Source organism: Rhipicephalus sanguineus, chromosome 10 (assembly GCF_013339695.2).
Source record: "Rhipicephalus sanguineus isolate Rsan-2018 chromosome 10, BIME_Rsan_1.4, whole genome shotgun sequence".
NCBI classification, from domain to species: Eukaryota; Metazoa; Arthropoda; class Arachnida; order Ixodida; family Ixodidae; genus Rhipicephalus; species Rhipicephalus sanguineus.
The window spans coordinates 5,363,948-5,491,360 of NC_051185.1; the positions used below are offsets into that span (position 1 = coordinate 5,363,948).

The 127,413-nt window shown below is 46.6% G+C and overlaps 1 protein-coding gene, 1 long non-coding RNA gene and 1 other non-coding gene across 3 annotated transcripts; 1 reads left to right on the forward strand and 2 right to left on the reverse strand.

Moving 5' to 3' along the window:
- Window positions 1-9,020: 9,020 nt before the first annotated feature.
- On the reverse strand, window positions 9,021-98,555 carry LOC119406885 (eyes absent homolog 2). Its single transcript, XM_037673656.2, has 14 exons — window positions 98,300-98,555; window positions 91,787-91,857; window positions 82,348-82,594; window positions 80,358-80,554; window positions 75,026-75,135; window positions 74,219-74,368; window positions 72,199-72,447; window positions 57,757-57,834; window positions 55,826-55,977; window positions 45,712-45,801; window positions 19,526-19,584; window positions 17,188-17,481; window positions 14,898-15,120; window positions 9,021-11,626 (listed from the first exon to the last, which is right to left on the reverse strand). Exons 1-14 carry the CDS (start codon window positions 98,534-98,536, stop codon window positions 11,546-11,548), a joined length of 2,238 nt encoding a protein of 745 aa, XP_037529584.1. The 5' UTR covers window positions 98,537-98,555; the 3' UTR covers window positions 9,021-11,545.
- On the forward strand, window positions 25,629-27,944 carry LOC119406886 (uncharacterized). The gene is made up of 4 exons (XR_005186576.2): window positions 25,629-25,792; window positions 25,855-25,991; window positions 26,088-26,276; window positions 27,769-27,944. It is a non-coding gene; the product is annotated as an uncharacterized LOC119406886 (long non-coding RNA).
- Window positions 67,642-67,723, reverse strand: Trnal-aag (transfer RNA leucine (anticodon AAG)). Its single transcript has one exon. It is a non-coding gene; the product is annotated as a tRNA-Leu (tRNA).
- Window positions 98,556-127,413: the final 28,858 nt, after the last annotated feature.

Consider the following 127,413-nt stretch of genomic DNA (forward strand, 5'->3'; position numbering starts at 1 on the left):
CACAAAAAGGATAATAAATAAATAAATAAAAGTAAACAGCTCAGTACACTTCAGAAAAGTTGAAATCGCTACAACGCATCAGCTATCACGTCCGTCAGTCGTGTCGTCGACTGCCCGACAGTCCTCTAGTGAGCAGCCTATCTGAGTATGCATGTGCTCCTTGTACTCCACTGAGATTTATGGCTCAGTTGCACAGCTCAAAGTGAGGGTTTAGCGCTATCTGAACAAGCACAAGAAAAAGATTAGCTATAAGCAGAAATTTTGGAGTATAATATCTTTGGATAACGCCTTGTTCGTTAGTTTTATGCCAGAAGAAATTCTCCGTCTTGGAAACTGCTTCAGCCTCTTCAAACGTATCGTCGTAAAATGCACAGATGCGTCTGCGTCTCAAAAATATTGTTCCTGAGTAAAATGCTGCTGAGGAGCTAAACTTAGTCATTTACATAATAGAAATTTCACCTCTGAAGATGGCGGTGAAGGGAAACGTCATTGTCGGACGGCCTGCGCCTGGCGCAAGAAGGCGGATATCGTGGATGCCGTATCCAGGACACTTTCTGCGCGGACCCAGTCTTCCTTCAATGCCTGTATCCCGTCCTGTGTGCATTAGGGCTGAAGAAGCTGTTGCTTGCGAAAACCCGACTCGAGTGTGCATCTAGACGAACTTTTTCCCATAATTGCTTTCACCAGGAACAATACTACGACAAGTGCAAATACGCATATGTACAAATTTGCACTTTAGAGCAACTCTTCGTCTTTTGTCCGTCAATTTGATGTCTCGTGAATACGAGAGAACATATTTAAGACCTAAAAAGCCTGTCTTTGTTCGCACTATTAGTGCGTTAGCATTCTAGGCGTTAGTTTGTTTTTTTCGGTACCTGCTTCATAGCGTACGCCCATTACTTGCCACACTATGGTGTTAAACTTATCCAGCTACATGTCATTTGTACTCATACTCGCATTTTAAGCTTGACCAAAGGAGTACTGATATTGGGTACTGCAAAAAATTGGCCGCGTATCTGCGTGCTTCGCTGCAAATGTCGTCTAAAGACGATAGAAGAGGCGCTGCGTGAGATATGGACGCCATCTGGCAATACGTCGGGAAACATGAGTGCTGTGTTGCGGCTGGTAGTCCCGGCGCAGCAGCAGGCGAAGACCGGCGGTGACCAATGCGACCAGCGAGGACGCCAGCCAGCCCGAACACGCGGTTTGGCGCGAAGCGCTGAAGCAAGAGAAACGTCCGCACTCAACGAGTACTCTCCACACACTCTTTTATTTACATGTCGCTTGGGTAAAACAGGAAGGCCAGAGCGGCGCCCCATGGCATTCGTGCAGTGAAATACAGAACCGAAACTGAAACACAACAATGAGCTCGTGCAGAGGGCACGGAGGAAGGCAAGTTTCAGCGCAGTCGCATTTTCAGCAAGCAGGCAGGCAGGCAAGCAAAGAACTTTATTATCCGGAGGCGGCGCTCGACCCCCTTTAGCGCAGCTTAAGAAACTAGGGTCTTTAGAATTACGTATGTATGCATTTTCTATTAAAGGAACACACCACCTAATACTTACCTAGTGATGTTGCGCCTCAGATATGCGTGATATTTACTTCTTGACCGACAACGTTCGCAAGTATGAACAGCCGTACCAGTTCAAGATTGCTGGCCCTTGGGCAAGTGGTTCAACTTTGGCCGAGTGGCTGAATCGAGTGACGTGCCGACAAACAGAAAGACAGACAGACCAAAATTTCTCCGATTAAGTATCCCAAGAAAGACTATCGTCTTTAAAATTACGACAATGGCAACTATGCCTTTTTTTTAATTGCATTTCAAAATATTGCATTTTTAAATGCATGTCTTCACTTATGGATTTTTGGTTTGCGTTTGGCATCATTCACGGCAATCATATTTAACACAATTGTTAAACTAATTTGTGGAAACACTCTGGGAAATTTTGGGAATTCCGAGTGTTATAGACGCGAAGCGAAAGAAACTGAAACTAGAGCATTATTGAGCCTTGTGCCATATTTGCGATCATTTTTTTTTCTCGTAAAATACGGGCAAGAAAACTGCAAGATAACAACACTTTATAAACATACGTTACTCGTAGTATGCCAAGGAATATTTTGAGACTCACAGCTACGATAGTTATATTTTTTCACGAAAACATGCTATGGAAGGATCAGGCTGAGTTTGTCCATACTAAACTTTCTCGTACTGTAGGTATCTTATCGCGCTTACGTTTTCTCTTGCCACAAAAAATTAAACTCTTACTATATAATTCGCTATTTTTATCTACATTAAGCTATTGCTATCTAGTATGGGGCACCACATCGGAAAAGAACTTAGGCCGAATATATAGATTACAGAAAAAGGCTGTGCGCATAATTACAGGTGTTCCTCGCGATGAACATTCCAAACCCATTTTCGAAGCCCTTAATTTACAACCAATGCCTGAGATATACAATACAATTTTAATGAAGCGATATCGTACTTCCCGAAAGAATCACGACTCTTTTCTTACTGATTTAGCGCGTTTGACACCCTATACCTGCCCCTATAGCACACGAGCCACCGATGACTGGAAAATTCCTTACACACGTACTAACTATGGTCGCCAGATGATGAGCTACTTACTGCCACTAACCTTAAACAGTTTCTTACAGTAAACCATTTATACTGCTCCGTTCTGTAAATGTTTTTCAACGTGTTAATAAAATGCAAATCGGCATGACCTTGAAGTACATGTTTTGATATTGTATAATAACTGATGATCTCTTGCTGCTGTTGCTATGTTGTCAAATGGTGCGAAAGCCTTCGTCAAGCCTTAATGGCTTTTTGCTTTCGCCCCACAGCATCACTGTTGTGACTTTTGTAATGTCTCCTGTGATGTCGGAATAAAATAAACTGAATATTGTAGGACCTCCTCAAAATCCCATTTTCGCGCAATTCACAAAAAGCCGTTATGCTGAGTGGAGGCTCCCGAATTTTTGTAACTAAGGCAACATTTTTTGCCGCAAAACTGAGAACGTCATCGTGGCCCTGGGGACTCGAACAGCAAAATATATTTTGTGTGCGAAATTAATGGGTCCGCGGACATGCACCGACGTTCTTACTGAATACACCCAGCTCTTATCTGCAGGGTGTCAACCATTTGGGTGGCACCGTTTGCCGGCGGCTGCTCAATGAATACAATTTAGGGCGAGAAGGCGACCCGCAGTGAACTTCAAAATTGCGCTCCGTAGTGCCGCTCTGCGTTTCGTCGGAGCCATCGATTTGTTTGTGCTGTACTCTGCCTGAGAAATAATCGCCGAGGTGTGAAACACAACTAGTAAATGCGCATTGATGCATACTCTTGTGCGTAGGACAGAAAACGAACGTTTTCTGCGAGACATGCTGCGCAAACCTGTGCTTCACCGCATTACGTAACTGCATTGCGTGGTCGCACGATAGCCACTATTGTTAACGTTTTCTTTTAATAATAATTGTTGGGGTTTAACGTCCCAAAACCACGATATGATTATGTGAGACGCCGTAGCGGAGGGCTCCGGAAATTTTGATCATCTGGTGTTCTCTTAATGTGCACCTAAATTTAAGTACTCGGGCCTCAAGCATTTTCGCCTCCATCGAAAATGCGGCCGCCGCGGACGGGATTCGATCCCGCGACCTGCGGGTCAGCAGTCAAGAACCGTAACCACTAGTCCACCGCAGCGGGTAATGTTTTCTTTTGCATCTAAATAACGGCTATATGCTTATATTTTCAGGGACATTGGATATGACATCTTTACTGAAAATGTTTATTTCGAAAATCTTTTGTGTTCACTTCGTGCAAAGCAGCAGTTCTCGTTTTTGTCAAAAAAAAAAATTCTCCTATCAAAGTGTTTTTCGCAGAAATGCTTAGTAATATTTGCTTTAAATTTAATACAATTAAAAAATGCATTCCTCGTCCTACCAGTTCGTTCAATTTATTATAGTATCAATATTTTGTATGGCGGTAGAAAAATGGCTTACTAGACTACCCAAAAATATTCTACCTTCCCGCGGTCAGGAAAGTATTAGAGAACCCCAGGTGGTTGAACTTTCCGGAGCCCTCCACTATGGTGTCTCTCATAATCATAGGGTGGTTTTGGGACGTTAAACCCGAACAATTATTATTATTAACCCACAAAGTATGATTGAACACCCCCCCCCTCCCCCGAAAAAAAAACAAAAAAAAAAAAACAAAGTCCTACGCTACTCCTGGGCACGAATATTTTCCACCTTTCACCTGTTAACGCGACGCGCTCTTCAGCAACCGTGGCGACGTGCTTCTGTCCCTATAGAGCTGTCTATCAACATAACTGTTATCATTCGGACGCTTTTGAACACCATTGCATTGTGAATTGTTGTATTCATTGAATGTGTTATCGCCAATAAAAAAAAAAGAAAAGACTCGAGTCGTTCGTTGAAAGTGCTCGGCTGGGGATGGTAAGGTCGCACGCTCGAATCCCAGAGGCCGGAGTTTTTTTTTTTTTTTTTTCAGGTAACGTGTCAGACTCGGGAGGTAAGGTGCGTCGGAGTGGTGGCGGGAAGTCAAATGACGTGTGGCGTTCGTAAATAAAAAAAAGAAATCTTAGAATAACCTTCTTGAGGAACAAATGCGACAATCCCACTCCCCCTTTCTCAAGCGTCCCGTTTTTTCATTCTCGTTTTTAAAATGTATATTTGAACATGTTGTGAAGTGTTGAATTCAAAGATAAGAATTCCTATGTAAAGTGTGTCTTGACAAAAGCAGGAAATAAAGAAAAAAACAAAAAAAAACGTGTGGCGTTCGTTGAAAGTACTCGGCTGGGGATCGAAAGGGCGCACGCTCGAATCCCAGAGGCCGGAGTTTTTTTTTTTCCAAGTAACGTGTCAGACTCGGAAGGTAAGGTGCGTCGGAGTGGTGGCGGGAAGTCAAATGACGTGCGGCGTTCGTTGAAAGTACTCGGCTGGGGATCGAAAGGTCGCACGCTCGAATCCCAGATGCCGGAGTTTTTTTTTTTTTAATTGTTGTGTCAGACTCAGATGTAAGGAATCTAAGAGGCGTCGAGGTTTTGGGTTTGAATCCCGCACAAACGCCATTGAATGAACCGGCAGGTCACGTGCTCTCTCTTTGAACGGTGAGGTGTAATCGCGCGCATTTCAAATGTAGCGGTAAATTTACGAGCCCACGTGATCTCATAAAAGATCACGTGGCGGGAAGTGTTCACTGAAACGCGCGAACCCGAGACGAGAGGCCACGTGATCTCGCTCTGACCAATCAGGTGTAAGCGCGCGTATTTCAAATCTAAGGGCGGTTGTGTGACACCACGTGATCTTGCTATCCAATCGCATCAACTTGCGCTCTACACGTTCGCCGTCCGACGGTTTACAGGCGTGGAACTGGCTGATTTTTTTTATACGCACGGTGTGACGCAAGGTGTGACGTCAGACAAAAGTTGAGCCTTATCAGCGGTGATAAGGGTCTCAGCTTTTTCGAGTGCTTTTCGTCATCTATTGCGATGAAGCAAATCCATCAGGGGAAGCTTTCGCTCGGAGGCGTCGTTCTTATGCGCGTAGCGGGCCCGTCACTGCAAGGTGTGACGTCAGACAAAAGTTGAGCCTTATCAACGGTGATAAGGGCCTCAAGTTTTTCGACTGCTTTTCGACATCTATTGCGGTGAAGCAAATCCGTCAGGGGAAGCTTTCGTTCGGAGGCGTCGTTCTTATGCGCGTAGCGGGCCCGTCACTGCAAGGTGTGACGTCAGACAAAAGTTGAGCCTTATCAACGGTGATAAGGGCCTCAAGTTTTTCGACTGCTTTTCGACATCTATTGCGGTGAAGCAAATCCGTCAGGGGAAGCTTTCGCTTCGGAGGCGTCGTTCTTATGCGCGTAGCGGGCCCGTCACTTGCAAGGTGTGACGTCAGACAAAAGTTGAGCCTTATCAACGGTGATAAGGGCCTCAAGTTTTTCGACTGCTTTTCGACATCTATTGCGGTGAAGCAAATCCGTCAGGGGAAGCTTTCGCTCGGAGGCGTCGTTCTTATGCGCGTAGCGGGCCCGTCATTGTAAGGTGTGACGTCAGACAAAAGTTGAGCCTTATCAACGGTGATAAGGGCCTCAAGTTTTTCGACTGCTTTTCGACATCTATTGCGGCGAAACAAATCCGTCAGGGGAAGCTTTCGCTCGGAGGCGTCGTTCTTATGCGCGTAGCGGGCCCGTCACTGCAAGGTGTGACGTCAGACAAAAGTTGAGCCTTATCAACGGTGATAAGGGCCTCAAGTTTTTCGACTGCTTTTCGACATCTATTGCGGTGAAGCAAATCCGTCAGGGGAAGCTTTCGCTCGGAGGCGTCGTTCTTATGCGCGTAGCGGGCCCGTCACTGCAAGGTGTGACGTCAGACAAAAGTTGAGCCTTATCAACGGTGATAAGGGCCTCAACTTTTTCGACTGCTTTTCGACATCTATTGCGGTGAAACAAATCCGTCAGGGGAAGCTTTCGCTCGGAGGCGTCGTTCTTATGCGCGTAGCGGGCCCGTCACTGCAAGGTGTGACGTCAGACAAAAGTTGAGCCTTATCAACGGTGATAAGGGCCTCAAGTTTTTCGACTGCTTTTCGACATCTATTGCGGTGAAGCAAATCCGTCAGGGGAAGCTTTCGCTCGGAGGCGTCGTTCTTATGCGCGTAGCGGGCCCGTCATTGTAAGGTGTGACGTCAGACAAAAGTTGAGCCTTATCAGCGGTGATAAGGGCCTGAACTTTTTTGACTGATTTTCGACATCTAAAGTGGATGCTTGGCGAGTTGGTACGACATGCATTAAATAAAAAGTGCGCAAGAGACAGAGGACCAGTAAAGAGATGCAAGAAACGCATTGGGGGAACCTTTAGCCGGAAGGCTAACATTGAAATTCAGGAGACTTGGCCAATAAATAAATTACGCTTTTAAATGCGTAAGCACTTCTCTGCCGACTCAACGAGAAAACTGTGTCCCTCCGTAGCTCTCTCGTGTTACACAATCATGGTCATAACGAAATAAAATGTACGGAACAAAACAAACGTTCTCGTCAGTGCTGGGTTTCGAACCCAGGCCCTCACGCTCGGGAGGTAAGTGTCTTTAGTAGGATTTCGTGCGCTGCGCAAAGATGGGTAAGTGTCTTAACAGCTGCGCTACACACTCTTGCTTGCTGTAGGGGGAATATATCTGGGCCATATGAAGAAATCCTCCCAGAACCAAATAAGACAAGGTGAGGCACCCACCCTTCGGACATCCAAACTTCGAACGCCATTGTCTTGACCACTGGGCTATACAACTGTCTAACAATGTGTATATATCTGGACCATATGAAAGAAAAGGCTCCCAGAAATAAAAAGAAAACCTTCCTGTCGGAGCTGGATTCGAGCCAGGGCACCTGCATTCCGATGGCAGGTGTCTTGCCCACTGGACTACACCACCATGCCTGCAGAAAGTGAATATATCTGAACCATACGAAGGAAAAGGCTCCCAGAAATAAAAAGAAAACCTTCCTGTCGGAGCTGGATTCGAGCCAGGGCACCTGCATTCCAATGGCAGGTGTCTTGCCCACTGGACTACACCACCATGCCTGCAGAAAGTGAATATATCTGGACCATACGAAGGAAAAGGCTCCCAGAAATAAAAAGAACACCTTCCTGTCGGAGCTGGATTCGAGCCAGGGCACCTGCATTCCGATGGCATTGTCTTGCCCACTGGACTACACCACCATGCCTGCAGAAAGTGAATATATCTGGACCATACGAAGGAAAAGGCTCCCAGAAATAAAAAGAAAACCTTCCTGTCGGAGCTGGATTCGAGCCAGGGCACCTGCATTCCGATGGCAGGTGTCTTGCCCACTGGACTACACCACCATGCCTGCAGAAAGTGAATATATCTGGACCATACGAAGGAAAAGGCTCCCAGAAATAAAAAGAAAACCTTCCTGTCGGAGCTGGATTCGAGCCAGGGCACCTGCATTCCAATGGCAGGTGTCTTGCCCACTGGACTACTCAAACATGCTTGCAGAACGTGAATATATCTGGACCATATGAAAGAAAAGACTCCCAAAAATGAAAAATAAAACTTCCTGTTTGGGCTGGGTTCGAACCAGGGCACCTGCACTGCGATGGCAGGTGTCTTGCCCACTGGACTACTCAACCAGCGATGCGGTACAGTGCATCTGTAGCGTCAGAACGCACAGCCTGGTGGACGGAAGATGCGAAATTGATTAGTGGTTGGACAATATGCGAACGCGAAGCGCGCGTCTCCCGCCACCATGAGTGGACGGACCACGGTATGGCCGTGCCAGAAGGGGGTAGACGGTCGCGCGCCTCATTTTCTTTGTACCCCTAGCGACAAATGTCTGCGACACTGGACTGCACCAGTCAGAACTACGTGATGCCCTCTGGTTCCGCCGTCCGCTTACCTTCGTGGAGGAAGGTGGGACTTTAAATGATGCAACTTAGCACATCAGCGCCAGTGTCTGCAGTGGTAGTTCTCGCGCTCAACAGGCTTTTGAAATCTTGTATTTCTCAATTTTTGAATGTCTCGTCGCATTTCAACAGCATTGGTTGTGGGCGCATTAGTGTCAACTATGGTAAGCCTAAGGATTCGAAACACACACACACACACACACACACACACACACACACACACACACACACACACACACACACACATATATATATATATATATATATATATATATATATATATATATATATATATATATATATATATATATATATATATATATCACTGCCCGTTGGACTTCAGGGCGTTTCATGCAGTGCTCAAAAGGACGTGCGCTTGTACTGCTTTATCCTTTCGTGGTGTCGTTCTGTTTGCACCATCTCAGTGCTTCTTGGGTCGTGCGCAGACTGGCTTTCGAGGACACAGATAAGGGAATGCGAGGACATTTAGAAATATCGCTGCGTTTACTTACATAACCGCGGTTATTACGATGTGCATGCAGGGCCCCTTAATGTTCGGGCCGCACGGATAACATGAAATAAATGAGTCGGACCGAAATGTCTCAACTTTATTGGTTCTCTTGGTTACCAGGACAGCAGCACTTGAAAGCTACAGTCGCATGATATATATTTTATTAACTCGTCTCCTTCGACAAGCACATCTTTGGCTTCGAGCTGTTCAGTAAAAGCAATCACTTCGTAGACCAGTAGCTTGTGACACTAAATGCGCTAATGTGGAACCAGGTTTGGCGCTGCTTTACACAGTGACGACCAATATGGAAGCGAACAAGGAACGAGTTGCTAAGGGCAATACGAAATACATTTGTAGTTTTCGCAAATTTGTATATCGCAGGACTTCAGTTTTATCTACTGTGTCCAACCCAAACTAGCAAGCCTGCAAGAACAAAGTTTTTTTTTTCGAAGGCGTTTCTTTCTATTAATGTTATTATTAATGTCAAATTAAAGACGCGCTGTGGGTACTAGGTGGACGCCCACATCGACTGTGATCAGCGAAGCTTCTTTCCCCTTTTTCTCAATTACAATTTCGCTTAGACGTGGAGTTCGAGTAGCTGACATCGCAGCTTTCATCAAATTAATTTGAATACCAGCTAACCGTCCAGCTCTCGCGAAACTCTCGTGCCAATGCGCGCCCATGCATCTGACGCGGTTAGTTGCGGGAACTATTCGAACGTGTATCGTGCAAGACAGTGTGTGTCACTGTGTTTGTTCCTTTCTTGACTATCTTTTACGCACAACAACACAGGTGCAAATGGAAGTGGAAGCCCTACTGCGGGAAGCAGGGCGCTCAAATTAATCCGGAAAGAAACGCAACACTGTCAGCAGCTGAAATTGGGGAAATGGATCGCAAAGTCTGTCCTTCATTTGTCACGAAATAAATGCAATACTCATTCGGAATCTCGCTGTCGACCTCACGTCCACTAAATAGACAATCTTCGTGTCCTGGCGCGTCACGAAACGACCCGAAACGTATAAAAACTGTGTCCAAGGAAATAAACTTTTGCTGGTAGCTTGCGCTGTGTGTGTCGTCGCCTCTTCCTTTAGCCCTTGGCCTGTTTGCACAATTCAACAGTTTTGATGAACCAACATGCCTAATTGTCTGCCATTATGACAGCTATGGTCCTCAACGCTTTTGATGATTGGCTTGTCCTTCCGCAATCAGCAGCCGGCCAAGATGCTTCTTTCGTAACTTCCAATTGACGATATCAGAAAATTGAGACGTATTTTAAGGGTTTCATGGCTCTAAAGAAAGAAGAGAAAAAGAGAGATAGCCTACCCATTCGTGTCGACAAGCGCGCGCACGCACACAAAACGGAAGTGCGTTGTCTGAAGTACAGCGATAAGACGTGAAATCGTATTGAAATGATCAACATTAAGTCCGTAGATCGCGCGTTCCCTCCCATAATGACCGCAATTGTACCAGGACAGCACGTTGCACTGTCTGCGTGTTACAAGAAGGCGCGTCGGGCTGCGGATTGTAATCACACAGTACACGCAACGTTATCCCGTGTTGCAAAATACGATCGAGCGAAATTTTAGAAGCTAATCAGGGCTCATTCGCGGCCGAAGGAAACTGCAAATTCACTGTCACGAGAGTGTAAGCACAAACACATATCCATGATTGTAGCTCACCGCTATGATAATATGCCAGCTCTAATACAAGAATCAAGCAGTAGTCCAGCGGAGTCAGTGTCACAGCGGTGTCGTGAGCGTATCACACTTTTCTTTCCTGTTGACTTCGAGCAAGCTTTTACGCTACAGGCTGTGCGTTGAAATGCTGTAGACTTCTTTAGCGATGCAATGGCCTCTTTGATATTTAACTCAACATTCGAAAGCTTTCTTACGATCTCTGAAGCATGTCCACTCACATCCAGTACAAACAAAGTAATTGAACTCCATCTCCTAATTAATCGTGGAACTGAACGTTAATTTACTATCACTGTGCCATTTGAAGCAACAGACAATTTAATTAATACGAAGCCCACATAGCATCTCTTTGGAAACGCGCCAACGAAGCTTAATACGGTGCGCCAACGGCGCGAAGTCATGGTGACACGGCGTAGTTGGCACAGGGAACAGCGCCGAGGTGGCCACGATGCGGGACGTAGTTCTTCGGCACACGCTCGGCAGCCGGGGATCTTGGTGGGGTCACCTCGAGTCACTGGCGATCGGATCACCGCACACCCACTCACAACACCGCGGGAGGCGAAGCAGCCGTTTCTTGCACATACTATGTAGCATCACCCGAGCGCTGTTATAGGGACTAGGGCTGCTGCATCAAGATAAGTGCGAGCAGGGCTTACGCGGCCGGACATTCGCATCCTGGCCGGCTGCGTCCCCGGGCAAACTTCATTGAAAACGACACAACTACTGAGAACACTTTCCGACTGTGCGATGCACACGCCGTATGAGGCCAGCACTGTATGGGCAGTCCATCGTGTGAGGAGCGGGGCGCGTGTTCGGTCCGTTTCCCAGCGCGGGACGTCCCGCTTCGGAATGTGGTGGTCGTAGTGGTCCCCCTCCCGATGCTCCTTTTCACGGTTTCTGTCCGGATTCACAGGTGGCCCAGGTCGAGAGCGTGGTGGAGCGCCGCCAGGTCCGAGTGACTGCTGACGCGCCAGAAGGGAAAGCCCATCTGCACAGGGAGATGAAAACGAGACTAATATTAAAGATTTAGCTCAGCGGTTTTACGTGCGTAGAGCACAAATTAATTATGAAGCACAACGTGGCAAAGAATACTAAATAATTGTTTTGACCATCTCGGGTCCTTACCTAACGCGTACCTTCATATAAGTAGGGGGCGCTTTTTCTTTTTTTTTCGCATTTCGTCCCTATCGGTACGCGTCCGCCATGGCCGAGATTCAAATCCGCATCTTCGAGCTTAGCAGAATAACACCACAGCAGCTTGGCTACCATGGCGGGTATTTCAGATCGGAAAAAAAGTCATAATTTCGCCACAGAGGCGAAGCAGTGAATGCGATAGCAACAAATTGGAACGTTATACGAAGTAAGGCTAGCAGCTAGCTCCTTTAGCATACGACCTGGCTTTGCTCAAGAGAACGCTGCCGTAAGGAAATGCGGCCTCTGTAGCGATTAAACACACCTTCGTGCTGTCTATCACTTTAACGCAAGCTGAGCAGTGAGAACACAGCACCTACAAAGGTTTGAACCGTCTGCTGATCCCTGTGAAGAAAGGACACGCGCGACCGTATTCAGCCGCTGAAAGCACGCAGTCTCTGCCGGAGCCGCACAGCGCTCACCTCCAGGACCTCCCGTCAGTTTTTCGCGCGACGGAGGACGGTTTCCTCTCCGCTAAAAGCTGGGTTCGTCGGCTGGCCTCGCCCATAGAACATACGATCAGCGGAACGATGTCATCGCCCTTGGACTTATTACTGAACCTCACGGCGACGGCAGAAATGCACCTGTAGTGTCCATATATTTGCTATCGCGATAACAAACACACACACACACAAACAGAATGACGCATCCGAGCGGTAGGTATCGCGTATTTTTTCTTTAATGCCGAGACCTCAAAGGAGACGCAACACGCAGGCGCCTTTAAATGCATTCGGCTGCGTAGTTACGCTTACTTGCAGATCGAGAGTAACCGCATGGTGCACCGAAAAAAATTATGGCACTTTCGCACTAGTAGAGCGCCAAGAACGAAGGAAGAGCTGGGCGGCCTTTATTAAGGCGAAAGCCTTAAATGCCTCATCAAACGCGAAATTTGGCAGTTGGCGTCCCGCGTGTACAGCGTCCCGCGGCGTCGGGAATGAGTGATGCAAAAGTCATCATTGAAGGAAAGAAGTGTTAATTTGTTATACACAATATTAATGAGCCCTAACAGACAATAATGCCAAGGAAAGTATAGGGGATGTTATTAGTAGTAAATGTAAGGTAAATGCGAAGAAAGAAAAGTGGACGAAAAGATAACTTGCCGCGGGCAGGGACCGAACCTGCGACCTTCGAATAACGCGTCCGATGTTCAGTTGGTAGAGCATCCGACGCGTTATTCGATGCTCTACCAACTGAACATCGGACGCTTTATTCGAAGGTCGCAGGTTTGGTCCCTGCCCGCGGCAAGTTATCTTTTCGTCCACTTTTCTTTCTTCGCATTTACCTTAAATTTACTACTAATAACATCCCCTATACTTTCCTTGGCATTATTGTCTGTATAGGGCTCATTAATTAAGTTGCAATGAACAGCAGTCCGCACCAGAAAGGAATTTGGCGGGCAAAGCCAACGGAAGGGTTTCTCGTCGAACGTTTTAACCTCAAGAGGTGATTTTGTAGTGGCCCAAGGTTGCCCTAACGTGCGCGCGCGCGCGCGCGCGCGCGTGTGTGTGTGTGTGTGTGTGTGTGTGTGTGTGTGTGTGTGTGTGTGTGTGTGTGTGTGTGTGTGTGCGTGCGTGCGTGCGTTTGAGAGAGAGAGAGAGACAGAGAGAGAGGGAGGCACCCCGTGCGGTCACCACGTGTTGAAACATAACCGTGCAACGAAATATCTATACTTTCGAATCGGCGTTTAGGTTTTAGTCATTCTGGTGATCGGCGTCGATATGTTTCTCGAATCCTGACGCCGAATTCCCTACAGAAATTATCGATATATGCGACACTGAAATGGAAAGGCCTTTTTTCAAATCAAAAAGCAACTTTAGCTAACATTTTCTTTGAGAAGAACATCGGTAGCGGAAGCTTTGCTCCAGAATCTGAAAGGCAGCAGGAAGCCTAACGTGGGCGGTGAAAATGAGCGTAACGCTCAAAAGAGGACACAAGTAGTGCCATACCTTCACAAGGTCAACCACAACCTTAAGAATATTGCGAAGAGGTATAGAGTACCTGTAGTTTTTTCCACCCCAAACAAACTGCACCGCCTCTGTCCCCAAATCACGGGTGGCTTTCCAAGCTGTTGTAAAGTAAAGCACCTTAAATGTTACGTGCAATGCTCCACTGGAGCGGTGTACAAGATTCCGCTCAGCTGTGGCAAATGTTACATCGGCCAGTTTGGCCGATGTGTTAACGACCGAATGAGGTACCATTCTAATAGTTCAAAGGAATATGCGAGTGCGCACCTGTCTGCACATTGCAGATCTTGTCTTTGTGAACCGCAGTTTTCTAAAGTTAGGATCCTAGGCAGAAGCAAGAACAAAACCGCGCGTGAACTGTTAGAAGCCTATCACATCCGAACCAGTGGCCATGCATGCGTCAGTGAAACGCCTGTTAAGCTCTATGATGCTTAAATGAGATTGTTAAATATCTGAGGGTGGTGACATGTGTATATTGCCTGTTTGGCCAGATGTCTGGTTTTTATGCATCTGCGCATGCACATGTTTGTGTATATATAGAAAGCCTTCCTTTTGAATAAACAGTTAATTGTGAGTGTAGCCGGTGTAGCGCCTGTCTGTCTTTCCTCTCCATCTTCTGTTTTGTTTCTTTTACGAACTTTTTCGTTACTACAATCAACGTTGGCTACAATATGCTATGTAAACACCAACTCGCCTAAGAAGAAGTTATCCTGAAGTACACTTCTTCACTGTCCCGACCCTTTCGGGACGAAATTTCGTGACTGCGGCCCGCTAGCCGAGGTGAGTCTGAGACCCCTGATTTAGAGAGTTATATGTGCGCAAAGTGATGACTCACCAAAAAGACTAACAACACGTAATCATTCTCAAAGTGTGGGGTCAAAATTATGCACGCTCGCTCTAAGCTCGGATAAGAGGGTAACAGAAAAAACGAAGTATTGTCTAAACAAAAAGGTTGGCTAGTTGGTTCCTGAACATTGTGGCAGAAAAGCGCAAAAAAACGGGGTAGTGGGCACACTGGACGCTATCATGGTGTCCTGTGTCCCGTTCTTTGAGCTGTTCTGCCACAATGTCCCATTCAAAAGGCAGGGAGGACGAGGGAGTGACCTGCTTGGCGGCTGCCTCTTCGTCCTTGCCGTCTCCGACGACGACGTAGGTGCACTTCTTGCCGAAGCGGGCCACGATGCGCTCGAAGCACGACTCCTTGCCGATCTTGGTGGCGCTGTACACGCTCTCGATGGGGAACACTCCGCCCAGGCCGTACAGCAGAACCTTGGCCAGCGCTGGCACCAGCTGCGTCGTCGTCACCAGCACGTTGGCGCACGTAGACCTGCAACGAGTATATATTACGTGCTAATATTAGCAATAGCACATTTAGGATGATGATGATGAAAAACATTTATTATAAAAGAAAGAAAGAGAGTTTGGGGGCCAAAGCATGACCCCGCTACATGGTCGGCGTCCCTAGTCCGGGACACCGCATGACGAGGCCCCGTCTCGCGCCCGTCGCACCAGAGCCCGTTGAGACTCCAGTGAGGAGCAGTTGAGGAGGGCAGTCTCCCATGCCTCTCGTGAAGGGGTAGGGGAAGGGGGCAGGTGGGGATTTTTAGTAGGTTATGCACCGATATGGTCATGAAACAGTATCATATGACGTGGTACTTTTACAGCGAAAGCTGTTATGAGATCATTTCACCGGCAGTTTTTGGCGCCGTAGTTGTCCGCCGCCGCCGGTGTCCGTAACCAGTATCGCTCGAAATAAGAAAAAAATACTAAATAAGAAAAAAATTCCAGGATGGAACGAGGTTCGAACCTGGGCCCTCTGCGTGGGAGCCCAGTATTCAACCTCTGAGACATGCCGGTGCTTGAAACTGCTTTGCAAAAAGGTCCTATACAGGCTTCATGTCAGGAAGGAACAACATTAGCATATGCAATATAGCGTAGTAGAAGAGTAAAATAAGCACCAAGCGTCGCACAACGCGAATTCTGTAACCAGGCGTCACACAATGCGAACTGCTCGAAGAGAAGGTTGTGAAATGCTTCCAACCCATTACAAAGGGATCTGCCATAATTCTTCGTCGTCATCAGGCACAGCATCAACAAAGTGCGCATAATGCCTTACATGCGTTTAGCAGGTACCACGGCTCTCCATAAAATGACGAAAAATGGCACAGTGCCTGCTGCTCTACTTCTCAACAATTACAATTATTCAGAGCGTAGTGGGTTCCTCGCAAGTGCACTTGTATTGGTTGCCAAGGAAGCCCATACGCGCATGATCCATTTCCTCGGTGTCTCAGTAAAGTTATTCGCCCCCCCCCCCCCCCCCCCGCCGTCTCTCTCCCACGTCAACGTATGTTATACAGCATAATGGGAGAGGGAAATAGCAAGCGGGCATCACCCAATGCAAATTACATTACTGGTGGGCCGTTTAAAGCTTCCAACACATTACAAAGGGATGAGCCATAATTCTTCATCGTCATCAGTCGTCGCGTCAACAAAGTGCACATAATGCCTTACAGACGTGTAGCTGGTGCTTCGCTTCTCCGCAGAATGACGAATAATGGCTTAGTAGGTGCTTCCCAACTTCACAAAAATTGTGATTTATGGCGTAGTGGGTACCTTTCTTGTGTACTTGTATTGTAGCCCCAAGTGAGCTTACAACGCCGCTCTTCCAGCTTTCGCTGTGACTGTTCTGCGTTTTGAGCGCAGGCCTGGCGTTTTTTTTTTTTTTTGCTGCACTTGCTTTATCCAAAGCAACTCAAGAGAAGTCTAATTGCCAGCGTAACCTTAGCTCAACTGTTGTTCGAGTTATTTCTGGAAGATCAGCCTGTCCAACTAATGTAAACATCAATGAGCTTAACAGATCAATTATTATTGTTTCTAAGTTTTTTACGCGCAATAACTTTAGCTTTGAAAGTTTGAAACAACCCGCCGTGGTAGCGACTATGGCAAAGCGCCTACACTTAAGTACGAGAGAGGGCGTTTCACCTTCCAACGTACGGCCGCAAGGTTTTCCGAGGGATGCACCCTTACAGCAAAAATTTCGGCAGCATATAACACTCTCTATAAACACTTGAAGGCGAAAGCCAGCTGAACACTCGGCAATGCATTAAGTTACTAATCGGGGACCAGACTTCTTGCAAAGCATAAGGAGCCGCAGTGTGAGAGACACGCGTTAAATTACGTTGTGTAGGTTGCATTGTTCTTCACCCCCACATCCGCTTTCTGCAACTCGCGTAGTGTTTCACTACCTTCCTTCTGACGACCTCCCCATGACGTCAACATATGGTTTTAGTAACACTTTTTCGCCTGCCGCGTTTGGCTCAAGGCTACCGCGTGATGAGCCACCCGAGGCTTTCGCGCACTAAGACGTCTGGAAAGACTCCGCCGTGTCGCTTACCTCGAGTGTATGACGGAGAGGCATTTCATGGCGAGCGTGAGCCAACTGTCGGTGTGAGCCTCGATCTCGCCTCGCAGCTGGAGCCACTGGTCGCGCTTGGGTCCCAGCAGGCCAGCCACGTTGGAGCGGTACTGGTTGTAGATGTCCTTGATGCGCCGGTATCGGAAAGCCAGCTTGCGCATCCAGTCCACACCACCGCGCATGCCTCCCGACGACAGGCAGAGGCCGCCCGCGCCGCCCGAGGCACCGACGCCTGTGCCCGCTTGAAAGCCGTCGGCTGCAAAGTTGTAGTTGCTGCGACAAGACGCGGCCGATGTCATCGCCATTAATATCACCCGTATCATTCACCAAGAGCTCTTCTAGTTGCTTTGTGACAATATATAATAAACAAATTAAAGAAAAGAATAGCTTGAGCTGCCTGGTGCAGCTGCAGAAGAGTAGACGAGCGATTAAAGAAAGCAACGGTGGTGAGGTTAATCAGAAGAAATATCGCGTGTGCTGCGCTGCACTGGGCAAGGGGATGGGGGGGGGGGCAGCGTATAAAGATAAAGGATAAAGAGAGAGATACAGGAAATACGCATGGCGATGCCTTCGTGCAGTTCCCGGACCAGCTCCCATGATGACATCACTGAGTTTGACAGCATTCGCTCGAGCCCATTATTAATTTTCTATCGTCAACGATAGAATCTATTCCGTTTAGAAAGAAGAACAGACAGAAGTTAGCAAGTTCAACGGACATTTATCGAACCAGAACGAATGACTTGAAACTTGTGACATCACAATTACGTCTCACGGGCGCTGTGGTTTCGGAGATATAGTCAAAAACTGACATATTTACCTTCACTTTAGCTTCTCGTATTGAATCTGTTACCGGAATATTAGCGAAAACAAGTATGCTTTATTATGCACTCCTAATGAACTTGAGTGTTTCTTTTTGGTGGTTAAACTGACATTGAATGAAGTGCCACAAATAGAAAACGTACGCAGTCAGGTAAATGAGAAAACAATGAGGCGCTGGTTCCCAGGATAAATACTGTGTTGCCTTACCTATGTAGTTGGCCTATTCAGCGACCTATACGACCTATGAAAGCAGCTACCGTTCTGATATTCGAAGTCCACGAGGAACATTATTATATAGCACAAGTGCTTTCAGTAAGCGAAACATGAAGTGCAGGTCACGTGCATTCCCATTGCTCGTGCCATCGTAACAAGCGCGTGCAGCTTCCAATAAATGTGAACGCAAGCGCGAGGCACTGGTCTACTACGGTCTATGTCAACGCTCTTAAATTTTGTTGGTACATGTAACAGGTCAATGCCATCCAAGATCCTCGAAAGTAGCGATGGGCCCATGGCATCCAATAAATTTTCATTTTACAGAGCTCTTGGTTAAATGTCGGCATGCCTTTAAAGGTGCCGACCAGAGCGAGAATGCCTGAAGAGACAGCTAATAAGTTCTTTATTTTTGTTTTGCTCGCATTAAAGTCTGTTCAAATTAAATTTTGAGCCTGTTAGCGTGACTTAAAGGGGTCATGAAGCACCCCTTGGGCTGATTGAAAAAACACATCCTGCGGAAAGCTGACACGGCTATGAACTGCTCTGCCAAATATTACAGTCGTGCGCGCCGCGTAATGGCCACAAGCGGAGCGCGAAGTTGCCGTTTCCCCAGGCACCCTCTTTTCAAACAGAGGCCGGTTCTCACTCTCGTCGGTGGGCGGGGCGTCTGTCCGCTGTACGTCGCAAAGACATAGCATGCTTATTGGCCGATAGCCGACGTAAATCGAGAGCGGCGTTCGGATCAGATGCGCTTCTTGCCGCGGGGTGCCGTCACTTGCCGGCGCCCTCCTCAGTACACGGTAGCCGCACTCGCGCAAGCGAATCACAGCGGGAGAGCGATCGCGTTTCATGACGCGCGCTGGCGTAACTTCTTTCCCCCATGCCATCCCTCCCTGTCTAGCTTTAGTGCGCTCGTCGGCACGAGAAAAGAGAGAAAGCGCTGGGAGCGTGCGCCAAACCCCCGTAACTCCGCTGATTCTTGACGGATTCGAGAAATTTTTGCGGCAATCGATTCGGGAGGCAGTACACTCCGATACTGAGGCCATTAGATCATTACTTGGAAAAGTGGTTCATGACCCCTTTAAAACAGAAGGTTGCGCGTTGAAATGGCGTAGTTAGGCTCTTTTTATTCTATTAACAAGATTACAAACATATTACTTTCCTACATTACACTTGCAGTCACATATCAGACGTGTAGCGGGCTGATATGTCTTAAGACAAATACGTTCGCGGCTAAATTGGTACTCTGCAGCCTTCATGTAGTTCGTAGAAGGCATGTATTTACCTAAGGTCCTGGCCGTTGTCGTCCGACGCCACGTCGTCGATATGCGCCTGGTCACAGTCCTGCGAAGAAGAGATACACCAGTGAGTGAACAGCCTATGCGACTTGGATAGTTTGGTATTACCAGCGACAGGCCGGTACGCATCCGGTGCAGAAAGCACAGCTCGTCACAGGCGCGTGCACGTAAGAGGACGCCAGCCACGATCGCCGCTCCCTGCCTGTGTTTGTAATGCGCCGCGTTTCCTGATCTGATGATCCATAAACGAGATAAAAGATGAGGCGTAACCGGCGACTTTGACTCCATGCATGAATATTCAAACGCGCACTAAAACAAGCAATATGTGCAGCGTCACGGTGACGTGGCCAGGGGTCCTTGAGGGGGTTCAAAGCCCCCGCCCGGGAAATCACAAACACACGCACCCATGAAGGGGGGTCGTACTTGGATTTAGGTGCATGTCAAGGAACCCCAGGGGGTCAAAATTATTTCGGAGTACGTCATGTGGCTACGTCATGCGTCAAAATATTTATTGCACGCCGAGCCCCAGAAAGCAGTAAGCCTGCACCCATATCTTGTGACCTTGACGTGTACACAAACGTGTTTTACGGTGGGTGAACAACGGCGTTTGATTTTAAGACTCTATCCTAATTTCTCCTTTTCAAAACAAACATTAATTCCCACTGCATCCTCGCATCCTTGACAAGCAGGTTCACATATGCGCGAGGTTCTAGAACGCAAAGCTTCCGAGACCCTCGCCGTCCCACGTCGGGAAACTCGCAAGCGTCCTTCGTCACGCACCGCATCGCCTGCCGCCAGCCATTTGCATCTCGCCCGCCGATGTTTGGCTCTTCCTTCCTTCCCACTTTTTTTCTCCTGCGTTTGTTTTATACCCTCCTTGCACGTCCTTCCCCCTGAAAAGACGCCTCGGAAAATTTTCCGCGAGAATATAAAAGTAAGTAAAAAAGAGCGAAAAGCTGGCGGCAAAAGTCAGCCGAGCGTCACAAACGGAGCTTGCGGCTGCTGACAGATGCGAGTCGGAATGCGCGTGCCAGCCCTGTTACATAACGGCGTCGCTTCGCTCGGTAGGCAAGGCTGGAGTGTGTCGTTGCGTAATCTCGTACCTCGCCCCGAGATAGAGCGGTCAGATACCCGAGTCATTCGAGGAGGATTCAGCGAGCGGAACACTTGCAAATGCGGCTCACACGTACGCGCGATTATGGATAACGAGCCACGCCTGAGTGTTGTAGAAGCGACACCTCAAGGAGTAGAAGTGGCTCCTGGCGGCCGTTGCACCCTCACCCCTGCTTCAGCTGCAGACCGGTGGGAGGGCTTTGTCAAGGACGACACCACCTGACGCAGCTGTACGACCCTGGCTCAAGATTTCTGCATTCTTATTAAAGGGAGACTAAAGCGAAACAATGAATCAGTTTAGACTAAGCTCTACCATCGTTAATTTCACCACGATATGTTCGTCAACAGAACAACAGTAAATGAAGGTCAAAGTTCTGTTTTTAAATCTCGCGTCGCGATTTTCAGCACGTGACGTCACGGAATTCAAGGTGTTTCTTCGCATTTTGGCGACATTTGCTGAAATAATTTTCCTGAAACTTAGTACACTGAGTCCCTGGCGCCCTCAGAGGACAGTGCACTTGATTTTTACCGATTAAGAACTACGCAGGCCGTAGTGGACGCCGTTAAATTTGATGACGTCAAGGCGATTGGCGCGGGAAATTCAAGGAGGCGTCGCCACTTTTGGTATTACGAAAGGGTAATTGACGAATACAAGAAAAATAGTTTTTTCTTCAGTGTCCCTTTAAGACATGCATCAATTTTACACACACCCACATACAGACACACGCACGCACGCACACACAACAAGTACGTGTAAGCGCGCAGACATACGCAAAAAAGTTCAGCAGATACCCTGCAAGAAGTCTTAACGCTGTGCGAAGCTTCGTAATGCTATGTTTAATTAAACGACGTTACAGAAGTGCTTTACCTACACGCTCGGGAGGTCGAGGGTACGACTTTGTACACGCCCTGAAAAATGTGGTTAAACTCCACACATGCTCCGAATGTTCGGCGTTTGATTCCCTACAAGATCAGGAGGTGGAGGGTTTAAGTCCCGTCATAATGCAGATGCGCAAAGTTTGTTCCATGTATACATCCACGCTTACCTGCCCAAAAGAGCGAAGGTACGCCTTTCTACACGTTCGTGACGTTCAGTTGCGTCAGGCTCCGTAGGTCGTGGGTGCGATTCATTATTCCCTATATGCCATAAACACATGCCATCTATTCCTGCGGGATCTCCGTGCTTCGCAATGCATTCCTATGGAAACGCGTCACGTGACCGAAATCGCTCGGAAGTAGTCTAAGTTGTGCTTCGCATAAATAGTGTAAGCCACAAAGAGACTAAAAACAGTCGGTATGCAGGTGCACAAAATGGGCGGCACAGCCGTGCCGTGTCACTCTGAAGCAAAAGCGCCATATATTTTCGATGGACGCGAAATGCGAAACAAGACTAGTGTATACTCTGATTTAGGCGGTCGAAATTAATCCCGATGAAGCCACTTACGGCGTGACACATAATCTGATCATGCTTTTTTCACGCAATGCCCCATCAACTAATTAATTCTAAACGTGCTGACGCACGCTCGTAAGTTGTAATTAATTTTTGTGTCCTGAACGCCCAGAGTCCATTGCGAACGCGGCTGCGGAAACGAAACGTTACGTTGGTGCGTCTTGTGTCGATAAAAGGATGGCGACCGCGCTAACGCCATGGCCGACAGAAGACAGGCCCAGTCCGAAAGCTGCATGTGGGTTAAGATTTTTGATTTTAATATTAAACATCACACCAGTCGCGCTGATCGCATTAATAACGGCGCCACGCGAGCCAGTGACGTAGGGCAATGCGCGAGTAAAAGGGATGTTATCCAGTCGAGTCGATGCATGCACCAAGAGCTCGGCTTCCTGGTCAAGGAGCTAACATCCGGCCCTTTGTGCCACTGTACCGCCATCTTGTTTTTTGTGGACCCTGCTGCGCATCGCATCTGTTGAACATATCGAGCTCTACGTCGTACCAGACACCACGTGTTGTTGCTTACGCGCTGTATAGGGGATGTGCTTGATGACGGTATACATGGATATTCAAAACAGCAAAATACCACCGTTTGCCAGAATATAGAGGCGATGCGATTAGACGCGTTTAGCGTTGGCCAAAACAAGTTTAGAAGAGACAATTAAAATGAATTTAGAAGAGTTGAGATTCAGGTGGTTTACGGAATGAATCTGAGATAAGCATTTCCAGTGGCATCTCATTCGTGATGTGTTCTCGTCCCCACCAACTAGGCCAGACTCAAGTTCTGCTGGTCCCCAATTACCTGCGGTGTCGTTTCGCTTAATGTATTCTTAATGAGAAGAACAATCTTCTCAATCTTCTATTCATCGTATAGCGCCGGCGGACACTAGACGTAGAGAACACGACGCGCTCGGTTTGTCTATGCCTCCTTGAATAAAATAAACAAGCGCTAAAAATGAGTCGGCAAAGGAAAAAAACGGCGACAGCACGAGCGCCTACTCTTTCGTCGCTCGTTTTGAGAGCTTCCTCGTTATTGCGATGAATTACCGTGTCGGCCAGCAATTAATCCTTCTTGTCTACATCCCGTCCACTGACTCAATGTTTCCCCAGTTCGAATACCAATTACCAAGCCCGAACATGCATCGCACTAATAGTGACAGCTGTAGACCACGACGCGAGATGCATCGTGGCAGCCGCCCTGTAGTCTTGCAGCGGCCGCCTTCGCACACCACACGTTCTCGAATATCAGAAATAGACTTTGCCAGTAAGTACCGGAAATAAAGTTAGCGTCCAGATTAAACTGTGAAAAGCTCGAGTTAATGTGACGCCTTCGCGAATGTGCGCATCTTATATTGATGAAACGAAGGCGACAGCGCTAACTACGCAGTTGCTGTCGAAGAACACGGGAGTAGCTTCGAGAACCTTCCATGTTCGCAACAGCATGCTGACACGACTTTTTTCCCAGAGCATGTTTTTTTTTTTTTCTTTTACCTCCCCAGTCGCGCCGATCGCGGTGATGATAACGGCGTCGCGGCGGCGTGCGTGCCAGTGACGTGTAGGCAAGATTGACCAATGCGCGAATAAAGAAAATTTTCCGGACATATCGACGCATGCGCCAAGCAGCATGGGATCGTGATCATCGCGGTTGGGACAGGTTGGGGTGCGTGCATCTGGGGTCTAGGACCGCCATTTTGCTTTCTTTCGACCTTGGTGGTAGCTGTGTCTGCCTGCTGAGCTCTGCGTCGTATTGCTGTTGTACTCAAGCGCTTGGCGACGTTGCACCCGTGTTACCTTGCGTCTTCTACACGGACTCCAGAAGAACTGGCTTCAACCTCCGGGAATTGAAAATGTGAAGAACGTTTCGAGAAACTTGTGGCTGACAAACTTTCTGACGCCGCCGTAGACAATCTGTTCCGGTTGCTACCAGAGACTGCTTGCTGTTCGACATGTGCAAGACATGTGCGACCAACTTACCACGGACATTTAATTCTGCCCTCAAGTTCCTCCTGCACGACAGTTCTCGGCCTCCACGCGAGCTCCCGGAATGCATGCGACGCTCGGCGAACATTTCAAACGTCGGGACATTCACGACGTTACCATAGGCCTAACGCTAACGGTTTTCCAGTGAGGCCGGATAAGCGTATACTTACAAGTCGCAAGTCATGCCTGCCGCGGACTCGTTTTTCGTTGTGCGCGTTCACCAAACTTCGGCGTCGCCAGGACAAAGAACAATTCATTGTGGACCATTCTCCGAGGGCCCCCCCTCTTCACGGAGTGCTTCGTCATCGGTCAGCAAGTAAGATAGGGAGTCCCAGAGCTGGCGAGGGTGGTACGCAGCTTAGAGAATCTGTCAGTTGAGTTTCTCGAATTGGCACTCGCTAGGCGTCTAGCTACGCCTAAAAATTGCGTGAGGTTAGTTTCATCGTAAAATTAAGCCCGAATCTTTGTGGGCGTGCTGCGGCCACATATCGGTGTTCGCCGTGACGGAATTGGAGAGGACGGGCCGCGTCGCATGGTGTGGCGACGCACGTAGCTTAAGGCAGCTTCCAGTTAGGCAGGTAGCTCACACTAGGCAGGGTAGTTGACAGCCGTCCTCTCTCGATTTCGTCAGGGATGACCCGTTCCGAATGACGTTTCGTGATGAGGTAGTTCGCGCGCGGTACGGGTTCTATGAAGCGAAATGCGGTTTTGAGGAATTAAACGGCATACGGAATTGCCTCGTCAGCTCGTTAGCTTTGTTAATGCTGCAGAACGTCTTCATCAGGCTGCAGTTCTGCGCTTCCACGCTGCAGCCAATGTGAGTGCCCAACCTTGTTGCACTTTTTATGGGTGTGTAGGCCGTCTGTTTGCCCATTACTGTGACACGCGCCTCGCGGACATTGTTCGACGCGCCGCCCACTTTGGCAGATTTCTTGGAACACGGCCCACGTATACACGTGCGAACGACGCGTTCATGGTGAGTACAGCAGTTATTCTTACGTTCGTATTGTTTTTTTAAAAAAAAACGTCTGTTGACTGTTTCAGGTGCCTTGTCCCGGCGGGCTGCCGAACATCTACATCTGATCATGGAAATCATCCGAGCAACAGCAGGGAAATCAATCGTTGCGGCGTGTTCGGTCGCACCATGGCAAGTGAGAGTATTCCAGGCCGGCGCACTTGCGTGCTTAGTTTTGCCGGCTGCAGCTACATCGGGTCTTCTCCGTGACGGAATCGAAGAGGTCGGGGTGGGGGCGACTCCTATAGGACCAGGATTAGCGAACACGATAGGCAGGTTATCTCCCACTAGGCAGGATAGCTGACAGTTGCCCTCTTTCGATTTCGTCAGGGACACTGACCCGTTCCGAATGACCTTGTGAAGCGACCACTATTTCGTGTCGAGTAGCCCGCGCGCGATAGTGCGCTCGAGCGAAATGTGGTTTCGCGAAAGCAAATTTCATCCGGAATTGCCTCGCCAGCTTTGGATGCAGCCTTGCTCTTCTTCATGGAGAACGGATATGACCACCCCACAGCGCCATTTCATTGCAAGTCGTCGCTGCTGTACCTGTTTCCTGTATGTTCCTCATAATCCTTTTTATTCATGGTGATATGCTTAATATGCAGTTTTGAGATTTACTTCCAGGCATTTCGTTCCTCGTGCCGCTGATGTTACAGAAGTCCATGGATTGAGCGCAGCACACGAACTAGTATACACGCGGTGAGTAGGGTTTCTTTTTGTCGCTTTTGTTTGTTTGACGAGCGGCCTTTGTGTCCATTCAGATCCACCAAAGCCTGTAGAGTTCCTGTTCTTGGACGAGGTATGCGTCGAAGACAGCCCTGCCCGAGTCCATGGGGAGATTGTGTTGGCAGATCTTCACATTCAGTCAACGATCCTCCTGTCAGCAGAAGGAACTTCAGTAAGCATCTTGGAGTACTTCTGCTAAATATCACGTACACAGAACTGTTTAGTGCAGCTGTATTTCAATGTGTTTAGCTTCGCTGCATGTTTGCAGGTTTCCAATGCAGTTGTCTTCCATTGCGACCCGTGGCAAGAATATCGAGCTGGTTCCTCCAGATCCTACCTATGTTCCCGAGATCACCTTGAACTACTGGCCCCATGGTCAAACACGTTGCCACCCTTGTGCTGCTTTGCTGACGGCATCAACCAGGCAGAGAGGACATTGCTGTTGCCTTTGCAAAAGGTGGGAAAAGCCTTCATTTTTTTTACCCTCCTTCACACGCAAGACCCATAACCTTGCCGACATTCTCACCTTAGAATTCACACACAGCAGCCAGTGTAGATGAAATTGAATATGCAAGGGTTCAGTTTATATATAATCGTTCTAAACGTTGTGATTCCCCAACCTCTGTGCTGGCATTGGCAAATCTTGAGCACTTGTGAGAGCATTGCAGTGCTCCCAGGTGGAAATTCTTTTTCCCTTTATTTTTCAAAACTAGGCATTCGTCCAGAAGATATCATTGTTGGACTCAACTAGGCTGTCCCGTCATGAATACGCTCTCGGTGAAAATGAGCATTTGCACACACAATGTGTGCAATCTTGTTTTGTTTGCACAGAACTCGCCAATACTCAGTCTGTTATTGAAGTCATTCCGTGTGATTCATTATGTTGATTACCCGCCATTAACTTATCTTGGTGCTACACTATCTGGCTATGTATTAATTCTAAGTATTATTTTAATGTTCTATTTTAATGTGCTATTTTAATGTACTATTTTAATATGCTAAGTTCACGTGTGTGTGTTCCCTTCTTTGTACGAAGGAAGGGAAATTGATCAAGGGCTCATTTTCTCTAAGTACAACCTAATGAACCAACAGGCAATGAAGCCAGAAAAAGTTTGGGAGAATTATTTGTAGTTTTTAGCTGTGATTTTGTAATTACGATATAAATGTAAAGAAATTAAGGTGGACAAAATGACAACTTGCCACTGGTCAGGACCGAACCTACAACCTTCGGATGAGTCTTATGCTCTACCAATTGAGCTACAGCGGCAGTTGTCCTCCCATCCACTTTATTTGGTATTGTTAACAGTGCCGCGAGTTAAGACCCTTGGTGTGGTGGCGTGAAATTCAATGAGCAAATGAAATTACATGTGGATCTTTTTTTTTGTGCTTACAAGATGAGTAAGCCATAAATTGTAGGGTCCTAGACCTTCTCTATATAAATAACTGCCCTCACGCAGATGATAAAAAAAGTTACGTCACAAGTTATTGTGAATTTCTCTTTTCATGGTACTTCACAAGGGCGGTAATTCGGGCTAGTTGGTTGTTTATGATTATAAAGAACAGCGCAAAAACAACGAACAAACACACAAACGAGCGCATGCGCTCAGTTGTTTCTGTGTTCATCCATTGTTTCTGCGCTGTTTTTTTACAATCACTTTTCATGGTAACTTATTAAATGAACTAAAATTTGCAGACACTGCATATCTTTCGCTTATTAGTTTCTTTATGACAAAGGCAGCAACTGACTACTATATGCTTCGTCTGGCTTATAGCTGGCCCTGTTTCAATATGTGATGCAGATAACAAACTATGGTGTAGAGTCGGCCCTACAAACATTGTAGTCTTCATCGTACCATTGGTCGTCTTCACTGTTCTGTTCATGGCACTCTGCTTACCTGCCCTGCTTGCCCAGATGTTTGCAACATCTGACAAGCACCCTGTCGTTTCAGGTTATCGGCGTCTGTTTTTGATTGCGGCTCACAGTAATGATCTCCAGCGCAGGTCGGTGCACATCGCCTGCCCTGCCCATGTTCCAGAGATAACCTCGAGCAGTGATGGCAGACTGGCCCTGGCCCCGTCGTTAGCGACCTGCAGACCGAAGATGACTCCCCACGCCTGGCGCTACATTTGGTGAGTATCGAGTGTGCAGGAATGATAGTGGTTGTGTGTCTTTGAAAGACTCGGATTACTAACATGCACACTTTGTTACACAACCTCAATGAGAACCAACAGACAGGCAAGGAAGTATAGGGGACGTTATTGTAGTAATTATGATATAAATGTGTAGAAATTAAAGCGGACAAAAAGACAACTCGCCTTCGGCAGGGACCAAACCTTCAACCTTCGAATAATGTGTCTGTTGTTCTGCCAACTGAGAGCTACGATGGCGGTCATCCACTTTATGAGGTATATCTGTGCATTTAAAGCTGGGAGTGTTAGCGTCGCTTGTAGCCATGATGGCGAGTGTGGAACTCTTTTTTTTCTTGCTGACGTCATGTAGCACTTGATCTTTTAACGAGCTGGCAGCTGACCAATAATCCCACTGCATGTCGTTTCAGGCCCCCGATGCGTGTTCTCGCTTGTGGCACTACAGAAGACTGGTCCAGCCCATTCAATGACAACAGTAACAGCCCCCAATGTTGACAAGAGCGACCACATACAGCCTGATGTTTCTACTGAGGACTCCGAACCAGTCCAGTCTTTTTACATATCTTCAACTTCGTGGTGTCCTGCAGTCTTCAGTGTATGTGGGTGCTCTCCGAAAAGACTTTGTAGTGGCTGTCCCACGACCATCTACCAGATGTCACGCTGTGCGTCTTTGCTGTAGCCTATGTACGAGAGAATGCATCAATAGTTCCGTCCAGCAAGCTGCCTTGTACTGAAAGTAGAGTTGCTCATTCAATAGATGGCGCATCTAACAGTTAAAATAATACGAAGCCGAAGGGTGAGAAACTGACTGTTGCGTGCTCTACTGCCTCGTCATAAGCACTGATGCATCTTCATGTGGTCTGTAAATGTTTGGCGTTAAGGGTAAGGGCATTTATTTACGTTGTGTGCTTTTATAATATTGTTTTGATAATGCCTGTTCGTGCACTTCCATTTCCGTATTTCGTACATTCACAGCTCATTTCTGGTTGTCTTGTTGGATTTTGAATAGATCGAACTCGCGTTTCCCAGCATTTCGGTGCATTCGGTGATCTTCATACCTGCCAGTGTTGCACGTAACGCACACAACCCGTTGATGGTTCAGTGGAAAATCGAGGCAAATCTCTTCATGAACTCATCAAATTTTTTTGCTGGCCATACTGGCTGTAGGGTGCCGAAGTGGTCGTTCACTCTCATCCATAGACGCGGTTGAAGCACCTGCCTTGCTTTAGCCGAAAGGTTGACCTCAGGATGGCGGTTTTATTTATTGAACTAGTTTCACGAGAACTCGTTGTCCTGTTCTATCAGTAGGTGTCCACATTTGGCTCTGTCCCAACAGCTGATTTTGGGCGTTTTTTAAATAATGAAATTGATATGTCCACTTCATTGTGTTGTAACGGTGGACGCCCGTTTGGCTCTGTTCAGACAGTTTATCTCTGCATTTTCCAAATTTTCAAGCTGAGTAATCCTAAATTCAATTTGTATTTGTAGATGTCCATGTGGCTCTCTTTTGCAGCTTGATCTCCGAATATTTCTTCGACTTTTAACTGACTTGATGGAAATTCATCGTTGATTTGTATCAATAGGATGCTCGTTTGGCTCTGTTGCGAGGGTTGATCTCTACAAGTTCTTGGACTTTCGAAGCTGATTTGTTCGGTTTGTCATCCTGCTTCATTGGCACATGCCCGTTTGGCTGTCCCGAGGAGTGATCTCGGGATGGTTATCTCCATCCATTGAAATGATTTCTTGCGAATTTAATTGTGTGGAAGCGGTCAAAACATCTTTTTGGCTTCAGTGTATTTTTTTTGTTTTGTTCAGTGCAGTTGTTTCGTCCAGTCAACGAATTTGTTCCAGAGCAGTTTTCCTGTCTCAAACAAGGGTTTTGGATGAGTTCTCGATTCTCGTGCAGGCTGATTGTATCCGCAAACCCATTGATGTTGTTAATGGCAAGTGGTGATTAATCTCTTCATGAAGCTTTCACATTTTTGTGAGGATGACATCTTTGTAATCCGTTAAAAGCTTGTCTGGCGTTGCCCGTGCGTTAATCTGGGAGTTCTATTCATGCATTATTTCCCTCGTCGATCACAAGGGTTTCACATAGACTTGGTTTATTTAATGTCGCTCATCACAGATTTAAAACATCAACCTGCCACTACAAAAGCGCGCAATGTGAATAAGTGGGAAAGGGGCGGATGTTTACCCTTGCCAACAAACTTTCTGACCAAGGCAAAGGTTTCCATCTTTGACGTTCACAATAAAGCTGGTTCGCGGTGCAAGCCGACGTGCTCATAGTGTATGCAATATACCTGAATCATTCTGCTTTGACGAATGTGCACAAACATCTGCTTTGAAATGCTGTGCTACTGATGCTGTGTAGTTTTGACATAATGGGAAGAGGGAGGACTCTCAGTGGTGCTGTACGCGTTGCTATCATAGACAGCACACCGCGTTGGGCATAGGGTGCGCATCCTGTTTTGTCGAGGTGGGGCAGCGTTGATCTTTGCCCGGTGTAAGCGTTGAGTCAGCTGTTTGTACATCAAACAGTGCATCCGCTTAGGACACTTGTTTTTCACCTGCATTGCCTTGAAGATGCGATGGTCAAATTCAGCAATTTATAAATGTATAATTACCACGTAAACTGCAAGAGCCTATGTTAGTTTTTATGACTGTAAGCCCAAAACCGGCTGTACATTGCCTGAAAAATAAAATGTCAACACTAGCCTTGGTGAATCGCCATCTGTACCTCATCTGTCTACCATTTCCTCTGCTTTGACTGAGACCAGAAGCAAGAAGGTATGTATCTTTTGTTCTTAACATGGCCAGGGTGGTTAATGCCTGTACTAGAAAAAGTGCTTTACTTTCCACTCCAAGTCAGCAGGCTTGCAATCACAATAAATATAGGTTAGATGGATGGAGAGACAATTGCTAAGTATCTTGAATTCGAGATAATGAGAGAGGGATAGAGATATCTATAGATACCAATTGCCTTAATAGGTTGGGGGAACCATGCCTGCTAGTGAAAATATCCTACAAGGTCCGAGCATTGCTTTTTCCTCGGAATGCAGAGAAGGTTGTATTTGGTGTCTGTGCGCTAGGAAGGAGCTAGGACCATACTTGCATCGTCTGCCAGGGATCACGTGACATGGAGTAACAGCTTCCAAGGTCTACTGTCGAAGCGATTCGGACGAGTATTCCTTTCTCTGGCACATGGCACCAGGTTTTGTTACCTTGGGCAAGCTCCCTAAATTTTGCGGTGAGTATTTTACCCTCAATACTTGCTCTTAATTCAAATTAAACTAGCTTCACTACACACAGTAACTGACCCTTGCATAACATTGAATTATGGTAGATCCATTTCGATTTATGCATGAATATCATTCTGGCATATTTTAGATGTGCAGTGTAAGTACATGTAAGTACATCATGGCAAAGCCAGGGCGGGTGGCATTAAGCCCACCTCACTCCTTGAACTTTTTTCAATTTTGCGTGGGTATGTATACACGCACACATACGAACGAAAGCGTGAACATTCATAAACGATGGTTGCCCCCCCCCCCCCCAAAAAAAAAGTATTCTGGCTACTCTCCTGATGTACGTACGTACTTTTATGTTGTGATATCCCTTTACTCAGTTGTACAGGGTGATTGTTTTAGAACTGAACAATTTCGTTGGGCTGCAGTTTTGTTACAAAGTATCCGATTTTAATGCGGTTTGCGGCAAAACATTCAGGAAGGCAAAAATTTAATGGACGTCCCGTTTTTTGATGTGCAATGCAAAGAAACAAGAATAACTAAGAAATAACGAAAGCCGCGCGAAATGCTATACAGGGAGGGATGGCTTGCGCCTACAAAACGGTAAAAAGTCTTAACTGCAATGCGGCATGCCAAACGTGACTAGCAATGGTTTGTAAAGGTATACAGGTTTATATTCACTTATCCTATAGCAGATGTTGAAATGACCACCCGAAACATCTAACTGTTCTGACTTCAACAGTATGCAGTTCCTCCTTGTATATGGAATTTCGCGGTTTTCGTTATTTCTTACTTATTCTTTTTTCTGCATTGCGCATAAAAAAAAAAAGTGCGGGCCAATATATTTTCGTCCTTCCTGAATCTTTTGTTGCAAACCGCAATAAAATCGGATAATCTGTAACAAAAGTACAGCGAAATGATATAGGTCAGTTCTAAATGAATCACCCTGTACTCGCGCAGGAGGTCCCGCTATATCTAGCCACCATAGTGCCGCCAACGGTGCCTAAGCCTTCCGACCTCCTTCTCTATATCAATTATAGCTGTTTTATGTTATGTAATAAAGTTGAAATTGAATTGAAGTTTGAAGACAGAATTTATTGCCCTTTGCCAAGCGAAAATAGAAAAATCCGAGCAACGTGCGCGCCCTTATAGTAGTACCAGACTTCCGCTGTCAATGCATAATAATAATAATATCTGGGGTTTAACGTCCCAAAACCACCATATGATTATGAGAGACGCCCGCTGTCAATGCATGCTGGTGCGGTAAAAGGGAACTCCGTGTAGAGCTGCCGGGACACGAAACAGTGAAGAGATGGATCGCCACATATCAGAGTGTTGCCAAAGAAGCTGGCAAGCGAGATGGCGGATCCTCCATCATGGACTGCCCCCGACAAAGGGGCCCGGTGACGACGTTTCCTCCGGGTGGTTTAATCGAGGAAAAAAAAAAAAAAACTGAAGCACGAAGGACTTCGGCACAAACGCTGCCTTGCATCAAAAACCGGCTTCACCCATCGCAAGGGGCCCGACGAGCAAGGATTCCCAGTGGATTATCAGACAAGTCGAACAGTACTGAACGAACAGCTAGCATTACTGACCAGTTGATAAATGTACTAGCAGCCATTACAACGAATGCAAAGTGGAAGGAGACAACTTTCTCGTTTAGTTTTCTTTTAAATAATGTGCACAATACTAGCCATTACCGAGTCTCCCTTATCAATTTTGTTTTCTAACTACATTAACAGCCATAACATTTGGAACTGTGAACATTATTTCAGTATTTCATCACAAAAACATGAAAAATTCGTGAACGAGGGGTGTCACTGGAGCCGACGTTTCGACATGCGGACTTGTCTTCTTCAACGCTACAACTTCTGCCTTTTTTGTAAAAAACATACAACACGTAAATACGGTCTCGTTGCCGCTTTGCTTTGTAATTCCACGTTTTTTTTTTCTTCTTTTGTCTTCTAGCTTGACGTACGCATTTCTTAATCGGTAAGAATAAAGTAGGTTGCCCTCACAGGTCGTACCAAGTTTTAGAAAATTTTGTTGAGCCAATGTGACCGAACTACGAAAAAGTATTCCGAAATCCGAGGCGCCACGCAGATATTCGTGTGCACGGATAACGGCGCGAAATTTAAAAATGAGACTTGGGCCCTTATTTTCCTTTCTATTAATAAGCGTATGATGGTGAAATTAATGAAAGTTGAGTATAAAAAGAATAATTTATCAGTAAAAGCTGATTCCTCGCTGCACATTAGTGTTCCTTGAACAGATTTTTGCACAGACGAAGGAAAAAGAATTTCTCTATGGTAGCCTGAATCCAGAGAGACGAAGTTTAGGAAGCAAACGAAAAAATGCACACAGTCTGCACTAGTGAATGGGCTAAAGGCATGAAGCGTTAGATTAACAGAATGGCTGTAGGCGAACTATAGTATTTCATTCAGTCCCTAAATTTTTAAAAATCACAGTATTGGAGTTTCTGTTACCGACAGCTGGAACCAGGGTTCAAGAATTCTGGTTTCGGTGAAGTGAGGGTTGCCAATTTAGTCGAGCGTGCAGCCGAGAACTTTCCTTTGTGCTAGTGATGCATAGCGACGACTTCACAGAAGGCGCGAAATCGTCTCTGCGCACCCGCACTTCACATTCTGCCCTTCAGGCCATTCCGATGACGTAGGAATCATCATCATCATTTATTTATTTATTTATCTACTGTAAGACGAAGGCTTCTTCCAACGATCTCCAATTTATCGTGCCTCGTGCGAGCTGATTCCATTTTATGCCTGCATTTATTTCATCACCCCGTCAAACCTGCTGTCTTCCTCTGCGGCGTTTCCCAGTCCTATGCGTTACTGAATGCTACTCCAAGCTACCGAAGCAAGCTGTCACCGGGCTAGTTGGTATTCCATGATTGCATAAACAGTGCGGATGGGACACAAAGAAACAAGCGACTGGCGCTGACTTCAAACTAACATTTACGACACGGAACATGAAAAAAGGTAACAAGGTATCGCACACGTGATCACACCAAAAGCCTGCGCGTCAAGTCGGCGATAAACGAGACGAGAACAAAGAGCAAAAAACCCACAAGGTCCCTCATGCATCCGCCTCAGTCTACTCGAAGGCGATATTCTAATTCGATGCATTGAGCCTCCCCCTCCAGAAGCTTTCTGCATCTAATGTGGTTTTGCGATGCATCCAGGATCGGAGGCATTGCAGGGTTTCTGCACCACACCTTGTTTAGCACTGTCTCAAGGATCGGCCCACCTTTGACCAAGCAATGATGTCATGTGATGATGTCGCCGTGTGACGTCACGTTAGGTGGGACGACGTGACACGCCGGTCAATTTCCGCGTTTGATGAGGCACCTAAGGCTTTCGCCTTAAAATTCAAGCGGAATCATGACGAGGTAACAACGAGGCTTGCTGATGCAGTTACCTCTTGCGACAATTATCGACAAGTAATAATAATTGCTGGGGTCAAAACTAAGATATGATTATGAGGCCGACGTAGCGGGGGGCCCCGGATTAATTTAGATCACCTGGGGTTCTTTAACGTGCACCTAAATTTAGGTACACAGGTGCTCTTTGCATGTCGCCCCGCCTAAATGCGGCCGCCGTGACCGGGAATCGAACCCGCGCCCTCAATCTTAGCAGCGCGACGCCCCATGTGCAAAGCTATAGCACAGCGGGTTACCGACGACAAGTGAGAGTGACGCCGCGTCGTGGTAAGTCGTGTATACAAAATGCCCTCGTTGCCACGCTGGCTAAATCAACTGCTCGCAACTTACCAACATAAACATTGCTCTCTCTAATATTTATCCGCGTATCCTCTACGGCCACGAAATTCTGCGACCGCCACAAATCAATGCAGCGTGAACGTTCTCCATCCGTGGAATACGTCTAACGCAGTGGCCGAAAGATGGAGCGAGGATCCTCGCCGCGTGTTGCCAGAAAGCCGAGGTTGGCGTGGCTCCCATGGGCGGCGATTATCGACTGCCTGGGGTTCCCGCCCTTGGATAAGGGGCAGAGTCCCAACCGCACGGGGTGCCTCCCCGTCTTTGAGCGGCGTTTCAACCCCGGCGGTTTTCGCGACTGTGCCACGCCCTCCGAACCTTGCTTTGAAATGCGCACCGCTCATTTCATTCTATTCGTTCCTTTCGTCCTTCGGCATCAATAGAGCTATAAGCTAAAAAAAAAGTCCAAGCTGTTCGAGCATATTTAATTTTCCGCATGTCGTGACTGCGCTCCACTACGCCAAGGAAATCAAACTAACCAAATTTCAAAATGGTGGCGAAAACGTGAAGCTATCTGCTACGGACATTGTATAAAGGTCTATATTGAATCTTGTGGAAAACATGTATAATCTATTTTTTCTGCCAGTTTCACCAATAATTGCAGAAGCACGTCATCTATGTTGCCGGCATGTTCAAGAAAATCATGAAGATCATGGAATAATGGGAACCTTCAAAATAGCAGGGGCGTGCATTTTGTAAAATCTGAAGGAGAATCTCAGACATGAAGAGTTAGGCGCCATGGAAATTACAATTTAATTCTTCTTGTCGAGTTTGCCTTGTTCAAAGTGCCATCATACGGGCTTAGCGGCAGCGACTTTTCGTCGGAGCGGGAAATGTGCTGGCAATAATGGCTCTGAGACAAAAGAAACACACTGACCACATAATGCATAACGCCGTGCTGTTGGGCAAAATCGGTACGTGTACACTTTTATCGGCAAAGCCAGACTGTTCTCTGTATATAAGAGGACTTTGCCAGGCTTCCTTGCAAAGAAATTAGGTTTCGGATGTATTAAAATGCGCCGCGATATTTGGGGCGATGTGCATACAAAAAGGTACGGAACTAAGTGAGGGCAATCGCTGCCGACTTTGCATTCATGCGCAAAACTACGGAAAATAAGTCCGCGGCGCCCGACTTCACACGGTGATTCGAATAAAAAAACGACGCAACAGCAGGGGAAACAATTAAAAATGACGTAAAAGAAGCGTGGCGAGGGGTTGCTGAAAAAGGCAAACATATCAGAAGCCTTTTTTTTAGCAGTCTATGCTGAGCGCTATTTGGGTATTTCCGCGACCACTGAACGCTCCGCAAGCTGAACGCACACCGCTATTAGCTCGCTCGAACGGGCTTCGCTTCCTCGGTGCACATGGAAGAGGCTAGGGTGCTGCATAATTAATGACTTTCATGTTTAGTTATTCCAGTTATCCGCCTCTGTGGCATATAGCAACACGTGCCGGTCGGTCGCGAGCTAGCTCTCTCTCCATGTACGACAATTTGCTACAATACACCACAAATGTTCTCAAAAGCAACAGCGCGAAACCAGTTTCTATTCTACTCCGTGTTGCTGGCGTCACAAACTGGTCCAAGGGCGAACGGTGCGCTTGCCGTCGTGGTGACCACATCGCTCATTCGCGCGCTCCTCTACGGCGCAGTGGGTGAACTCGAGTGCGTGGATATAGGCATATAGTTCTGTGCACTGGCGCACATAGGCGTGCGGACGAGAGGCGGGGTAGGGGCAGGAGGCGGCAGCCCCCATCTCTAACCACCTAAAATGGGGGCGCGATGTCTGCCCCATACGTTTACTCAGTCGGACTTGTGCCGTCATGTTTAAAGGGGCCCTGTAACACTTTTCCAAGTAATCGTCGAATGGCTCCATTAAAGGAGTTTCTTGTCTAACGACTAGACTGCCCCAAAAATGTTTAGAATCCGTCAAGTACGAGCGAAGTTACAGGGACTTGTTGCACGCTTTAAGCGCTTTCTCTCTCCTTTAATAAAACCGAGCGCACTGAAAGCTACGCAGGGGGGCAGATGACAAGGGGGCAAGAAGATGCTTCCGTTCGTGAGCGCGTCATGACCTGGAGCACTTTCTTTTTTTTTTTTCGAACGCGCGGCTTACTTTCAGTGTGGTCACGAGCGAGCGCGCGGGCATCTGCGGCGGCCGCTAAAGCCACTAACTATGCAGCCCACGATGCTCAAATCAGCCAATGGCCGTGGACATTGGGTTTATGGCGCGGTAATTTGGGTTCATTCACTCTTAAGAAAAAAAAAAGTATGTGTGACTCCTTTCGGGTAGTTCTGACTTGCCACGTATATGACTCTCTTTAAAGAGGCACGTCAACTCTCTTGTTGGTCACACGACTCTCAGAAAAGAGTACAACGACCCACAAAGAGAGTTGACGTGCCTCTTCAAAAAGAGTCATATACGTGGCAAGCCAGAACTCTCCAAAAAGGGTCAAAGGACTTTTTTTTTTCTTAGAGCGTGGTATCATTTGTCTAGAGAAGAGGGAGAGATTTCTAGCTGACCTTGAAAGTTCATTGTAAATTCCAGTCCGCGTGCAGCGTTATAATGTTTGGCCCACATGTTCTCAGGAGCCTCGACTACCGATCGGCAACATTTTCTGACCAGAATGGAAAAATGTTGCAGGGCTCCTTTAAAGAGAAGGGTTGTGGCCACGCAGGTGTATGACGATAATGGCGGCGGAAGGCCTCTAATGTTGCGTTCCACGAGCTGTTTACATCCCATTTTTACTCCCGGAAAGTCGGGGACCAAAGGCATGTCATCGCTTCATTTCCATTTTTTCGTCCATTGTGAAGCATGTTGCCTTTCGGACTCGACCAACGAAGGGGAAGGGGGAATGCTACAATGTACCTTCACCCCCCCCCCCTCCCCCTAATGACGAACCCTGCGCACCACTATGCTGGCGCACAAGCCTTGGGTGCAGTCCTTTTTTATTGGCCTGGTGAGCCACCGATGGTGGCGCTGCGAACGGCGCTCCGGTGACGCAAAGGCGGGGATTCGGCTTTTGTCGTCTGCTAGGCTGCGGCTAGAACAGCAGCATTTTCGTTATAGTTTGCTCGCGTCGCACGGCGTTCCTCGACTACTAGTTGTATTTTCGTGTAATGACAGTTCTTTAGATGGCTGCTAGCATTACTGCAGGTTAACAAACATTAACATTTAACGTATCTTCTATATACACAGAGCCATCGCGGTCAGGATCATGCCACCGAGTTCGTAGCGTCACTCACTGGGCTGGATGGCGTTGAAATAGCTTACGTGAAAGCGCGAACGTCCCGCCAATCAAGTTAAAGAGAGACTACGCTGCTTTGGAGCTAAGCGCGATCCATATCACAGCTTATTTGCAAAAGTTAGCGCTATGTAAACAGACTTGAACGAAAGTTCACACTCCACTCCCAATTGCAGTAGGTACACAAAACGTTTGCCGACAAAATAAAATTGATAACTTCATCGACCAGCGGGTTATTGCGGACAACTAGCGTAGATTGGGCGAGTTGGATGCACATTAAAACTTGTTACACGTACTATCGCCTCCGAATGAAACGCCAGCAGTGGTGCGCGTGGTGCAGTTCGCACCCTTATGATTAGAGATAGATACGCTCTTGCGGTTTGCCACTCGTGAGCCAGATTCATGCTTTCGATTGCGCAGTGCTGCCTAATCGGGTATGCGTGCCTGTCAATGATGATGACAGGACGGCGCGCATTATACAGTTCCTAATGCTTGGGGAACGTGCTCCGCTGTTCGTGTTTCATTTGCCACCGATAATACAGCTTGATAAACAGTAGAAAAAATTGGTGAATATGTCCAGGACGAGGAGCAAGAGAGCTATTTCCCATCATTCTTTTGGCCCCTTTGACTGGTTATTGCTATTTTTTTACCGGGATGTAACAAGGTTAAATATTTTACAATGAAAGCTTTGGATTCCTGATCAAACGCGAAAATGCACCGTCGGCGACCCTAGTTGGCAGCGTCAAAACGAGCGATGCAAAAAATCCTCACACGATGACGTCACCTTATGACGTCCTCATGACATCACAGACCGCCAAAATTTGTGACGTCATAACGTCACGTCCCATGATTACGTCGTCACATGACATCGTCGGTTTGCATGGCCTCCGTGATCGGTGCGTCGATCACGGAGGCAATGCAAAACCAGGTGATGTATAGAAAGCTTGCAATGCCTCCGATCCTGGAGGCAGTGCAAAACCATGTTACGTCCAAAAGACATTCGGAAGGGGGCGGGAAGGAACAATACATCGACTGAACAAAAAGAAGATGGATTTCGCCTTCGAGTCGTCTTAGGGAAATGCATAAGGGACCCTGAGAGTCTTTTTAGTACAGTGACCGCATCACGCCCTATCAGGAGTCGACTGTTGAGAGTGAATTAAACTATTTTATAGCAAATACATCTTACTACGATTTTGATGCGAAAGCTTTGTATTCATCTACGTTAGTATGATTACACTAATTCTGTTCAGCATGCTTTCAAACGGCCGGGAACGAGTCAGGAAACGCTGATTTATTAACGTAGGGATTAAAATATCCTGCAAAAATAAAGAAAAGACAACTCCGCACAACCTACGATATATTTCATATCACCGTCCTGCATCCCCTTTTGACACGTGCTCTCAAACTTGTTATTTCTTATTCAAACTTCAACTACTTACGGCACGCTTACGCGGTAGCTGTTGAAAACTTGGTTTTAATCAAAAGTTGTTGCCTGTAACGACCATTTATTTGAATTGAATGACTTACACGTCGCTTGTCACGCGTTTAAAACTCGGAACAAAGGAATTGAATCGAAGGAGCAGGCTTGGCAACTGAACACGTGCAGCACGCGGTATACGTATATTGCGCTTTAACGCAGACACGATAGCCGAACCCCGAACGCTGAAATTAGTGATTGAAAACGGGCCGGAAAGTCATTTTGTGTGCGCCACGGCCATAGAACAGTCGCGAAAAGAAATCGTCGCCATACATGCAGATGTAGACATTGATGGCTAGCAGACGACACCGGAGCAATCGACACGGAACGTGCTCCTGACGGCAGCTCCGCTCGATTTCGCTGGGCATTTTGCTTGAACATTCAGTACAAATTGCTAAATAAAATGAACTTGCCCATTCATATTTCAATAACTCGAGCAGGACAGACTGGCCGGTAGCGTCGAGTAGCCTTCACGCAACGAGCGCACGCGAAGAGCGGCACCCGAGTCCCCTCTCTGACGTCACACGCGAGAGGGCGCCACTCAAAGATCTCGAGGCGAATATGCCTCGAGAACAGCTGGCACGGGCGACTCTATTTGCACGTCCGCAGCTCAGCGTCACGTGACCTGAGCGCAAACGTCGCGCATGACGTCATATCACCACCGCACAACTTGAACGGAAGGCAACGTTCTGCCTGGCATAATTACTGCAGTTTTTTAAGGCGAAAGCCTTAGATGCCTCATGAATTGCGAAAAGTGACCGCGTCCCGCGTCGGCGACTTCAACACGAGTGATGCAAAAATCCTCATCATGCGATGACGTCACCGTATGACGTCACAGATCGCCAGATTTTGTGACGTCATCATAACGTTCCATGGTGACGTCACCACATGCCATCCTTGCTTGACCAAAGGTGCGCCGATTACGGAGGCAGTGCAAAAACAGCCGCGCTGCCTCCGATCCTGGAGGCAGTGCACGCAAAACCGCGTTAGGTGCAGAAAGCTTTCAGAGAGTGGCTGGGCATTATCAGTACATCGACTGAAAACAAAAAGAAGATGCCTTTCGCCTTCGAGTCGTCTTCGGTGAATGCATAAGGGACCGTGCGAGAGTTTTTGCCACTGCCAGTGTTTGGCCCGTGTCGCTGAGGGGGAGGGGGGGAGGGCAGTAGCCGACGCCGTGCCGTACTGCTTCGCGGTTCTCACTGTTTTGCCAGCATCACTGCTGCCAGAACTGGAGTCTACAGCAACGTGGCGCTCTAACAATGACGTCGTATGCGACGTTCCTCCTCAGGTCACGTGACTCCGAGCTGTTGAAGCGCAAATAAACTCTCCCAGCTGTCACTGTTTTATGTCGTGGTTTGACATGACGTGAACCATCATAGCCCCAGCAAAAATAAAATTGTGAGTGTGAACGTCCCGAAACTGCAAAGTTGGTTATCAAGATCGGCTTCGGATTAACTTCCACAGCCTGGATACCAGGCGTACTTCAACACTCGTAATTAAATGAAAAAAAATGCAACATGATGAAGAGAGTACTGTGTTGATTCAGGACGTAATAGTGTAAATAGTAGCTTTCTTGTTTTCTTCAGAATCAAGCCGGCTTTCAGACTTAATTGAGAGGTTTCAAGCGCACAAACAGAATACTAATTGTGTTCAGACGAAGAGTTGTTCGTTGAAGCCGCCATCGTTACCTTTGTGTTAGTCAGAGGCCTAGCTAACTGGTTTTCAATGGCGACAGTGGCAGCTCCTTGTGCGGCGCTTTCACACACCAAACCAGTTCCTGCGCAAAATCTGGCATACTGGCACCGTTATTGAAGATAAACCTATCGAGCAAGTAACGTTTATATACGAGGAAAAGATTTAAAAGGTAAAAGGGGCGTCTTGTTTTAAGAGCCTATTTCCAAACCGAGGTGCTAGGCTGCACTGCATTTCTTCTCCTTTTTGTTCTTCTTTCTCTGTTTGTTTTTTCGCAAAGGCGATGAGTGTCGTTTCTTGAAATACTCCGATGTTGTTCCATTAAGCAGGCAGCAGCTACGTCACCGGGCAAGCATCGCTCAACTTGCACTTACGCTTCATGTATATGTCTTGCGGCATATTCTACCAAGTAATGAATGAATCAGTCAAAGAAAGAAAGAAAGAAAGAAAGAAAGAAAGAAAGAAAGAAAGAAAGAAAGAAAGAAAGAAAGAAAGAAAGAAAGAAAGAAAGAAAGAAAGAAAGAAAGAAATCATAAACGCTTCTGGCGAAAAAAAAAACAAAAACAAAAAACAAAACGGTGAGAAGTCGACGACCCATGAAAACAACTACTCCAACGCACAGAGCAAAAATAGGAGCATTCTTTTGCAGCCATTATCTATTCAACGAAGTGTATGTTTAAGCTTTCTCGCAATAAAGAATACATTATTACGCGTGTTACGCCTGCAATATGCAACGGCTTAGGATAGAAATTTGTCATTGATAAAGCAACTGTCTTTGCCATGAATCGCGCGTTGTAGTCCTATTTTAGAGGAAGACCCGAATAAGGACAAATGCGAAATGTCCAGTCTGCTAAATTTACGACATGCCCAGTTTTTCTGCAGATATCGACAGATGGCGCTGGCATCGTTCTGCAAAGCGAGGGCATCGGATGATGGCAGCTCGTTACGAAGGCTGGGGCCAAAAGAAAACCCACAGGGTCCCTTGAGCATTCGCCTAAGACGACTCGAAGGCGAAAGCCATCTTTTGCTTCTCAATCGATGTATTGATCCTCCGACGCCCCCCTCCGAAAACTTTCTGCACCTGACATAGTTTTGCACTGCCTCCAATATCGGAGGCACTGCATGCTTTCTGCACCTCATCTTCTTTTTCTTCTCAGTCGATGTATTGATCCTCCCACGCCCCCCTCCGAATGTTACCTGCAAATAACGTGGCTTTTCACTGCCTCAAAGATCGGAGGCATTGCAACCTGCACCCCACCCTGCTTTGCGCTGCCTCCGTGACCGGTCCACGTTTGACCAAGCGACAACGTCATGTGATGACGTCATCATGTGATGTCATGATGACGTCACAAATTTTGGTGATCTGTGGTCATCACGTGATGATTTTTTGCATCACTCGTGTTGACGCCGCCGACGCCGAGGCATCTAAGGCTTTCGCCTTAATAAATGTAATTTAATGCAATTCAACTTGTGCAATAAATTGACGTAGGCTTGCCTCTTCAGCAAATTCACCAGTAAGGATAGAGGTACGCTAGAGTGGGCAGTATGCACGCGCTGATACCGCTACTTCCCTTTGTATGGAGTATAGTTCCTTGTGTTCCACTGATGGTCAAAGTACAAGTGCGGGCTGACGGATGGAAGCAGAATGTGACATGCGACAAGTTGTCTGAACATAGATAAGTGCCTCAGACAGGTTGATAAACGATTCGATAGGTGGACCAATCTTCGTCAAAGGCGCTTCATCACCTTGGTGCATTAGTTTTGAAAGACTGACGTCACTGACTAACCATTTCGAAACTAACACGCCAAGGATGATGAGGCGCCATTGATGAAGATAGGAGTTATGTCCAGCTATCGAAATGTTGACCAGCCTGTCCGAGGCACATATTTCCTTTGGACAGCCTAAGTGTGAGTGGACGATATATACTGTCGAAGCTGTATTAGCCAAGAATTGGTGTTTTGGAACGTGCGCACACAATCAAAGAAATAGAAACTAGAAGTATCTTGAAAGCAACAAACCACACAAGCTATAGGCAGTAAATTCCGGAGACATGCGTGAGCATTACCTATGATTTCCTCTAATTACATTGGCAGAAAACACTAGCCAACAGCAGCTAACGAGGGCCTACATTAGCAACATTACCCATGTGTTCGCTAACATTAACAGGCGCGTTACGCGTACATACGGTGCACCTTTACCGGTACATACGCGTACACCTTTATTTCCCATTTCAGCCGCCTTAATGCTAAGGCATTAGAAGGGCACCAACGCTGCAGCTATTTTCCTTCCAGAAGGCACCGCATACCGTGGTCAAAGCTGCGTTAAAGAGAGCATGACACCAATGGACGCGAAAGCCTTGGCCAGTATTCGTTTCCGTGCACAGCAAGCGCGAAGACGTGACCAAAGAGGCCGAGAAAGAAGACGCTTCCCGGCGCGCGCGTGTGTCTTCGACGTGACAGGCGTAAGGCCCACATTAAGTAGGTGCCTCCAAAGTGCAAATGAATTAATAAGGACACAAACGGATCCAGGCGTCTCCTCGCGACGCCTCGGACATTTGTGTCAGCTGCGCGTGGAATAAATACGCGCGACCTCAAAAGCGACTGCGTTCGTACAGCGGTCGCGTTGGCAAAATCTGGCGCAGGTCCGCGGTCGTAATCGCTAAATGCGTACGCGTCAGGCAGGAACACGCAGCACTTGCTTCTCTGCATCGCGAATACCGACTCCTCACCGTTCGAATGGAAAAAGAAAATCAAATGAAAATCAAGGTAAGCTGAAGTTAAGGCAAGCCAAAAGCGGTTCACATCGATGAAGTGCTAGGTATTGCGGACTGCGTAGTTGTCTACAAGTTTTTTATATAAAGCAGATCCTCCTGGAAAACAGCAACAGCAGAAGGTTTTATTTTCGACGTTTCAGCCTGGGTTTCCTTTCATCAAAAATGTGAATACAGTGTGTTTTCCAAGAGAGTCTTTTTCAGTTCTATTACTACGCCCACTCTCCGCCCCGATGCCTGCCTTACACACACACACACACACACACACACACACACACACACACACACACACACACACACACACATATATATATATATATATATATATATATATATATATATATATATATATATATATATATATATATATATATATATATATATATATGATGGCACGGACACTGTACGGTAAACGGATCAACCGCTCTGGCATTACGTGAAGCAGAGGGCATTAGTTGCATGGAGAATCACATGGTCTAATCATGGATAGGCACAAATAGAAATATGCATATACATTATTTCACTCCTAAATTAACGTCTACAAATGTACGAAACTGTAAGAAAAATGATTTCGTGAACACAGGCGCTGTTTCTCGGTAATTTATCTTCGGACACCGTGTCACAACACAACTTCGTGATAACAATATAATTATTACTACCATCACCACGCTATTGCTATGACCACTATCAAAGTCGCAAGCTGCCCTTTACGAGCCCGTTTAATTATTGAATGAGAACGCCCACTCTGCAAGCAAGTTTTGGCAGCACTGTAGGACAATCTTCGCCACGGTGCACTACTTTGGCTTCACCGCACAGTACCGGTGAACTTTGCGAAACCAGCTTTTCAGGCAAAGTTTACTATATCTTGAAAACGATCCGATTCCTCAGTTCTCCCCACAAGTTCCTCAGTTCACCTCAAGTTCGTCCCATTCCTAGGTTCTCCCGACCGAAACATGTTACCAAATGTACGTGCAGTGTTGTTCGAGAAGTGCGGTATTAGAGCATCATACTTTGTTTTTAAGAGATGCAAACATAATAAATGACAAGTTCTTTTATAGGGTGTGCACCTCAAAGCGAGCCATTCGTATTGAGCGCGAATAACGTTCCCCATGCGTTCACTCATGAATTGCTGCCTGTGTGCAACAATCGCACTCATCATGGAAAAGAATTATTCGTGAAAGACCTCACATCCTTCGTTTCGTCCCCCTCGGGGCTTTAATAATGTACTGCTATCCGTTACGCATTAAAGCGTATCGGACAATTTCGAATAGTGATTTCTCAAGCTGAATACGAGTCGAAAAACACGGAATATTCGATTTGTGTTAGCAATTTCGGATTTTCGCACGCCACTATCTGAAACGATTCCTGTCAAGCAGCATAAGTCGGAGTTTTCGGTTTAGTGTAGTGTTTATTCTCTATATCATAGTTTTCAATCACGAATTGTGACTGAAATTATTGGTTAATATTTCGCAGGAACACCTAGAGGCCTGCTGATAGACAAGAGAGAGAGGAGCCCTTACCTCGAGGTCGTTGAAGAAGAAATGAGAGTCCGCCAGGTTGAAGATCATCTCTTCCATTCCTAGTCCATATTGCACTGAGGATGGGGTGTCCTGTGCGTGGGAACACACATGCTGTGAAAACGTGCTCTCGAATGACCTCAGTGTCACACGTGCAGGAGAGAAGCAATGTCCTAAATACCCAATGAGACTGAGACAACATGCAACATATTTGCCGGATAACCTTGGAGACTGCGTTGTCACACTTTAGTGTTTTACGCGCTGGCCTGCCTTGCGAGGAAAATGCGCGCATTTAGCATGCGTAACATGTGTCATCCCCCATGTACGGAATAAAAAAACCTTGGTTGTAAGTCAGCGCTTCGTCCGTCTCATTTACTGTCCCGTGTTTCGCGCCGTTTCTCGTATCGCCTTGGTATGTTCGCATCCCATTCGTCACAGATTTCTACACCTTAACACTATGCACGCTGCAATATTTCCCACCTGACCACAACTGCCTTTGCAGCAGGCTCCTTTTTTTCCCTTCGTAGTTAGTAAACGTGGCCGTTGTTTAATTTTCTTTCTTTCTTTCCATCATACACTAACGAGGAAGACGTATTGCAGGGACTGTAAACCAATGCGCAGTCCGAAAGAGCGCGGCCTGCGGTTGTTTCTCGCCGGGTCTACGTTCTTCCGCGCGAGCCCGCCGTCACCACCTGTTTCGACAGGGCTCCCTCTTCCCCCCTCCCACTCTTGCTAGGAGCCAAGAGGCAAAACAAGATGGCGCGTCGTCCTCGTCGTCAAGCCACCCCCTCACCCATCTCTCAATCGGCAGCGGCAATGGTGGTTACCTTCGACGGCCATCTTGGTCTCCGTCCCTCTGCACTTTCAGTGGAGAGACGTCAATACAGAGCTTCGGAGTGTATGGAGGGAGGCAGAGAGGTACTGAGGGACGGGGAATAAAGCTTGCCTTCCACTCGCCGTACCCCACCCAAAAGCACTTTTTATCGGTGACGAAGAGCTGTAGCGGCCATCTTGAAACCCTCTGTTCCATTCTCTTTCACAGAAAAAGTGTGCGTGTGTGTGTCAGTGAGAAAGAGAGAAGAGGAGGAGGAGAGGAAGAAAGCGGGTGGTCGGGGAGGAGGCCGAGCCGTGGCTGGGAAATGGGAAGGGGGAGGGCCCTGCGTGCCTCAGCGACGGCGGCTGTAACCCGACGCTGCCCGAGCGAAACCCGAGCTGCGCCGGGACGGTCCCATCCCGGCGAGCGGCCTGCGCGCGGAGGGGGGGTTTGTGTGCGCGCCCGCGCAGTGGTAGTCGGAGAGGAAGCTAGACTAGATCGGCGTGCGCGCTTCGCTTATTCTCCCAGCGAGCGCCGGTGGCTGAGAGTGAAACGCCCGCTGAGAGCACACCCCCCTTGTCCACACTCCTCTCCCCCCCCCCCCCCCCACCACCACTGTGTGAGAGCAAAACGAACGGGACAGTTCGGTGCAGCGAGGCACGTACATAGCGTGGAGAGAGAAATAAGTGGCCGATGCTTTTAAGAGAACGAACAAAATTGAAGCCCGAGGCTTGCAAAACGTGAGTCAAAGCTGTCAACAATAATATCCGTAAAACGGGAGCAGCGTTGCTGCTTGATAAGCACATTAAAGAGACAACTAAAGTGAAACAATAAAGTAGTTTAAACTTATCAATTACACCCTGAAAACTCTAGTGTCGTTAATTTCACCACCATCGATTTATTAATAGATGAGAAAATCAATGTTAAAAGCACCCCTTTTAAATTTCCCGCCGAAAGCTGCGATGGTGACGTCACGGATTTCCAAGTGCTTTTTCGTATTTTCGCCACATTAGCTCAACGAAACTTCCTGAAAGTTGGTATATTAAGTATTTGGCTCCTTCAGAAGACAATGCACTTTATTTTTACCGATTACGAACTACGTAAGCCCTAGTAGACGCCGTCAAAATCTATGACGTCACGGCGATTGGTGCGGGAACCTCAAGGTGGTGTCGCCATAAGTATTTTTTTTTTCGCGCGTTTTCTCGCTTACCAAATCATCTCGCAGCAAGCGCAGTGTTTTTGGTATCGTGAAAGAGTAATTTACTAATACGAGAAAACTCTTTAGTGTCCCTTTAAACACTAAGTGAAGGTGTTCTTGTTAACATAAAGTGCCCGAGTATGTAAGGCGCTTCACCACAAAGAAAAAATTATAATTAGAAGAGAAGCGAGGCAGGCGGTTCTGCGCTTTTTGTTGCTTCAGGTCAGTTGGCGAACGGGAAAGCAGGCAGGCATCGGAGCCAACTATCAGCACTGTACATTGTATGCCTTGCCAGCACGGCGACATCGTCTGGTTACTTTTTTTAGCGTTCGCATTCGGCAACAAGGAAATACGCAATCTTCTAAGTTTCAAGAATATTTCATGCTCGCAAAATGGCTCAAGTATGAGAAAAATATATTGAAATCCACGTTGTTACGCTTACGTTCAAGGGACTGAACTTTCGGCACAAAAGTCAAGAAAAAGTATCTTTGCATCCACCGGCGCCAGTGGTAATCAACCCTTGTGGACTTGAACGAAAACAGCTCGGTGAGAGTGCTTCATCGCTGTAATGTTAATCTGCACCGCTCTTCGGTGTCCCTCAAAGAAACGCTAACTCTACGCAGTAAATCAGGTTAGACTAATAAGCGTTACTTCTAAGTAATAGTTTTCTTAATTTCGCGGTAATATACTGGCTAGTAGAAGAGAAAATGAAGAAGAAAGTGCAAGTTTCCTTCTCTGCCCCGATATCCCAAAGCCGGTACGTCGGTATGACACAAATTTCAATTATTCTTTCATACCTGAGCAGTTCTGGAGCAGTGAAACTTTCTCAAGGCTGTCAAGTTCAGTCTCTGTGTCCTTTGAGATGGAAAGTACCCATCTTTACCGACAAAAAAGGAAAAAAATAAATAAATAGGCCCTAGTAGACGTCAAAATCTGTGACGTCGCGTCAACCTTCCGATTGGGCGTCTTTTATTTTTTTTTTACGTGAGGCCCTTCTGAAGCTAAAGTGGCTCTTGCACTAAGTACGGATATATTTTAAAGGACAGCTTATTTATTTATTTATTTATTTATTTATTTATTTATTTACTAGAATATTACAGGGGCATGCGGGCCCAGGCGGGAGGGGTAAAATTAAAAGATAATACAAGTATTCAGGCCTAGAAACAAACGCTCACATATTCAATGAGAAATTAACCGACCGAAAATTGATCAGTTCTAGGAAGCCAGTGCTGTTTAACAATGATGATGGCAGTACATTCCATTATTTAGTGAAGCACTAAATCATTTACGTTTAACAAACTAAATTTGATAACTCTTGTTTATTTCACGGCTATAAGTTCGTTATTCAAAGGTCAAAGTTCATCTTGTTCTTAAACTTCGCGGCGAAATCCCTACGCCGGTACACGCGAGGTAGCGTAACGGATTTCAAAGTATTTCTCTCGGTTTTGCCACGTTGTGTTCAGCGACATTTTCAGCGTTGCGTTCCTAGATCCTTGCGGATTCGAAGTAAACCCCTTCTACAGATAAAGGGGCCCCAGCAGGAGCTGTCAAAATCTATCACCTCCCAACCAGCTGGTGCGGAAACTTCAGGGCAGCGCAGCCAGTCGTACTTTCCGTGTGCGCCTCTTCTCGCTCAGCAGTGTCTCGCGAAAAGAGGGTTGTTTTTAGAATTGTGGAAAGGTGTTTAATTAATACAAATGACACTTAATTTGTACACTGAAATCCCGAAAACATCGATGATCTCACATCCATTTGGCTTTGTTGGGAGCCAGCCGAGCTGCGTTTGATTCGCAGCTTTTTTCCAGCATTCCACACCACACTCGGTATTACTTTATGTGTACAATTGTCCATACCATGTAAACAATGAAAAAGTTGCGATGAAATAAACTCTAACTGCAACTTCAATTTACCTAATTAGCTTTTGTAACTTTGACTTCGTACTTTGATAACTACCGTTCGCATTATTATTTACCCGCATATATATATATTTTTTTTACACTTCAGTGGTGCAATTCTTGTAGTATATAACACTCATTTCGTTGTTGTGACGCCTTAAAACCCACCCTGTAACGGCCTTACGGCCTACGGTATCGTGAATAAATGGATATGATTCCACCTTAAGCGTCCCTTTAACGCCAACAGCTCAAATCAGTTCTCTCTTTATCGTCAATTTAATGCTTCTTTTTTTGTTCATCGCCCGCCATCCCTAGTGCTGCACGGTTTTAGTGTCGGCGAAGGTTGCGGAATGAAGCGAAGAAGAGACAGGACACGAAGAGGAGGAGGGCCCAAAGTGGTAGAATGAAAGAAAAAGAATGCAGCGTGCGTTGAAGGCGCTGAGAGAGGGAGAAAGGTATAGGGGAAGAGAGTTTAGAGGAGAGCCCTGTGTTCCTGTACGCGGGGTCGCGCTGGCGACACCGAGGTGCTCGAAAAAAACTCCCCCCAGCGATGCGCTTCTGTGCCAGTGGTTGTGGCCCGCGGAACAGCAAACGATGCAGTTCAGTTCCAGCGTTGAGTGTACACACGTCGTTCAGCGCGACGAGGGCGCTGCGAGCGAGAGGAGTTCTGGAAACGAACCCTCGGCTACGGAGAAGCAGACGACAAATACCGGCAGAACTAAGGACAAACACATGAGCGTCATACTGTATATATACAAAAAAATCAAAACAGAAGCGCGTGTATTTCTATCTTCTCTTTGCTAAGAGGGCGAGAGAGGGAGAGAGTAGAGGCGAGGGGCCCCGTCCCTGGTGACGGCAATTTTCCGGCGGGGTTCGAACCACGGCAGCGAAGGAGAGCCGCGTTTCTTATCCCGCGCCTCTTCCGGCACGCCTCAACCACTGGCTGCTTCGCTGATGACTGTGATTCGGGCTGCTCACGACGCTGGCCGTCGCTGTGCACATATGTTCGTTTTGCTGAGCCGCGCGAGCATTGGAGTAGGCGATGGGGTCAACCCTCCTCCCCGGATTTTTTTTCAATTTTGCATGTGTCTGTATATATATATATACAAACACATACAAACACACGCACGAACGTACATAAAGTATGGTTGAGCCCCTCCCCCGAAAAAAATTTCTGGCTACGCTACTGCGCGCGAGTATTTCGGCGAGGAGTCGTACAAGCGTTGGGACGCGTGTAGCTGCCAGGGCCTCCCCTCGTGAGCAGTATCGGCTGCGCTGACAGCCGCCTGCGCTCCCGTCCGGAGGAGATGCGAAGAGCAGCGCTTTCGGTCGACCCCGTGGCGGGTGCTCCGAGGCCCGCGGCGCTAAATGCGATTAGATAAGAAGCAGCGAGGTTGAAAGGGTCCCCTCGGCCATTTCATTGACGGCGAACAGCTGGCGGGAATGACCGTTGTGAAAAAAGAAACAAAAACAAAAGGACGAGTCTTGAGATACGCGGAGATTTCAATAGGCCCTTGCGGCGTGGTTCGAAAGCGGTCACGCGCGCAGTCAGGGTGAAAAAGGGTTGCAAGAGTTGGACTATTCGCGGCAAGTGATGTTTTCTGAGACGGTAACTGTGAACGGAAGCATATGCGCAAATGCGAGTCTGTTATCGTGGAAAAAGAAATTAACTTAAAAAGTCGTATTTACTATCGTTAACATATTTGAATCGCAGCACTCTCACTGACCTCTTACACCACCGCAATCTACTATATATGAATAGAAGGCTTTAGAAGCGCTGTGCGATGGTCATGCAAAAAAAAAAAGAAAGCTAGTTTGAAGACGCTGTTTTTTTTTTAATGTTACCTATTCCCTTGAGCCATTCGCTTTCTTTCGTTCTTTCATGTAATTAGTTGTTTCATAAAAGCGCAAGCACTATACATACACCGCGAGGCTATTATGAGCGGCTGCAGGTGGGAGGAAGCCTAACTGAAGAATGTCTAAATTCCAAGCGCCATACAGTGGCAATTTCCGTCACGCTTTCTGTCAGTCTTTTTCGACTAGCAGGTTTAGCTGCTCGCCAAAGCAGCTAAAGGATTGTTCAGAAACATCAAAGCGCTTTGAACTGATGAGGACCCGTTAATCAACACAATTTAGTAGGTTGCGGGTTCTGTGCCGACAGGTGTTTGACATCCATTTCGTATTACCTACTGTCTCGTGAACGAAGACTCTACAGAAATTTGAATATCTGACTTACGTCCTCGCTATTAACAACTCTGCGATGTACACTTCAATCGATCGGTTCATTACTGTGCCTAGTTTTCCGCCTCAATGGCTCAGTGGCTATGGTGTTGCGCTTCTGAGCACGAGGTCGCGGGTTAAATTGCTCGGCCGCGTTCCTATGGGGGCGGAATGCGAAAACGCTCGTGTCAATCAATCAATCAATCAATCAATCAATCAATCAATCAATCAATCAATCAATCAATCGATCAATCAATCAATCAATCAATCAATCAATCAATCAATCAATCGATCAATCAATCAATCAATCACTGATCGATTGAATGCATGGCACATCAACGTGTGGCATGCACGAACGTGTTGAATGTATGGCACAATAGAATCGAACCGTCGATTCGTCGGCCGCAGAGGCCGCATTCTGGTGAGGGCGGAGTGCAAGAACGCTCGTGTGCCATGCAATGGGCAAGAAAACCTAGGTGGTTTAAGTTATGCCGGATTTACTATATGCGGTGTCCCTCACAAGGATTGTGCTGGTTCGGGAAAATTAATGCCCGCAGTTTACATTTTTTAAAGACATTGTTATCCTAAGGATGTTCCCATCGACTTGCTGTGCAACGTGCAATGAAGCGAAAAATCCTTGCAAATGGGGGTATCGCTGGAGCCAGCGCTTCGACAAATGGTCTTCGAGGCAGCAAGGTGATTGACGTGGTGCATGTGATGATCGCAACAATTGCTGACATAGTTCAACGACCATTTTTAATGTCGGCTAACTAGTCTTTAACCTTGGTTAATGTTGGCTATACGGTTTCAAAACAGCAACACCTTATTCATTCAATCTGTATCCAGTTACTGAGCTGCATACAATTCTTTTGCGTGTGGAAATGATTCATTTCTTGCAATTTTCTCCTATTTCGTCGGTTAATCTCATTCATTGGCACTTCAAGCATGATTTAAATATTATCAGTGTCCTCGCAGTAGCACAAGACTAGGCCGGCTTGCTGTCCGTCTTCCGCATAAGCGGTTCTCTCTTGCATACCGCAACGCCGAAAGACTCCGGCTACTAATCCGCTCTAATCGATCGATCGACACGTTGTCGTCTCGTCGTCTCACTGGCGGCGAGGTAAGGGTCTGCTCGGCAACGAGACGAGGCGTGAAGGATGATGGGTCACCGGCTGTCGATGCTGACGCTATTCGACGTCGCTTTCTCTCCGCCCAAGACGCAGCAGCGGCAAAAGTACGCGTGGAGGGAGTTGGGTCGGCTCAGACTGTGAAACTGGAAGACGGCAGCGCAATACCGCACACAAGACAAAAGAAATGTGCTGGGAAGCCTCTTTGTGTGTGCGTGTGTGTGTCTCGCACGACGACGTAGTGGTTGGAACGAGAAGGGGCTGACAGCGTCGAGGACCGCCGCCGCCGGAACATCCGGGCCTCCCGCGCGCGCGACTCCGGTTACAATCGATGATAGCGCGCACGCGTTCGCTGCCCAGGCCTGCATGCTGGCCGCGAGGAAGACCGTACCAGAAAGCGATGGCGCCGCTTCGCCCCTCGTTCGCTTTGCGATGTCTACCGTTGAAGGACCACGACCAAGAGGAGAAAAACATTATAGTTTAGCAAGGCGTTGGACAGGGCTAGTTGGTACATTGTCAGAAAGGATAAAAAAAAAAAAACAGCGGGAAACACAAGACATTGTGAGAACAAAACGACAGGAAAGGCTGGCCAGCCTGTCCCGTCGTTTTCTTTGCACTGTGTCTTGTGTTTCCCGCTGTTTTATTTCACGCTTCTTTATTATAGTTTAGGCCGTGGCAACTACCCAAAGCTCAATGCAGCACTGACCAATCGTAGTTGCTTTATGGATGGGAGTATAAAGAACAAGCTTTAACAAGCTTCTGAACTTCCCGCCCCACGCACCAAGGTGCCGAATATGGAAGTATGCTGTCAGGGACTTCACCGTGTATTGGCGCTTGCAGAGCACTTTTATACCTTGGAAAAGATTGGTGTCAGATAGTCAAGTCGATTCTGTGTATAATATCCAATGTTACGATGTCTCGTTTAATTGTTAAATGAAAAACAGAGTCTGAAAAACATTTAGCAGCAAGTGGACCCTGGCAATATGCATGGGTTAAACAAGAGAAGCTGTTCAAACATTGTGTCATTAAATTAAACTGATTAATTCATTTATTCATTGACTCCAAAGGACGCAGGAGCTATGACAGAAGCTGCAGCCGAGAAACATTCTTCAAAGTGTGCCAAAACTTAGGAGGTATTTTTTCCCCCATACACGACGAAATGCGTCCGCCTAGGCCAGTACTCGAAACCTGCACCTTGCGATCACTCTGTAAAATAGTATAAGCTTCCCTTCCTCTTGAAATTGCAAGCACGCGAAAGGCTCTATGGCACGTCATAAAGTGGGTTTGCAGAGGCAGCAAGCCTCGTGTGTTGCAGTCGTGATAGCGTGCGGATACCGCGTGAAGAACGTACGCGACATAGCGATGCCTCGTGGAAAACAAACATCAAAGGACAACACAGCACCTTTCCGTTCAAAGCAAGTGAGGACAACGCTTGTTTGCCGGGCACACGTTGAACAATCGCGATTGTTTCTGTCCTCTGCTCATCTTACGTCGGTGAAACTTCCTCCGTCATGTACGGATTGCTATCGCCTTCTGAGTGCTGCGTGCTAAATCTAAGTACGCCACCGATTTAGCCACAGTTAACGGAAAAAGGCCTTCTATCCATCAAGGATTCTTTTGAAACGCCAAAATCCTTCGCCATCATTTGAATGAAGGAAGGGGAATTGATCAAGGGCTCGTTTTCTTTGTTATGAACAACCTAATCAAACCAACAGCCAATGAAGCCAAAGAAAGTACAGGAGCATTATTTGCAGTCTTTAACTGTAATATGGTAATTATGACATAATTGTAAATAAATTAAAGTGGGCCAAAAGACAACTTGCCGCTAGTAGGCGCCGAACCTATAACCTTCGGATAATGCGTCCGATGCTCACCCATCATTTAATAGAGATCTCCATTTCGTTTATCTGTTTGAGCTAGAATATTAAACTTTCTGCACTGCCAAATTTTAGTTCATTCTCATGCTAATTCCTTATTCCAATTTCTTATGAACCAGATGTCAAACAACGCGTAAACGGTGCCGCGGGCAGTGTCGACGTCAAAGAAGCTTTAAGATAAAATGGAGCTTTGTAGAGTGGACAATGATGACATGTAGTTTACGGGACAAACATCATGCAGATCGTACAGTACGCCGGACACCACGAAGGGAACGGCGTGCACTGGCCACCTGTGAATATATATATATATATGTGAATATATATATGTGAATATATATATGTGAATATATATATATATATATATATATATATATATATATATATATATATAAACCTGAAGGTAGTGCGATTCAGTCGCCTTTCATATAATTGATGGTAACATGGTTGAATCTTTGACATCGGCTGGTACTTTCTGTGTGCCATAGTGTTGCTATACTGGGCAGGACGCTGAATGACAAACATTCAAGAGTATATTTTCCATCTGGCTGTTATTTGGTAAATTCATTTTTCATCCGTTATGCCGGCGTCACGCGGGCACATTTGATCGTGATCAGGGCCGATCCGGATTAGGCTCGGTCCGGATCAAGTGCTGCTACACGGTCACCTTTAATCGCGGTCAGGCCCGGTCGGAATCAAGATGATCGCGATTTGGCTGACGTCTGCGCCAGACTCAATCCGGATTGGGCTGTACCTTGTAGCAGCGACCAACTTATTGATGGCGATCAAGAAGTTCGATCCGGATCGACCCTGATCGTGATCAAAAGTGCCCGTGCGACACCGGTATTAAACATCGTTCGCGAGATAACGCCTGTTTGAGCGTCTTTGCGCCATGCTTCGTTGCGCTGATGGCATAGATAAGCAAGTTGCACCGGGCAGCATGCGCGAGAGGGATGCCGCGTAGCGTAAACGTGCAGGTGTTCGCATACCTTTCCGTATCGTCCGGCGAAGGTACCCGTGAGTAGGGAGTGAAAGATGATGATCGTCTCGTCCAGGTCCCAGATGAACACCCGCTCCAGGCTGTTTTCGGGGTCCGGAGATGGGTTCGCCTGCCGCCGACCCCGGCCCCGGCCGCTGCGACCTGCAGTGAAAGAAAACATCTTTGCATAAACGCTGTCCTATGTCCTGCTAGTAGTTTTAATCCTGAATGCGTTTAGTGAGAATTCTACAACTAATCTAAAAGGCTATCAATATTAATACAGATTGCTGCGAGTTTAACATCACATGTCATCATTACGGCTTCGAATGGAGGTAATACTTCCATGAGGTTCACAGTAAAGCCATGTTCACACAGACCCGGCAGGACCGAATAACCTCGAAGGCGTACAGCTGTACGCGTCACCAACGCTACCCACAGATAAGTATTTGACTTGGTCGCATCATCACGCACGCACCGCCGTGCCTCACCTGCTCCCTCCCGAAGAGAGCGACAACTACGGCCATCGGCATCGGCACGAACCGTGGTGCCTCACTTTTGTATGAAACTAACACGTGTACTCCCGAAACCAGGTCGGCAAGGCCATTCTGTGATTAGATTGAGAAGTTTGCGTGGCTCGCGTGGCCGCAGCAAGCACACGACCGGATTAGTTGGAGGGTCACTGCCTTCCAGTGGACATAGCCGGGTGATGATGAATGAGTCCGAAAGTTCAAGGTAAGTGCTTTCAATTACTTTCTGCCTTAGCCTTTCAGCTTATCTAAATGAACATCGTGCCTCACCAGTTAAGAGTGAGTCATGTTAGACGACTGGCCGCGCAAACATGGACACAAGAGAGAACACAAGCGGCGCTTGTGTTGCCTTGACTTCTCTCTTGTGTCTGCGTTTGCACGCCCTGTCACTTTAACATGCATACCTACCACCCAGCTCAGCTCTCTGTTATTTTAAGTTAGAGTGAGTCTGTCACAGAAATAACAATCACGTGTGTGGGGGTGCTATCACCCCCTGTAAAGTTGTTTTCGCCTCATGGCGCCCTAGCGTCCGGCGGGTTGGCGCCTTTGTTGCCGTGCGAGGGATGGCGCTGCTCCCGCGGTGGCGCTAGCATCGCGGCATCCTTAAAGCCCCTCCCTTTCCTTGTGCACAGGGGTTTGAGGGTTGGCGTGGTCAGCGACGGTCGGCTGCCGGGGGGGAGATACCGCGGCTCATCCCACGGGCCCTCGTGGTGAGTCGGACGAAAGCGCATTCGCGGTACATTGTACGTGTTATGAATGAAGGAAGGGTATTTTGAGGGCTCGTTTCACTGTTTGACACAACCTTTGTGAAAACCAGCAGATAGTGAAGCCAAGCAAGGTATAGCCGACGTTAACTGTACTGGTTAAGTATAATGTACTAATTGCGATATAGATGTGAAAAAATTGAGGTGGACGAAAGGACAACTTGCCGTCGCCGGGGACCGAACCGCGCGGCGGCAAGTTGTCTTTTCATCCACCATACTTTCTTCACACTTATATCACACTTACTACAATACACTTAAAACAGTACGATTAACATCCCCTCTACCTTCCTTGGCATCATTATCTGCTGGTTTTCATTATGACTGTATGTGTTATGCTGCTTTGAACGTGTTATGTTCTGTGTGTGTTTTTATTGGCATTGTATTAGGTTATTTGGCATGTTACTAGTTATTTATGAAATTCGGCTGGCGAGCTCGCGGTTCTGTAATATAAGTTAATAAATGTCCACGTGTTTGTTGCCTCTAAGGTGTACTCTTCGTGTGTTCCGAGAGCGGCTCTCTCCGCTAGACCCCACACGTGCATTCAGTCGCTTAACAATGTGTGCTCGGCATTTTCTATAGAAGCTAGTGCCAACGCGAAGCCTACAATAATAAACAGTCACAACGAGAATGGCTGCAAAATGGACGCTCGCCTTTCTTGGCTCCTCCAGTGACGGGGTCGCATTTGGCGGGCGGGGAGGGGCTGCCGTCGGCGCCGTACGAGCCGTCCACTGCGCAAAATGTATCCAACAAATGCAACCAACCAGAACAACGAGTTTTACTAACGTATCCACGCTTGCACTTATACTATGCATCTCGTTAAACAACAGTGGAATAAAAACTGCCAAGACGACCACACAAACGCAAGCGGCAACATTAGGTTTTCATTCCCGACTCCACAAATACAATGCACCCGTTTGCATAAAATACAAACACAATGTGTCGAGAATTTTGGCTAGACGATTAATTTCAACCACCTGGGGCTCTTTAACGTGCACCTAAATCTATGTACATGAGCGCTCTTGCATTTCGCACACCACCCGAATGCGGCCGAACATGGCCGGGAATCGAACCCTCGAACCAACCGCAGTACAAAAGGACATCACGGCGGGTGCGGAGGTCCAAGCTGTGAAAGCCACCTTCGCCAGTCGTGGCGCTAATTCTGAATTCTCTTCGGCGAGTCTTCTCTCGTGGTTCGCAATACATCAGCCTTCCACTCGCAAGACCTGCATTTTAAGTGAACTGTCTGGAAGGCTGGACAGTTCGCTCTTCGAACCGTCCGGAATGCTGAAACGCAGCCGCAAGGTATCTTCGGCAACAAACGTGATTTTTTCTTTCCTGAAAAAAAAAAAAAAAGAATAATGTCGCTTTCGTTAATACTGTATAATAATGCAATAACTACTCACAACAGCAAATGAAATTACTATTATTATTATTATTATTATTATTATTATTATTATTATTATTATTATTATTATTATTATTATTATTATTATTATTATTATTATTGCTGCAGTGAGACTTGCGCTCTTTTTCCGAATGGTGCGACGGTAATAACCTTTCTCTGAATACCTCGAAGACAAAATTCATGTCTATCACTCGCAAAACATCTAGCGTGTCATTTCAATACTCTGTCAATTCTGTGCCGTTATGCAAGGTTTATGAAATCAGTGATCTTGGTGTTGTTGTTGACAGCGCGTTAAACTTTTCTTCTCACGTTAAGCGTGCTGCTATGCGGGGCCTTCATTCTCTCGGATGTGTTTGTAGAATATCTCGAGAATTCAGGTCTCCCATGGCCCTACACAAATTGTACACGGCAATATGTCTTCCGCAACTTGAGTATGCGTCCGTGATATGGAATGGCATTGCTCAATCCAGCGGTAACACCATTGAACGAGTCCAGAAAAAATTCCTCAGCATATATAACCATCGCTTTGCTAAAAATGACTCTGGATCTCGTTCAAATACTGCTGAATTATTATCACTGCCATCACTTCACTGCCGACGAAATCGCTCTGATCTCTTATTTCTTTACAAGCTAGTCCACGGTATCATATCCTGCCCTGTACTTCTCAATTGTGTTAATTTTCGAATTCCGCGTAAGTTAACCAGAGAGAACAGACCGTTTCATGTACCCGCCTGCTTCTTCCAACACTCTACCGTTCACAGAATACGAAGTCTCTATAATGTTAATTTTCTTGATCTTGACGTTTTTCATAGCCCACAATCATTGTTTTTATCCGAGCTTTGCACTGTTTTGACATAGTGTGGCACAATGTACAAAGTCTTCCCTTCTCAGTCTTTCCACATAGTTGTATATATGCAATCTAATTTTTTATGCCCCGTCAATATTTCTCGTGTTGTCTTATTTTACTCCTCCCCTTTTGTGTTCATTTCTCTTTGTCTACGTGTTTTTGCTCTTTTTATTTCTGAAAACTGTCTGTATTGTATTGTTTATTTTTATTGTTTTTTTTTGCGTGCGCCAGCACAAAGACCTTACGGTTGTTCCTGGGTACGTTAAATAAATCATTGATTGATTGATTGATTATTATTATTATTATTATTATTATTATTATTATTATTATTATTATTATTATTATTATTATTATTATTATTATTACAGGATATAAAGTATTTATAATTCTTACTTTCTCGGTGTTTTCCATGGCTCACAGTCATTGTTTTCCTCCGGGATTTGTGGTGTTTTGCCGCAGTGTGGCACATTGAACACATCCTTTTCTCCTTTGTCTTTCAGCCTGCCTTGCGCATTGTTGTATGCGATTTTATGTATCCATTACATTCTATATACCTCGCGTAATGTTACTGTATTTCTGCCCTGTTGTCCTCACTTTTTTGTTTCTACATATTTGCTCTATTCTGCTTGTATCTTTTCTTGTAGACTGTCTCTATTGTATTGTTTATTATCAGTATTTTTTTCTGTACATGCGCCAGCACTAAGACTTTACGGTTGTTCTTGGGCACGTTAAATAAATGTCCGATTGATTTATTATTGTTATTATTTGACATGGAACCACGCACATACATTAAACAAAGACGAGAATAAGAGCACCAGTGCCACTGAAAGGAGCTCAACTACTGGGTGCTTTTACGGAGGAGGACATAGAAATAGAAGTTCAAGGCAGAAAGAAGGGAAGTACAGGGGAGTGACCAATAGCTCTACGACAGGCCACAAAGACAAGCGTAGAACAATCGAGTAAAGAACGGAGGCCCTCAAGAGACAAGCTTGGCATCTTGCTTGTAGAATTTCATTTCCTTTCTTTTTTAAGAGCGGAGCTCTTAAAGGGGCACTGACACAAAATTTCGCGGCCGAGATCGCCTGCGCAATCGATTCCCGTGAACATGCGTATATCGTATATGCGTATATGAACATGCGTATATCTGCAAAATATCAACAGCGAATATAGCTTGGAAGGTATTTTAAATGAATTTTGAAGTTTGCGAGAGCGATCGACCCCCCTGGGGCTACTGACACCCTCAAAGGTGACCCTTAGTGACCCACTACTTCCCTAACGTGACCACGCTGCAACAAGTTATAATGACGTCATAGCCGCCATGTTTTTTTTTCTCCGCGTTCGCTCCAGGGGTGCTATTCTGGACATTGTCAAATTCCGCCATGTTGTCAAATTCCGCCATGTTGATGATTTGATTGGTCACGCGAAGTCGTTCGCATTGTGGCGCTGCAATGGCGTTACGACACAGGAATCCGCGATGACGTAACGTGCCAAAAAATAGTAAATTTTTTCCGAAGCAACGCTTCGCCGTACTCTGTCATGTAGAAATAAAGGTTTGGGTGAAACAACGAAACCGAAATATGGTACTGAGCTGTGCCTACGGTCAACTTGCGGTTTATCGAAACTACTGCTCGCTTGACGAAGAGCCGCCATGTCTACAACACGATTGGCCATTGCACTGATGGCGCCCATTGCGTCACAGCATCTCACTTTTTGTAGCGTCAAATTGACGTTGCGTGACGTTGCATCCTGCCAAATTTGCAGCTTAAAATGTGAGAACGATGAAGTGCCCAAAATTGGCCGCCATATTGTTGTAAATTGAGTTGCTTGTTCGATGTGCAGCCTCACATACGTATGTGTAGATGCCATTCCGTGAGTTACTTTACAAGCATGTTTTCGGTTAGTAATATTATAAAGTGTTGTACATGAAGCTTGCTTGTTAAAATAAAAGGTTATTGTTTAATTTGGCTTGCTCGAATTTGCGGTTCTCGCCGCAAGAGAACGCTAGATAAGCGAAGAAAAATGGCGCTGCCCTTTGTTGTGTAGTGGCTGGAGCTGCAGGAAGCATCGCGAGTACCGCGATGCTTTTGTGATGACCGATCAATTATTTCAACTGTGGTGCCGGCTGACGAAGGACACTGTGCGATGGCTGTGCGGGGAGCTTCGCCAGGACCTGGAGAGGCGGAGTACGGACACGAGAACAGCCCCGACCGTTGTTGTTGTTTTTGTTGAGCTACAAGTGTTTTGCGCCCTTCGCTTGTTCGCCACCGGCAGTTACCACGACGCGATCTCGAACAACGAGGACGTGGCGACGAGCTAGTCCAGTGTGGGTCTCACGATTCATGCTGTCATGGAAGCGATCGTCGAGCGCCTCGGCAATGAGTGGATCGCCCTCCCTGCCAAAAGGAAGGCTTTGTCCACATAGATGCAAGATTTGAAGGCTGCGTTGAGGTGGTCGACGACACGTTCGTGTGCATAAGTGGGCCGTATGAAAAGGACGATGGCAACAAGGCTGCTTACTTTTGCCGCAAGAACTTTTACGCCCTCAGCGTCACGGTGGTGAGAACAAATTTCATCTTATTCAATCTCGCGCATGCTGTTAGTAGAATGCAAATGAGGAACGTGAAAGACAGCTTTTCGCCACTCTCCAGTATTTTAACGACATTTGCGGTGGCTCCAACTGCAGTGATAGAAAAGAACGCAGTAGTCGCGGTAAACGGAGTTTCCGTCACTATTTAGTTTTGGCAGGGGTGACGTGACACCATAAAAAGTTTATCGAGCTTCATATTTGATCGTGGTAGCTTTTAAGAAAAATAATGCATGAAAGGAAATCAAACGTGCTGATTGCGCTCTAATTTCATAAACAGTGATATGCAGACATGCAGTAACTGCCACATATGAAATGAAGGATACAGCTGTCGAAGCTGCGCTCCGAAAGCAACTCGAGAGAAATAAGTGCGTTGGACCACACAGTTACAGTTGTTCTGCATGTAGCTGGTTTTATTGCTGTTGCCGACTTCCTTCCAATGCAAACAACACTCTGCAGGTATGTGACCTACCCTGCCGATGACTGCCCTCGCACTCGGGGCACGTGCACGACGCCTTTATGTGGAAGACATCCACCGTGAGCCAGGACTGGGCAGTGGACGCCGTGGCCAGGTTGGCGAATAGCTGCTTGGTATGCAAGCGTGAGAATGCTTGTGTGGTGTCTTAGTGTAGCAAAAACATTATTCATGGTAATTTTATTACACGCTGCATGGTTCTTAACTACTCAAGTCTCTTTGTCCAAATTTCTGCCCCGTATGTTATTACTGGCAGCTACCTTGGTTGAACACTATCTACTTTAGTGGCACTCGTGTTCCCTTGAATGAAAATTCTTTCATGCACACATTTGAGAAAACAAGTCATACTGAGACCCGAGGCGGCACGCAGTAATCCGACTTGCTCTCAGTGTATAATTGCAACTTGTCTTTCTATGGTCATGGGAAAGACTACTAGTGCAATGAACGGTCAAGAATGAAATAAACTTTCATGAAGAGATTGTGTGATCCTTTATTATAAAGTGGTGAAATAATAAATAGTAAGCATGCGATGATATAGAAAATGCTACACTCTGAGGCTATGTTAAAAAAAAGAATACATCAAATACAACTGCCATAGATGTTGTACATTCATAAATACAATTAGGTGTAGAAAGGACAACTTGTATAAAAAATACAAATAAGCAAGCACAGCCATGTGCTATATAGCAATAAAATAAGTCAACTGACAACTCAAAGGTATTTCAGTCATGGTTCATAAAAAGCGCTAAAAAACAACTCAAACGGTTGCAAAAGAAACCTGCTGTCACGTTTCATTGACGGCCTAAGCACAAAAAAAAATCTAAGGGAAACCAAGCCTTGAGTGCGCTGACCGTCTGCAGCCGCGCATCAGTCCCATGCAATCAAAAGAAAGCACAACACCCTTACCACCAAAGAAGATGCGCCTTCTGTCACTCGCCCCTTCTTCTCTATAAAAGAAGTTAAGGGCTGCAGTTCAGTAGCTTCGTTGTCATTCCTCCTGACGAAGGAATTGAGTTGATAAAGCCATTTTTTCGTTGGAGCATTTCAAAAGCCGTAATTATGTAACCTAACCAGACAAGCAATTCTGTGAATATGTCTAGCTGTAAAAAAAAGGAAAGCAGTGCATATCAGTGACACGATGTCTTCGAATAAGTTAAAAGAAGTGAGAAAGGAATAGTACATATTCATGTATACATTCATATTATGCTAATTGAAACTGTCCTCCACAGGTGATAGTGCATACTCGCTTCAACCTTGGCTGCTTAACCCCATCCCTGGAGCACATCCTGCAGAATCCTCTGCTGCCCGATTCAACCGCACCCACTCTTCACTGCGGTGCGTCGTATAACTGTGCACTGGAGCCCTCAAGGCCCACTTTCGGTGCTTGCAGAGGTACAGAACACTGTACTATGGCCCACTCTTCACGTCGAAGATCATCGCAGTTTGTGTCGTGCTTCACAACCTCGGTGTTGGCAGCACCTGCCTGAGCGAGACGACATCCCTTGCACTGAAGAACTCGAATGAGAATATGCGGACCTTTACAACAACAATAGCGACGATACGGCTGCAGTAGACATGAACCAGGAGGGTAGGCAAAGGCAGGATCACGCTTTGTAGTGGTTCACAGCTGGGCACGACTCGATGTAATGGGGTTTACATTCCTGCGAGATGTGCACAGAAACGTGAAACACAAGAAGCTCTTGCTGTTTCGCATGACAAAGTAGCCACTTGCATTGTATTCGATCCTATACCTATCCCCTGTACTTGTGTTCTTGCAGGAATTGTATTCTGACAAAAGCTTCATTGTGTTCGTTCATTGAGAGCATGCTAATTGTACCACGCAGTTAGGCAAAAGCATGCTCAGTTTCTGCCGCAAATCGTAGGAGGACTAGTTTGTTGAGACCATAGTGACTCTGTAAACAGCCTGTGTTATTTTGCAGCAGTGCATGCAACACTGAATGCCATTCCAGAGCATTGTTTTCTGCGCTTTATTCACAATGCGAACCCATGTGATGACTGTACGAGTCTGGCAGGTGTGTACAAAAGCTCTATTCATGTAGTAGCCACTCGTACATGCAAGAGCACAAGCTTGCTGTGGTTGGTAATCTATGTAAACGCTTATAGGCACAAAACGAACCAGTACCGAAAGGGGCAACGTGGGCACAGCACTGTGTAGCTACTTTCTGTCCTGGTTTCTCTGGTGGACTATAAAAGTTTACATGCAAGAGTAATACGTGATATTTCATAATGTATTGTGAGTCAATTGATCTTCTTCTGTTAATTCGTCATTGTGAGTCAATTCATCATCCTTGCAATAATAAAAAGCAGTCAAGTTGTCTCATTGCTTACATCATTGTCTTATTCACTGCTGCCAACAACAACAAAGGATGCCTCTAATATTGCATGGAGTCCTCGTCGTTTCTTCGTCCTTGTGTATTACACGCGCTGTTCACGTCAAAATCTAATATTGTACCAGCCAGTTTTGAAACCAGCACATCTGCATAAAAGACATCTCTTTGAATGCAGTTTGTGCACTTCTTAGTGTTGCCAGTCCAATGTAACATCAACTGCATGAAATACTACAATTCATCTTCTTTACTGTGGCCATTACGCACTTCTTATCCGTATGTTGTAAGCAACGTGGAAGTACCTTCCACAGTTAACACCTTCGGAGGTGCATCACTTCTGTGGATTGAGATTCGCCTAGACTTTATCTTTCAGATTCAAATGATCGCGCGTAACGTGAGGTCCTGAAACTTAAGTCTTATTGCTTCTGCTTATGTATATTTACATGATTGTAACTTTTACTTACAGTAGTCCTTACGCATCCTCAGCAAAACATAGCACCATCTTAATGATCACGACAGTTCAGGAAGATACTTCGCGCATCGGAGACGTTATAAATAACTCAGCTGGCTGCTGGGCTAGTCGGCACATTACTTAAGATAAACTAGACGCGGAACAGCCACCGCAACAAAAAAGACAGAAGGAACAGAAGGGGCATTATTAATACTTGCAATGCTGTGCAGCTCCTTATAGCGCTTCTAGATGCCGCGGGCCCTGGGAACGAAGGGCCACCGCAGCCCAAGACGGGGTCGACGCGCATACTTGTAACGATGCGGGCGTCGTCCACCGAACGTGCGTTGCCAAATCGAACTGCCATCCGCCTGTTCTCCTGCAATAAAGCATGTGCATAGCTGAAACTTCAACACCACCCGAGTGAAACGCAAGCTTACCTGACTGCACCGTCATTCCGCGCCTCGAGCTCGAGCTGCCGCCACTCCGGCGGCGGCCTGCTGCTGGGGCCCAGGCGGTAAAGGCGCTCTGTCATCGTCTGTCACGGCTCCCATCGTACCTCCGGTAGTAAGTTGCAAACCACCCTCCCCATACAGGGACGATCGGTAAAAAAATGCAACATCGCGGCCCACTGTTCGCGATCTGCCGACATACCCACAGAACACCTACACAAAACAACCAGCGAAATAACGATGTCGGCAATGTCGACGCTGGCTTGGCTGGTTCGCTTATTGGCTAAAAAAGTTACTATGCTTTGTCGCTCATCTCCAAATATGGCGCTAAATTGCAGACGTTATCGTCTGCTTCACAACTTTAAAACTAAACGCTTCACTTTTCTTTTATTTTTTTGTTGTTACATTAACAATTTCAGATACAAAATACTATTTAATTGCACGTTTCTTTGCATCTTATGTCCCCTTCACGTCACGTTTCGCAAGCATTTCATGCGTTTGCGTCATCATTGTGTACACGTCACGCCTACGTCAAATTTGACAGAAAATGGCGGAAGTCCAGAATAGCACCCCAGCAGTCTACTTCTCGGCGGCTGCTCGCGAACCGCGCGGAAGTGCGTCACAGTTCTGTGTGTTGACGTGATCGCGCGCTGCACCCGCTACGTGGTGATAGTTGCACCCGGAGGCTTGTTGTTTTTGAAACCGAAACTGACACTGATCGGTAATGAGGAGCCTGTAATTAATTATCTGTTGCGCTCTGCAGCAAACGATGTGCCGTGTTATGACTAACAGGCCTCCAGCAACACACTGCAGCAAAAGAACGCGAGGCCAAAATTTTTGTGTCAGTACCCCTTTAAAGCTTTTGGTTGCGCCGGGTAGTGCGAACAGAAACTATCATCATCATGAATCGGCACGCGCTCTCTTCGTCCTCTTCTTCCTCTCAGTCCTCCTCTTCACCTTCTGCTTCGCTCCCAAAACACGTGCGCCGATTTCTTCGGAGTGGCCTGCAATAACCCTCATAGGTGAGAGGAAAGAACGAGCACAGAGACAAGGAAAGAAAGAAAGAGAGAGAAAAAAAAAGCAAAAATCTTGGCGAAAAAAAAAACATTCCTCATGGGGCGCCGGGATTCGAAACCTCGTACGCACGATCCGAAGGCGAGCGCCTTAACCACTCGGTTATACAGGCACGCTGACAGGACATAGCATAGCCTTGTGTAGAATCGTATAGGGGTAGAAAAGAGGTGTGAGGGTGAGGAGGAGGGGAGGAAGTAAAGCATAGGATGTAAAGAATGAGAAAGAGAGAGAGAGAGTGAGTGAGTAGGAAAGAAAAAGAGAGGAAAAAAAGAAATATAAATAAACAGAGATGAGAGAAAAACAAAGAAACAGAGGAAGAAAGAAAGATAAAAATAAAGAGAAACAAGAAGGGTCGCCCAGCTCCGAACTTCCTTGAGAAACAAGAAGGGTCGCCCAGCTCCGAACTTCCTTCAGGCTCACCCCTAGTGCGAAGCTGCCTGATTTTTTTTCTAGGCCCAACGTTTCTATCATTGTCTTTTATTTGTTACATTATTTCTGTAATTACTGCGACTTGCATGTTTTTTTTTTCGGTTATATTGGTGGAATTAACGTATTCACTCAACATGACACATTGTTGACATAAAGCAATATCGTTAGTATGGCGAAAAATTAAGTTTTGCACCAACATTTTTCGTAATCGAAGAAACATGCAGGAAGTGAAGAAGCAGCTGAACTTACTTGTCGTAAGGGTTCTCTATTCAGCAGGCCACCGCAGTACTAATTTGCTTCCACACAACTTCAGTGTTATCACAAATACGATGGAGGCAACGACACAGCAGAAAAGTTGCGATGAACGTTCCAGAGGTTGCAACGTCACAAACAACCCCAGGGGTAATATAATATCCCCGCAGGCCAAGAAAAAATAAAGGAAAAAAGAAATCCGGAAAGAAAAAAAAAATGTATGGCAGCGGTGGGATTCGAACCCACGCCCCCGAAGAGACTGGTGCCTTAAACCAGCGCCTTAGACCGCTCGGCCACGCTACCGACTGAACACGGTAGCACACGTGCTTCTACGGAACCTGCGTAGACCAGTTATTGACCTTCACAAGTGTGCTATGATAGCGAGAAGCCGTTCTCGCCCACCGCCGACTTTATCGCGAACCGTCGCTACGGTTCACGTTGGTTTGTGTGTTTTTCTTGCTTTTTTTTGCGTTTTTCTTTGTTGTTGTTCTTGTGCACTATCACTTCACAGCCGTATTTGCTCAGAAACGGTAAGTACGCAGTACTGATAACACAACTAGCTGTCAAATACTGGGGTTTGGAGCAGGTTGACGACACATACATACATACATACATACATACATACATACATACATACATACATACATACATACATACATACATACATACATACATACATACATACATACATACATACATACCCGCACGTGTGTTTTCTTTGACAATCAAGTGCTTTTTTTTTGTTCTGAGGGACCATTTTGTGTTCTAAGGGAACCATTATCTTAACCTAGAAAGTTTCAGAAAATTTCATTAAAACAAGGTGGCCAAAATACGCAAGAAAACTGAAATTCGCGACGTCCAACTGGCATTAACGTGCTGAAATTTCGGCTCGAAATTCAAACATGAAGTTTTCACCTTCATTTACTTTTTAAATAACTTATCTATGATGGTGAAACTGATGACGATAGAGTTATGAAAGAATAATTTATCTGCCTAAACTGATTTAATGTTTCACTTTAGTGTCCCCTTAAAAAAACACGCGCGATATTTCACAGTAATAACTAAATCGGAGAAAGAAACAGGCAAGACGGACTTTCTGCAAATACGTTGAATAGTGGTCCTACTCGTCGGTAGAGAGCGAACGTTTCCGTTACTGCCCAGCGCAGTGCCACGCATTCTAGGTCATTGGAGTGGACCTTTGAGTCGTGCTCGTTGAGCGATCGGCTTGCGTACTCATCGCCTTCTCATTGCGGCCTTGGGTTTGAGCAAGCACGGCTACTAGTATGGTTTGACAAGCGTTAATAATAATAATTGTTAGGGTTTTACGTCCCAAAACCCCGATATGATTATGAGGGATGCCGTAGTGGAGGGCTCTGAAAGTTTCGACCACGTGGGGTTCTTTAACGTCACCTAAATCTACGCAGACGGGCCTCTAGCATTTCACGTCCATCGAAATGCGGCGGCTGCGGTCGGGATTCGATCCCGCGACCTTAGAGTCAGCAGTCCAGCGTCATAACCAGTAGGCCACCGCGGCGGGTGGTTTGACAAGCATTGACGACGGACTTGTGTTGGGCATTCGGGAACAAATGTCGCCAAAACAGGGGGATACTTGAAAAGTACTTTCGAAATTGTCAGCGATAGCTTGGTGTTCCGGAGATTTTCGGGACGAAGTTGCGGTAGTGATTGGCAAATCGCAAGAACGAGTAGTCTAGTGTAGTAGCGGGGGGTGTGGTTAGGAGAGTTCAGCCCCCTCCCCCCGAAATATTTACATTTTGTATGTGTATAATACTCATATACATACAAACACACCAGCGAACATACATTATCGGGGGGGGGGAGGTGATGCAGCGTCATCATGGCTGCGTCAAGAGCCAGCCAACCAAGTGGCTTTATGCGTCATCGGATCGCCGTCCTGACCTTTTCGTCGTTACATCACATGAGCCCCAGTCCAGGTACGTACGCCAAGAACGTCAGAATTCTCGGTACTTGAAATTAAGATTAAGTTGCAAAAGTCGATCGAAGTTGCCGCAGTGCGTGCTTACCCAACGCCCACAGTGGTGCAATTCGGTCGCGGCAAGCGTCATTATCTGGGCCTCTTACGTAACAGATGCACGTCATGTTGAACCATTTAGGCTTCCAAACATTTTCCGGCGTTACGTGTACCGTTGTACAGGCACACGCTACTGCGACAGCGCGTTAAGAATTGGAAATTGGATGTGGCTGTGTCCGTTCTCGGCGTATCGTCGTCAGGTTTCAAGCTCTATCGAAATGGCAAAGGGGCAACGAATCCCTGAGGCATCGTTCAGGTCGTAGCAAGGCGCACCAAACTACCGAGCTATCGCGCAAAACTCGCGACCGGCAATTTTGCGCGCGGTTCCATATACGCCTCGGAGGCTCCGAGAGTGGTGACTTCTGTGCACGTGCTTCTGATTACGCAGCAGCCAATAACGAAGACGCCCAGGACTGGACGTAGCCGTAGCACTGGGCGTAGTGAGGGTAGCCTTGCGCTCCGTAGCCGCTGTAGCCGCCTACGCAAAAGGCTGTATCGCGAAAGGTACATCCTTCAGAAGTTGACGATGTGTGGCTGTGAGTCTGCTATACAGTCGCGGAAAATGAGTGCCGTACCGGGGGCTATCTGACGACTGGTTAACGTTATCATTCAAGCGTTCGTAAAAACATGAAAGGCTCACGAAAAAAACAGAAGCCCTGTTTATTCTTTGATAATTGTGAAGTAGCAGACTGTGTCGTTATTGGTTTCAATGTTGCACATTAAATACATTGCAGGCTGCACCCAGCATTACCAGTAGTCCACCCACCTGTATGATTCAGTGATGTACACCACGCGTAAATCGACAGCGGCGGATTCGAATTCCATTTTCGTAAATGATGGTTCGCATTGAGTTAATCGCAACTAAAGCTTTTTCTTTTTTTTTTTTAATACATGTCCCGATTGGCGTACCATCTGGTTCAGCGTTCAGAAGAAACGAAGACCATATTCAACTACACACCTGCAAACAGCAGGAGGCAAGCAAGTAATCTTAAGTTAAATCTTCCTTCTTGTAAATTTGTCTATAGTGAACGATTATTAGAATTTTTTTAGGGCTGTAACATGCTGCACTGTGCCCGTGGAAAGAAAAGCAACACGTAACTTTGACCTTGCATGTAAATTCTTCTTGTCAAATGAAATGTAATATCCTTCGTAGATAAAAATATTAATACAAAAAAATTGGGGGACGCCTAAGCTTCGCCTTTAAGAGTTGAACGCGATAGCGATATCCTGTTCCTAGTGCGCAGTTCGAACACTACGAGTATTTAACAGAATGCGCGCACTAAGGTGTGTGCCTTATGTAATGGGTAGCATGCCTTAAACCAGGAGCAGTTATGCGCGAGAAACTTTTTCAAAGTTGGGATGCACCCACTACGTAGTCTTAAGGGAATACGCGCAGTAATGTGTGTGCCTTTTGTAATGGGTGGCTGGCTTTAAACCACCAAGTCGTTATGATATTGACATGGTGTGACGCCCGATGGCAATGTACGCTTGTACCATGCAATATTACTGCGATATTACATCTCGTACTGTGACACCTGTATATAGGACGCGTATTTTGGGAAGCATGAAAGTTACTTTCAGTGCAGCTCCAAGTAGAGGCGTGGCTGTGTGGTAGAACACCTGCTTGCCACGCAGACGGCCTGGGTTCGATTCTCACTCGGACCCAACATTTCAATTAATTATTTTATTTGCTGCTTTTTCCATTTTTCGCTCACGGACAAGATGATGATTTTTCGCTCACAACCAACGGCCCCGACGCCGACGACGGAATTTCTGCGATACGAGCTCTTTAACGCTATCGCGTTCAAACTTGTTCATGTACAAAAGCTTGGTCCATAATCATCCATATATATGCGTTGCGAACTTCTGTATGTTTTCTCGAGGCAACGGTGCTTTGTCGACTGTGGCTTGGTGTTGCTTTCACCAAATCTTTTGCCTTCCGAATCGGCATGGCAGAGAGTGCTGCTTGCAGCCAGTGTGACAGCGAAGAAACGACAGAGCACGTCCTTTGTCGCTGCCATCGCTACAGCTCGCACAGACTGTCGCTAGCTGCTGTGTTGGCCCGCCTTGACGACAGACCCCTGTCGGAACAGTCAGTGCTGGAATGCCGACCCGAACTGTCTGCACAGCGAAAATCATTTAAGGCCTTACTGAACTTTTTGCGTGCCAGTGGCCTATTGAATAGGCTTTAGTACTCCCGCTCTGCAGCTTCCTTTTGTTTATATCTTTTTTTTTATCGCGCGCCTGCTCTTCTCTCCGCTGTCCTTTCCATCTTTCTTTCCCCCTCCCCTTAGTGTAGGGTAGCAAACCGGATGCTACAATTCTGGTTAACCTCCCTGCCTTTCTCTCGTTTTATTAGCTCTCTCTCTCTGTATGTTTTCGATGTTGCAGCAGCCACTAGCCGCGAAGGCTACTGGTCCAAATATTTTGTACGCATTTTCTGTACTTATGTCAAAAAATCCATTTTGATAATAACAATTTGATAATTGTTGGGGTTTTATGTCCCAAAAACACGATATGATTATGAGGGACGCCGTAGTGGAGGGTTCCGGAAATTTCGACCATATGGTGTTCTTTAGCGTGGACCTAAATCGAACTACACAGACCTCTGGCATTTCGCCTCCATAGGAAATGCGGCCGCCGCGGCCGGGATTCGATCCCGCGACCTTCGGGTCAGCAGTCGAGAAAACCAATTTTGAGTTTGATTCGAAAAGGACGCGCCACGTACCGTGCTGCTGCTGCTGCTGCGACGGTGGCAACTGGGCCAGCTGGTAGGTAGACGGCGCCAGCGGAGAGGCGCACGCTGCCGCCGCGGCCGCGGCTGCCTGGACGTAGCCGTAGCCCTGGGCGTAGTAAGGGTAGCCCTGCGCCCCGTAGCCGCCGTAGCCGGCAGAGTAGTCGAGCGCCGTCTGCGCGGCACTGGCACCGCCGCCAGCCTGAGCGGAGCCGCCGAAAGCGCCGCCCGCGTAGCTCGAACCTGTCGACAAAACGAGGGAAAACAAAAAACACGTAGAATGGCGGCTACGATTTTGAGACACGATAAATCAAAGGACGCATCAAACACGAATATCAAGCAAGCCGTCATCATATGGGTCGCATTACGGATGTACCATTTCACCGACCTTTACTAAAACTTTACGCACGAAATAGCTTGTTCGCATACCTGTAACTTCCATTCTGTGATGCGTCGTAAATATATTATACCTAAGGGCAACCTTTCGAACTTTATATAAAAAAAGGCAAATTAGCGAATCAGACTTGAAAAACACAAACTCGTAGCGGAGGGTCCATGTGTACGAAAAAAAAAAAAAGTACGTGCTAAAAATAAAGACGGGTTCCTTGTGGTAACGGCTATACGAGAGTTGCCAGATTCTACTGGGCTAACAAGAGAATAATCAACACAAAAGAAGCCCGAAAAAATCGGCGGGACTTTCGCGAAGAAGCCCAAAAGAAGCGGAAATTTAATCAATTTGCCCATTCTTGAAAAGAATTTTAATTATAACGAAAGAAAAATGCCACTCAAATAAGAAGGGGAGTTGAAAAAAAATCACTTTAATTATTTTGTACAGCGAAAATATGCGCAACTATGAACGAAAGTACATATTTACCTTTTAACATTGTCTCCACGGTAGTCTCCATTCGGTTGAATGCACGTTTGCCAGTGCATGATTAAAGTTACTAGTTGATTCCCCCAACGTATGTATGACTTCAGCACCTAACTACTCAAAGTCATCGACAAACGCGCTGTTAGTGAATGAAAAACGCGCTATTTGGTGAATGTGATGATCACTGAAATAGCTATTTGCTGGGAAAACGCAAACAAGCCCAAAAAACGCGACAAGCGACTTGGCGTAAACAGAAGCCCAAATCCGCTTAATTTTAAGCGGAACTGGTTAATAGAGCCGCACACATTGCACCCTTTCTGTGAAGTCAGAAAGGCCGAGAACATCTTTTCGAGACTATTCGCTTCTAAAATAAGAAAACCTGCGCATCCACACAGGGTAACCATACTTCCTGCAGCACTCACAGCATGGTGTATTGTCACGAGCTGAAGGCTGATAACTACGCCGAGTTACGAAACGCGGAAGGTGATAGGTCGCGCATGTCGACCATTTTCTGGCGAGTACAACAGGAAAGTGCACGTTGCAGAAAAAAAAAAAAAAAAAAAGTGATGCTCACACACGGACGAGACGTTTGGCTGCATAATTCTAGCAAGGCACAAAATAAGGAACACGATCACACATGCTAGATGACCGCACTTCTAGGTTTGGGTTCTGATACATCTTTGCAGCGAAATTTTTCAGCCAGAGCATTAACAACTGTTGGTGTTTTAGGCGCTGGACAAGAGGGGAAGGGGGTTAAGCCTTCCCTCGCCTCTCGAAAATTTTCAATTTTGCATGTGTATATATACACGCGCACACAAAAACACACGCACAAACACACATAAAGGGTGGTTAAACCACCACCGAACAAAAGTTCTGGATACAGCCCCTGCTTTTAGATGTCAAAACAACGATAAAATTAAGAAATACCACTTTGGGTTCTTTAACATGCACCTAAATCTAAGTACACGGGCCTCCAGCTTTTTGCCTCCATCGAAAAGTGACCACCGCGGTCGGGACCGAACCGCAGACTTTCGGGTCGGCAACCTATCTAACCACGGTACCACCACGGCAGCAGAAAGGGTGCTAGAAGGCGCGTAAGAGTACGAAGCGTCGTCGTGCGTAAGAGTGCAGGCGTCGTCGTACCGTAGGCGTAATGTCCCTGTGCCGCCTGGGCTGCGGGACTCTGGGTTCCGTTGGAGGTGGCGAATCCACCGGCGCCGTACAGGTAAGACTGCGCCAGATTGGACTTGCCCTGGCCACTGGTCGCGTTCGCTGATGAGCCCTGTCGGGAACCTGCGGGTCACACACACCACAGGACAAGCCAACCTCGTGCGTCGTCCGATCTGCGATACTCCGGCAACGCTCTCGGGTGAATACCGCTGTGTCCGACTTGTCCCTTCTCCTTTGCCGTATGGCAAGACAAAATAAGTTACACTGTCACATAAGTTCCAAGAAGTGTTGAGGCAAAACTGTCATTATGTTTGCAATGTTTGCAATTAAGCCCCTACGATAATGCCCAACTCAGGCGCAGTAGGTAATTGTAACAGACATGATTCGATTTATTGATTTCCATTTACACACACACAAAACAGTAGCAAATAAAGGTGGATGAGGGAAGAAAGCCGCACAAAGGCGGCTTGAAGGAACCTTACCTCCATCAGTGCAGTATGGCTGCATGATAAAGCACACTATACACTTTGTGTAATATACTGATACACTGACCGCAAATTATGATAGTTATGCAATAAACAAATACAAATACATGGAAATAAATAAATAAATAAATAAATAAATAAATAAATAAATAAATAAATAAATAAATAAATAAATAAATCGCACTGCAACCTAAGAGTTGACATTCAGGACCCGAATAAAGTTCATCACGCCACACCAAAGGAGAAGGCATGACAGGGCGACAGTAGAGGGGAAGGAGAGGTAACGAAGACCGACCGTATGAGGAGAGGACGTCGGAGCCGTACGCCTGGCCGGACTGGGTGCCGTACAGACTCGACGCCGGCATCGAGTAGGAACCACTGTTCAGCTGGCTGTACGCCTGCATGCTACGAACAAAAAGAGCACCGCGAAGTGCGTATTGTTAAAAAGAAGCGTCATGAACCATCATTCGGCTTTGGTCGTCATCCGACACCTTCTAGAAGACACGCGAACAAAAACAAAGGTGGACACGCGGCATCGAAGGACACGCCAAAGATGTATCATTTAAAAGAATTAATTGTTGGGCTAGTTGGTCGTGGATAACTGGCGAATACATATTAGCGCAAATATTACGTATTAGCGCGTGCCTTCCTCTTCTTTCTTGGGTTCGTCGGTTTTATTCAGCAATGTATCATTTAGCATCGCAGAAGCTGCAGACTTTTGGGATAACAAGATTATTTTCTAGATTGCAGGGTTATAGTATATAGCGTTCAAATACATCGGTCACAACTTATTGTTTCTTTTTCTTTGTTAAGCAAAAAGTACAGCAGAACAGTACAGGTGCTACGAATGCCACCAGACACCAACAGCAAACAGAAACAATTATACTTAATTAACTACTTCAAAAAAAATTTGCGCAGCTTGCACGAAGTCGCACCAGGCTGGGTCACAGCAGCAGAGCTGGTGGGCACCTAGCTGGTCCTGGCTTGGCTTGGCTTTGACCCTCTCACCTCTACTCTTTGCCACCGCTCGCTGTACTATGCTATACATGGCCATGCTTGCTCTTTTTTTTTTTCTACCTTTTTTGTGTCTGTGTCTTTCGATCTCTTCCTCTCTACGTCTATTTCTTTCTCTGTATTTCTATCTTTTCCTCTCTTTCTGCCATTTCTTTCTCCTTTTTTTTCTATCTTTCTTTCTCTCTCTGTACTCGTCTCCTCTCCTCCTTTCCATCCTCATCCTCGTTCCTTTTCCCACCCCATTGATATACTATACTATTCAAGGCTATGCTATGCTCTGCTAGCGTGTCTGGATAGCCGAGTGGTTACAACGCCCGCTTTTGGATCGCGGGGACGCGGGTTCGAATCTCGCCTCGCCAAGAAATTTTTTTTCGGCGAGAATTTCTTTCCTTCTATATCGTTCTCTCTCTCCCTCTGTACTCGTTCTCTCGCCCATCAGAGTTATTGCATCCCACGCCGGACAAATTGGCGCACGTGTCCTGGGAGCGAAGCAGAAGAGGACGAAGAGAGTGCGTGGTCGGTTCATGATGATAATTTTCTATTTACGACACACGGCAAACCACGACCCCAACGGCCCTGCTGTAAAAGAAACGCGCCTTTTTATACAAGTATATGTCTGTCCCTGTTTTCTGGGAATTTAGTCACGGATTATGGAAAACTTACAGGGTCCCATGCATTCGTCAGTCTTCGTCTAAAGCTGTATTCACACGACGGACGAAATCGCGATTCGAGCCTGCGGATTGCGTACTACGTCACCATACGTCAGCCGTTGCCGCGTTCCCGCTTCGGTCCGCGCGGAGCGATTCGTGAAACGACGGAGGCCCAAATCACAGTTGGGATCCTCGGGGAGCAATGCCGAAATCCTCGCTTGTAGCGTGAATTCTCCCCTGTCGTGTGAATGCTGGCTGCGGAGAGATCCGAATCACGTCACATGTCACGTGACTGATCCGTCCGCGATCACGTCCGCCGTGAGAATACAGCTTAAGGTGACTCGAAGAAAGTCATCCCATGCGGCTAACTTGCCGTGCACTTCATGTCACACGAAAGCAGCTTTTTAACTTATTTGCTTATTCACGCGACAAAGTGAACGCGCTGCTCACGCGTTCACTTCATCGTCATTATTTGCTTCATTTCGCTCACGTCGGCTTTACGTTCGAGATCACGTTCGCATGCGACATAGGCTTTCGCCTTAAAGGGGCCCTGCTACGCTTTTTCAGCATGGTCACAAAACGCTGCTGATCGGTAGTCGAGGCTCCTGAGAACTTGCGGGCCAAACATTGTAGCGCAGCACGCGGCCTCGAATTTACAATTAAGTCTCAAAGTACGCTAGAAATCGCTCTCTTCTAGCTCTACAAATGATGCCATAATCCCATATGACCACGCCATAAACCCAAAGTCCACGGCCATTGCCTGATTTGAGCATCGTTAGCTGCATAGTTACCGAGGCCGCCGCGGGAGGCCGTCACGATCACACTGGAAGTAGAGTGCCTCGATGCGCGCGCCCCCGCTTAGAGTGCGGTCATTCTTTGAAAGGGTCGACGCCGCCTCGACTCGCGCGTCCGCCATGTTTTAGCCCACGCCGCGCTTTGGTTAAACGTGCATGCTGCGCCTACCGCCTTGTCGCCCGTCTGCTCCGCCGCGAGTCCCGCAGGATGACTGGATGTTGCGTGCCACAGTGCACGAACCATTCTAGGAATGGTTGGAAGATGTTTTCTTTCCCAAGGGATCCTAAAAGAAGACTTTTATGGACAGTGAGGATAAAGCGTGATAAGTGGCAGCCGACGAATGCCTCTCGTGTGTGCAGCGTGTGTATTGCAAGCTTTGTTGCTGTTGCCCATCACCTTTCCTTTGCTACGTCGGGTGCTTTTGGGACGATTTCTGAAACGGCGTATATGTTACTAGTAACGCAGTCACAGAATAGACTATTGTAAGTTATGTGTGTGCCGTGGTTTTGAGTGCGAGTTGGTGCCTCTTCAGCGCGCATTGTCGCACTTGAACACGATCGAACGTTGAGCGAACTAGTTAGTTCGCTCAACGTTCGAATTAGTTCGGTGCAGAGCTTGAGGCCACAGTTCACGCAGTCGTCGCAGGTTGCGACTGCATTCAGTAATTTTTTATTAAAGCTTGCAGATCAGAGTGAAAGCTTGTTCTTAATTTTGGTGCTTGCTTCCCCTCCCGTGCTTAGTGATAAGAAAAGCTATAAATATGCTAGCTGTAAGCAGATCACATGAGCCAGAGTTCAAAAAAGGTCAGTAAAGTTGAAAATTGGGCGAGTTGGTGATAGTTCATGTTTACGTGGGAAGCAGCGCAAATTGGACAAGGCACGAAAAGGAACGAAGAAAGACAGGACGACCGCTGCACTCGCAACTAGTTTATTTCGAAGAAAACATAGTTAATATACATACATGCAGGTGTACCACGTGTGGCCATGACTTACATATTACGACGGTTTTTTTCAATGATTTTCCAAAAAAGACACTTCGCTATCACTCAGAACTACGGATGGCTGGCTGATGCAGTCATTTTTTCTTTTTGTGATATGGAAAGCCTCGATCACTTCCCTGGTTAGCTGATCCTTGGATTGTGGTTGCAAGCCGCTGTTCTCTGAAACGATAATACTTTCCAATCACAAGGATCAGCTAACCAGGGAAGTGATCGAGGCTTTCCATATCACAAAAAGAAAAAATGACTGCATCAGCCAGCCATCCGTAGTTCTGAGTGATAGCGAAGTGTCTTTTTTGGAAAATCATTGAAAAAAACCGTTGTAATATGTAAGTCATGGCCACACGTGGTACACCTGCATGTATGTATATTAACTATGTTTTCTTCGAAATAAACTAGTTGCGAGTGCAGCGGTCGTCCTGTCTTTCTTCGTTCCTTTTCGTGCCTTGTCCAATTTGCGCTGCTTCCCACGTATTCAAAAAAGGTGTTTATTTTTGGTGCTTTCAGTTTTCCGTTTTTATACTCTGTAAGTGAGTGAAACAACTTTATAGCAAATTTTTGGCTTCAAACGTCACTTTCAGCTCGCTCGGAAAATGGATCAGCGTAAGGCTGATATACCATTTGGCGTCACCTTGCAAGAGATCGCGTGGCGTGATGTAATGCGTGGCGTAATGTAAAATAAGTTATTATTGCAGGTAGTCCATGGCAAGGAAAAGTGAGCTCTCACTGCTCTCAGCTAGATTAAAATTTCATTGCCAAGAAGCACACAGGCAACCTCAATGACTTTTCGCGCACATTCATGCAAACACTAACCAAAAATATTCGCATGATGGTGGTTCTCCTTAACAAATAGACTTACGGTGCAGCGCGTGCTACCGTGCAATTGCGGCTATAAGAACATACGATCACCTGTCTACAGCTGTGCAAAGCCTAATTTATATATGCATACTTATATTCACGCGGACTTAACATGTGCTTCAATGTCATTAGTGCATGCGGACCAGTTGGCTAATAGCGGAGTTAGCAGGCGTAGAGCCAGGGCCTGCCTGAGCGAGCCCGTAATGATGAATGGGACGGAAACGTTGCGCTCCGGTATATTCCATTTAAGTTTATTTTCACTCCATATCTCTAATGTAGCCGTCAAATCTGCGCGCGCTGTCTTCAAATTTTTATATTTCGCTAATTCGTTCGCTTCACTAGGTGCGTTTCTCGCTCAAATTAAGAAAGATTGCTTAAGAAAGACGCGCAATTTGCATTGCGCGTCTCAATACTGCGCGTCTCATTTCGAGAATTCGAGCTGGAATAATTTCAGACGTACATGAAAGCATACATTCTGCGCCTTTATGTAAGGCGCATTATTGCACCGCTTTTCGTTTCGGCAGTCCCGGGAATGATACCTTTCAATTATTGCTTTCTAATAGACAGTATTCCGCATCTTTAACTTTCCTGAATAAAGCTAAACTGTCGTGCCTTCAAAAAACACCGCACGAACATATATACCCGCAAAGTATAAAAGTAAATAGTGATGCCTGCAGCTCTCAGGGATCCAAAGCAGCTGTGCGCCGCTCAGCCACAGCCCAGCGGCCGCGCTGGCAGGGAGTATCACTGCGTTCTGCGACACCTTTAGGCGCAAAGTATTCGATTACTTGTTCTGATGCATGCCTGGAAACTTTTAACTAGCGACTTCCGTGAACGATTTTGCGTTTGCGAGGGCAAATCCGGCAAAAAGTGTTTTTACTCGAGAGCAAAAGGCTGCGAATCTGCGCGCCGGCAGTGCGCGCCTTGACGATTGGGCTCAGTAATGGCGACCGCTGTAGCAGACGACGCGCTTGTCTCCACCCTGAACGGAGCGGAGGCGAACGAGCGCATCGAGGCACTCTAACTGGAAGTAAGGCGCGCGTTCGAAGAAAAAAAAAGAAAAAAGTGCTCAAGGTCATGACGCGCGCGCGTGACGTTTCTTTCCCAAGAGCGCGCTCGTGGGGATGAATCTCTCTAACTCCGCTCGTGCTTGAAGGATTCCAAAAATTTCTGCGCCGGTCAATTCGGTATGCAATAAACACCTGTAAGAGAACCATTCGATGGTTTCTTGGAAAAGTGCTGCAGGGCCCCTTTAATAAGAAAGTTGCGAGCTGCTTCCTTCTATATACCCCAAAGGCCGGCTAATTACTGACCTGGTGTAGTAGGGCGCGTAGGCGGCGCAGTCCAAGGCCGCGGCGGGGCTGCTCTTGGAAGGCAGCGGGTCGGCGTCCGTCGGAGACACAGCTCCCAGCCGTCCGCCCCCGCAGTGGAGCCTGTCGCCCAGGGATCCGTCGGTCGCGTAAGGCGCGGCTACGGGACCCAACGCCGAGTCCGCGTAGTCCGTGGAGCCCTGCGTTGTGGCCACAAGCGGACAACAAAACGGTGTCTAGGTTATACGAAACCTCATATCGATTCGCATGAAAATAGAGAGATGTCCAGCAGGCGTCGGAGAGGCAAGACCTCGACGTCCCCCGTGGGAGACCTAAGTGTCGGTCGGCGAAAGCTCTGCAGTATCATTAAGGTTGTTACCAACCAAAGAGAAACGGAAAGGCGGAGAGATCAACCAGGTTAGCAACAGCCAGGTTGGCTGGGGCATGAGATAAGGGCCTAAGCGAAACTTTTTGAATGGCTCTTTTGTGTATACATTTAGTGACTGTACGTATTGTTTGTGTGTATATGTCGTCATTGTATAAGCCATAGTCATCACCCGACACCTGGAGTAGGAAGCCAGGCCCCAAACGAGGCTAAAATCTCCGAGGATACCATTAAAAATACTGTCTATCGAAGGGCATGAAGTATGAGAAGACAAAAATAAAATCCCTCCCCGCACCATAGTGATTGATTCAGTACCGAAGCATCTAACATCGCACACCAGCGCTTTTAGAGCAATTCGATTTAAGGACGGCTCGTACAAGGACTCGAACAATGACCCAAAAATTCTGGTATCCGTAAGGGTAGAGAAAAAGATAGTAGTTTGAGGTCATGAAGGGCGCTAACTCCTGCCAAGAAAGCACGGCAAAGCGATGTGAGGAAGGAGAGGGTATATAATGAGTATACACATGCACCGGGTCTCACCCAGTTAGAAAAACCACTGGCTGTCGTGCGGCACTAGAAATCGAACCCAGTACTACCGCAATGGATGCGAACGCTCTACCAGTTTACTGCCACTGCTGTCAGCTGAGGGGATAGCCGTCAATCGTGCCAAGCTTGATGCCGATAGAGAATGCATAGAACGGAATTACCCAGAGGTAGTTCCGATTGACTGCCCTGCACGGGGTAGTAAATTGCGGGAATTACAAGAGAAGAAGAGGTGAAGGGAGAGAACACAAAGGCAACCGCGCAGCACAACGACCAGTGTAAGCAGGCAGTTCCATCCCGCCGGACCGTATATCTCAGAACGGGAGCAGCGAGATTAAAGCCGTCTGGGTAAAACCATAGTCCCTCAAAAAAGTATTGAGGGACTATGCCATAAGTAAACGCATAGTCCCTCAAGTATTGAGGGACTATGGTAAACGCTTGGTTGCTACATATGTTCCCGTGCCCGTTTGAAGCCTACCTTTCCATTCGTCTATTCCTTCTAGTTTTCAGAGTTCAATTGTTTCGTTTCTCAAGATATGTGCTCCCTTTGCATGTATTACCTAGGAACATTTCAGGTTAAATAAGTAAAATAATTCGACTGTTACTCTCACCAACTAGAGGCATTTGTGTGATTAGCAGGCAGAAATCAGTCCAACGCAGCATGCATTTAAGCAACAGGGAACGTTAGTATGCATTCTCAACTCGTTTGTAGTGTCTTGACTTCTGTCTTTTCTCCATGTTTGTACGCCCAGTCTTTTAACATGTATCGCCCAGTCCTTCTTCCTGTCTGTTAGCTACGCCTGCCGCATCCCTGCACGGAACTTCCATGGCGTAGAGAAGAAGGGACGGCATGCAGGCGGAGTTCTCAAGATGCCGCGCAAATCAGAAAGATAGCAGTAACTATAGCAGACGGTAGCAGAAAGACATAGTAGACAGGGGTGGCGTTAATCCTGCTTGTCATCTTCTTAGTTGCTACACTCTTTCCGAGTAGCGCTAATTCTCGTAAACCTTATGCAACGCCAACTCGTCCTAATCACCACTACGGAGGAGGAGAGCCCCACCGACCTGGTGCAGTTTTCCTAGGGCCTCCTGGTTCTGGGCGCTGCAGAGATTCCAGGCAGTGGTCGGGTACGGCTCGGTCGGCTGCTGAGCTTGACTGGGCGGCGGCGGAGGCGGCTGCTGGGGGGGAAGGGAGCCGAGACCGTTCACCACTCCCCCGAGAGCGTCGTCGGCGCCCACGGGCGAGTCCGGACCCGAGTTGTCCGAGCCGGCGCTCGAGCCGTTCTCGGCGGGGCTGCTCTGGCTGTCTTGGCTGCAGTGAAGGACGTGCGGTGCATCTTCGACTTTGTCTCGTAATCACTTTGCATTGTGAACTCGGTGCAATAAAGGGAAGATAAAAACATCCGCTAGTCCCTGTTGAGTACCCCTAAGCCTATGTAAATAAAACGTTGAGCACGAAGTTTGTACACTGCCAATAAGGGCGTACAAGAAGGAACGCTACAAAACGCGCAGAATGACGCTCTTCAAACTTGTTTGTTAAAAAAAAAAAGTCACAGTTTCGCCGCAAGGGCGAAGCAATGAATGCGATAGCAAGAAATTAATGCTATACGAAGTGAGGCTCGCCAATGGATACTCTCAGTTTGAACAGCGCTCCTGTTGCAAAGGCGGCCGGAGCAGCGAAGGAAACTAGCGTGCTTCAAGTGTCGAGCTGTGACACTTGATAGTTCGCGCTCATCTTCTGTTTGTTCGTTTAGCGGCGTCCCTTGAGCTCGAGTAACTTTCGTACGCTGCGTAACATGAGCGCGGACATCACGGTGAAAGCGCGAAACATCCCTCTTCCCCTCATCCACGAGAAAACCGCGCGAGCAGACAGCGGAAGGGCAAGGTTCTCCCTGCGCAAATATAAGAAGCGAGCGAGCTCGCCGACGACTTTTAAATGCACCCGTCACGCTCCTTGCGCCATCTCGCTGGTAATGAAGCAACGCTTATAAGCGCCTGCCGTCTCCGAGTCCGTTCAGCGGTAAAGGGTGTGTATATAACGCTCGCCGTTAGCACCGTGGAGGATCTGCGTTTCGTGGCGTAGTGGTTAGCGCCACTCGCTGCGGAGCAAGAGGTCCCTGGTTCGATTCCGCGCTTCGGAAGCATTTTTTTCTGAATTAATTTTCTTTGGGGCTTTTATATATATATACATACTTATACATATACGGTGCATGACGGCGACGGCAAAATTCAGCCGAGACTGTCCATATAATTGTTATCGCAATAAAATGCGGTGGCTTAGCTCGGCTATGCCAGGATATACGTAGCGTTAGCAAAGGTTAAGCTGATTATTCTTAGCTTTCCAGATTGTCTAGGATTAGCTTGATTGTCATGCTTACTGCTGCTCCAATGACACACACACGGTATACGTATTATGTGGCACATGCATATTTATTTTTGCTCAACGTCAGGTTGCTTCTCTATTGCCACAAAGACGGCTCGGTGGTCAGTGAAGTAACACGCTGCAGCCGTCTCTATGGCCCCAACACAGTAACCGCTAATTGCCAGGCAACTACTTCGGGATCCGATGAGATAAGCTTCTCGGCTCTTCTGCGCCGTCGAGCAGCATTCGCGCTCTCCTTCTCCATGGCGTCACCCACCTGCAAACGCCAGTCAGAGACGCTATCAAGCGCCCCATCGCAGTGTCAGACGGCGACTGCACAGCGAAGGCGAATAGCTGCGCGCGCGCTGGCGCCACTGTGTCTACGACGTCACTCCTCTCGAATGCGGCGCAGACCAGCAGCGGCGAGCCGCGCGCGGCGGTGTCGGAGAGCGCGTGAGATGCCAGCTCCGCTGACCCAGCTGTGTGACATCACTGATCCTCGCGCATGCGCAGCACGGCTCATGACGCTCCACGCGAAATCGGCTCCGGCTAGGCAAGTGTATCTAACGCTACAAAAATAGCGCTGCTTGCACTAAGTCGCGCAAGGCCGGATCACAGCAGAGCGCACGTTTCAGCTTTGTGAACAATCTGTGCAGAATGCTTGGACGGTCAGTGAGCGCGTGCAGGTTCATGACGATGATAATTTTCTATCTACGACACACGGCAAACCTCCACCATAACAGCTCTGCTGTAAAATGTCTGTCAACAATATTTTACACACGTCTTGTCGCAATACGAAAAACATTAAAAATGACTACACGGAAATTGCATTTCGTTATCTGCAATGCTGACACTTGGATCAGTCACACAGAAATCCCATTTCTTTTTAAATTGTCACGTAGTTGTGACGATGAAGAACTCAGCAGTCAGATCGAACCACTTATTCGGCGATTAGAACAGCCGACAACATTCCAGAATGCTCCGATACATTCAGGCGCGGCCTGCGCGCAGCGATAGATAACCTATGTGATAGTTTAAGTCAGTCAAATCCTGTCAGGTTGAAAAGAAAAAGTAAGTATGCGCGTCAGTGTAGTGGAAGTCAGCGCCAGCACACATCGTTACAGTGTAACTTTCTGTCCCCGTTTATTTGCGAAGCACAATCTCAGTCCTAGACCCAGCCTGTAAGCGTCAACACGGCTATTTAGCCTAGTTGGAAAGCGCCTGTCCTGTGTGTATTCTCTGCTTCGTCCCCGTTTTCTTCGCTTCTTAAACATGAGCCTGCAAGCGTATACTTTTGCACCTAAATCTGAGAGCCCTTTTACAACTCAACAGCTTCGGAGCCACGTCACTTATGACGCCATTGGTAGAGCCGCACGTCGCTGTCGACTCTGGCACTGGCAGGATACTACGCGTTTCATACATCAGGTTCGAAACTGTGGACGCTACGCAAGAAGTTCAATCAGGGAAATGTGTAGGTTCGCGCGGTGCTCGCTTGGATTCCGTCGTTGTAAACGCGGCCTCCACTGCGCTTTCCCATATCTACTATATGGCTCATTTCTCAAGGGCAATTGGCGTCAGGATTCGAGAACATGTAGATACCGATCTCTAGAATGAGTCAAATCTGGACACCGATTCTGAAATATACAGATTGTGTTTAACGATTATGCTTCAACACATGGTGACGGCATGGGGTGCCTCACGAAAATAAAATAATAAAAAATGCTTGACACCAGCCCCGTGTCTGTAGCTTACCTGAACAAAGCGTTATTAACTCCGGAGAGTAAATAACACGAGTACCGTTTAGCAAAGTCACAAACATTTTATTCCTTATGAAGCCGCGAGCCGCTAGCGAAACGTCCGAGGGCCGCGTGTTTGAGACCCCTGCGCTAAGTGATCTAGAACAACCTATTGACAACCATATCAATAACAGCGTTTGTTTATTTCTAATGCACAAAACATCTTCTTTTATTACTCAGTCTAAAAGCGAAAAAAAAGTCACATTACGGGTGGTAAAATCATTGAACCATTTCTTAGTGCGAACGCATCCACTGCAAGACGTCTCGCCAGCTTCCATAGCGTTGCACCTGATGAGTGAAAAGGACTATAATGACGCTGGAAAAATAGTCATCACCGCGAAGCGGCACGGCGTAGGCTACTGGACCCTCAGTGACGGCGGCCAACCCCACACTGGCAAAATAACGGTACATACGCAACGCCAGGTAGATCTAGACCTTCCGTACAAAGTGCACGGCGGTGGTATGGTGTCACAGGGCTCTTGAGGTGCGACCCCCCGAGCTCTTGAGGTGCGAATAAACTCCCCCATCTAAAAAGGCTCGCGAGTCAGGTTGTTGATAGCGCCCAATAGCTAACCAGGCATAGTGGTGTTTAAAGGGGTACTGAGACCGGATACTGAAGCTGAGTTTACTCCGTCATACAAATAGCCTGTATACAGAGACGACTTTGAGCAAGCGTGAAGCTCACTAAATGCTGAGAAAGATTTTCTTATTTTGTTATCAAACTCAATTTTCGCATAGCGCACCTAATGACACCGACACTATCGTGACGTCTGCCTGCAGTGTCAATTCCGGTGGCTTCACTCGGTAGTATTGCTAGTTGTGATGATGTCAGGTGCCAAAACATTCAAAATGGCCGCATGTGCGTCACCATCCTAGCCACGCAGCGGAGCGGCCGTCGAAACGTCACGATATCTTGCGCGAGCACGTGACAAGAAGCTCACTGCGTATTGTGACGTCAGGCTACAGTAGGAACCGAAAGTACCCTCTAGAAACATGTTGTAATTATTTTTCAGAATGCACTCACGCTAACCAGTACATTTTCTAGGCTCTCGGTGACTTTAGTCTCTCATGCTATGCAAGAAAATGGCAACTGAAAACATTCGTGTGTCAGTACCCCTTTAGCCATTTTACAGAAGAAACTTCAACGCCCAGCTTGAAACACGGAAGTTGAAATGATGTTAGACCGCAGCAATTGTGTACCTTGTTCATCCTCTGCATCTCTATGTGTGCCCTACCTGTCAATCCCATTGTCTGACTCGCCTGCAAGGGCACAGCTTTCTAGGAATAACATCACGAATACGAGAAACGAGGACCAGGAAGAATACGGGCTAGGGTGCTGACTTCAACTCACTTTTAGTTGAAGTTAGCACTCTGTCCCGTGTTCTTACTGGCCTTCGTGCCTCGTGTTCGTGATGTTATTCCTACAAAGTTATGCATCACCAACTAGCCTGCCAAAAATCGTCACTGCAAAGGGAATCGTCGCAGTTTTGAGCACGACTGTCTAAATCTACGGGCATAGACCATGTAGTACTAAAATTTCGATACACCCATATTTTGTTTCTTCTTTTTAATGGCGAAAGCCTTAGATGCCTCATCAAACGCAAAAATTGACCGTCGGCGTCCCGCGTCGATGGTGTCAACACGATGTGATGCAAAATATCATCACGTGATGACGTCAATATGGCGTCACAGATCGCCAAAATTTATGGCCTCGTTATGACATCGCTATGACGTGACGTCACACGATGACGTAATTACACGAAATTGTCACTTGGTCAAAGGTTGACCGATCACGGAGGCAATGCAAAACCAGGTGAGGCGCAGAAAGCTTGGAATGCCTCCGATCCTGGAGGCAGTGCAAAACTACATTAGGTGCAGAAAGTTTTCAGAGGGCGGCGGGGGAGGACCGACACATCGACTGAGGAGAAGAAGTAGAAGATGGCTATCGCCTTCGTAGCGTCTTAGGCGAACGCATACGGGACCCTGTACGGAATTTTTTTTTTTTTCCATGAAGATAAGTATTGGGTTTGTACACCGTAGGTGCCATATGTAGCAGATGTATCGTACCCGCCGTAGCAGTACAAGAAAAAAAAAAGGCCACTTCGGACGAGGTTGCATTGCTCGCAAACGCAACGTGCATGTCATGACAGATGCTAATTTTGGCTGCGTTGAAGTCGCATCACAGCCATGTGTTAAGCAGATGCCGGAAGAAGCTGCAATCCAAGCACTAAGGAAGCGCGAGGTGGTAGAGTTAAGACTGGTAAAAGGAAGGGGAGTACACGCCCAATTTTATTATGACGTCCTGAGACGTTAGTCATGTGATAAAACGTCGCTGCTCTTAAACCAATGCGCTTGATTACTAACGGATTTCTTCTGTCATCTATATATACGCGCATTAGAGCCCCTCGTACTCAGAAGTTTGCAGCGAATAAGCTTAATAATAATAATAATAATAATAAGAATAATAATAATAATAATAATAATAATAATAATAATAATAATAATAATAATAATAATAATAATAATAATAATAATAATAATAATACCACAACCACAATTAGATAACGAGGGACGCCGTAGAGAAGGCCTCTGGATTAATGTTAACTGACCCCCTGGGGTTCTTTACCGTGTACCTAAATGAAAGCAGCCGGGTGTTATTGCATTTCGCCCCAATCAGCGAAATGCGGTCGCTGTGCGATCGAACCTGCGAAAAAATTACAGGGTCCCTTGTGCAACCGCCTCAGTCGACTCGAGGGCGAAAGCCATCACCTTCTTTTTCTTCTCCGCCGATGATTGATCCTACCCCGACCCCCAGTGAAAGATATCTGCACCTAACGTGATTTTGCACTGCCTGCAGGATCGGAGGCATTGCAAGCTTTCTGCGCCTCACCTGGTTTTACACTGCCTCCGTTATCGGCTCAACTTTGACCTAGCGACGGTGCCATGCGATGACGTCATGATGATGACACAGATTCTGGCGATATGTGATGTTATGATGGCGTCATATGGTGACGTCAACACGTGACGATTTTTTGTATCGCTGGTGTAGATGCCGATGACGGTCAATTTTCGCGTTTGATGAGCCATCTAAGGCTTTCGCCTTAATAATACACGCGTACTGCTTATTACGATAGTTCTCCAAACGAAAATTTATTGAGGCGAAAGCCTTGTAAGCCTCGAGCAAACGTGACCTTGTACGAAAACTCGGCGTCAGCGAAATGAAGCAAAAAAGAATCGCGTGGGGGCGCGAGCTGCGCATCCCATTCGTCCTTGCGGCGTTAGCATGAATTAAATTTTTTTTTTTTTTTAAGCGGGCGTTCGTGCGATATAAAGTGCACCATAAAGTGGCCACACCGGATGGCCTTCGTCTTCGAGTCGTTTTAGGCGAATCCGTGAGGGACATTTTCTATAGGAGGCGTTGTGGGCACCAGCTACTTCTTTTCTCGTGACATATATGAGGAAAATCAGAATAATATTCACAAAAGAAGGAAATTCGAGCGTTCGTGTTGTTGTTAGACACAACCTTAATGAAAACCAACAGACAATGAAGCCAAGCAAGGTATAGGAGACGTTATTTGAAGTCTTTGAACTGTATTGTAGTAATTATTATATATAATGAGAAGAAACGTTGTGTCTAACAAAGAAACGAGCCCTTAAATTTCCTACTTTCGTTCATTCATAACTAGGGGGCAGACTTGATGCCTTCGAGTAGTATGTGAGGGCTTACTGGTAGGCTGCCAACTCGTACAAAGATCACGTGCTACGTGACGCCAGCTGGCAAAAAAAAAAAAAGAGTGTTCCATGCTTCCCGTCATGGCTATGAACGGCACTGACTAACATTGCCAGATTTGCATGCACAGAAATACCCGATAACGTAGACGGGGGTACGACCGCCGCTGTAGTTCAAGTGGAAGAGCATCGGACGCGTTATCCGAAGGCTGCCTGTTCGGTCCCTGCCGGCGGCAAGTTGTCTTTCTGTCCACCTTAATTTCTTCGCATTTATATCATAATTACAACAATACGTCTAGTTATAGGACTACGAATAACTTCCCCCGCACCTTCCTTGTCTTCACTGTCTGTTGGTTTTCGTTAAGGTCGTGTCTCATAAAACTGGCAGTAATATAAAGGCACAGGGACAGGTTTTATTATTATTATTATTATTATTTTGTGTCGCAAAGCGCGGCTACTTGTGTCAGGGTTCCGGTCGACAGATGGTCGTGGCTCACTCCCGCCCGGGGACTTCACGTGCGGTGCGTCACAGCGACTCCCTCGCAAAGCTCGATGTGTTTGCTTTGGAGATCACGCGGGTGTCTTCGGAAGCCGCCCGCTGAGACCGCTAATCAAGCCTACCTCGAGCACCCCCCCCCCCTCGTCCCCGTGCTCTTTCGGTTACCGCCGAAGTTCCGCACCGTATTTTCACGCCCTCCCCAACACCGGTGGCGGCTTATCTTCGCTCAGGCGAGCCCAACCGTACGGGACTCCTCTGATGCGGCAACAATTTATCACCGGCTTTAGACCGAGGCTGCTTATATATAATCGGTAAGCGCTTAGGAGTGTGAGAGCCTTGAAGAGGGGAGGCCAAGAGGAACCTATTTAGAGTTCTTTTTTTTTCTTTGTTTAGTCCTAGGGCCAAATGAAATGTGTCGCCAGCCCGAATCCTTCCATTCGCAATTTACTGCAAGGGCCGGATAACCTGTTTTCGTTTAATGGCGACAGTCAAAACAAAACCAGGAGTAAGTAAATAAATATTAAAAAAACAATAACGAAAACAAACTATAAGGGCCTATGTTTGTCCCCAAAATTAGGCCGGTCAGTCAAGGGGAAAAAAGAAAGAACGAGCTAAAAAGAACTACCGGAAAATAGATGTCAACTGCGGGCACCGAAAATACGCCACAGGCTGTTTCGTTTCCAGAGTAGCCGGGCTGTCAGCGATTCCAGCGACCTCTATGTGTTCACAAGCAACCTTCGCATCCACTTCTATATTTCTATTTTCTTTTATACTAACTGAAAATGGAAGGCCTTTCGGCAATGTTTACTCCACGCTTAAGGTCACCTTGCGCAATTGTTTGGTCTAGCCAGTATACAGCTCAAGGACGGTTTGCTAGGATTTCACTTTTACATTTTGCTGTCTTATAACGTAATTATTTCCAGCAAAACGGTTCCTAAGCGATGGATCAATCTCTACAGCAGCATCTGCGGCCTTTTATTATTTTTTTTTTCTTTGTGCGCGGTACCCGCCTCGGTGGCCTAGTGGTTATGGTGCATTAATGCTGACCCGAAGGTCGCGGCATCGAATCCCGGTCGCGGTGGCCGCATTTTTTATGGAGGCAAAATCCTACAGGCCCATGTGCTTAGATTTAGGTGCACGTTAAAGAACCCCAGGTGGTCGAAGTATCCGCAACGACGCTCCTCATAATCATATCACGGTTTTGGGACGTAAAACCCCAACAATTATTATTATTTGTGCACGCAACAACAACGGCCTCTCACGGCAGTTGCTATACGGGGCAGTATTCGAATTCGCGAACGAAGCCGACAACATTTACAGCTGCTTTGTTGGATGCATAATAGAAACCAAGCAAATACGCTGTTCTGTGTTATCACATAATGAAAACCACGTGTGAGGGAGCGAACGGTGATCTGCCCATACATTTTGTTAAAGAGGAGCTGATTTGCGTTTAACTCCGTTCGCTTTTTTTTTTTAGACATTTCCTTCGCCTCCGTTACTGTTTTCCGTTCGCAAACTCCTTTTAATTACTTGCAACTAGAACCTAAATGAACCTACAGTGTTTTTCTTAAGCACCCACTTTAATTTTACTGGTTAGCACAATTTCTGAGGTCTGCTACTCTTTTCCTTTAAGGGAACTAATGCACAGCACGTATAGTCAGGCTTAAACAAAGAAGTGAGCAAACAAGATAACCGCGCACAAAAAACATAAGCTGGTTCTAACCAAGAAACAAGCTAGACAAGATAGGTTGAGACACGCTAACACAAAGTTCACATGATGTTCAATTAGCTGTGTGTATCTGACACAACATAAAATCGTTAACTTGTAGTTCGCCTGCGCCCCAATAAGCCCACTCCACAATGCAATGTTTGTAAGTTTACACCACAAGTCTTTAAACAGGGTAAATCTCGTCAAACCTGCCTCAGTAGACTCCGAGTAAAACGATCTCGCCATATATTTAGATCAGAGTTTGCGAGCTACTTCATTTCAACGACGATTAAGTGGCCGAATCCACACTGGCACACCCAGGTGAGAACGTACCGCGCTGTGTACACGATGTACGTTTTGCGTAAAGAACACACAGATCTCAAGACAGCGGCGGAAGAACGGTCGCTTACCTGGACTCCTGCAGCGCATGCTGGCCTCCCACGGCGAGGTCCGAATCACTGTCCTGCCGCCTGCGTTTCGCCTGTTAACAACAGAAAAACAAAAAAATAAGCACGCTACATACGCTATAGCCTCTAACGTCGCTATATTGTGACGCTGTACCGTCAAACACCTGCGTGGCCGTAACCCTCCTCTTTAAACAATGACGGCACAGGTCCGACTGAGTAATGGTATGCATGTGGTAGACTTCGCGATCTCCTCAGGCGATTAGGGGGATGGCGCCCCTCCTGACTCCCTCCCCCCTCTCTGTGCACGAATATGCCAGAGACGTCACTATTGTGGAAAGTCCGATATAGAGAAGGCCAGCCAACGTGTTGATGATCAAAGGAGGGAGCCCTCTAATAACTCGAAGAACGACCTGACTGCGCAACTCTATGAGCACTGTGAAGCTCGATCTACTCAATTAACCGTGATCTCATTACGCCAAGATGTCTGGCATGAAAAAAATAGGAGGCAAAGCTGTACCTGAATTTTTCGGAAATATTTCGCATGAAAGAATAAAAAAAAGCACAGCGTCTGCGAGCTAAACGCATTGTGTAAACATCCGCATTGTGTAAACATTGTGTAAACATACAGCATTGTGTAAAATTTTTTAACATGTTTATTATAATGATAGCGATGAGGTTGATAACACCTTGGTTGTGCTCTGTACGTTGTGGCATGCACCTGTGCACTGTGAACATCTTATAAAGTGATTTTAGTTGCCTGGAAAATGAAGTTGTACCTCTGACGTGTTAATGTGTCCTGTGTTGTAGCCTCTTTTTTTTTCTCGCTTCTTTTTTTATTTTTTACCATAGAGTTATGTCCGTAAGCATACTTCTACTTGGGCCGCTATTTTGCGGCGTGGTGTCCAAATTGAAATGCACCACTGTGCGATTTCGGTTTCAAGAGTTGGTATCCAAATTATAGAGAATACATAACTACTACGAACACCTCTCTCTCTCTCTCTCTCTCTCTATATATATATATATATATATATATATATATATATATATATATATATATATATATATATATATATATATATATTTCGCAATTACTACATTACACTTAAACAGTAAAATTAACGTCCGTAATACCTTCCTGGCTTCATGCTCTGCTGGTTTTCAGCAAAGTTCTGTGAAACAAAGAAAAACGGGCCCTCAAAGTTTCACTCTTTCATTTATATGCAACTAACACATACTGCTTAGTTCTAAAGTACAGCGTTATATCTTAATTAAATATAATAATATAACTGTTGGAGTTTAACATCCCAAAACCACAACACGATTATAAGGGACGCCGCAGCGTAGGGCTCCGGAAATTTCGACCACCTGGGGTTCTTTAACGTGCACCTAAATCTAAGTAGGCGTGATAACAATGCTCAGTGAGTGCAGACAACGTTTATATCACGTGTCAGTAAAACAAGTAAGGTACGCATCACATCTCTCTGCTCTTTCGGCTACTTCCCTTGCGTAGTTGCCCCGCGTAGAGCGCGACGATCGTATTCGGGGTAAGTGAAATGCAGGGTACACGCTCAGAAAGCACGTTTCGCAGCAGGCTCGTAGTTAAACAGAAAAAATAAGGTCCGCAAGCCGGAAATTAGGCAACGGTAAAAGTATGCCTGAGCCGGTGCAGTCGTGACGTCAGGGAGAAAATCGCACGCGCGTTCTTTTTGATGAGTCAGTTTAAAACAAGCATGCGCAGCTACGCTACGCAACTGAAAGTAAAAAACGCCTTACCTCTCGCTTTGCAAAGTGATGGGCACTGTGTCGCGCGCCAGAATTGTGCTACGTTGACATTGTACTTCATAGTATATATATATACAGGGTGTTTCAATAAATGTGTCCAACCTTCCGAAAAAATCAGGAAAATGAGATATTTGCTCGGGGCTTTCAGAATTGCTTTTTCTGTAGCGGCAGGAATCTTAAGGTAGTTAAGGACATTATTTAGGAGAGTAATTACCAAAGTTACATTAATTAACTTTTTAATTAGTGGAGTTAGGTGATTGTGTCAAATGGGAGAACTGAAGTTCTTCATGCGAGGAACCCATCCGAGCTTTGATATTTCGAAAAAACGTCCTCTAGTAATTGTTGTGGCGTAATGAAATTCGCTGAAATGCAACGGCTTTCAACAGCGAAAGTTATCGAATTCGGTTGAATTTCATTACTTCGTAATTATTACTAGAGGCCGCTTTTTCGATATCTCAATGTCGGGATGGGTTTCTAGCACGAAGAACTTCAATTGCCCAATTTGACACAGTCACCTAACTCCACTAATTAAAAAGTTAATTATATTAACTTTCTTAATTACTGTCTCAAGTCATGTCTCTAACCATCTTAAGATGCCTAGCGCTACAGAAAAAGTCATTCACTCATTTTGGACGTCTCAGAAGAATGCGGCAGTTGCGTTCTTCCATGTTTCCGTTTAGGTTTCGCCATTGAATTTGGTTGAATTTCATTACTTCGTAATTATTACTAGACAGGCACGTAGGCAAGGGGGGGGGGGGGCGGGGGGGCCCGGGCCCCCCCCCCCCCCCCCGAAATTCGTCCAGCCTTATATTCCCGGGCAACTTTTTTTTTCTTTTTGTCATGAAAAGACTTTCTTTCGAATAATTAGGCCTTGGGCCCCCCCCGAAAAAAAATCCTGGCTACGTGCCTGTTACTAGATGCCCCTTTTTTGAAATCTCAAAGTTGGGTTGGGTTTCTAGCATGAAGAGCTTTAATTCTCCCATTTGACACAACCACCTAACTCCACTAATTAAAAAGTTAATTAGCCTAACTTTTCTAATTACAGTCCCAAATAATTCCTTTAACCATATTAAGATCCCTGCCAGTACAGAAAAACGAATTCTGAAGACAGCAATCAAATATCGCATTTTCCTGATTTTTTGATGAGGTTGGACACATTTCTTGAAACACCCTGAATATATATATATATATATATATATATATATATATATATATATATATATATTACATATCACGCATGAAGCCACGGCAGGAGAAGCCAACGATGTATAAGTGCGCGAGCGATGGAATAAAAGTATGGTGTAAGAGCCACGCCACGTCCCTCATCATAGCGTCACGTATATCTCAGGAATGTGCGCACACACGCATGTAAGAAAAAAAAAAACAATGCGTTTACTGACGTTGCTCGTCGAACGCGGCGCATCGAACGAGCCGCTGAACACTGTAGTGCCTTATTTACCTTATAACACCTTATGACCATAAGGTCAATCAAGAAAACCATCAACGCAGTTTTGATTGACAACATGTTTTCGAAGTGTATATTTTAGAAGTAAATTGCAATTTCAACGGCGCTTTTTAGTCAGCATTGAAAACCCAGCTTGCGAACTGAAATTGGAAAGTTAATGTGTACTGATGCAAAGTACGACGTACGAACAATAATACAAAGTTATAACCAAAATCAAATATAAAGGAGAACATTAATTCTCTGAAAATATTGTGCAGCTTGTGTGGGGCATATCGTATTTACACGCGTAACCCCAGCACTGACTAAAGTTCACTCAGTGCCGGTAAGTGTTGGCTAACTGTTGGCTATTGTTACCCATGCGTTTTTATAAGAATGTAATAAAATAATAGATGTGCACGAGCCAATTAGAGGTGTAACATTAACATGACGTCACGCGTGCAGCGTTTGTCACGATACTTACTTTCTGCACAAAGCTTCATATACAACCTAAGCCATAGTGCACATAATACTAATGAAAGAATGAACAGAAACGCTAAATCAGTTTTGACGGATGCAGGCATTCTTTCAGAACTGCAGTTTTGTTAAATAGGTGGTCCTTGACAGTGGCTTTAAAATACAACAGATACTTTCTTTGCTAGTAAACAGTTAACTCGACCCGAGCAGAGAACGGCCAAATTCATGACGTCAGGACTAGCTAGTGCGAGAATTTCACGTTGTCGTCGTCACCAATCTCTCAGCGTCTGTTGGGGCGGCTCACCGTGCTTCCTGCTACAGTAAGAGTGGCGGGTTTTATTAATGAACAAGGGTAATTAACTGCTACAACTATATAGTCTCTTCTCTCTACAGTGTCGCTTGAAAAATAAACACAAAGCTACGTTAACTTCCTAGATTATGCAAGCGTTGTTACTCCAAATGTGGCATTCCTCGCCGTGGCCTGAGGTTTGGAAAGCTCGAAAGGTGTAATAAGAAACACGATTTTGTGTAAATAGCTTGAGATTTCCCAGCAATCCCCCTGTGACACTGTAGATTTAACAACTTATTACGGGATATGTTTAACGCTTTTCTGAAACTAAATGCACTGTAGTACAAAGCGACAAAAGACGAAACTTAAAAAATTTAGGAGCTTCTCCTGCCCCGAAGCATCTTATATAGGCGGAAATATGGTGAAATCATTTAGCTGCGGACGTCACTAGTGCCACGGTTTCGGCGCCACTGGGCTTCAATAGGCAGTTTTAGAATAGGGTACGCAAAGCCTTGCGCTGGCGTTCGTCGCCACTGCGCATGCCTCATGCGCTATTCTCTTGGGTACCCACGCTAAGTGACGAAAATGGCGCATCGTACCTAATGAACTCTACCTCTGCGTACCCTATTCTAAAACTGCATAATATACCTTGCTAACAACTTTTTTCCGCAGTGAGAAATGCGAAATCTTTATATTAATGGACCACCGGTCCAATATTGCTTAATGTTTCACTTTATGTAATTTATTATTTAATTTTTCACTAGCTAGCTAGAAGCGCGTGACTTAAGTACGTTCAAAAAGTAATCGCAGAACTTATTTATATGATACTTGTAGCGCTGAAGTTATAATCGTCAGACAGTAAGGAGTGGTTTAAGCATAGGTTTGACTCCGATATCGATATTGTTGCGTATTTCTTTATAAGTTTAAATGCAGAAACATTTCCAGAAACCACGCAGGTGACTCGGCAACTGGAAGAAGTCGTTGACTTTAATCAAGTTAGTTCACCTGCTGGGGATAACAAACAGGCCATATGAATGTGCGGTAACACCCAAGCTGATGGAACATTCATAAAGGGGAATTTTATTTGTACGTTCAATAAAAAACAAATGAAGCCAACAGAAAACCGTTGTCCGAGGGCCTTGGGCCTTGGCAGCCCTCACACCATGAGGTATAGTATACGAAGGTTTAATGGCCTGTTGGCTCATCCAAAGTTCACGGAGTAGCGCTACGTGATGCCTGGAGTTTACTGGACGCACATTTAAAAAGAACGTTTAAGAAAGTGGACGGTTAGGGGCAAAGCCGCTGCCGTAGCCCGTATGTTTTGCCCGCGTCATGCAGAACTTACCATCGACTCGGCTCTAACCGGCGGCTAGTTATCTCCTATTTTCATTTCTCTCTGTCTTTACATGTCAACGACGAACCATATTTAACCGTCATCACGCTTTAGGTAAATAATCACAAGGATGTGATACGTTCCGAAAGCTTCAGCTGTGTGTATAAGGCACGAACTGTGATATAAACAAGCGCACTATTTCGTCATCTCGGCGTGTGTCCAAGGTGACAGTCGCAAACCTAAACCAGCCGGTCTAGGAGACTGACCAAGGTACCCCGCTGCTCTGTACGGATCTCAGCCAAAGGAATGACCATTTTTCCCTGACTCTACTAACCACTGACCTAGGAACGGTTTCAACCGACCGCTGACTAAGTGACTGAATGAATGACGTGTGAACGTCATCATGCACGCAGTAAGAAGCCACTTCTAGGAGCTGAGTGTAATGGATGTAAACCGCTACCAGACTTTTTCTCTTTTTTTTTTTCAGAACTCTACAAAGTCCGTTGGTGGCTACATGAAATGCGAGGGCATTTGGAAGCGATCACCTGTTATCGCATCTGCTATGGGCATGCGGCCACGACACGCCTAGACAGACTATGTTGCGTAATCGTGACTGTATTTCGACAAACGAATACCGTCGTAGACCCTTCCACGCGTGCTTACATTAAAGGTGCAATGATGAGGTTGCGGACATCTAGGACTACTTTAGAAGGTGAGCGACAACCACCACCAACTCCACCGTGTTAAGTGAGCTTTCCAACAGTGAAGTGATTGCGCATGAGTGCTTGGAGCCATAGATTGGGCGGGTTGCCTCTTGTGTATAGTTAAAATAGGAAAGCCACGCGAGCGAAACTAACTGCTCCGTATCAGCAGCTCGCGCGTGCGAATTACAACGAAGCCTTTTTTGAAGAGGAGTGGCTCGGATCAACAGGTGGTACCGAAGCCGTGAAGCCCATTGCGGTATATCACCGTACGTGACCGCAACGGATGTGTCCGCCGTCGCACATGCTACGTACTATACGACATGCATGTACACGTAGTAGCGCCACGATGTGACGCAGGGCTTTTGTGCGACAGGGCGGTGTGCGAGCGTGGGGGAAGGGAGAGGCCAAAGGCGGCAAGGGGCGAGAGTGAGAAATATGAAAAGTAAAAAAATAGCGAGGGCACGATTGCGGGCCGGTGGGTTTGTCTTACCTGCGGTTCAGATTCCTCCAAATCGACCATGTCCCGCCTGTGGACGGGTTCCGTTGACGAATGCGCCCTCAGGCGAATGAACGCTAGTTCGCCGCCGAAGGCTCGGCCCCTGGGCAAGCTCCACTTGCCGACCGAAGGGGAGGACGCCAGCGGCAATGCGATCCCACCACCGACGTCGATGCTGCTTCGTCGGCGCGCCGCGGCGTCGTGCGATGATCGCGCGCAGCAACAGAACATCGGCGGTGGCGACGGCGGCTCCTTCTTCACAACAACCACTGCTCCCGCCGCAGTGGTTGGCGGGGCGCACTTGCTCGCCATTCCGTGATCAACACTTGCTTACCCTTGCGTTATATATATATTTTCTTCCATTTCTATCTCACAAATTAATGGCGGCGTCGTTTGCAATACCTATGCATTCGGATGGAGACCTCAGAGTTTTGCTCTGTCCAAGGGTATTGCTCAAGCCGTCAGCGTTGTCTCTAAGTCTTAGAAGAATTTCCTTCCAACGCTTGTCATCTCCCGAATGTCTTTGGCAGCGCTGTCTGTACACCTTGTACAGCGGCTCGAAGATCGCCCGGCTGCCAGGGAGTTTTCGGTAATGCTGAAAAGGTTCACCGAGTCCAAGTCACACGTCTTCTACTCATGTCAGAGCGTTTCCCTGAATGATTTACGCAGTGTTTATTTCCTGCGTCCTTCGCATGTGGTCGAAACACTTAACGCCGTCTCGGTCAACCAAGTGGTAGGCAAGACAACCGTGTCGTGTCAAGCCAGCATTGATATCTTCGGGCATTAAGATGTGTTCGCCCTTGATGTTCGCCCTTTGGTGAGGTCTAACGCTCCCTACGGACTGGTTTACCTTCCTAGTTGTTTGATTACCAGGCAAGAAACCCTGATTACTCGGCGAGGTTATAAGAACTGTGCGTGCACCAGCCTCAAATGGGGAGAGTCACAACGGCTAGATTAATGCACAAATACGTGAGATGCCACAGGATATCCATCTACATTGTATTCCGGACGTTCGAAGTAAGCACGGTTGTTCGTGATGTCAGCCTCTTGCAGTGCCCGTTGCAGTAATCAACAAGATACAAAATGCTGTCTAACAACGTTCTTCCATGCAGTAAAGTGAATCGTGGGAAACACTAAAAAACAAACAGCAGTATCCGTGTAACCGCGTGGAACAGGTGCGGCGTTGAGATTTCAGCAGCAACACTTGAATATCACTTCGATGACGAGGACAATAAGGTCTAGGGCAAACAGACCATACTCCAACAACAATTCACGCAAGCTGCAGAAATACGTGCCTCACGTCTATCAAACCAAGTGACGAACGTGGCAGCTGGTTGATGGAACTAGCCGGTGTCCTCAAAAACAACGTTCACGAACGAATCCGGGATGCTGCTCCCTTGACAAAACGCTGACGAAAGTTTTCACACCACAGCGTAGCCGCTGTACATAATCAGGAACCCTCTAAAACGCTGAAACAGGAATCAAGAGCACTTTCGCTGTTGCCACCGCTTTGCTGACGCCCATTCAGCACGGGCGGTCTCCTCGCGTGCTGATGGCCACCTAGCTGGCTGCACAGGTCATCACTACTCCAACACGCGTACCCATCATCGAGGCTCCAAACGAGACGCGACGTCGACAACCCCAAGGCGTCTTGTGCCAAACCCTTCAAGAGTGGCTGTGAGAGTGCTCTAGGTCTCCAGGCCGCGACGGCGCACGGTGTTGAAAGCGAAGGGAAGAACAACTGCACTGTCACGGCACCATCCACAGACTCAATCTGACCACAAAGAAACGCGGTAGACGAGAAGGAGGGTCGTTCTGGTCTTCGCCGCTTTCTGGAGCATAGAAGGGGGCGCGGAGGGGGACATCGCAGGTCTTTTCGGGGAATCTGCCCCACATCCTTTGCAGTCCAGCAGCCGGAGACGGTCTGCCGCTTTCTCGGAGCTCCTTCAGGGTCGCATAAAACCACCGTGAGGTCTTTCGGACGAGAGAAAAACAGAAGGGCGAGATTCCCGCCACCGCCTCACTGCTGTGCTTTCGAGCAAACGCGGAGGATGAGCGGAGTCAGTGGGAGAGAGAGAGAGCACGGGTCCTGTCGGCTCTTCTCAACCGGCGTGCATGCACCTCGCGTTGTCGACGACCCCGACGACGGCGAAGACCCGTGCTGAAGCCCGCGGCTTAGAGGAAGGCATTTCCTTCCCTCTCGCTCGCTCGCTTGCTTGCTTGCCTGCCGTCTCGCTAATGGCCGTACCTTCCCTCTCCTGCTCCCTCCCTCTCTTCCTTCGCCCGACTTCGTGGAAAAGAGTGAGGAAAAAAAGAGAAGTAGATCGCTGTGACTACGGCAAGTGGTAAAACTCCGGAGCCCTCCCGAGCACAGCGGAGCGCACTCGCGAACATCTGGACGAGGCGGGAAGAATGTGTTTTTGTTTTCGCCTTTGCCCCACGTACCCTGGCTCTGTTTTCGCGCCAGGGAAGCTCAGGAGAAGGCGACGCAGGCGCGTCCGTGCGACTTCTCCCGCTGCTGCACCGTTTCAGCACGGTTCCCTTTCTGAGGAATTTTCTTTATTCTGTTTCCAGATATTTTGACCTTCAAAGTGGTGTCTGTGTGTCACCTACTTCCACTTCCGACAGCTAAAAAAAGAAGCTTAGATTAGAGCAACGCGCTGGCAGTGTGAAATAAACATTTTGTTAAATGAGTTCTACTAAGCAACTGACAAATATTCTTCTGGCAATTATAAGTTTTCTACAGATCCCTTGCTTAAGTGATTCGCGAAATTTTTCTGGAAAGAGCCGGATCGACACTGCAGACGTTACGAATGACATCGACGTCAATCGTGCCTGCATCCCAGTTTCCACGCATGATTGGACGGCATGCCTACGTTGAAAGGTTTTGTAATAAAACAAGAAGTTGCCCTAAGCAGCACTGTTTCAGATATAAGCTTTCAGGAGTTGTGGTCGTTAATACAACGCGCACCATTTCTGGAAGAACAGGCGGTTAGAAAACGTTCCACGTGCAAAAAGTAGTAACATCTGTACGTGAACGAACTAAAACGAAATACAATAGGCGCTAGTTTGTTCGTAATCTTCCATGCCAACATTATGGATGCCACTGTCTTTGAAAATTAACGTAGTTCTTACTCCCAAATATGCATATACCAGTGTGTCGGAACGAAACGAAAAACAAACAAACACATTTTTTACCCCAACAAAAGCGTAACCGAAACGTTATCTGTTACTTCATTTCGGAGTGAAACCAAAACATCGGTTTTCGGTTCAAAGGAAAAGTTGGCAATCAGGAACAACCGAGGTCACGCAACGTGAGCGTTAATGCATATATCAGGGGACAGTATCAGCGCGTTTCTCAGTCAGGAGTTCCAAAGTAAGGAATGTGTTAAAATTTTGGGAAGAACGAATGGCAACCAGAGCTGTGCGTATTAACGCAAGTGTCCCTTGGTGGACCAGCCACACAGGCCAGCGTGGAGAGGGCATTCTTGGCGCTGAAAATTGTTTTAGCAGAACAGCAGTCTCGCATATCAGAGAGTACACTCGATGACGTGCTTCTATTGAGACCATGCTCACTCCCTTGACGCAAAGCATTCATCCTGCTCAGAGAATTCGTAATTCACCTATGAGGAACAATAAATACTATGTTTTTGTCGTTACTTAAACTTGAAATTTTTTCTGTATGCAAAGAAAACCGTTGCGAACCATTTCTTTTTTTCGTTTCGGAACAGAAACGGAATGGAACTTTTTTCAGTGTAACGAAACTAAAACGAAAACCATTTCGTTTCGACACCGCGGCATATACAGCACAAACCATGCGAAAAAATTGTCACAGTGGACGTCATTGAATTAACTTTGATCGCCTTAATGCATTTAAATCTAGGAATGCGTGGCTCGTTTTTCTTTCTTTCTTTCTTTTTTTCGCACTTACATTTTTGTTGTACGCGTCAATAAGGTACAGCCCGAAGTCGCACCCGCTTCGTCCCACTCAAAAGCTTTACGCTAAATCTGCTACTCCACTGTGGCGGGTTCGTTGGGTTGTGATCGTGTGTTTCTGCGCGTACCAACTTGTACAGCTGGCAACATGGACGTTAGAGGAGAAAATTGACAAAAGTAAAACTCCATAGTAAGTGCTGCGCGGGGAGTGGGAAAAAGAAATTCTACAAGCTAACGCAAATACAGGTGTACAGGTTACCAGTACTTTGCGAACGACACGAAAAACGCTGAAAAGCCATTGTCCAACAAGAAACTCATGTACCCATGATAAAGTTGCTACTCACTCACTCACTCATGTACCTTCGCAAGTTTGCGGTACGAAAAAAGAAAAAAGAAAGAAAAACGAGAAAGTACCACTTCCTTTAATATATATCGCCTAATAGCCATTCGGACATGATATACAAGTATGTATGTGCCATGGTAAATTGCGCTCTCTAGTATACTGACAAATGGCGTATTTTCGACATCGGAAAGCAAAGACGAAGCATTTATGCTATAGCACGTAACAGACAATAAAGTCACAATTTTATCGGCAAAGAGACACATAAATTGTGTCTCTTTGCCAGGCAACTCGTATATGTTCGCAGTGTACTGCTGATGCTGAGAAATTACTTGTCGCGAGTTATATAACTACAAGCAATCCGTGCATAGCTGTATTCGCAAACAAAACATTGTTTTGGCATTTAGATGGAGAACAGCGTAATACTAGCAGACGGGCCTGATGAATTCGAAGAATAACTTGTAAACATATATCTATTCTGTAAAACAAGGGAAGAGCAAGAGAATCGTAGTGATACATCAAATACCACTTAGCACAATCGGGGAGGAGGTTGTGAGGGTGTTGAAAGGAGGGGGGAGAGGAGGAACGGAGAGAAAGTGGAGGAGAAGGCGGGCCGCCTCGTTTGCCCGCCCATCCGGGCATGCGCGGCATCTGCCGAGAAAAGGAGAGGATATCGACCCTCCACCGTTTGCCACCACCGCCGGCGTTTGTTCCGTCCATTCTCTTCGCCTCGGCTTCCTCCTCTCTACAGCCATTATCGTCAGCCTCGCGGGATCACCAACGCGTGCACGAACACCGCAAATCGGGCGGAGGTTCTCAGACGCCTCTGCACTAATTGACACGAGCAAAGCGGGACAACGTTCTGCCGGTGACCGCGTTTTGCAACGATTCTTCTTTCTTTTTTTGTTCCGCTCGATTTGCTTATCAGCCATCGCACGAAGTTGGGGATCCGGATGAAGATAACTTCGTTGCGCCCGACGTTCGAAGCGATATAGTGGGAGATGTAAAAGACTGCAGATGAATATAAGTGCTACTGCGCGGTTGTTTTGCGTCATTTTTATTATTTAATGCAATCGCTAAAATAGGCCTCGGCGGGTGGCGGAGTGGCCAAATTTCAAATGGAGGCCACGCCTGAAATAGACAATCGCGTGGGGATCTCAGCTCGTAGTTCGGTTGCTGGGAATCAATAATAATAATAATAATAATAATAATAATAATAATAATAATAATAATAATAATAATAATAATAATAATAATAATAATAATAATAATAATAATAATAATAATAATAATAATAATAATAATATATGAGGTTTTACATGGCAGAAACACGATATGATTATGAGGCACGCCGTAGTTGAGGGCTCCGGAAATTTCGACCATTTGGTGTTCTTTAACGTGCACTGACATCGAACAGTACACGGGATGCCGCCTCCGCCAACATGCGACTGCCGCGGCCGGTAGAGAACCCGCGACCTTCCGGCCAGCAGCCAGGCCCCGTAACCACTGTACCAACGAGGCGGACTTGTTCGGAATCAAGAAAGCCTCCCGATGTTCGAGGTATCACGCAGGTTATTTCAGACAGTTGAAAAGAAATGTGTAACTGCAATGTCATTTGTACGCGGTTATTGCGCGCAAAGCAAAGGCGCCAGAGAGGCGCAAACACGTGTTTCATCTGCAGTGTAGCTGAGGCAGCAAGCTTAGCGTCCGCACTGCAAATTCAGGTTTGTAACTATTTTAATCGAAACATGAGTAACTATAGCCCGTTACAATTAACGTAAGAATAAATACGAGCTCCGCCCGCGAAACCTGGGGCCACTTGTCAATCACCTATGCAAGAAAGTCGTCCAAGCTGGTTTCCTTTCGAGTCATAAGTACATTTTCTGTGCTAATGTAAATATCGCGCATGTCGAAAACTAAAAGTTCGTCGTTCCAGCCTAAAATATGACCTTTAGCTAGGCAGTGATATCAGAATCTACGATGTAATTTCCCAGGACGTTGAACTTTTCCATTTAAAACCAGCGATACGAACATGTTTCTGTGTGGGTGTACCAACTATCTGAATCACGCGAAATTGCTTGACGTCACGTAAATGAGCAAATTTGATTGGATGGGACGTCTATGCAAATTGTCTCTGGGAGGGACAGTGACGGCAGGGCGTGGAGCTTGCATTTATTCTTAGGCTGTAACAGACTATAGGTTTCTTTTTATTTCATTTTTTTTTCTTTTTTTACCTTCAGCGCTCGCCGCCGTTCGAGCAAGATGCGGGAAATAAAATTTGCCCCTTCTGCACCAAGTGCTGTTTCCGCCGTCTAACGCGGAGGCGTACGGAGGAGCCTACCCCGAGTACTCCCCAGCTGTGTTGAATGAAGCGAGAGCTTGTTGAGCGGCGGCCCACTCGAAAGCCGAGGAGGGCTTCGTGGTATGACCGCCAGAGCTCAACGAGGGAACAGAGAGGCTGTGAGCACGCAAACCTTCATCGCTACTATTTCGTTTTGCTTTAATATGAAACAAACACTTGTCTTCTCTTGGGTTAACACAGAACGTGGTAAGCGAGCAACGACTACTGAAAAGGTAGTGGCTCGGGGAATAGCTATTGAAAACGAGCCTGTTGACCATTCGCATCTTAACAACTATACCGTGCAGCATCCCAAGAGAACTGGATCATGGACATCTTTACAGCAGATCAGTTAATCATAAAAGGACTTTTGATAACTAAAACCTTGCGCACAGTTTGTGAGAACCGGAACTGTCTTGTTTGCTAGCGCTTAAAATTCAGCTGCAAGCTCATTCTGAAGCGAATATATATATATATATATATATATATATATATATATATATATATATATATATATATATATATATATATATATATATATATATATAATTAAATAAATGGGGAGGGGCGAATCATGCAGTGTGCGCCGGTGTTTCCCACAGCAAAATCGCTGCTAATGGGCATCGAGGGACAGAAGAAGAGGAAGAGGAAGAAGAAGAAGATCCTGACCGAGGTAATTGCTAAATAGTCGGCTGCAAGATTATCTTACACACGCGAAAACAAAAAATATAGTAGCCACAGATGCTTCAGTCATTGACGAAAAGGCAGGCGTAGGCATTTACTCCCCTTCGCTTGGCTGGTCATTTTCATTAAGACTGCCGGACTTCATCCCTGTGTTTGAAGCGGAACTCTCGGCAATTATACTAGCGCTGCGAAAACTAGATTTGAACGACCATTGCGCAATAATAATAACAGATTCCCTGTCAGTATGCACATCTCTAACAACTTCATCAAAATCAATTGCCTTAAAAACGCTTCTTACGCTAGTTCCTCCACAGTTGAGAATTTTGAAATTATTATGGGTACCTGGCCATTGTGGACTGGAAATAAATGAAATGGCCAACACACTAGCGAGAGCGGCATCGAACGGTCCAATAATTTCGGTCCTTCCTGTAGTAGCCAGCATAACTGCGATTAGGTATAGGAAATTTTCCCTTCGAGCAGACGCCATAGAATCAATAACTTCATGGACAGAATTTAGACATTTAAAATTTCCATGGAAAATCCAGTGGTGTCAAACTAGACAATTAGAAGTATTATTAACTAGATTACGATGCCGAGTGCCCCCGTTGAATCTGTATGCACACAGGGCTGGTCTGGCGATATCTCCCCTCTGTCACTTTTGTTCAGAAATCGAATCAATAGAGCGTTATTTTTTATCGTGTCGCCGCTATATATTACAAAGAAAAAGACTTCTTGAAACTCATTGTGCTAAGCTGGGGATAATTTTAACAATAGATGCTATTCTCACCTTCGGTGCTTCGGATTTGGGCGTCAGCCACAGGAATGTTTTTGATGCTGTAATTGCTTTCCTTCAGGAAACAAAACGAATGTGTTTTTAAGTCTGGGCTGAATGTAGAAATAATTATTGCACTAGTTCTTTTTAGGTTTGCTTGTCTGTTGTGTTAACTTAGTAGTCTTATATCTTCATATCTACAATTCTTGGCCAATTCCCCAGTGTGGGTATGAGCCATGTATGGAGGCACATCATCATCATCATCATAATTCGCCACATTGCTTTGAGAGAGATTTCTCTAATGAGGCTGCCAAGCCTAAAACCGGGCCTGTAGGTAAGGGTGTTTCAGCTCCGCTAACGTCGTCGGAAAACTACGTCGGAATGCTGCTTACCCTAAGATGCTTCTCCTTCTTCTTCCCTACATGCCCGGCTTCAGTTCCCTACGACACGTAGGGAAGGGTCTTTCAGCTCCACTAACGCCGTCGGCTATTTGTTGGACTAACTGTTGCCTTCTTCATTTTTGGTGGACCGGTGGCGAGTAAGCACCATCACTTTGCAGATATGTTTCAAGAAGTGGTGTTTCAAATAGATGACTTTACGGTAGAGATCCACGTCTGTGTCTCTGGTTTTAGATAAGAAACTTGAGCGCCTTGGTAAATTTCGTCGGGGATTTTGACACCGCTGCTAAGCCAAACATAATGTTTTAGGCAGTAACGACGAACTTTTAACTCATAATATGCATAGTTTGGACCGGAGGCGAGTAGTGGGGTTCTAGATTACGATCTAGATTACGTTTCGCCTATCCAAACTCGGGAACTAAAGCTACGCGTATACGACTACGCAGAAGCTTTCCCCGAAATTCCTGGCCTGCGCGAGAAATGGCACATGATCTTCAGGTATACCGGTGTCACTCCTATGGTGTGAGAGGTTGCGACGTCTTCCGTCAGAGCTTACGTGCCTCGATGAATAACGTTGAATGACAAGTGCCACCGCAAGAACGGACTCCTGACACGCGCTGAAGAGTTGGCGTGCGACCGCTTTCCTTGTCTGTTTGCAACGAAGCGCCTAATTTGTCAACACCGACCCCTGAGTTTCCTAACGAACGCCTAAGAATATTCGCCCTTCACCTAGCCGGCGGGAAAGCGCGTCTCCAGTTCCTCGGCGTCTCTCATTCAACGCCTCCGATTCATCACCTCTCGAGACTCGACGTCAAGCACGGCAGAATTCAAAACCACACCTCTTGTACGCGCATGTTACACAAACGGCATCGCTAAGCTCTCGGCTCGTTGACGACTCTTTCTTCTTCATAAAAGCGACGCGCACGCCCCTCTGCGAGGGAATAGCGAGCACATGCTTCCTTCCTACTCCGTGTCAAAAGCCCTGGAACTACGCAGCAAAACGGACAGAAAATGTCTCCATTCGGGGTCGTTTCCCAAAGCCCGCGGCTGCAGCCGCTGCGCGCGCATATAGACTCGTCGTCGTGTACGTCCTTGTCTGGAAACGTTCAACGCGGCGTTCGCTTCTTTGTGCCGAACGCGCAGTCGTTTTCCGCCGCGAACGGTTCGCGGCTGCGTCGACGAGACCGGGTGTGTGTGCATGCGTTACGCTCAGCGGGGGTTCGGCACGGTGGCCGATTGTGCGGTCCCCGTGGGGCGTGTGAAGAGCCCTCATTAGACCCGCCCAGGGCGCAGAGCAAACACCGCTTCACTGCTGAGCTTTATGTATTTTTGTACGCGTGCGTGAGTGCGCCTTTCCCTCTTTGAGGCGCGCCGCGAGCCCCTTTGTGCGAATGAAAAGAACAGCGCGCCGCCGAGCGATTGAGCCGTCGAGCCCACGAAGTCAATGGCGAGAAGCTGAGGGCAGCCACTGGGCTACGACGGCCGGGAGGTTTCCTACAAGAACTACGAGAAGATATTTGTGATTCTGCGATCATCCGGATACGGAGGTTGTACTACACTGTGGCAGAACAGAGCGAAAAATGGGACAGCGAACACACAGCGCTGTTTTCTGCCGCGAGAAATGACACATATGATCATCAGTTGTGCCGGTGTCACTCCCAGTGTAACTCCGATGCTACCCCTTTGTCATCCCGGTGTCACTCTTACTGCCCCGTTTTTTGCGCTGTTTTGCCACAATGTTCATGGACCAACTAACCCACATAAGAACCCTCGTAGTTTTAGTACATTTATTTGGGTAGTCTTCATGCAAGTGATTTGGAAGTTCTCGTCGCGCCGTACTGTCCTTGTCGTGTTTTAGCTTTCTAGACACCGTAAATACGTTTTAGCTTTCTAAAGATGAAGACACTACAGTTATTGGGCATTGATAATTGCCAACGGCTGCACTTATAACAAAAATTTAGGCTAAAATGACCAACTAATAAAGCGTAAATGCGCGTATTAAGACACAAGGACGAAATTTAAGCATATCCACGCGTGGTCATGCCCAAGTTGGCCGAAGCCCCTCGTACTCTGCGATCTAGACGCTGGCGCCGCAGTTAGCCCTCTAATAATTCTTGCAGGAAACTACGCACCTATAGGTGTATCGATCACAGAGTTTTCTGTAAAAAAGAGCGTTCTTTTTTTCCTTTTGTGGTGGTGGGGGGTGGGGGGGGTAAAATTATGGTTTTGATACTTGAAGGGTATAGCCCAGAGACAACGCTATATAAAAGAACATCCGAATCTGCCAGCGCGAAGACAGCCAAAATAAATGTATTGCTTATAGAATAACTTCTCGTATTACTGGAACGATCGCAGAGCAAAGGTTTGTAAGAATATATATATATATATATATATATATATATATATATATATATATATATATATATATATATATATATATATATATATATATATATATATATATATCAGGGTTGGGCAAAGATACTTTAAAATTGTATCGCGATACGATACAAGATACTCAGGCAAGAAGTATTGGAGATACAGATACAAGATACTGCCGCAATAATTGTATCCGATACGATACTTGGCAATTGTATCTTAAGATACTTCGATACATTCTCAAATTTGTTATTATAGATCTATATAATGTAGCAGCAAACGCCTACGCACGAAAATGTCTTCTTGAAAACTTCTTAACTGTGACCTATTTTGTTTCACTTGAACGAAATGTCTATTAGTATCTCAAAAGTTTTGCCCTTCTTGCCCAAAGTACATTAGCTTCCCTCTAAAACAACTTATTGGGCTTTGTTTTGGCTTCTTCACAGGACACATATTTATGCACTTCGCTGACAGCGGTTCTTGCTTGTCATTTTTGCAATTGATGGGAGTCACTGCTCAGCTTGCCGACCAGCTAGCGGGTTGCCATATAATCACAATATCTTCTATAAGAAGCCTTCGCATGACGGCGCAAATACCGGTGTGGACTTTTACCTTGTCCGTAAAAGACAGTTTGCACACTACCGTATATCCGGACAGGTGTACAGCAGCAACAATGCTGGTAGCGACATTTTTGTTTTTTGTTTTTGTGGGAGGGACGCATGGTGTATACTATATGGGTTTGAGACCTTTCGCTATATATATATATATATATATATATATATATATATATATATATATATATATATATATATATATATATATATATATATATATATATATATATATATATATATTTGTTCCCAGTATAATGAGTAATGAACTTGAACTTGCAAAACTCGTGCATGACGCTGCAGAATTAATTATAATAGGTGTAATTAAGTGAAACGCCAAGCTTTTGTCACGTGCGTAGTTGCATTTGCTTGTTTAGTGTTTCACAGCACACTTTTAAAAGATCCATCCAAGTCGTAAAATAAAACAAAATTGAAAGCATAGATATTCCACTGCTTGCTAGAATGCTTTTTGCGAACGCATGAATCCTTAAACTGTCGCATACACCCAGCCTTCAAATTTTATGCTTCCTTGCAAAAAAAAAAAAAAAAAGCGGGGAAAGCAGCTGCCCATAGTAGCTTTGTTTGTTTCTGTTTCTTTGCTCCCATTTTGTCCAAAGGTGCAGGCTTGCTAGCGCAGGTCACCGAAAAAGAAAATTACCTGGGTAATCTAGATTCGCATCTTGATCCACTCCACGACTACTCTTATTTTGAGGGGTCGCTGAAGAGAGCGAGTAGTGACTTGAATAGACGCCCTGCAATGGATTTTCCCCCAGACAGATTCCGATCACCACTTCGGATCACTTTTTTGACCTTCTCAAGGAGACGTTCCGGTCAGACGCACCGAACTATAAACCCGGAATAACGCGAGGGACAGAACAGCGAGGAAAAAAAAAAATGAAATGTCATCGACGTGAGTGACAGCAGTTCGTACCCGACTGACCAGACATGGCCAGTCTTGCGTTGCGGTCACGCACTCGAATCGCGATGACGCGAACTCAGGAAGCCGGGACCCAGCGACAACAACCGGGTTGTGAATGTCGTCTGTGTGTCCTAGCAGACCACAACGCAGCACGTTGGCTGGGAGGCGAGGACAGTCTCCCGCTCCACAATGGCGGACGAAAAACGGGCAAGGTGGAGAAGGAGGTCGAAAGGGAGGACGCTTTTTCCATGCGAGCGTGCGCGCCGCCGATCGAGGATCGCGCCCCCTCCTGGCCCTTTCAGCAGCGGACGACAGAGGGCGCCAGTGAAGAGCACCCTGTTCTGCTCTCTCTTCCTTCCGCCCGGCTGCCCTTGTGACATCTACAGATTCGAACATCGTCAAAGATTATTAAACGAACAAACATAAGAAAAATCGGACCGTGTGTGTCTCCACAGCAGTAGAGAGCGCCTCTAACCCTCCCCCCCCCCCCCTTTCCCCGTGGTCCTGCAGCACCAGGGTAGCGGGGTTCATTCGCAAAAGAAGGAGGGGTAGAGTGGGGCCGGCACACACAAACATGTGTGTCCCCTCTCCCTCCCTTTGAAAGCCGCCTGTCGACCCCGGTTTCCATTGTGGTCGCTTTTCGGGCCACCGGTTTCCTTTTAGCCGCTTCTGCTCGGAAGCTGTTTCTCTCGACGGGGCAACACTGCAGCGGAGAAAGAAGCAGGGATTTTCCACTCCCCAAAAACGTAATGACTACCGATTGAACCGCCCCCTATGAGCTGGGAGCCGCACTTCATTAGACGCGCCCCCATAGGTCTCCACCACGAGTCTGAGCACCAAGCCAAGCCAACAACGGTGATGGGCTTGCAGCAGATGAACGGTTTTTATTTTTAAATATATACATATATTCACAAGCAGAGGTCGGTGCAGTATGCTGGAAACCACCTGAGCTATGGGAAGGAATGTGACGTACTTCGCTTGGCTGTGCCATTTCCACTCGTTTCAAGCACCTCCTTGTTTTTTTCCCCCCATCTTTCTTTCTTTTCTTTTTTTGAGGAGGTGGGGGAGGTCAGGGGTGAGCCGTTCTACAAAGAACACGACTGTTGATCGCGTCTGGATCAACTCGCTGTCAAAAAGGACCTTTTCGTAGGTAACGGTGATTGGCGATCGGCCTTGCCTTTACGCGTTTAAAGCGGAACATAAAGCTTCATGGAGTATATGTGCGGTGTGTCGCAAAATTGGTTGGACGTGCGCTATAGAAATGAAATTGTTCAGGCCAGCCACATCTTTCGTTGTTTCGAAGCGAACTGTCGGGTGACAGCCTATGCAGTCGCATTTGTCGACACACGTTAGTTGTCGGTCGCTGACCTCAGAGTACAAAGCCCTACTCGCAACAGTCAAATACCACAAACCTTAAAATGCCATCTATCTTTGCGTGATTCCACGAGTCACGTATCGTGCCACTGTGGAAATGGAGAAAGTAACTTCGCTGCAAAGAAAATGTTGAACTCGTCCATTCGTGTCGAGTTACTGAATTATATGGAGGAAAGATCGTGAAAGCAGCTATAAAAAACGAAGTTCTACAGTCCATAGAATGTCTAGGAGCTCCTCATGGGGCGTTTTACTTCTTTCTTGGCTCTGGAAAGCCCGTATGCAGGTAGGCGTGTGGAGACACACGCTTACCCTCGTCGTGAATTATCAGCTAAACGAGTGAGCGAACAAGAAGCGTTATAGCGAGCGAAATTTTAAGCTAACGCTTCTGCATACACAAACATTGTTAACTATGGCAATAGCCTTTACGTGCGTTTGCGTGCTTCATCGACAAACCTTTATTCCGAAAAAAAAGAAATTGAACACGATGAAGTCAGCCGTCGCACAGAAACTACGACGAAAATGTACAAGTCCGCGAACCGTCATATTGTCGGGCAAATGTTGAATTAATGGATGGAAAGCTACACAACAATGATGGCAAGAGGGGATCGCTTTTTCACCAGAATGCTGACAAGAAAAAGAAATGATGGCAACGTTTTCAGCAGACTGTCCTTTCCTCACGGCAAAGCTCAAAGGAACACAAAAGTGGAACAACTAAACAGTTTGGACTGATAAATTACGCTTTGAAAATTGTATGGTCGTTAATTTCACCGAACACAAGAGAAAATGAAGAGCTATAGGGAGTAGCCGGCGCTTTATTAAGGCGAAAGCCTTAGATGCCTCATCAAACGCGAAAATTGACCGGCGTCCCGCGTCGGCGTCGTCAACACGAGTGATGCAAGAAATCACCACGTGATGACGTCGTCATGGCGTCACAGATTGCCAAAATGTGTGACGTCATCACGTGACATCCTTGCTTGGTCAAAGTTGGCCGATCACGGAGGCAGTACGAAACCAGCCGAGGTACCACCGATCCTGGAGGCAGTGCAAAACCACGTTAGGTGCAGAAAGTTCTCAGACGGTGGCGGGGCAGGATCGACACATCGACTGAGAATAAAAAGAAGATGGCTTTCGCATTCGATTCGTCTCGGTTTTCGCCTTCGACAGGGATCCTCAAGACTAACCATTTCACGTATTCGCTTTCGAAATAATACAGACATTGAATGAGAAGCGTTTCAAGACCGCTGCGATCCGCGGTCATTCGAGCTTGACGTTTACGACGACTGTGATCAACCACAACAAACGCAACAAGGTGACTGCTTAGGCTGGTTAGTACAACATACTTGATAAGGAAAACCTATTTCAGTGTGCAGAACGCTTGTAGGAATGAAGGAACAAACCTAAACGACCGCCTCAGAAAGCATATGCTGACCTCATGCGCGGGTCTAGCCACTTGGCAAGTCACTGCTCCAAGTGTAAGTGCATCCCTAGTAGACAGGGCGTGCAGACAGGGACACACGAAAGAAGTCAAGACGGTGTCTTGACTTCTTTCTTGTGTCCGTGTTTGCACGCCCTGTCTTTTAGAACGAATACTTACCAACTATAGCTCAGCTCTCTGTTATTCTATGCATGCCTAGTTTTGATGGTTGCCAAGTAATGGCAAGACACAGAAAAAAAAAAAAAAAAAACGCGTGAAGTACGTGAAGCTTTTTTTTTTTATTCGCGAGGGCAAGAGTGCATGGGTGCGCCGTCGATTCATGTATAGTATTACATAATGAACTCCAGTACCATTTGGAGGGAGGATGCATTTGAACATGTTAGCGATTCCCCCTCTCTCTTTATGCTCTCTCATCCCTACCCTATCGCATATATACTCCAGGCATCTGAGCAATAAAAGTTGGTTGTAAGCGAGCGCTCTGTACTACATTGTTCCATGCGTGATTCAAGCATTCTGCGCACCAAAATAGGTTTTCCCGGTTGTCAAGTACGATTGTCTCCGCACAATACTTTTTTTATCTATCAACGAAATGGCTTTATGATCAACGAACTTGAAACGATGCTGAAATGCTAATTCATTCAACATTTTTTTTTTTTTAGACTGCGAAGGGAATGCTGAAAATGAAAAATGCAACTCGAGCATCATTTTACCAGCTGCACGATACGAGGACGAAACTGCGACCGGCTCGAACTGTGCGAATGGACATGAAGCGAAACCCCAAGCAGAAAAGCCCTGATCAGCGCAAGCTCCCCTGAACACGGTAGTTTAGATCCTCCGACTTTATACACTAACATTCACGCGTAACGTATACAAGAATACGTTGCGATCTTTGCATTTTTCGTTGCCTTGTAAAGAAATGAAAGGCATACAAGAATTCAGATAAGGACAGGTGCCAGTATGAGCATGCACACACCAAAGCACATAAGTGCTGCACATAATGATATGTGCAGAACGGCCACTATTGAAATTTTGTCTTATAAACAATATAGCGCAAGATGTTTTTGTGAACACAAGCCCGGATGATATCATCCTGTTGTAATAAGATCCCTTGTTGTGTAACGTGCAGCATAGTTTACATGGCCTTTTACATTTATCTCAAACTGTTTCTTTTTCATTCAAACGTAAAGTACTTATTCCACGCCTGCACCGTCCACTGCGTTTCTTCTTTCTTTTTTTTTTTTCTTCATGTGTTTGCACTTATTTAGCCACTCATTTCGATCGCGTGGTCCCTTATCACCGAGTACCTTTGCGACGTACGTCGGCGGTCCCGTTAGCCGTCATCAACGATATATCTGCAACGTGAACATGATTTTGCTACCCTCTTTTTTAATGTAGTATGTCAATTTAACAGAGATTACTCAGTGATTCGGTCAGGATTATGAAATATAAAGAAAGCGACATTGTCGCCTTTATTCCCGGCTTGAGTAACTGCTTGCGAAAAGAGAAATCCGCTCGGGCTTTGTGAGCACAGTGCTCAGCCGAGTGTATTGTACTCGAGTATTACACTATATTTATTCTGTATATGCTGTGGTCTCAGGTGAGTGCTCTAAATATATGAGCCAACACCTGTACAATACACATTGGCTGTAATTAATAATAACTGTTGGTGTTTTACGTTCCAAACCAACGATATGATTATGAGAGATGCCGCAGTGGAGGGCTTCGGACATTTTGAACAGCTGGGGTCCTTCAACGTGCACCTAAATCTAAGCACACGAGCCTCTCGACTTTTGCCTCCGTCTAAATGCGGCCGTCGCGAACGGGATTCGATCCCGCGACCATCGGGTCAGCAGTCAAGCACCATAACCACTAGACCACCGCAGCGGGTTATATTAGCCGCCGAAATAGACGAACCGCTCTAGAAGCAGCCATGCATGCGATGAACTGTACAGCTACTGTTCTCAGTATATGCTTCCAGACCAGCCACAGTTAGAATAATAACAACGGCGTTTGCTGATTCGGCTCAAAAGGGACGGTTTAAGATTGCGTGTTCGCGCCTCGCACGTGCGTTTGTAAGACCCGCGCAAGTCAGTAGCTCACCTGCTGATTGGATGGCGCCAGCTGAATCCCGGATGATGCGCAGCGCCCGCCGGCGACGCTCCTCCTGATGGCGGCGCCGCCGCAACCGTAGTGACTGTGGTGACTCGACTGGTGAGCGGTGACTACCGAAGTGGAGTGCGCCACTCCGTAGAGCATGCTACAACATCCGTACCGCCGCGGTTGTTGGCAGGCCCAAGAGATCGGCGACGCGCACCCGGAGAAAATAAATAAGAAAGAGATCGCGACCCCGTCAAAGGCGCCCGGCGAGAGACCGACAAACGACGCGGCCCCCAAGCCACGACTCCGGGCGTTGCCTCCGCGGCACTTTGACAGTGGCTGGGTTCCACGCCGCGAGAGGAGGAGGAGAGGGACCGCCGAGTGGAAGGGAACGGCAGCAGTTCGGTGCAGCGCCGCGGCAGAGAGAAAGGGTCACGAGAAATGAGAACGCGCAATGTGCGCGAAGTGCCGAGACAGGCAAGTCGCCCAACTTTGTGAGGTTACTTTCGCGTGCAACCGCTCCACAAATATGGGAATGACAGCAGATTGGATTGCGTGACGCCGACGATACGGACTGATACCTTTAACGATTAGCTGCATTTGCGCACATTCCACTGACGTTCACCCTGTTACCATTTCTTTCTTTTATGTGCATTTGCATCTAATACGGTTATTTCTTATACTGTCACTGTCAAGAGCCGTATATCGAAGAGCGACCATCCACGACTCGCACGAAATGCATGATAACTGCAACTGAAGTGAGTGGTATACTTCAGAAGGGTGTCCTGCTGGGCGAAATTGGTACGATAACACAGCGCTGTGTAGTGTGCTCCTTTTCTGTGTCCGTGTTTGTTGCGCTGCGTTTAATGAAGTGAGTGGTCTGGCGCGTGTGCCGTAACTTTTCGAAAACGCCTCGATGAGCTTCTGAATGTATACGTAGAACACAGATGAATCGAGAAATCGTCACATCTGGCAATATATATTACACATAAGTACATGGTCATTATATCCACAAGGAACGAGACGGAAGAAGAAAGCCCATCAACGCTCTGATGCCACGCTCGAGCTTTCCAGCGGTACCCCGGACAGAACAAGCCGAAAGCGGCAAGCATATTTCTCTACACTGCATGCAACTTGAGCCGCGCTGTACAAAGAGCCGGCCTGGGTTTGAACACGGGGAGAGGCGGCGCTTAGCGACTAACAAACGGGGAGGCGTGGCCTCCAGGAAGAAAAGGCCCCGCCCTCGCACAGGTGTGTGCGCGTGTGCCCTTCGGGGTTCCCGCAATCTGTCCCCCTTCCCCCGATGTTCAAGCAGGAGCTGAGTCGATGATCGATCGATTAGTTTCCAGTCGGTGGTCGTTGTTTGCTACCCCCCACCACGACGCCGCCGTCACTGCAGTATCGCACGTCTGCCGCTATTTCCCGTTCTGCGAAACGCGTTTCACCGCAGCGCCTAAGTGGATTGCCGGACAGGCGGCGCTCTGGACGCATCGCTGCCCTGTCCTTGTTGGCGGAGACGGCGCGACGTTCGCTTTCTACGGTCGGTCGTTGTTGTTTGGCGGATAGCCGAGCGTTGCTATTTCGCGTGTTTGTTATTTGACTGTCCTGTTTGGGTTCGGTGCGGTAAGGAGGCCGAACGTTGGCCGGATTATGTTTCCAGCGTTCAACTTTGTCTCCACGTGTGTCTCGCGTCTCGTTCGTGTGAGCTTCGGTTGTGGTTTGATATTGCGCCTCCGTGTTGAACGGAAAGCGTCTGGACAGAGTTTCTATTTATACAAGCAAGAAATAAATAACGACGGTAGACATGTTATAGACTATCATACCACTCAGAGACTACTGCATACGAAGAGCGTCAGTATTTGGAGTACGTCTTATAATGTAAACATTGTTCATGCTTATATCTTAAAGGGACACTAAACAGAAAAACGAATTTTCTCGTATTACTAAAATTACTCATTCACAATAAAACGTCAGCACGCTTGCCGCGAGAAGACACTTGGTAACTGAGAAAACGCGCAAGAACAAAACGCTGGTGGTGACGCCACACTGAGGTTCCCCCACCAATCGCCGTGACGTCATAGATTTTGACCGCGACTTCTAGAGCCTACGTAGTTCCTAATCAGTAAATATGAAGTACATTGTTCTCTGAGGGCACCAGAGACTCAGCATACCAAGTTTCGGTAAATTTCGTTGAGCCGGTGTGGCCGAAATAATAAAACATTTTGACATCACTCTGACCTTGATTTTCTCTTCTATTATTGAGTCTATGATGGTGAAATTAACGACAATAGAGTTTTCAGAGCATGATTCCATTAGTCTGAACTGATTCATTGTTTCGTTTTAGTGTCCTTTCACATGTACGCATTGCATCTTGAGGCGCTTTCAGCCTACTTGCGTCATTATTCAAGGGCAACGAAAACGTCCGTTAGTAATTCCTCGCATCCGCATAAAAGCTGCTCACTACGAACGTTACGAGAGCGACTGAGGCAAAAGTCAGCATAGAGTCGATCCGATGGCCCGAGCCAACTCTCTTGCGTGACGACCAACCGGGCTACAGCAGCCGCGAAATCCGACCCGCGCTCTCGTCCGCCGCAGTCGACGCGTACGTAAGCGCTAACGCACAGTCCGGAACTGACACTCCCGTTCCAAAAATAAATAGCTAAACTGAAAAGTAAGGATTCGACTTACCGCTGTTGCCTTTCAGTGTGGAAATGAAGGAGCACACAGTTTCCCTCAGGCGCACAGGATGCGAACATCTTTGATTGCCCGACGGTTGTCCTCTGCCTGAACCATGCTGCAAGCACACATTGACTCCGGTTAATAACCAGTAAAGAGTTTACCTTATTGTACGAAGCAGAACCAGTTTCATTCGATCAAGTCCAGTGATTGTTTCTGAAAAGTATTTCTACGTTTTACGTGTATTTTATTCTAGAAATCACCGCAGAGCGAACTCCAACCAAAGCGATTTCTAGAATACAATTTTTAAAAAATTCACCCAGTTCCACGGCGTGCAAGCCGTCGGACAGCGAAGCTGTAAGCGCGCGAGTGATTGGCTAGCGAGGTCACGTGGTGTCGTAAATCCTCCGCTAGAATTGAGTACGCACGCGCACTCACACACTTAGAGCGTCATCATCATCGTTTTGTTTCTTTATTCACTCGCCCCCCCGGTCACGTGACCAGCGTGAGTACTACTACTACTACTACTACGACGACACAGGGTAGACTAAGACAGCTTCGCAGTAATAATAATAAATTCTGAAGCTTTAAGTGCCAGAACCAAGGTATGGTTGCGACGCACGCCGTAGCGGGGGACTCCAGATTAATTTTAATCCGCATGCAGGGTTCCTTAACGTGCACCTAAGCTTAAGTACGCGGAGGTCTTTGCTTTGCGTGAAGTAACGTGCATCTAACAGTATCCCTGTTTCGGCGACTACATTAGAATGAGGGTGACAGGCGAATAACGCCGGTTTACAGACATTCAGACGCAGTTGGAAGCACAGTGGGTCGTTGACATTAACTGGGGAGCGTGCCGCTACAGCCACTCTTGTATGCTACAGGCCAGTGGCGTAAATCCAGGAAAATCACTAGGGGGGACACATATCTCGCCATGGCGGCCATTTTCTTTTTTATAAATATAGGTTTTATTTTTATTTATATAAAAATCAGACCATGCCTTGAAATAAAATTGAAAAACGAGCATGAGTTGCCAGATCACGTAATTGCATTGTTCTATTGAGTCTTCTCTGAAGCCGGTTCAGCGACAGTGGCGCTTTCAATAGCCTCACACATCTGAGGGCTATTGAACCCAGGTGCACACTACAAAATAAACAGGCATTAAAAGAAAAGTTAAATGCGCTGTACTTAACTGTCAGGCAATCCAAATATACGATGTTTGAGAGGCAAATTTCGAGGGGGGACACTTGCAAGGGGTATCCCCCACCAGCCTGAACTCAAGGGGAGTCAGAAACCCTCTGACCCCCCCGTGATTTACGCCAGTGATACAGGCAGTTTTTGGCCGTTAAATGTCATCTTTAGCTACTAATGCTTCTATTAAATGCTTTCTCTCTTATCGCTCACAATGAGTGTTTGCCAGTGGCTCTGTTGAGAACACAAGAGACGAAAGACAAACAGTCCGGTTGGCTGCTCTTCTCAAGGAGGATGGGATAAGGGCAAAAAAAGTAAATAGATAAATAAATAAATAAATAAATAAATAAATAAATAAATAAATAAATAAATAAATAAATAAATAAATAAATAAGGAGAAAATAGTTGTAGAATCTGGCGTGCCACAGTTACCTGTTCTGGGGTAACTGTGACACCTACTTAACCTACGTACGTAAACGACTTCCCCAATTATTAACATCAAATCTACTGTGAAACTGTGTGCTGACGACTGTGTTTATCGTGCTATCACTAATTCCTTTGACAATTGAGAACTGCGAGAGACAATAACTTTATAACACTTTTTGTTGATGTTCTCATTTGATAATGAAGTTCAGCGTAATTATAAGTGCGTAGGTATAATAAGTTCAGCGTAGCACCCTCAGCCCCCCCCCCCCCCCCCCCGCGCCAGTGGTCATAGACGCGAGCAGGGTTCTCCATTAGGAGGAGGAAAGTTTCACCACAGACTCTTCCCTCCGCCCATTGGTCGAGCCCGTAATAAAACACGCTTAGCAATGGATGGCAAAACTAAAATGAAGCATCACGCGTGCTTCTCCCAATGGCCTGCCTTTGGTCCCAGGCTTTCCGGGAAAATGGTGGGAACATGCAACACCGGGCGTCCTCGGCCGTCATTATAGTCAAAAGCCTGCGTGGCCATAACCCTGCACATTAAGCAACGACGGGACAGGTCCGACTGAGTGAAGGTATGGCGCACCCCTACCCCCCTCGTGCGCACGCTTATGGCGGTGGCGGGGGTTGATCGGCGTTAATGCGCTGATACCGCTGTCAGCGTACGTGGTGCCATGGCCGTTGGTTGCACTCGAGCTGGTTGACAAACATGGCAAAGAAGGCCTGCGGTATGGAGACGAGCCAAGCAGGCGTACCGCTTCTGCTCGCAGAGCCCTCGTGCACGGGTGACAGCAATGCACGGCCTCTTCTTCCCGTCGTCGCAAAAAGTGAACGATCCTTATCGGGACGATCTCGCGAGACCCGCTGCGCTGTCCCTGTCGGTCGGGGCACCAGCTGCCGCCGTTGCCGAAGCAAGCCTCCATGCATGCGGAGAAGAGCACGAGCGCACATCCGTGCGCGCGTGCACAAGGGAGAGTCTTTCACGCGTGCTGCCCGAGCAGCGGCAGGGCCGGCGAGATAGCGATCTGACTCGTCGTGGTCCGAGCAATGCGTCGTGCACCGTCGTCGCGCGACCTCTCCTTCTCCTCTCGCGCGACACGACGAATAGGTACCGTATCTTCCGGCAGATAACGGAACTTCATTTACGAGCGGTACAGTTACGCAGGCTGCAAACCGACCTGGACTCAGTGGGGTGCAACTCGTCCTTACTTTTTGTGCCTGTATCTTCGTGTGTCGAACTATTTGCTCTAGATTTTTCGACACTATGACGCTGTTTGATCTTACAATAAATATTTACTAATGTAGCGACTCGGCCCTATTGGTTTGTCTCTAGTATGCATAACGGAAGGCGGGAAAGCGGAAGCGGCGCTGAGTAACACTTTTTTTTTTTTGTAGCTCAATCGGTAGAACATAGGACACGTTATCCGGTCCCTGCCGGCGGTAAGTTGTCGTTTCGTACACTTCAATTTCGACACGGACAGAACATACGATGAAACACAAGAGGCGCAAACGCACACTGCGCCTTGTCTGTTCTAATTAATTTTGTGCTTAGCAAAGACAAACGAGCCCTTCAAATTGCCCTTCCTTCGTTCATTCACTGCGCCTGAGTGTTTCATGGTTCCTTCTGATGTCCATGCCCTCTATGCGCAACGTTACACATTTTTATTAGTGTTGCTGTATTTAAGAAAGGAGTTACGGTCACCTCTGTAGGTGGCTGCATCTGTTTTTTTATTTATTTTCATTTCAATACAAAACACGAACATTTGAAACAACAATATGCTGCGCGTCGTTGCACAACGTTTGATATCTACGGAGCCTGTTTATGCCAGGGCGACAAAGTGCGAATAGAGTAGGTCAGCCGTGCAGCTGTAACTAATCAAGCAATTAAGTTGTGCATGATACGAAGAAAGAGAAAAAAAGGGGAAGAAATTGATTGGAGCTACAACACTTCCTTAACCATTTTTTTTTTATCCCACCAGAAAACCTAGGCATCACCTCCTGCTAGTGAAACAATATATAATAAGCGACCTGGAGGAACTTGTTTTACAAGATAATACAGTGACTTAACAGCCATAGGTTATCTACTTTCCCATTCAAACATGATAAAACGGAGCCGAAATTTTCCTTCATAATTTGACTCGAGGCGATCGCAAAATGCTTGTTTTAAATTTAATAAACTGATGTCCGAGAATGGGGCTCAACCAAAACGGTTACTGACGTATTCATGATACGAGGTGTTGTAGCAAGCTCTTGCTATTCGTAATTCGGCGCTTGCGCCCCGTCCCCCTTAGTTCCGCATTGCGGCCCTTCGCATCACGCAATACCAACAGGCTCTCGTTCTTACGATGCATTTCACATAACTGTTCTAAAGTTCGTACATTCATGTAACCACTAATGGAAGTAGTATATTACTCTTCATACATCTTATTATACAGACCATCGCTATTTATCGTCAGTCTAACCATCAGACACTGGATGCGCCAAGGAAACTCGTCTTCGTCGTGGCACCAATATCCACAGAATAGTCTCTGCTTGGGCACACGGATAAACACAACGCTCCTATTTTTCGTTCTTCTCTTAGCTTTGTCCCCATTTCATTTTCTGGTTATCCTGTATGGCTTTTTAACAGCTGGCTTTTTCAACAGCGTAGCTGCTTAAGATTGGCAAAACTCCGGGTGGCGTCACGCACAAAACCGGGCAGGTATGCGCCACATAAAACGGGTACGTGCCAAGCAGCTGCTAGCATAACTTAGCCTTGTATAGTATAGTTTTATTTTTATTTATTTTTACAGCGAAAGCTGTTAAGAGATCATTTCACCAGCCGTTTTTGGCGCCGTAGTTGTCCGCCGCCGCCGCCGCCGGTGTCCGTAACCAGTATCGCTCGAAATAAGAAAAAAAAAACGAAATAAGAAATAAATTCCAGGATGGAACGAGGTTCGAACCTGGGCCCTCTGCGTGGGAGCAAGTATTCAACCTCTGAGCCATGCCGGTGCTTGAAACTGCTTTGCAAAAAAGTCCTATACAGGCTTCATGTCGGGAAGGAACCACATTAGCATATGCAATATAGCGTGGTAGAAGAGTAAAATAAGCACCAAGCGTCGCACAACGCGAATTCTGTAACCAGGCGTCACACAATGCAAATTGCGCAACGAGTAGGTTGTTGAATGCTTCCAACCCATTACAAAGGGCTCTGCCATAATTCTTCATCGTCATCAGGCACAGCATCAACAAAGTGCGCATAATGCCTTACATGCGTTCAGCAGGTACCAACGCTCTCCGTAGAATGACGAAAAATGGCACAGTGCCTGCTGCCCTACTTCTCAAAAATTACAATGACATATAGCGTAGTGGGTTCCTCGCAAGTGCACTTGTATGGGTTGCCAAGGAAGCCCATAAGCGCATGATCCACTTCCTCGGGGTCTCAGTAAAATTACAATGATTTATAGCGTAGTGGGTTCCTCGCAAGTGCACTTGTATTGGTTGCCAAGGAAGCCCATAAGCGCATGATCCATTTCCTCGGGGTCTCAGTAAAGTTCTTCGCCCCCCCCCCCCCGTCTCTCTCCCAGGTCAACGTATGTTATACAGCATGACGGAAGAGGGAAATAGCGACCGGGCGTCGCCCAATGCAAAAACATAACTGGTGGGCCGTTTAAAGATTCCAACCCATTACAAAGGACTGAGCCATAATTCTTCATCGTCATCAGTCGTCGCGTCAACAAAGTACACATAATGCCTTACAGACGTGTAGCTGGTGCCTCGCTTCTCCGCAGAATGACGAATAATTGCTTAGTAGGTGCTTCCCAACTTCAGAAAAATTGTGATTTATGGCGTAGTGGGTACCTTTCTAGTGTACTTGTATTAGAAACGCCGCTCTTCCAGCTTTCGCTGTGACTGTGCTGCGGTTTCAGCGCAGGCCTGGCGTTTTTTCTTTCTTCTTTTCATTAATAAACGTTGTATCCTCCTCCTTAGAAAGGGGATGGGAAAGGGAAGCGAGGGTGAGGAGCACTGACGGAGGAGAGAAAGGGGAAGGTCAGAGAGTAAACCATTTATAACCAAGTACCCTATAGCAACGGGTGGGAAAGAGAAGTGTGTGCCAAGCAGCTCCCATGCAGCATAGCATAGCCTTGCATAGTATAGTATACCAAGGGGTGGGAAAGAGAAGTGAGGGTAAGGAGGGGTGATGCGAGGGTGAAGAGGAGGGAAAGGGGAGGGTATATCATAGCAAAGCCTTGTATAGTATTGCATAGCAAGGGGGGTGGGTGGTAAAGGTAATTGTGGGTGAGGAGAAGTGATGTGCGGGTGATGAAGGAAAGGAGATGTACAGGACAAAGCGTAGCACAGCCATGTACTGTATAGTAGAGCAAGGAGGTGGGAAAGGGAAGTGAAGGGGAGGAGGAGGGGAAGGCCACCAGCTCTGCTGTTTCCTCAGTCTTCGCATCAGTTGGGCGTAGCTTCCCCAATTATTTTTTTTTAATCCTTCAGCTGTTTAGCAGCCGGTCGCGGCAACCAAAATCTCGCTGCGACTCATGCGTGCGAAAACGCCCGTCTATATTGAAATTCACGTTTACGCTGCGAGACGTGAAACCGCCTACACTATGATGTGAGGAGTTCTTCAAAGCAGTCAACGCCCCCTCACAGCTTGAAAAACGCTCGATACTTTGCGAGAGTGCTGGGCGGCTGCCGCGAAGGTATAAGGCAACACGAGGGGTTAGTTCAGAAAACGACGTTTAGGCTTCCGTATTGTGAACAAGGCTTCCGTATGGAAGCCGAGATGTCGTTTTCTTTTAAGCTTTTATTTGGTCGGTGTACTTCGTTCCCTTCATGTTTCTTCCCGAGCAGAAGGGTTTCCGTCGTTCCCTTCATGTTTTTTTCCCGAGCAGAAGGGTTTCCGTCGAACTCTCGATTTCATCAAGTCAGTTATATGTCAGTTTTAAGCAAGGGTTGCAATTCAGAGTTGCAGGTCAAAGACCCTGTGAATTTGTGTTCGACCTTCGTGCCACTTGTGCCATATGTCCCAGCAACGCACGCCCAATCCGTTTGGCAGATGACGCAACCTTTAGCGCTTACGTATGCGTGTATATGCTCTCATGGCAGGCACGTTATAAGTGAAACAATGCGATATCTGCCAGCCACCAAAGCGACGAGACCCGGACTTCCAGACGGGCGCCCCGTTAAGGGTTCCTCCTTCTCTTCCCGGTCTTCCTATTGCTTATTTCATTCATTGTGCTTGATTCTTTTCACGGCTGATCTCGGCTTTGGCTTATTAATTGCCCCCTCGCGTCGCTCGCGCCATCGGGCCTCATCGCTTGGCAACGCTGTGGCGCCGTCTGAAGACCCCTCTTGCCTGGGATTCCGCGGTCCTTTCGCCGCGAGTCAAGGTCCCCCATTCCGCGTGCTGATGGACTCGGAACGTTGCAGACCCCAGAGACTCCCAAATGGCTCCCATGATGACGCGAAATGTCACTGGCTCTTTATTTCGTTGTTTTAAGAAGCACTGATATGGCATATCTTTTTATGCGTTAATGGACTGCTGATGTGACCCTTTTCGACTGTTCCTTTCTTGAGTTAAATGAACGTCTGTCGAGCTCCATATTCGAGAAAAAATGCTCCCAAGTATCTGAACGTATTCAGCAAATCAATGCAATAACGTTTTTAGCAGCCAGTTTCAGTAAAGATTAAACTACGTCGTGAAGATGTGAAGCAGCATGTCTCGTGAAAGCAGCCCCCCCCCCCCCTTACCCATTACCGGTGGTGTACAAGCAGCTACACATTAAAAGAAGGATTTTTTTTTTTTTGCGGACGGGAAAATAAATATACACATGGCTCAGTAGCATAGCAAGAAATTTTTTTCGGGGGTTTTCAACCTCGGCTACGCTCCTGATATGGCTACATGAAGCGATAGACAAGACACATCAAAAATGCATTGCCAGCTGGACATACAAGTTGCATGTTGATAAAACTGAATGATCATCAAGTCTCATCAACGTGAGAAGTTGGTGAACCAATTTATAAAAGAAATGAACGACAATCCATAACTCGAAAAAAAAAGAAAATGAGTTCACATTGAATCCTTCTAAAAAAAAAAAGAACATTACACGTACACTCGACCGTTTGAATTCTTCTGAACCAGATGACGCTGTAATTCCCTCCCAAGTAAAAACCTTAGTCTAATCCACCATATACACTCCACTTAGCAAGAGTATTATGGAACGCTCTTTTACTTTTAATTTATTTTACGTTTCTATTTTTTTCCTATTTTATTCTCGTCCTATATCCTCCTATGTAATTCACTGTAACCTTTTCCATTACCTCTTTCTAGGAGTTCTGGTATACTTTATGAAGAAAATTCTGGTTTCTTTTTTGCTCGGTGAAAGTTTCGGACAACATGACTAACAATTGTGCTAAGTATAAGGCCGACGTCGAAGTCCACAGAAATGTTTCAGTCCATAATGTGCTTTACTTCCGCACATTATTTCAACGAACATTGCACATTGCTAGGTTTAAAACAAAAAACTAAACGTGCTCAGTAAATAAGGGACACGCTTAGTCTGTACACTCCCCCCCCCCCCCCCCTTCTCCGCACAACTATGGAGGCACAGAGAACGTACAGGGCTTCGTTATCCTATACAAGTTAATATAACTCCACGACATTGCAAGAAAAACTCTCAGAAATTCGAATAGTATAATAGTACACCAATGAGAATTTCAAATCAAGGGTTGCAACATAAAACAAACCGTTGGATTATCCCGTACAAGTGAAATACCCTACGACATATAACACACTGGCGTTACAGGAAACACCCCAATAAGCAAATTAATCTAACAGACAATGAGGACAAGGAAAGCATAGAAGACATTAATAGTTGTCTTGAACTGCAATGTAGTAATTATGACGTAAATTAAAATGAATTAAAGTGGAAGAAAAATAACCCATTCCGGTCGGTGAGACCCGAACGCATAACCTTAGAATTACGCGTCCGATGCTCTACCAATTGAGCTACGACGGAAAGCGCTCCCCCGTTTACTTCATTGGGTATCTATGCGCGTGTAATACTTGAGCGTTAGCCAGCGCCGCTCGCCGCCTTGGCTACGCTCTAAAAAGTGACATATGTGTCTGCGTCAACAAACAAACAATCAAATTCATATAGACGTAACCAAAGTTGACGGTTTCCATGCTCTAATATGAACGTAATGAAAAGTTGAATTCATGAAGCGATTCAGTATAATATAAATCAGATTTTTCGGAATTCTAATAGAACCGCGTCTGATGTATAAGCTATCGCCATCTATCGGTGTCATTAAAATGTAGGGTGATTCCACGAGAGATCGAACATGCCTGTCCGGTCGCAATTTTTGTTTTGTCTGGGTTTTTTATATGTTATGTGGGCACATTCAAAGTGCACGGAACTGAAAATTTTATTTCCAAGAAACGCTCCCAGCGCGCCAAAAAAATATTTGAAGGTGGCGGCGCGTGCCTCCTGTTTTTGCTCACTGTAATGTTTTCGGATTTCACGGCCGAATTTAGCGCGAACTAT

Excerpts from the sequence above, each read along its gene's own strand:
- LOC119406885 (XM_037673656.2), bottom strand. The coding sequence starts at position 98,536 with ATGTTCTGTTGCTGCGCGCGATCATCGCACGACGCCGCGGCGCGCCGA. Across the intron at positions 82,595-91,786 it reads CATGCGCTGCAGGAGTCCAG|CCAAGACAGCCAGAGCAGCC; the intron begins GTAAGCGACCGT and ends CCTTCACTGCAG. Across the intron at positions 55,978-57,756 it reads CACTGGAGGAGCCAAGAAAG|GTCGCAGCGGCCGGGGCCGG; the intron begins GCGAGCGTCCAT and ends CTTTCACTGCAG.